General features: G+C 42.3%; 1 protein-coding gene and 2 long non-coding RNA genes across 4 annotated transcripts in view; 1 reads left to right on the top strand and 2 right to left on the bottom strand.

Moving 5' to 3' along the window:
- LOC122090565 overlaps positions 1–10276 on the top strand; it is a 12260-nt gene extending 1984 nt beyond the window's left edge. The window contains exon 2 of the long non-coding RNA XR_006143673.1: positions 9810–10276. This is a non-coding gene — a long non-coding RNA (uncharacterized LOC122090565). The remainder of the gene's footprint in view (positions 1–9809) is intronic.
- A 4742-nt stretch (positions 10277–15018) lies between these two features.
- On the bottom strand, positions 15019–15840 carry LOC122092167 (50S ribosomal protein L12, chloroplastic-like). The gene is made up of 2 exons (XM_042662509.1): positions 15811–15840; positions 15019–15722 (listed from the first exon to the last, which is right to left on the bottom strand). Exons 1-2 carry the CDS (start codon positions 15838–15840, stop codon positions 15201–15203), a joined length of 552 nt encoding a protein of 183 aa, XP_042518443.1. The 3' UTR covers positions 15019–15200.
- Positions 15841–68380: 52540 nt separating this feature from the next.
- Positions 68381–130437, bottom strand: LOC122091043. 2 transcript variants are annotated; one of them, XR_006143794.1, is made up of 3 exons: positions 130312–130437; positions 121702–121823; positions 68381–68791 (listed from the first exon to the last, which is right to left on the bottom strand). It is a non-coding gene; the product is annotated as an uncharacterized LOC122091043 (long non-coding RNA). The 2 variants fall into 2 exon arrangements; XR_006143793.1 differs by lacking the exon at positions 121702–121823.
- Between the last annotated feature and the right edge of the window lie 13742 nt (positions 130438–144179).

Genomic DNA, 144179 nt, shown 5'->3' with positions numbered 1-144179 from the left:
GATCTCCTCATTCATCTTTAAAATTAGGGTAACTTTAGTATGAAGTGCCCAAGGGAAGTGTCTAAGCTACATACAATATACCGAACAATGTTTTTCAAGTTGGGGTGAGGTTTAATTTGTTTGAATTTGAGACTACAGTCATTAATCATGGGTGGTTATGGTATGAGTTCATGGATTCCACAGAAATAAGTGAGTCAATATAAAGATTGGTCAGATTTTGATTGGATTAACCCTTTGAGTTGGGTATGTTTGCTTGTTTGACTCTATTGATTGTAGGTTAAATGACAGAACTTGCTTAGGTATCCTATTTTTCAATTTAATTACTTATGTCTATTGGTAGTTCATTAAGTTGGGATAAGACTGTGTTTTGGTTGTTATTGCTGTTGTTTATTGGTAGTTCATTTACAACTATATCTTATTTCATATATGTGTGGTTGTTTATTTATATTTTTAAGTCCTAGGGGCAGATCACCATTTCATAGCCCATAATAAAAAGCTTATGTAGTCTGCCCATGCCATTTTAACCAACTAGCAGGATGACAGGATTATTTTGATCATGGGATAGAAATCTCATGTCTAGATTGGTCTCAAATCAAAGTCCAAACTCAATTTAACAAACTCCCATGTATGTTCACATAACCTTGTACTTTCAACTATCCATGTGTTGGCATGCACACTTCCATTGTCCTCTCAGATACCTTGATTTTCAAACTTTGTTTTGCCCCTTTGGCTTACTTCATTTTGGTTGAAACTCGAAAGGGGACAAGGGACCTTGTAGTCTCCTTGTCTTCAAAACATGATTCTAGTCGTCAAATGTAATTAGTGAAGCCAAGTGATCCACTTTTCCGGGAAGATGTATTTCCTTAGCACATGGAATAGAAAACTCTAGGAAATGGTACTATATTCGTTTTTTAATGTCTATTTTGATTCCAATACCATTGTCTCTGGTTGTAGAGAACATCAAGTTTTCCAGTTTAGATGCCAAGCTAATGTTCAACTAAATCAACTTTCCTTTTTGAAATGCTACTTGTTCTTCAAAAATAATTCTCAACAAGAGGGAATCGAGCTTCATTGCCATAATTTCGAAAGCAACTTTCAATAGAAATTTCCCATGCACAACGGTCTGAACTTGTCTAGAGACATCTCTCCACAAATCTTGGGAATCAAAACCAAGAAGTTGTTATTCAAGCCTTTTGGAATATATCCCAAACTTGAAATGGATTGAACAACATCGCACACATCTTGAGCTATCCATCTCAACACTTCCTGTAGAAAGCACCTGGGAAACCGTCAAGACCTGGGGAGTTGTCCGGATCAAGGTCTCACACACATTCAATATCTAAGACCCCATGCAAAGATTCTAGCTTCAATCCATCCACAACTTCAAGCACATTCGGAATATACTCTAACAACTCTAGCTGCTCAACAACTGGCATTGCCTTGTGGAAGGACTCATATATTCCACTACATACTCACCCTTTTTTCTTTTTGCTATAAATTCATTTGTATTCAATAATCTGTAGAAAAATATACATAGAGCTTAACTAAACACAATTATAGAAAATAGATTGAGAGAAACGGAAAAAACTAACCCACCTTCGACATTGCCATCAGCAGGTAAGGGCCCTTATCCCCCAGCCTAACAAAAGGAAAAAAACTTTAATTATAGAAATCAATATCTTGGACGCCCTACAACCTCCATCTCCTTATCCATAGAAACCAATCTTGGCCACTCAATGACTGGCATTGAAGTTTCGAGTCTTGCTTGCTGATTTTGCCAGGAAATTTGCAATGGAGTTCGCTTCCAGATAGCTGTGAGTCATGAAAGGAAGCAATCCCCTCCATATTTAATGAATGTACCAAGGAACCAATTCTTTAGAAATAAGGATCACCACTGCTACAAAATCACATTCTATCCACAATTTCTAGAATCCCTGTGCATTAACATACTCAAGACCATAAATAATCACAAAAAATTATGCTCTAAAACTCGTGTTTACACAAATGAATTCTCTAAAATTCAAAAGCCCTCTGCTCTCTCATTTCTAAAATACCACCCACCCCTGCCTTCTCTAGGTCACCCAATGAGCAACCATCCATTTCAACTTTACCTAGCCTGGGAAAGGAGCACATCAAAATACTTCAATAATCTCCCTTCTCCTACACAATAATCTCCCTCCTCCTGCACACCATGCGAGGAATGCCCATTCTTCTAGCACATAAAAGTTTAGAAACTAGGAGAGGCTTTCCTAGATGAACTGAGGAAATCATACATATTTCACCTTTTACCATAGAAAAAATTTGCATATAATGTTTGGTTACACCTTCATGACATCTTGCATTCCTCTTCATCCAAACAAAATAAGGGATAAGGATTACTCTACATAGCCACACCACTGAGAAAGTAATAGTTTTAGCTTTTCGTTTCCACTAAGAGAAAAGTGTTGTTTTATGGTTGTCCTTGTTGGCAACTCGACCACGTGGCGGTGATGACATGGCCAGTTTGAGTGACGTGTATGAAAATGATGACATGGTAGTGTCCAGTGTCACCGATGTGATAACAGAGCAGCTTGGTATGCATGGAGTGGTTTAATACATCATTAATAGGTGGTGCGGGTTTCTGGGTCAAAACTGGCAAAATTGGCCTATTTATGATCGAGGGCATTTTTGGCAGTAAAAATGACATTTTTGGAAGATTGGTTCTTCATGAAAAAGATAGATTGTAATTTACCTAGTCCAGTGCATTTGATTTCGTCACATTCCGATACCATATGAAGAAGTTACGACATTTGTGGCAGTCGATGGCAGTTTCGACATTGAAGATGAATTTTTTAAAGGAAGTGTTCTACATGTAACAATACGACAAAAATACAATATTTCCAACGGTTCTAATTTCATCACGTTCCGATTCCGTATGAGAAAGATATGTCATTGGAAATGTGTAGGGGCATCTTGGTCTTTTTACATGGATGATTCAGATTATTGAGTCTTCTGAAAAGTCGTAGAGCATCTAGTTAGGATTCCAACGCACTTCGTTTCATCTCGATCAGATATCGTATGAAAAAGTTATAAGTGTTTCCGTAAAGTCGGTTCGAAAATCCAAACCGAAAATCCATCAGTTGCTCTCGGTGTTGGGTGGATTTTTTGGAATTTATTTTTGAAATTCGAGGGGCTTTTGTGTAATTTAAATATTTTGAAAGTCTGAGTTGCAAGGGGTCTTTAAGCACTGAAACATATGGAGGCACGGGCTTAATTGTAATAAAGAGGAGTAAAGGAAAGTGAAATGGATGGCCAAGATTCGACCACGTAGGCTTGATGCCCATCCAAAGGCTGCTGAGATTTTGCGTTGACATGGACGAGATAGACGCTTGCACGTAGAATTTGATTGGTTAGGTGCATAATTCTTGATGCACTGGCGCTACACCTTATCAAGGTATGTTGTGGTGTTTCGCGCGTGTATAGAAGGTATAAAAAAGATTCCGATCTTAATGATCTCATGAAATCTGATTAAAGCATCATGGAGGATTCGGATCCAACGGTCGATATGCTCTTTTGTGAGTGGGAGACAAGCTCCCTTAAAATCCGGAAAAGCAACCAATCATAGATCGACAACACTTCTGACGATGTCAGTACCTACGTCATGATGACGTCATCAAGATTCAAATTTAATGGTTTGGATCTATTGTCCGTTGGTTTAATCCGACGGATTATATTACAAGATCTTTTATATGAGATCTACGGTCAGATTTCGCCCCTGTTGCGCATACCGCCGGTGTAGCCTACGCCATCCCTACGAAGATTCTATTTCAGGCTATCTCATTGCTCCAACTTCAAAAGGTCATATCTCCCTCATTTTAAGTCGGATTTGGGTGAACCAAGTTGCAGCTTCTTCGTTTTTTCAAGCCCTACACCATGGAAGCAAGAAAAATGGGTTTTAAGTGAAAGAAGACTACGGTTTTGGTAGGAGAAGCTTTCCCTCTTTGTTGGTCCTTGAATGAACATACATTATTGATGATAAATGTTCTTAGGCCATTAAAGGAGGTAAAAGAGGTGGTTGAAGTGTGTTAATGGTACATTAACTCAAAGCCAAGGAAGAAGAGAAGAAAGCAAGGATGTATTTGCTTTTAAGAGCAAGAAGCCAAGGAGAGAGAAGGTGTGAGCACCAAACTTGTCAGTACAAGTTTCCAGTCATCCCAGGCAATCGGTTGGACAGGTATATCAGGTTTTTCTTGGCCAGACATTAGACAAGTTTTTGGGGATCGAAATTGGACTCACTGATTCACCCCCCCTCTCAGTGACTGCCGGGTTACAACAAAAAGATCATCCATCCTATCAAAAGAAGGCTAGCAAATACCAAATAAATCACAGAACAAATTCCATATAGCCTTGACATACTCACATTGTAGGAATAAGTGAGTGGTAAGTTCTTTCGCTCGACCACAAAGACAACATCTAGAAATCACCATCACCCCATGTCTACGCATCTCGTCATCTATCGGTAATCTGTTATGAGCTAATCTCCATCCAAAAGCATCTTGATGAGGATACATTTTGGATTTCTAGATTAGAGAAAACCAAGACACCTTTTGTTTCTTGCAGCTTATCTCCTCCCACGCTGAATGCATTAAGAAAGTCCCTGAAGTAGAAAGCCTCCAATGACAAATATCCTCCATCGAAGACACACCAATCTTTTTCGCCTTCTTAAAAATCTCTGTAAAAAATATAGAATTAACTGGAGAGAAACACCACCTATCTTCAAAGATAAATCAGAGGCCTACATTTTCATTCCTCTAAACATATTCAGCTCCATATTTGACGACTCTGCCAATGAGGAATTCTCAAGCCATCGATCCGTTTGGAATTTTATCTCGTCCCCATTTCCTACAGGCCATTGCTCCATTTTAGACATAAACTATCACACTCTCTTCAAACCCAACCATATTGATGTTTTGAAGATTTATACCCCACTTTGAGAGAGTTGTCCTCATGTTTTGAAGATTTATACCCCACTCTAAAAAATTTTCTTATGGTTGAATCTTCATGTTTAATCTTCCAGGCTAGCTTGCTCAGATAAGCTTTATTAATTCTGATACCCAGCCCACCCTCTTGCTTGGGCTTACAAATATCTTCCCATTTTACCATAATTTTCTTCTGCATCTCCATTTCACTTGACCAGATAAAGTTTCTCAACCACCTTTCCACAGTTTTAATGATAGTCTGTGGCCACCAATAAACTACAAAATTATGAATGGGATTACCCGAGATCATCGATTGAATAAGCTTTATATGCCCTGCCAGCGATAGAAACTTTCCTTTCCAGCCAGTCATCCTACTTTTTATTTTGTCTAACAATGGGAGAAGGTGATTTTTTGCCATTCTCTCTTTAAAAATCTCCACACCTAAATACCTTGTTGGAAGCCTAGAAGACTGAATTCCCAAAAAATCATTGATGAATTGTTTCTTATGTGGAGCCACTTTCCCAAAGAATATTTTGCTCTTGTCCAAATTAAATTGCTACCTTGAAAATTCCTAATGCTTCGATAAAAAGGAGTGAAGATTTCTTACCTTCTTTACTGAAGCATTCATAAAAATAAAAATATCTTCAGCAAATAAAAGGTGGGATGGAGTTACCGCCCCTCTTGGAACCAGAAGTGTCCTTAGATTTCCATCCTCTACCGATTTTTTCAACCCTCTACACAACACTTCCTAAGCTAATATAAATAGAATAGGGGAAATTGAGTCACCTTGGTGAAGTCCACGTCTTGCTCCAAACAAACCAACGGGGCCTCCATTGACCTGAACTAAAATCCTTGAAAACAAGAGAATTTCTTGGATCCAAGAGAGCCATTTAGTGGAGAGCCCGAACTTGCTAAGAGTTGCAAATAAAAATTCCCAAGACAAGGAATCATAAGATTTCTGTACATCAAGCTTGATTCCCATATTACCACCCCTTACTGCAGAATGCATCAAATTTGCCAACTCCAATGCAAGACTTACGTTTGCAGAAATTATCTTGCCCTTCTGAAAGGCACCTTGTTCCTCTAAAACTAGTCTGGGAAGAAACACTGACACTATGTTTGCTAAGATCTTGGACATCACCTTGCAGAAGAAATTTTCCATGCAAATAAGGCGAAACTTGTCTAAAGATGACGTTCCCACAACTTTAGGAATAAGCTTAATAAAATAATTATTCATGCCCTTCAGAATCTTTCCCACTCTAAAAAAAATAGATAACAACCCTATAAATCTCCTTCTACAATATTCCAAACCCGTCTAAAAATGTACTTGAAAAACTATCAGGACCAGGGGAGCTTTCTGGATCAAGATCCCAGACCATTTTTATAATTTCCTCTATAGATGGTTCAACCTCCAAATGGGTTGGTTCGGATTGATGGAGTGACGTCTCTTTTCTCACCCAATTGATTCAGATTAGAGAAAAGTGTGTACCATCATTTTTCTTTAGGCTATAGGTGGAAGAATTTAGGGTTTCTATCCCCTTCCCTCACCCATTTAATTTGAGATTTTTCTGCCCAAAGTTTCTCTTGCTTGTGAAGAGCTTTCAAGTAGGTTGTCTTTGCATCCGCTTCTCTTGCAAAGAGATGGTCATTGATGTCACACCCTGCTTCCCGTTATGGGTTACCACGGTGTGAGTAGGACACTTACCCCTCTTACATCTCTACCAGGATCTCTGATAGTAGTACCTTAACATTACAACCACATAACACTAATCACAAAAACAATTGCAGTGGAATCAGCGTATATAATATAGCGGAATATAATTGAATTGGGGTACATCTAATGTTAATATATATCCATAACCGAGTTATTCAATTTCATATCCATGACTTACATATCATTGTCCAATTAAGAATACCATTAAACAGTTCGGTGTCAAAATAACAAAAAGCCACTAAGCCTCTCAAGGTGCCGAATAGGCACAGGTGTCATAGGCATAGTCCTGGTTGTGCTCCTCAACCTCTAGCATCCACCAGTTGGTCACTCCGTACTCGGGTATGGAGGGAGTAGAGTTGCACTCCAATGGTGCTATGGTACCTGCATCATCATCTAAAAAGCAACATATAGGTGGGGTGAGCTTCCAACTAGGTCAAGGAGGGGTGGGGTTCATGCACACACATTCACATATATATCATGATGTCATAAATATGGAAATAAATACATAGTCCATGATGCGAATGATGCAATTAATTTGATTATTAAACCACCTAGAATGCAACTAAGTTAGGTTCATGCTATACGACACATTAGGTTGTATCACTGGTCCTGGAACTCACACATCGGTCACCTAGCGATACAAATCCTAGTCATGATTAGGAGCCTGCCGGTCCCAGAATGCTATATCGGTCACCCAGCAAACCCCTGATAACCCCCTCTTGGCAGTCTCAACACTTGAATCACCATCGGCCACGCCGGACTAATTCTTGCCTTCGGCAACAATCACATCATACTACGGGTATGGCATTCCAAAAAGGTTCATCGAATATACCACCACTGAGTTATCCAACACCTCGCCCCTTGTTGGCAAGGGGATGTAGCATATGGAATGTTACCTAACAACAATACCTACATGCCTTGCATAATGATACAATTAGTATGGAATACGATATCGGAATCACCCATCGGCCACATCGCATCCATTTTCAAGCCTATCTAGTATACAAGTAGTTTGAGTATGGGCTACGTGATACTGGAATTACCATCGGGCACAAAGTGCAATCCATGACTAAATCTAACTCTAATGTACATACACAATGCATGAATGCAACATCCACACGGCGATCATGGTATCGGAACCACCTCAGCCACACCTAATCCTATCACACATCTCACATCTCAACATACATCTCGTATCCAATTTCTACATTTCATAACATAATGAATTGATATAAATAACATGCCACAATTGTCAATATGATCATTTCAATAATTAAATAAGCATTTATAAATTCCTAGCAGATGTGAGAAATTCTAAAATATTAAACACTCAATAAACAAAAGTCAAACATCCCTCACCTTGGTTGTAACTTGGTTTGGATCGGGTTCCAAGTGTATCAACCAGTATTAACTCACGATCGGTCTCGCTGTACGTGCTTGTCTTTGTTCTAGGTACAAGAGTAATCGGGTGTTAATGTGTGTCGGGAACATCGGAGGGGACCCATAGGGGTTACCCCCAAAGGGTATAAGTACTGTCAAATTTTGATAGCATAGGAAAGTCACTAGAAATATGCACCGAAAACAGACAAAAATCCACCGAAAATATTAGTGGTGTTTCCGGTGGCCTTGGAAAAGGCATCCTAAGAGCCTGGACTTCACCGAAACTAGACCACGGGATGGTTCCCAGGCTATTTTTGGTGGATTCCTTGAAATGAGCCATAGGATTTGGGGCTTTCTGGCTCGAGTCTGATCGTCAGGATTTGCTCAATGGAGTTTTTAAGCTAAAGAAATCCCAATTCCACTGAGCCGTTAGGGAGATACGATGATCGAAAGATTAAAACCTAACTTCATTTTTTGTCATAGGTGTTGCCGGAGCTCACCATCTTGGTTTGAGCTCACAAATCACATAGGAGGGTGAAATGTACACTCACTTGACTTTTGGGAGGTGCCGGGGTCGAGGCTTACCGCTCCAAGTTGATGATTCACTCCCTTGCTCAATTCACTAGCTCCAAATGAAGAAAGAGAGTGGTAGAGGATGTAACACCTACCTTTGGTAAGGTTCCAACAACGGGATGTGAAGCTGGGAGCTAGGTCAAGCTCCTCCCTTCTCCTCCTTCTTCTTATCCTTCCTTCTCTTCTGTTCTCTCCTCTCTTCTCTCCTTTCCACGTTTTTGGACAAGTGAGAAGTGAGAAATGAACTCACTTCTTCTATTTATAGTAAATGAAATGCTTAGGGCCTATTTGGTTGGTCCTTATCTAGTCCAAGTAGGTTATTTTGTCATTTGGGACATGTGGTCCCACCTCTTTAGACTCATTTGGAGTAAAGTCATGAGGTAGGGTGTGGGAGAGTGTGTGGGGTCATTCGGGGCTGTTCACGATGTGGGTGGTTGGTCCACGGGCATCAGAACCCATTTAACAGTACAATGGGCCACCGAAAATATGCCAACGAATCTTACCCAGGCTATTTCCAGTGACCTTGTTTTAGGTGGTCAAGGCAGTGTTCTACCTTGAATGGTTGTTGTCCCCACTTGACCATCCCAGGGGGTGTTGCCCTAGGTCATGTGCATGGTATTTTGACAATTTTGGTACGTGCCAGGACTGGGGTACAGAGGTGTTGGGTCACTTACCGCTTGGGGTTGGAAGGCTTGAAACCTCTCCAGTTAGACTGGCATGAAATGCACAAGCAAGTGAGGTCGTCTCTTCCCTTCTTTCAATGAGCTACTGTGAGCCAAAACCATTGGAACTCCGTATCTCTAGTCCGAGATTTATCACAAAAGTTCAAATTAGATCGGGTTAGGGTACGGGTGTAACAATCGAGGCCTGTTGTGATTTTCTCATGGATCTCATCCAAATTTTGATTTGCTGCCTTCTACACACACATCCAAATTCGAAAAAATAGATTTAGCCTAGTCCCGAAGAATCAACTACTCCTCCATATTCCTATTAATGAACCATCACGATTCTCCCTTGATTGGTTTATTCTCCACACCACCAGGTTAGAGAACTCTCTCCGCAATGAAAAATAAAAAGGCAAAATAACACTACTCTACTGGCACTGTTAGGGATATGCTCACAATTGGTTTGATGATAACAAACATATAAAGGTATTTCACAATTTTCCTAGTGTTGTTTTGTAGAGACTTCATATCAAAGATCGAATTGGATGAACAAAAGGAAGAAACGAAGATTGAAGTCATCAAATGAAGAGTAGTAACAAGTTGGTATCAATACTTGAAGAAGGTATCAGACGGTATCAGATTTCATAGTATCAAGACCTCAAAGTATCAAGGTTTAAAATAAATTGAAGAACATTGAAGGTATCAAGCATGCAAGGTCCACGTGAAGACTGTTGAGGACCAACTGCTAGAAGAATAGAAGACCTTAAGTGTAGCTCAATGTAATAGTGCACACACCATACATAAGCACTACACTGCATCTCATAATCATGCATTACATATTGCATCCTTTAGTTTGCATCATGCTTAGAATGACCCTAAGTCATGTTACTCTAGCAAGGACCAAAATCTGTAGCTATAAAGAACACAATGGCTTTAAAAAGCCCATTCATCTACTATGAAAAATAGAATTTTTGTGTTAAAGGACATTTTAGGTATTTAGGTAGTTGGTATCAAGATATGGTCTCTTCAATTTGAATTATGGAATTAATGGACTTGGATTCAGCCTAATCAGAGTCTGTATGACCAAGTTATGGTCATTAGAAGTCTTCTCAGTTGAAATCAACCCAAAAATGGTTGCAAAAGTGATTATGGCCGAAACGTCAACAAGTTAATAGCCACAAGTGCAGGTCGACCCCAACAGGTGGAGGTCGATCGACTGGCAACTGATTTGCTTGGATTGCCTTCCAACGGCTAGTCCAATGGCTATATTTTTCAATGGTTAGTTTTGAGGGTCGAACGACACTCTTAGGGGTCGACTGAAAAAAAAAATACATAACCATTTGGATAAGATTTTCTACCTATTTTAGTTCCCTAATAACACCTGTAAATACCTCTAGTGCTACTCATTAATAAACAATTAATCCTAACATTTTGAAGGAGTATTATTTGAGCATTTGAAGTGAAATTGGTCTATACCATCACTTAAGTTCGTTATTTTTCATTTAAGAAGAACTTAAGGTTCTTTACAAGCTTTTATCTACATCTTGGCATTTACATTACAAGCCTTAAAAAGACTTCAAAGGTGTATTCTTTTATAACATTGCATTTCATTCACGCACCACACAAGAGGTAACTCTAAACCTTTCTATTCCACTTTGAATTTGTTTTTATCAAAGAGTTGGGTTAACTTTAGGATTGGATACCTTGTTCACACATTGTTCTAGACCGTACTTAGACAAGTGTGTAGGACATTCTTATCCTTAAGAGATTGTAACGACCCTTTCATCCTTAAGAGATTATAAGGACTCTCTAATCCTTGAAAAAGATTGTAAGGACTCTCTCATCCTTGAAAGAGATTGAAAGAAGCCTCTCATCCTTGAAAGAGATTGTATGGATCCTCTTATCCTTAAAAGGGTTTATAAAGGTTTTCCTCCTTACTTACTGTACTAAAAAGGGAAGAGCTAGTAGAATACTTTACAAGTGAAACCTGTAGGGAGTCGACTAGACTCGGATTGAGTCGAACCATTATAAATTTCTTATGTTGTGTGATCGTACTTATTTTCTTTATATTTCGCATTTTTTTTTATAATCACATATTGGGTGCTTTAAATCCAAAGAGTTATTAAATCCACTAGCATAATCTATTCACCCCCTACGTTATTTCAGGCGCAGGTACATGCTAGCGTGCTGGTCAATGGAGAGCAACTAGGAGCATCTTAACATAGGGCAACATGGTCTTTCCGCACCTAATATGTCTAGGCATAGACACATGCAAACGAGTATTCTTTTTCACCCCCAAAAAAAAATGTCATTAATATAGGAGTAAAAAATTCATTGATCTAAGAAAGGATGACAATGGATTGTGCTCGATTGACTGAATTATTCATTGAAATTCCTTAAGCAATATAAAAGATGGGTAGACATAGGACTTGGAACACACAAGGCTACCAAATTCATTTTATTTATTTTTTTTATCACAGGTCAAATTTCGATGACACTCAATTATGTGACCCCGTATGCCTCGTAATTACCGCGGCAAACCACTCACTATCAGAAAAGAAGGCTTCATTGTTGTCATGTGGCAATAATGGTTGACTATAGAATTGTGAAAAATTTGAACCGTTAACACGTCAAGGAGCCCACCCAGTGAAACAATGTTTGCATAAACACGATTTGGGCTCAGGCTACTGGGCCAGAGGCTGTGTTCATATAGAATTCTTTGATTTGTTGTTGGATTAATAATTTCATTGCGATGGAGGCTGAGAAAAAATCCAGCAACTAATTGGGGAGGGTGGGGGGGGGGGGGGGGAGACATAAGAAGAAGGTATGCTTAGACAACTTGATAACATATACTGGTTTTCTATCAGACGTACATCAATTTATTTATTTTCTTATTATTTCTTGCCCCCTTTGGTTGCTGAGTTTTTTTTCTGATCTAGTCTATGGTGTAGTCAAATGAATCTCACTAGTAATGCTTATATAATTTGTGGGAAAAGGATAGCTAGGTATCCATACTGTCTGTGTATAGGAAGCTAGCTGGTAGTAGAAATGGGGTGCGGGATGGAATATCATATAGGAGGGACATGAGGGTCATTTGAGAGAGAGAGGGAGAGTAGGTGCTAGCTATACACCAATGGTGTGCTCCACCTTTGCCCACAATTAGTCCAGCAACAATCCAAAGACGCGTATGAGTTTGGAAACTAGGATATTAAGGGTATTTATAGAAAAAGTATTGTCATATTACCTTAATTGCTTCACTCCATAAATTGGATTTCCTTAATTGCATTACTTCCATTGGAGGGATGAATCCTAATCCACTTTATGGAGTAATATAATTTAGGTAGTCTACGGTTACTTTTCTGTCTACAGTTACTTTTATAAAAATACCCTTATTTATTCTAGTTTCCAAACTCATATGCGTCTTTGGTTTGTTCTTGGAGTATTATGGGAAAAAGGCTGGGAACACCGCCAGTGTATTGTAAGCTAGTTCTCACTATATCTATCTCTCTCTTCCCCCTTTGAAATAACCCCCATGTCCTTGCTTAATGATACCCATCAATGCATCCCATTGGTCCTTCCCACTAGCTTACTGCACATGAGCATTTTACATATCCCTCTCCCACTAATTTTATAAGCAACGCTAGTGAGATTCATTTCACTCCACTGCGGGCTAGACAAGAAAAACATCAACCACCAATGGGGAGAAAGACATAATATAGAAGGTCTGGTTAGTAACGTATACTAGTCTTCTATCACACGTACAAAATGTCATCCTTGTCTCATAAGTATTGAAGTTAGTGCTTCTGCTCAACACCTTATAGAAATCTTGTCCATTTTCCATGTTGTTTTCTCTATGGACACTGCAGTTTCATAATAAACGCACTAGAACTATCATTGTCTATAAGAACGTTGCTTGAAGAGATTATGCATATTTCATACCACTAGCTCTCTTGTATCCTTGTTTAGCCTCGTAGACACTTTTCCTTTCTTGCCTAGTCTCTTTCATGGCCACCACACCGAACCCATCCAAAAATTCCTCTTTCGTACCTTACAACAAATCACCAACTGTAGAAAGTGAATCATCAAATAAGAGAGACTACTCGGGTTGTCCTAAGATTGAAGGTAGAGAGAATGGCAATAATACAAGGGAGAAAACCAGGTATGTTGAGTTCTCCCTCTTTAGCAGTTGCTTAACATGAGTGTTTAATGTATGATTAATAGACTACCTAAGGAAAAACTTGGATCGAAACAAAATAATTAGGCCCACAAATATTCTTATTCACATATAGATAGGTTTTTAGTAACTAATAATCATGTTGGAAATTAAGAAATTAAAATTTTTTTTTGGCGTGGATTTCTCATGGTAGGAGTGAATCTTCTACGCTGTCATATAAATGGAGGCAAAAAACTATATATCCAAATGCAGCCAAAAAGATCAAGAAATTATTTTGTTTACAGAGCGAATTTTCCACGTTATAGGGGGGAATCTTCTGCATTGCCATACCGATGGTGATAGAATATAGTATATCCAAACGCTGCGGATATGATAAAGGCAGAAGAGAAAAGGCAACAAAAAAAAAATCCATCTAAGGAAAATAGTGCACTGGCATTGTGGGAAACCCTATCGTTTTTGTTTATTATAAGAAAGTAACTGTTAATAAACTTAATTGTAAGCAGAGGCCAACTATAAGCTAGGTGGGATACGAGACATGAATACACCATATAGAATATTAGTATAGTTTTGTGCTAGATCCCCAAGTGGAAAGAAGTTCTTTTCCTTCTCAATAAATTGTTTGTTCTCCTAACCGCTGGGTTGGAGAACCCTCTCCCCATAAATTTTTTAATTTAATTTTTTTTTTTTTTGAAAAAATCATTAATATAGGAATTGAAAAGTCACAAGTTTATTGTGTTGGTCCTTCTCCCTCATTAATTAAAATGATGTATTCTTAATTCAAGTTCATCTTAATTAGTATTTAATATGAGAGTACCTAGGGATTTCTGATTGAATAGAAACACACACAGCTCCATTTTGAGCAAAGGGTCAACTCAACTAAGTGTGACGGAGGGGTGTCAATTCCTAAACTGAATCGGTAAAACCGGCCGGACCGAACCGATAACAATACGGACCGAACCGAACCGAAGCCTTATTGGTTCGGTTTGATTTCGAGTATTGCAACCCCAAAACCAAACCGAACCGCACCGGAAATCGGATGAACCCGAAACCAAACCCAAACCGGCTCAAAACCCGGACCGAAACCGAAACCAAACCGGTAAGAAACCGAAACACTCCAAAATTCATTAAAAAAATCAAAATTTGCATAGTTTTGTATACATTTGTATGGAAAGTCGAATCCAAACTAGACCAAAAACCAAAACCAACCCGGTTACAAATCAATTTAAGAAACCGAAGACAAATCAAAACCAAACCGCATCGAAACCGAAACCAAACCGAAACCGAAATTTCCTTATTGGTTCGGTTTCGATTTCAACTTTCCCACACCAAAACTGACTCAACCCAAACTGAAACCGAGCCAGACCGACCGATTGACACCCTAAGTGTGACTGTAACCCCCATCATGTATCTCGTAAATACCAAAAAGTAAAACACTGTCAGAAATTGAGGCTTCATTGTTGCCACATGGCAATAATTCATTGGACTAAGGGCCCGTTTGATAACGTAACCAGAAACATGTTTCTGTGTTTTCTTGTTCTCAGAAACACAGAAACGGCATAAATACCGTTTGGTAAAAGTGTTCTGTTCCACTTGTTTCTTGAAACATAAATTGAAATTTATAACAATTTATGCTTCAAGAAACATGAATGACGAAACAAGTTTTACTTGTTTCGCTTGTTTCTCGAAACAAAAAAGGGGCACAATTCCACGATCGACCGACACACCAACTTAAAAATCTATGAAAATTTATCATGTTCATTCGAAGATCGACACCCCCCTTCCTCTGAGGTTCCCTCCTTGAATTTCTTCGGTAATCCTTCAATCAACTCCTTCGCTTCCTTCAACGCCAGATTCGTAAGTGCTCTCACGACCTTAATCGTTGCAATCCTCACGTTACTCGGCACTTCCTCGATAAGAACATCGAACTCCGTTTGCTCCTCAACGACGGCTGGTCCCGCATTGGCAACGGCACCAGGCGCTACGGCAACAGTTGCCGGTGCGAAGGCAGCAGCGGAGACACCGAGCTCTTCCTGTAACCAGTCAACGAGGCTGCGAGCTTCTTCTAGGGTTAGGTTTTTGAGCTCATTTCCAATCTTCTCTACTTTCTCTGGTACGGCAAAGGCACAAATAGGGGGAAGGAAGTTGGCTTTGCGGGACAATTTGGGGCTTCGAATCGGGAAATCTAGGGTTTGCTTCGGGAAAGAGGTGGAAGAATGGGAAGGACACGCAGAGGATGGAGTCGAAGTCGGCGAACGAAGCTGGTTTCCTTTTCATGTAGTAAACCTCTTCCACAATTCTTGATCCCAAAGCTGGTTTCCTTTTCAATAACGACTCTGTTCTCATCACTGCCGATATCCTCGTATTGAATGAATCCATTTCCTTCACCCGTGATAACAATCGAACTCTGGTGTTTGTTTTGAATGTCGGTGTTGAACCAGAAACCTGGGTTTAACCACATGCATAGAGACTCGTATGGCCGCTAATAAGAGTTTCAAGAAACAAAGTTTATCAAACACCCAAAATTCTGTTTCTGTTCCCAGAAACGGAAATTTAAGTCTTGTGAAAAATGTGAACCGTTCAAGTCAGAATTAACCACCGAGTCAAGCTATTTTTTCCTAAACATAATTTGGTCCCAGGCCACTAACCCTGAACCAGACCAAATCGATAGGTTTTTCACAAGTTAAGCCTAGGATTTTCCGAGGCACTTGGAGAATGAGATGGACAAGAAGATGGTCGTCAAATAAACTAGCAACGGTGCCATCACATTAAGGAAGATGAGTCTGTTAATGTTCGAACTTCTAATCCTTAAAAATTATACTCTATTTGATGTTTTCATACAGGAATTTGGAGAATGAGAAGAATAAGAAGCAGGTGATTGAGAACACTAACAACAATGGCAATAACACAGTGTCCAAAAGTTCATTGAGCACCGGTTCTTTATCATCATTATCATCCTCATCGTCCTCATATCCATCTAGTGCTGAACCTCAGAACCAAATGAGTAGTCCCATCCCTTCGAGCACAATTTTAAGTAACATAGTTGCACCAAGGAGAGAAGAATTCTTGTTCGACAAGATGTTGTACAAAAGTGACGTGAACAATCTCAATAGGCTTCTCATCCCAAGAAAGTTTGCCGAGACATACTTTCCTTCCTTGAAGATTGCCAAGGACAAGAGTAGGAAGGAGAACCTTGTGTTCTTCGACCACCAGAACATTGCATGGGATATGAAATTCGAGTTCTGGGAATCTAGCCAAAGCTATGGGCTCACTAGAGGGTGGACGGCTTTTGTCAACCGGTACCAACTGCAACCAAACTTTTTGGTTCGTTTCTACCAAGTTGACAATTACATAGATAAGAAGCACTACGGCATCCGGTATGTAGTCCGTAAGGCAATCAGGTTGTTTGGCCAAGATTGCCATTACTTGTGCTTGGATGAGATCAAAGATCGTAATTCGATCAATGGCGATAGTGGATACAGAAACAACAATGAAAATGGAAGTAGTAGCAGTGGTGGCAGTGGCCAGAGTAAGATTGTTGGGCAAGGGGAACCAGAAGAGGCAGCCATGGATGAAGACACAGATCTTTGATCCTTCTTGCAGATCTCCTAATTCATCTTTTAATATTAGAGTAACTTTAGTATGAAGTACCCGAGGAAGTGTCTAAGCATTTATAGTGTACCAAACAATGTATTATTTAAGTTGGTGTAAAGTTTATTTTGTTTGAATTTGTGGCAACAATCATGGTTTTATGTAAGAGAGTGGGAGCGGGTAGACAAATCTTCTAGAGAAACAAGCTAGTCAAATAAAGGTTGGACAGATTTTGGTCAGTTCAACCTTTTGATTTGGGTGTATTCAATGACAGAACTTGTTTTTCAGTTTTAATATATACTTTGTCTATTGGTAGTTCATTTAGTTGGGATAAGGGTGAGTTCTATTGGTTGTTTATTAATATTTCATTTATAATTATTTCTCTTTACTGAATTTTTTTTATAATTATATCTTATTTCATGTATATTGGTTATTTATTTATATTTATACGTCCTGGGGGAGATCACCATTTCATTGCCAATAATGATAAATCTTATCTGGTCTGCCATTTCATTTACCCCCTTGGTAGGATGATGTGGTTATTTTGAGCATGGGATAGAAATCTAATATCTAGATTGGTCCCATATCAAAATTCTAAACTCAAATTAACACCCTCCAGTGTATTCTTACATAAACTAACATTTTCAAACCTTCCATTTGTTGGCATGCCCATTGTCACACCCCGCTCTCTGTAATAGGAATACCAGTGGTGTGAGTAAGACGCTTACTCGTCTTACACCTCTACCAGGATCTCTGATAACAGTACCTTAACTTTCACAATCTCACAACACCAAACCACAAGAATAATTGCAATGGAATCAGAGTATAACATAGCGGAATATAAGTTAAATGGGGTAACATCTAGTGATAGTATATATCATTAACCATGTTATGCCATTTACAATTATCCATGACTTACTTATAATAAGCCCAAAATAATACCAATAGACAATTTAGTATCAAAATATCAAAAGGTTAACCAAGCCTCTCAAGGTGTCGAGTAGGCACAAGTGTCGCAAGCACAATCCGGGTTGTGCTCCCCAGCCTCTGGCATCCACCAATCACTAACTCCATACTCGAGTTTGGAGGAAGTAGAGTCATAGCCCAACGGCATTACAGTACCTTCATCTTCATCTAAAAAGCAATATATACGTGGGGTGAGCTCCAACACGCTCAGTGAGGGGTGGGGTTCATGCACACACATTCACATATGTTTCATGATGTCATGAGTATAGAAATAAACACATAGTCCATGATGCGAATGATGCAATCTATTTGATAATTAAACCACCTATATACAACTAAGTCAGGTTCATGCTATTATTACACATTAGGTTGTATCCCTGGTTCCGGAACTCGCACACCAATCACCCAGTGATACAAATCCTAGTCGTAATTAGGAGCCTATCAGTCCTGGAATGTGACCATCAGTCACCCAGAAAACCCTTGATAACTCCCTCCTAGCAGTCATAACTCTGAAATCACCATCGGCCACGCCAGACTATTTTCTGTCTCCATAAAGAATAATATTGTACCGCGGGAGTGGCACTCTGGAAAGGTTCATCAAACATACATAGTTGGGTTACCCAACACCTTACCAAGGGGATGTAGCATAGGGAATTTCACCTAAGCACAATATACTGCATGCCTTGCATAATGATACAATTAGTCTAGAATACGATACCGTAATCAACCATCGGTCACATCACCATTTCTAAACCTATTCAGCATATAAGCAGTTTGAGTATGGACTATGCGATACGGGGATTACCATTGGCCACAAAGGGTACCCATTTTCAAGTATAGTCCTAGAGTGTATAATACTGGAATCACCATTGGCCACAAAGTGCAATCCATGACTATATCTAATTCTAATGCACATACTCAATGCATGAATGCAACATCCACATGACAATCACGGTACCAGAACCACCTCGGCCACACCAGATCCTATCACACATCTCAACATACATCACATATCATAATTTCCAATTTCATAAACATAATGATTCAACATATATAACATGTCATGAGATCAATATAGTCATTTTAACTATTAAATAATCATTTGAAATTTCTAACACATGTGCGTAATTTCTAAATATCAAACACTTCCGAAAATAAAATTCAACCATTCCTCACCTTGGTTGTACTTGGATAGAAGAAATTCCAAGTGTGTCAACCGGATATCAACTCACTTGCAGTTTCGTTCTATGTGCGTGCCTCTGTCCTATGTACAAAGGTAACCAGACATTAATAGGTGTCGAAAACACTAGAGGGGAACCCACAAGGGCTGCCCCGAAGAGTCTTAGTTCTGTCAGATTTTGACAGTGCTAAATAGGTCACCGAAAATATGCCACTGGAAATGTCAGTCATGTTTCCGGTGGCCTTGGTAGAGGCCTTCCAAGGGCTGGACATTCACAGAAAATATGCCACTAGATCCAATCCAGGTGTTTCTAGTAGAAACACAGCAAGGGTCCACCCCATTTGTGGTTCTCTAGCTCGGGCCCGATTGTCAGGATTTGATCCGTGGAGTTTGTAGGGGGTATTCCTCCGGGACGTCCTGGGGTCGACGCTTATCCCTCCAACTAGGTGATTTACTCCCTTGCTCAAAGACACTAGCTCAAAATGAAAAAAGAGAGTGGTGGGGGAAGTAGCACCCACCTTCGGCGTGTTACACCCGTGCCCTAACCCCATTTAATTTGGATTTTTTGATAGATCTCGGATCGGAGATACAGACTACCAATAGGTTTTGGCTCGCGACAGCTCATTGCAAGAAGGAAAGGGATGGCCCCACTTGTGTGTGCATATCATGCTATTCCAACTGGAGGGGATTAAGATCTTCTGACCCCAAGCGGTAAGTAACCCGACTCCTCCCTACTCGAGTCCCGACATTTACCAAAATTGTCAGAGGACCATACACACAACCTAGGGCAAACACTAGTGGAATGACCAAGTAAGGATAGTAGGCAATCAAGGCACAACACTGCCTTAACCATCGGAAACAAGCCCACCAGAAACAGCCTAGGCTGAGTTCGGTGGCATAATAGGCAGCTGGTTGGGTTCCGATGCTCGTGGATCCTAACCCCCGCATTGTGAACAACTTTTGATGACCCCATTCATTCTCCCACACCTTTTCTCATGACTTGTACTCCATATGAGTCTAAGGAGGTGGGCCCACGTGTCCCGAATTGTGGAATAACCTACTTGGACCGGACAAGAACCAACCATACATGCCCTAAGGATATAACTTACTATAAATAGGAGAGGTGAGTACATTTCTCACCTCTCACTTGTCCAAAACCTGGGAGAGGGAAAGAAGATGAGAGAAAGGAAGAGAAGGAAGGAGAAGAAGAAGGAGAAGCGAGGAGGAGCTCACCTTGACTCTCGGCTTCGCATCCCGCTACCAGAACCTTGCCAGAGGTAGGTACTACACCCTCTACTACATTCTTTTCCTTCATTTTGACCTAGTATAGTTGAGAAAGGACGTGAACCATGACCCTGGCACCTCTTGAAGCTCGGGTGAGTCATTTCACTCCCTCTGTGTGGTTGTCGAGTTCAAACCAAGTTGGGTGAGCTCTGGCAACACTTGTGACCAAATGCTTAGTTAGGTTTTTCATTGTTTGATTGCCATATCTCCTAAATGGCTTGGCAGAATTGGAACTTCTTTGGCTCAAAATGGAGGTGGGGAGGTCCCCTACAAACTCTATGGAACAAATCCCAATAATCGAGCCTGAGCCATAAAGCCCCAAACCCTTCGGTTCATTTTTTGGAACCCACCGAAAACACCCACTGGAAACAACCTGGTCAGGATCTGGTGGCATATTTCTTATGGAGTCTAGGCTCTTAGGAAGTCTTTGCTAAGGCCACCAGAAACACCACTAATATTTTCTGTGACCTACCCAGAACTGTCAAAGTTGATAGTGTTGTGCCCTTTGGGTGTAACCCTTGTGGGACCCTTCGATGTTTTCGACATCCGTTAACACCTGATTATCCTTGTACATAGGATAGAGACAAGCACGTACAATGAGATCGAAAGTTAGTAAACAGCCAGTTGATACACTTGGAACCCGATTCAATCAAACACAACCGAGGTGAGGGATGGTTGACTTTCATTTTGTGGAGTGTTTACATTTGTAGAAATTACTCACATGTGTTAGAATTCATGAATGCTCTTTAATTGTTAATTTCATATGTGAATATCATAACATGTTATATTCCTGAATTCTTATGATATGGAATTGGAAATTATGATATGTGATGTATGTTGGATTGTGAAATAGGATCCAGTATGGCTAAGGTGGTTCTGGTACCATGATCGTCGTGTGGATGTTGCATTGATGCATTGATTATGTGCATTAGCTTAGATATAGTCACAAATTGCACTTTGTGGCCGATGGTGATTCCATTATTGTGCACTCTGGGGCTATACTTGGAAATGTGTATGCTTTGTGGCCGATGGTAATTCAGGTATTGCGTAGCCCATACTCGACTAGTTGTACACTTTGTGGCCGATGGTGATTTCGGTACATTATACTCTAGGACTATACTTGGAAATGGACCCGCTTTGTGGTCGATGGTGATTCTAGTATCGTATGGTCAATACTAACTGTATCATTATGCAAGGCATGTAGAATATTTATGTTAGGTGGATTGATAATCAAATGAATTGCATCATTCGCATCATGGACTATGTGTTTATTTCTTTACTCATGGAATCATGATTTGTTATATGTATGTGGTTGATTGTGCTTGATTGTGCATGAACCCCAGCCCTCACTGATCTAGTTGGAGCTCACCCCTCATGGATATTGCTCTTTAGATGATGATGTAGGTACTGTGGTACCGATGGGATGTGACTTTACCTCCGCACCCGAGTACGGAGTGACCAACTGGTGGATGCTAGAAGCGGAAGAGCACAACCAGGATTGTTCCTCTGACACTTGTGCCTACTCGGCACCTTGAGAGGCTCCGAGTCTTTTTGATATTTTGATACGAAATTGATTTATGGTATTAATAATGGACTTAATATATGTAAGTCATGGATATATGTATTTGAATGACTGGGTTATGGATATATGTTATCATTAGATGTTTCCCCATTTGAACTCTATTCCGCTATATTTATACTCTGATTCCGATTCAAATTGTTATGTAGTTTGGTGTGTGTGGTTGTGAATGTTAAGGTACTGCTGTCAGAGATCCTAGTAGGGGTATAAGATGGGTAAGCATCTTACTCACACCGATGGTATCTCATAATGAGGATTGGGGTGTGACAGCTTGGTATTAGAGCGTGATGCTCTGCTTTAACTCACAACCTACCCGAACCCTGATTTCTTGGGGATTAGGATTAAAATAAAAATCGCAAGACAACTAATAATGGAAATGCACAAGTAGGAGACAAGTTTAGGTGGCAAAGCCGTTTCATTATATACGGAGCTTGATTACATAAACTTAAACCAAAATTTCTCAAATAAATAACTGAAAGCACAGAAATCCTAACTAGCCTAAATATCTAGGAATTCAAACTCGACAAAAGCAAATAACAAGAAATAAAAGTGCAAACTAAAATCCTAAGTCAACATAACAGAAAGTAAAGTTGGCTGTGTTGGGAAGCATAAAACATGTAAATCCTAAAACTACTAAGGCATGCAAATGCCACTACACCTAAGGGTTGTTCGGATCCTACTCCTGGTCTTGGGCCTAGTTCTGAGTCTGTGCCCTGGGTTCTGTCGGTGGAATCCCAAGATAGATGACCATGTTCCTCATTTGCCTTTCCATAGTGGCAACCCGAGTGTCCAAGAGGCTATAGCTCTATCCACGCTCTCTATACGGTTATCCATCCTTCTCAGAATGTTTTTGGTGGCATCCAGATGAGCCATTACATCATTCAGTCTATAAGGCCTCGAGCCCCTAGAGCTCTTGGAAGAGGAAGCCACCGTAGTCCCCATAGTCTTTGGGGGTGGTGGTGGAAATACCCCTAGAGGAGGTGCACCATGTTGGCCTACTAGATCAGCACCCTCTTGATCACCCTCTTAGTCCTCTGACCACCTCCGTTGCCTCCTCCCTGCTGGTCCTCCACATCCATGGGCTGCTGCCCCTCTTCCTCATCCTCTGTCACCTCATCCATAACAAGGGTCATATTCTTCAAGGACTCTTGATTGAAGTCAAGGACATCAACCCCAAGTCTCTCCTCATCCGCCAACTCCACCCCAAAATTCTTGAAGACCTCAGTTAGGATCTGGCCATAGAAAAGGTTTCTAGATCTACGATCCTTGGCCTTTACCACCACAGTCCATATCAATAGGTAAGGGAGATGGAGCGGAACTCCCATATAGACACAATATGTGACGTAGGCCTACAACACCGATGCCTCATCATAATGCCCACTCATTGGAAGGACATTCAACTGAATCATCTTACAAAAAACCTTCGAGGTGGCATGATAGTTAGTAATGCGTTGCCACCCAAAGCCTTCCTTAGTGAGCATGTTGTCCATCTCCTGCTGGACGTCGAGATTTTGGAACTCGTTGGATAGAGTCCAGGGAGGACAGTAGGCTAGCTCCCCCATATTGGAAATCCTCAAAATCATAGCCAACTTCACTATGTTGAAGGAGATATCATTCCCCTTCACCCTTGAAGTGATCCTTATACCATCAGTACCACGGTTCTCACACCGTAGGTTGCAATAGAAGTGTCACACCAGCTTAGGGTAGTAATATCTGTCTAGTTTCAGAATCCGATACCATCCCAGTTCCTCAAACTGCTGAAGAATGCAGAACTGATGGAAGTCCCTCTACTTTTGGGTCGACATTCTGGTACTCGAAAGTCTCCCAACAGTTTTGCTCAACCACAGAGGGAAACCAAAAGTGATCATATTTCTCCTCTACAGGGGGAGCCCATTGTTGCTAAGCGAAAGCACGACGGGGAAGAGAACGGCGTCCAGACATGGTCACAAAAGAACATTACCTAGGGTTTTGGAAGATCAAAACCTAGGTTAGAGAAGAAACATAAACCAAAAACCTCAAAATTTAGGAAGGAGAAGAGGAACTCACCGTGAGTCACGAAAACACGTACAAAAGGTGGGGAATGGCTAAGGTAATCTCCCTTGGCCATTTCCTCCTCTTCTCCATAATAGAAAATAGGGTTTTGTGAAGGAATAGGGACCCTTGACCCTATTTATTCTGTGTTTGGGCCCACCAAAGACAACCCCTGTCAGACCCCGTTCACCCTGAACCGGAGCGGTGACCAAGTTAACACCGGTTAACCCAAACCTGCCAGGATCATCAGATACTGTATTCCACCACAGCATACACACACTAACATAAATCCATCAAATCAGCGGAAGACTAAGTTTTACCTGTGAATAACTCCCATATACTTGATACCCAAATGGTGATACAATAATTATATACATTGGGGCCCGAAGGCATGATATATACACAAAAAGAATAAAGTTCAATTATCAAGTATATACAGGAAATCATCAAAATATCAGAGTACACAGCTCGGCTCGGTATCAAGGCTGGAGCTCAGCTCGGCATCAGGGGTTGTGCCCAGCTCGGCATCATATAGAAGAGCTCAGCTCGGCCTCAGAACTGCTGTCCCGCAGCACAGCTCTCACATGCGCAGTCTATGCCGTGCTCAAACTCCTCAGGGGTCCACCAGTCCTCTTCAGGAAACTCGACTGTGGGACCCACCCCATGCTCCTCAGATGCATGACCTGCAAAATCATCTAAAAAGGAGGTGCACACGTGGAATGAGCTCACTAGCCCAGTAAGTAGAGAGGTGGACCACACACAACAGTCCACACAACACAACACATCATGTGCACTACATGCCATGCAATTCATTTTAAATCACATACACCTACTCAACATTACTAAGTCTTTGGTTTTAGTGCTACTACAACCACAGTGCGCGTATACTCCGGGTACGAGCCGCGAACTCCCTCCCGCGATACGCCCATAGGGCTGTTGGAGAAGGCCCACCGTGAGTACTCGGAAAAATAAAGACAATGCCGTCCACCGGCTCTCAACAGAAATGTAAATAAATTAAATGACAGTGCTGACTCCAGCAATTTAAAAGCAGTACGATTGGCCCTCTTGAAATACCACCGGGGTTGCCGGCTGTCCTACATGACTCGCCGGGCGTAATGCCTAACCGCCATAGTGTCCGACAACCGCGACCCCTGCTTCCCCCCAAATGGCAACCCAACACCTCAACCCCTGTTGGGAAGGGTCGTAGCACGGGATGGTGAGAATCCTAATACCGCATGCTCCTATATGTAGTACGACTGCATAGTGCCTCCGTGTCCCATACCACGGGCCACCAATGCATTCGTTTCCAAGCCGACCACGGCATCTAGTCTACCAATGCATTATGCATCATGATGTCCACATTCAACATATAACATCTCATTCAATTTGCATTTGAAAAGTAAACATAGCATAAATGCACATCAATGGGTGAAATGACTAATCTATATAGCATATTCATGATGACATGACTAAATTAGATATAGTTATATGAATGCCAAACAAATGCCTCGAACAAGGCCAAACGTCCTCTCTCCACTTACTTGTAGCGTACAAGGAGTCCCGCTCGGTACGGGTGAGATCCAGAGCGAATCGGGTAGGCTTTGGTGAACCTAACAAAATTGAGCGGGGTTAGTACTTCACCATTTTAGAATCAAAATTAATGAAATCCGATGTCAAAATCATGTTTAGAACGTCGAAAGAAGGTCACACGCCCGATTTGGGCTCGATCGGACCTACGGATCACCTTCGGGGCCACTCAGGTGGGTCGGACAGGTGGGCTGTCTACCCACCGGTCCTACCCGCCGGTTTGGACCGGCGGGTATGGACCCGCCGGTAGGACCCGCCGGTCCTACCCGCCGGTTTGGCCAGGGACCCCCTGCCCTCTCAGGTGGGTGCTCTCAGGCGGGTAGGGACCCGCCGGTTGTACCCGCCGGTTTTGGCGGGAAAACCCCAGTTTCTTCTCAACTTCCTCCATTCCTTGGGGACCCAAATAGGGCTTTTCTCAACCCATTCTTCACACCTTTAAAGTCCTATAGGATGGTTCTAGCTTAGATCTAAGTTAGATTCGAGTGAGGGGAACCATCTTACCTTCTTTGCTCAAGAATGACTTCAAACCCTCCAAATCACTTCCAACTCACAATGCTCCTTCTACCTTGTCAATATCTCTTCAAATCCTTCAAGATCAACACATAAATCATCTATTAAACCTTAGATTCATCATTTCAAAGGGTGTTTACAAGATCTTAAGAAACCATACTCGAATCAAGGGTTTAAAGCTTGGGTATGGCAAATGTTTATAAAACCCAACTTTTCTTACCTCCAACTGTAGATCTCGAGTTGAAGATTACTCTCCCGGCACCGGAATGGCAAGATCTAGCTTCGGCGCCACTGAAATCCTTCCTTTCTTCCTCTTCCTTCCTTCTTCCCTTTCTTTTCTCTCTCCTCTTTACTTTTCTCACCAAACGTACGAGGGTAATAAATGGAAAGAAAAGAAATCATAAAGCCTTATATACTATTCCTAATTAAGTGAATAGTGTTGGATGGGTCACTCAGGTGGGTGGGTGTACCCACCTGTTATACCCACCTGAGAGTCAAGACATGGGATTTTGACCGGGTTCGGACCTCGGCTCGGACCCTACCCCAAGCATACGATGTAGCATACGTATATACCTTAAAATACGGATATAATACCTGTTTTATCCGTACATAGCCTTATGGTAGGTGCACGTACACGGTTTGGGCACTCCCGTCTCTTCTGGCACTGGCTCGGACTTGTCGGGCCAGCCGGTGTTTAAGGTCACCCGTGCCATCATAGCCCATAAGGAACCCGCTCTAACATCCTCTGGCTCGGTTCCTGCATAGTTAAACCGGTTCAACCACGAAATCAGACCGGGTTTAAGAAGCGGGATATTACATTACCCCCCCTTCTGAAAAATTTCGTCCTCGAAATTGCGTACCTGGTTGATCAAAAAGATGAGGGTACTTGGCTCGCATTTCTTCTTCTACCTCCCAAGATGCTTCTTCAAGTGAATGATCAGCCCATCGCACCTTTACATAGGAAATGGAGCGGTTGCGAAGGGTTTTCACCTTCCGGTCCAAAATTTCAGCTGGCTGTTCTGTGTAGGTCATATCAGCTTCTAGGTACTCTGGTTCCACGGGTAGTACATGAGATGGATCATGCACGTACTTCTTCAGCATGGATACATGGAATACATTGTGAACATTTCCAAGCGAAGGTGGCAGGGCAAGCATGTAGGCTACTGAGCCAACCCGGGACAAGATCTCAAATGGTCCCATGTATCTTGGGCTCAACTTCCCCTTTCTGTGAAACCTTTGCAAACCTTTAGTAGGAGAGATCTTGAGAAATACCTTTTCTCCTGGCTGAAATTCAATCTCCTTCCTGCGGGTGTCCGCATAGCTCTTTTGACGGGACTGAGCTGCTTTAATCCGTTCCCTAATAACGTCGACCTTGTCACAAGTCATTTGGATCATCTCAGGTCCTAACATTCGACGTTCACCTACCTCATCCCAATACAAAGGAGTTCTGCACTTTCTGCCATATAACGCCTCATATGGAGCCATCCCAATTGTAGCTTGGTAACTATTATTATATGCAAACTCCATAAGAGGTATATATTCTTCCCAGCTGCCACTCATCTCCATTGCACATGCCCTGAGCATGTCTTCTAATATCTGTATGGTTCGCTCCGACTGACCGTCCGTCTGTGGGTGAAAAGCTGTACTCAAATTCAGCTGTGATCCCAAGGCACGCTGTAAGCTTTTCCAAAATCTGGAAGTGAACCTTGGGTCCCTATCTGAAACAATGCTCACTGGCACTCCATGTAAACGCACTATGTTATCCATGTAAAGTTGTGCTAGTTTGGGCATGGAGAACTTGGTTTTGATAGGAATGAAATGAGCAGTCTTGGTAAGCCGGTCCACAATCACCCATATCGCATCCATTCCCTTAGGTGTACTTGGTAGTCCGGTGACGAAGTCCATTGTAATCCTTTCCCACTTCCATTCTGGTACTGGGAGTGGCTGAAGGGTACCATAAGGTCGATGCCTCTCAGCTTTCACTTTCTGGCAGGTAAGACAAGTCGCCACATACAAAGCTATGGTGACTTTCATGCTTGGCCACCAGTAACTCTGTTTGAGGTCTTTGTACATTTTGGTACTTCCTGGGTGAAGTGAGTACTCGGAGCTATGTGCTTCTCTCACGATTTTATCCTGTATATCCAAATCATCGGGTACACACAATCTGTCTCGAAACATCAATGCCCCATCACTGGCTAAAGTAAAATCTGGGTCGTTCATTGTTTGGTCTTGAACCTTAACTCTGATCCGCTGCAATTCAGGATCCAAAGGTTGCTTCATTATCACCTCTTGCCTAATTGCCGGATGCACCTGTAGAGCCGATAAGGATGCCGTCAACCACTTAAGGTTTTCTGGTTGAGGTTCAAGCTCTAAGGTTGCCCTTTCATACAAAAGGGTTTCATCCATTAGCATCGCCTCTTGCACAAGTGGTGAGCTGACTGCTAAGTATGAGAGCGACACAGTCTGTGTCTTCCGACTTAATGCATCTGCCACTACATTAGCCTTGCCGGGATGATACTGAATATCGCAGTCATAATCCTTCATGAGTTCAAGCCATCTTCTCTGTCTCATGTTCAGATCCTTCTGAGTGAAGAAGTATTTCAGGCTTTTGTGGTCACTGTATATTTCACACTTCTCCCCATACAAATAGTGTCGCCAGATCTTAAGGGCAAAAATGACTGCCGCTAGTTCCAAGTCATGAGTGGGGTAATTCTTCTCATATTCCTTTAGTTGTCGGGATGCATATGCTATTACCTTCCCGCGTTGCATGAGAACACAACCCAAACCAACTTTGGAAGCATCGGTATAAACTGTCATTCCACCTGTGCCTTCAGGAATAGCCAGCACAGGGGCAGTCACCAACTTCTCTTTCAGTTCCTGGAAGCTCTTCTCGCATTCCTCTGCCCAGTCGAATTTCACACCCTTTTTAGTCAACTTGGTCATTGGTGCTGAGATCCGAGCAAAATTCTCGATGAAACGCCGGTAGTATCCAGCCAAACCCAGGAAGCTTCTAATTTCAGTAACATTCTTGGGACTTTCCCATTCCACTACTGCTTTTACCTTAGCAGGATCTACTTCGATTCCAGCTTTAGACACTACGTGCCCCAGGAATCCAACTTGTTCAAGCCAAAATTCACACTTGCTGTACTTGGCAAACAACTGTTGATCTCTCAACCTCTGTAACACCATTCTCAAGTGTTGAGTGTGCTCCTCCTCGGTCTTGGAGTAGATCAAGATATCGTCAATAAAAACAATTACCCATTTGTCGAGCACATCCTGGAATACTCGATTCATTAGATCCATAAATGCTGCCGGTGCATTGGTTAACCCGAAGGACAACACTAGGAACTCATAATGGCCGTATCGAGTCCTAAATGCTGTTTTGGGTATATCACTACTCTTTATCTTGAGCTGATAATAGCCGGACCGAAGGTCTATCTTTGAAAATACTCTGGCTCCCTGCAACTGATCAAATAAATCATCAATGCGTGGCAATGGATACCGGTTCTTAATGGTCAGCTTATTCAACTCCCGGTAATCTATGCACATACGCAAACTACCATCCTTCTTCTTGACAAACAACACCGGGGCACCCCAAGGTGAAACACTTGGGCGAATAAACCCCCTTTCTAATAGTTCTTGCAATTGCATCTGCAACTCCTTCAATTCAGCTGGTGCCATCCTATATGGAGCCTTAGATACTGGAGCTGCTCCAGGAGTCAGGTCTATGGCAAACTCCAACTCTCTATCAGGTGGTAAATGCATCAGATCATCTGGGAAAACATCGGGAAACTCCTTAACCACTTTTACTTCTTCTAGAGGTGTAACTCTTGCATCAACATCGAGTACCGAGGCTATGAAACCCTGACATCCACTTTCTAGCAACTTTACCGCTTGGAGAGCGGAGACGAGGACCTTCCTCACCCTTTTCATTGTATCTGCTCGGTACACCCACTCTTTCCCTTCGACATCTGTCACCTTAATCAGCCTTTCCGCACAGATCACGTTAGCTCGATGAGCCGACAACCAATCCATACCCAATATAACATCAAAATTCTGCATATTGAATTTAATGAGTTGTGCATCAAAGTTCTTCCCACTAATCTCCACCGGGCACGGCCCATACACTTCCTTCAACTGTGCAATTTTACCAGTAGGCATACTAACAATCATTCCATGGTCTAGGATCTTGGGTGACATCCCAAGTTTCCCTACAAATCTCTTAGATGCGAATGAATGAGTAGCTCCTGAATCAAATAAAACATAGGCTGGTATGCCCGATATGGGTAGAATACCTAGTATAACAATGTATATAATTTCAGCAGGTCATCAATATTAATCATAATGAACTTCTCAATTTAAAATGTACCTGCTACAACTTCTGTACTAGCCTCAGCTTCCTCGGCTGATAGGGCATACATCCTTCCCTGCGGTTGACTGCCTCGAGGTAAGGGAGGTCGGTACGCAGAGGGCTGACTGGAGGGCAAGGCTGGCCGGGCCCGACAGTCTTTCGCATAATGCCCATATGAATGGCAGTTGAAACAACGAACCTGAGACGTCGGAACTGGAGCGGGGCCCCTCTGCACTTGACCCGCTGCAGATGGAGGTCGAGGTGGTCTTGAAGCTGTAGGTGCCACACTAGTGTTCGGGCGAAAGGAAGTAGAACCCGAACCACCAACTGGCCTAGAAGGGTAACCAGATGGCCTATAGGGCTGCCTATACATAGGCCCAGAACTGTATGATCCACGGTATGCTTTGGAGGAATTTCCCGCATCCGGGAATGGATTTGTTCTCTTCCACAGTCCAGGAGTGAGGGACTGTTCACCCTTTTGCTTATCTTCCATTGTTTTGGCCTTCTGTACAATCTGGCCATATTCGGTCAGATCCAAGACTTCAAGCACAGACCCAATAGATGCTTTCAGGCCTTTTAGGAACCTTGCTGCCTTTTCTTCAGCTGTTCGCATATGCCTTGGGGCAAAATGGAACAAACTCTCGAACTGCTGTTGGTATTCAAGGACAGTCTTACCTCCTTGAGTTAAGGCCATGAACTCAGTCTCCTTCCGATCTCTGAAACTGCGCGGATAATGGTTATCCAGGAACAACTCCTTAAACTGCTCCCAAGTAGGTTCTGGATGAGCAGCCATCAATATAGGTTTGGAGGCCTGCCACCAAGAGTTTGCCTCTTTCTTGAGTTGCAACCCGGCGCAAATAAGTTTCTGGGCATCCGTGCACTCAAGCACCTCAAATATCTTCTCCAACTCTTGGATCCATTGATCCGGTTCCAGAGGATCACTCCCCACCTTAGAGAATACCGGTGGTAAGTTCCTCTTGAATGACTCCACTACCCTTGACGTATTACTCGTCGCCGGGAAGTTAGGAGCATAGACAGGATAGTAGGAGTATGGATGAGGCATCCCCTGCTGAGGAATACCGAATGGTGGGATTGGAGGTGTACCCACTTGTGGTCCCGTTCCCGACCCTACAGGTGGGTCCTGCGGAGTGAGTACCCGGGGAGGTTGACCCGGTTGAGAAAAATCCAACTGTTGCTGGATGGCAGTCATAAATGCTTGCTGTTGCTGAAGCATTTGTTGTTGGAAAGCTTGTTGGGACTGCTGAATTATTGTAGCAACATCTCCCGGTGTGATAACCGGTGGAGGGTCCGGGAGTGCAGTCATAGATGGGTCCCCATGTGCCCCACCCTGACCAAGGGTCTCTGGAGGTAGTGGAGGTGAGGTATGCCCCACAGAACGGGACCCTCTGGGATTTTGTGGTCGACCGACCCGACGAGGACCCCGCGAGGTACCTCGGGCATTACTACCGGATCTGGTACGCACCATCGTACCCCTGTACCTGGAACATATCACACACCATATTGGTTAAACACCATAGAACTGATTTAGGCACACAATCATATGCCATTATATGAGGTGTTGTAGTGTATGATAGCCTGTAATTAATCATAGCTCAATTCCAAGACACAGGCAAAGTCCTCAACATACATGCTAATGGTCCCACTTGACCATAGCATATTGATCATAGGAATAATATCCACCATAAAAATCAATGAAATCATAATAGGAGAAGAGAAGGGAAAAGAAAAAGAAGGAAAATTTCAAAATTTTTAAAATTTTCCCCTTCTGTCCTAACCGGTGGGATGAACCGGCGGGTAGGGACCCGCCGGTCTGACCCGCCGGTCCCAGCACCCCAAACCGGCGGGTGGCACCGCGGGTAGGGACCCGCCGGTCTGACCCGCCGGTCCTGCCCGTGTTAAAACACGAACAGGGCCCTACAGGCCCTGTTCTGCCTGTCACTCTCACCCTCTTCCCTCTCTTTCTTCCTTTTCCTTTTGGGCGATCTTGGGAGTCTCCTCGGCGCTTCTACTCGCGGTTCCACTCATCCACTCGGCGCTTTAGAGAAGAGTCAACTCCTTCTTCATTCAAGTAAGTTCTTCTTCTTCCTTTTTCTCAGAATTTCTATTTGGGTGAAATGCATGTATAGGGTTTACTTTCTAAGCTTCCTTTCCATATTTTCCACCATAGAATAGTATTATCATGTGTTTGTGATGATTCCACTGTGCTCATTTGTAGTTTATAGGAATTATCTCTCTTTATTTGGAGAAAACCCCAATTGGTGCCCTAGGTTTCCAAATTTGGGGGTTTCTTCAATCCTTACTCTTTTTCTCCAATTGACGACTTCTTTGTAATGCATTTCACTTGTTTTACGCTAGATATACTTTAGATTTCATTGAATCATCCATTTTGCTTGAAATCCCCATGTATTTCCATGAAAATCCCTCTTTTTGTCTTGGTTTCTTTAATTTTCATCCCATACTTGTATTCTTCGAATTCCATACTCTATTTGGGGTATGTTCTTGCAAATTTCAACATCCCACTACTGTGGCATTTCGTTCTAGACCCTAGGGTTTCAAGCTTTTACTTCACTATGAATGGGTTGGTGAATCGAAACCGAACCCTTCTACGTTAATTGTGCTCATTCTCTCCTTTGCTGTCATTTTACTGTTTTGGCATGTTTCTATGCGTTGTCATTTACCATGTTTCATATCATAAGTTTCCCATCGTTCCTAGATTGTCGCCGTTCCCGTTTTGCATGAATTGGATATTTTTTTTTTCTTAATGCTGCTGTCCTTTCCTTTCTGTACTAACCCTACTTTCTTTCCTTATTGCCAGAATGTCGTCACGTACCGGTAAAGGACCATCTTCCTCTGGCGTTCGACGCAAGACCACCGCTTCTAAGCGGAAGAGTGCGGAGACCAGCTCTTCAGCTCCTCGCACAGGGAGATCTGCACCTGCCCCGTCTGACCCTTCAGACTATGATGAGGAGCACTTCACTAGTGCAGAGGCCGCAGCCAACTGGCCTAACTTCCTGAAGGGGTCAGTGTTGATGGAGAAGACCGTGGTAGTCGAGGACTTCCATAAGGCCAGGCTTCAGGAGAGGTTCTCAGCATTGGGCTGGGACTCTATTCTTCAGGTGGACCGACCATGCTACGAGCAGCTCGTCCGTCGGTTCTACTGTAACTTGGAGGTGTCGTATCCGTACGGGGAGTTCACCATCAGCAGCTTGGTGAAGGGAGTGGATATCCAGCTGACGGTAGGCACCTTGGCCAGTATCCTGGGCATATCAGCGGCGGGATACCGATACTACAGTCCCCTCAGGAGTAGGCCCCAGGGACCATTCATGAGCCTGGAGACGCCGGACTTCATCTACGAGACCATCTGTGGCAGCAGCAGTCGCCCGGAGTCCGAGACATCTTTCTTCCCTGAGGTCCGTCTCTTCGCCCGGTTGATCCAGTTCAACCTGCTCCCCAGAGGAGGTCATCGGAACCAGGTGGGTTTCATGGCGGCCTTCATTGCATTTTGTATCTTCACGGCCGCAGAGGGAGGCGGGGAGCACTTGTGCCTTCCCTATATCATCCTCCGAACGATGGAGCACCATGCTTCCCACCCAGAGGACGGGGGATTCCCATACGGCAGGATCCTTACTAGGATCTTCGAGTTCTTCGGGGTGGATCTGAGCGGAGAGGAGGGGAAGACTCCGGCTGATAGGTTCGATCGGAGCAACCTCTTGAAGATGGGTCTCCATACCCTCATGGATTCACCTCCTAGATCAGGAACTCGGAGAGGTAGGGGTAGGAGGGCTGCCCCTATAGAGGATGTCCTCATGGAGGAGGAGTCCAGTGAGGAGGATGAGGACTACGTTCCTCAGGACGAGGAGGAAGATCTGATGGGGGGTGGCATCCCTGAGGAGGTGCCTCAGGAGTCGAGAGGTCCTGGCCCTAGTTCTTCCAGAGCTACAGCCCCACCACCTGGGAGTGGTGCCTACGACTACGAGGGTACATCGCCCTCCATGCGGGCCTTGCAGGATGGCCAGGTTCAGATACTGAGGCGGCTGGACGAGATTGCCTCCAGGCAGACCACCTTGGAGGAGTCCTTCCTTAGGCTGGGTCAGGACTTGGACACCAGGGCCAATGCTATCTCAGCAGACTATGGCCGGCTTCGGAGGGAGGTACAGGTGGTGAACGCGAGGTTCGATTATTACGATCACTGCCTCAACGTTAACTCCCGGCCTCCGGCGAACGTGGTAATCATCGACGACGATGACGACGACCAGTGAGGGCTTAGCTCGCCCACACTAGCTGTTTTTCCATTTTCTCTCTTTTGTAGACCTTGTATATTTATTTCTTCTCATTCCTTGTAATTGCAATGTAACTTGATTTCATTTATGGAATAAAATATCTTTGGATAATGGATTGTTGTGGTGTTTTCATATGTGGAGTACCTGTGTGGTTTTGTGGTGATATGATTTTTCTATCTGTGCCCTTGGTTATATTATTATCTGTTGTTTATCAGGTTTTGTGTAAAATTTTTGGAAATCCCACTTTACGCCGTTATGCTGCCGAAATTTCGTCGAAATAGTACTTTATAGGTTATAGTTCCAATCTAATTACCTTTTTATCTACACTCACGCATGCCATGAATGCAACTTATAATATAACTCCATTTTATACTTTCTTTCTTTGACTTTTAATCTTTAAGCTTTTATCTTTACCCAACCCCATTTTCCTATTATAGAGTCTACGGGATTCTAATGGTATGCTGTGAGTGGAGCAGAGCATCACGCTCTGATACCACCGTTTGTCACACCCCGTTCACACTGAACCGGAGCGGTGACCGAGTTAACACCGGTTAACCCAAACCTGCCAGGATCATCAGATACTGTATTCCACCACAGCATACACACACTAACATCAATTCATCAGATCAGCGGAAGACTAAGTTTTACCTGTAAATAATTCCCATATACTTGATACCCAAATGGTGATACAATAATTATATACATTTGGGCCCGAAGGCATGATATATACACAAAAAGAATAAAGTTCAAATATCAAGTATATACAAGAAATCATCAAAATCATCAGAGTACACAGCTCGGCTCGGTATCAAGGCTGGAGCTCAGCTCGGCATCAAGGGTTGTGCCCAGCTCGGCATCACATAGAAGAGCTCAGCTCGGCCTCGGTAGTGGAGCTCGGCACGGCCTTCAAGGTTGAGCTCAGCTCGGCCTCAAAACTGCTGTCCCGCAGCACAGCTCTCACATGCGCAGTCTACGCCGTGCTCAAACTCCTCAGGGGTCCACCAGTCCTCTTCAGGAAACTCGACTGTGGGACCCACCCCATGCTCCTTAGATGCATGACCTGCAAAATCATCTAAAAAGGGGTGTACACGTGGAATGAGCTCACTAGCCCAGTAAGTAGAGAGGTGGACCACACACAACAGTCCACACATCACAACACATCATATGCACTACATGTCATGCTATTCATTTTGAATCACATACACCTAATCAACATTACTAAGTCTTTGGTTTTAGTGCTACTACAACCACAGTGCGCGTATACTCCGGGTACGAGCCGCGAACTCCCTCCCGCGATACGCCCATAGGGCTGTTGGAGAAGGCCCACCGTGAGTACTCGGAAAAATAAAGACAATGCCGTCCACCGGCTCTCAACAGAAATGTAAATAAATGAAATAACAGTGCTGACTCCAGCAATTTAAAAGCAGTACGATTGGCCCTCTTGAATATACCACCGGGGTTGCCGACTGTCCTACATGACTCGCCGGGCGTAATGCCTAACCGCCACAGTGTCCGACAACCGCGACCCCTGCTTCCCCCCAAATGGCAACCCAACACCTTAACCCCTGTTGGGAAGGGTCGTAGCACGGGATGGTGAGAATCCTAATACCGCATGCTCCTATATGTAGTACGACTGCATAGTGCCTCCGTGTCCCATACCACGGGCCACCAATGCATTCGTTTCCAAGCCGACCACGGCATCTATTCTATCAATGCATTATGCTCCATGATGTCCACATTCAACATATAACATCTCATTCAATTTGCATTTGAAAAGTAAACATAGCATATATGCACATCAATATGAGGAATGACTAATCTATATAGCATATTCATGATGACATGACTAGGTTAGATAAAGTTATATGAATGCCAAACAAGTGTCTTGAAACAAGGCCAAACGTCCTCTCTCCACTTACTTGTAGCGTACAAGGAGTCCCGCTCGGTACGGGTGAGATCCGGAGCGAATCGGGTAGGCTTTGGTGAACCTATCAAAATTGAGCGGGGTTAGTACTTCACCATTTTAGAATCAAAATTAATGAAATCTGATGTCAAAATTGTGTTTAGAACGTCAAAAGAAGGTCACACGTCCGATTTGGGCTCGATCGGACCTACGGATCACCTTCGGGGCCACTCAGGTGGGTCGGACAGGTGGGCTGTCTACCCACCGGTCCTACCCGCCGGTTTGGACCGGCGGGTATGGACCCGCCGGTAGGACCCACCGGTCCTACCCGCCGGTAGGACCCACCGGTCCTACCCGCCGGTTTGGCCAGGGACCCCCCTGCCCTCTCAGGTGGGTGCTCTCAGGCGGGTAGGGACCCGCCGGTTGTACCCGCCGGTTTTGGCGGAAAAACCCCAGTTTCTTCTCAACTTCCTCCATTCCTTGGGGACCCAAATAGGGCTTTTCTCAACCCATTCTTCACACCTTTAAAGTCCTATAGGATGGTTCTAGCTTAGATCTAAGTTAGATTCGAGTGAGGGGAACCATCTTACCTTCTTTGCTCAAGAATGACTTCAAACCCTCCAAATCAATTCCAACTCACAATGCTCCTTCTACCTTGTCACTATCTCTTCAAATCCTTCAAGATCAACACATAAATCATCTATTAAACCTTAGATTCATCATTTCAAAGGGTTTTTACTAGATCTTAAGAAACCATACTCGAATCAAGGGTTTAAAGCGTGGGTATGGTTAATGTTCATAAAACCCAACTTTTCTTACCTCCAACTGTAGATCTCGAGTTGAAGATTACTCTCCCGGCACCGGAATGGCAAGATCGAGCTTCGGCGCCACTGAAATCCTTCCTTTCTTCCTCTTCCCTTCTTCTTCCCTTTCTTTTCTCTCTCCTCTTTACTTTTCTCACCAAACGTACGAGGGTAATAAATGGAAAGAAAAGAAATCATAAAGTCTTATATACTATTCCTAATTAAGTGAATAGTGTTGGATGGGTCACTCAGGTGGGTGGGTGTACCCACCTGTTATACCCACCTGAGAGTCAAGACATGGGATTTTGACCGGGTTCGGACCCTACCCCAAGCATACGATGTAGCATACGTATATACCTTAAAATACGGATATAATACTTGTTCTATCCGTACATAGCCTTATGGTAGGTGCACGTACACGGTTTGGGTACTCCCGTCTCTTCTGGCACTGGCTCGGACTTGTCGGGCCAGCCGGTGTTTAAGGTCACCCGTGCCATCATAGACCATAAGGAACCCGCTCTAATATCCTCAGGCTCGGTTCCTGCATAGTTAAACCGGTTCAACCACGAAATCAGACCGGGTTTAAGAAGCGGGATATTACATTCTGTGTGCCAGTCTATGGAATTGACCAATGAGATTGGCCCGCCTGGGGTTGATTTAATGAGATTGGGCAGCCTGGGGCCGGTTCAATGAGATTGGGATGCCTGGGGCCGGTTCAATGAAATTGGGTCACCTAGGGCCGGTTTAATGAGATTGGGCCGCCTGGGGTCGGTTCAATGAGATTGGGCCTCCTAGGGCTAATTCAATGAGATTGGGCCACCTAGGGCCGGTTCAATGAAATTGGGTCACCTAGGGCAGGTTCAATGAGATTCTTTCTTTTTTGATTTTTGTCTTTTGATCTCTGATTTGGATCTTTGAATTGGAATCTTGATTTTCTTTTGACTTGAATTTGATTTGAATTTTGCCTTTCACATGAATTGATTTGCATTTTGCTTTTCATTTGGGTTTGATTTGAATGTGACATGAATTTGTTTTGCATTTTGCTTTTCACTTGAGTTTGATTTGAATGTGACATGAATTTGATTTGCATTTTGTGTTTTGTGGTAAAAATCCTTGAGTTACACCTTGAATTGGAATCTTTGAATTTTTTTTTTTTAAATCTGAATTTTGAACAATAAAATGGTCCCCCCTTACTCATTCTGATTTTTCGGGTTGAGAGTGAGTGTTAGGGTGGGTCAGCTCAGTTTTTTAAATTCCCTTAAAGATTTCAAGATCATTTGAGTTCTTCACATTTTTTTTGAGTTTCTTTGAAGATCTTCGAGTTTCCATTGAAGCTCTTCGAAGATCTTCATCTTTTCTTTGAAGATCTTCAAAGTTCTTGAGGAGGAAGCCATTTGGAGAATTTAAAATATTTTTGGGATTCTTTTATAAATTTTAGAATTTCTTAGGGTTCTTTATAATTTTGAAAAAATATGGCAGAGAGAAGGAGGAGAAGGTCTCCCGGAGGGCGTCAACTAGACAGTGTAGAGAGTCATGGTACCTCAAGTAGGGAAGGTGAGGGTCCTGTGAATTGGTATATTGGACGGATGCTCCAGAGGACCCGGGGCCACATATGTAACTCCGTATGGGGCGCATGGGTAAGTCTTTATTTTTGAAAAATCATGCATTTTTATTATTTTTTTTTGTTTTTTATTTTATTTTAGATGCCCCATGGGGAAGAACCTCCCACATTGGTTAGATATGGCCATCCAATTCAGTATGGGAATGATACCAGGTACTTCCCTACAGAGTTAAACGTATCGTGGATGCATCTTACCTGAGAAGATTGGCCTCATTAGAGACCAAGAAGTTCAGCCCTGGATTGGTGGGAGGCCTGATCGAGTGGTGGTGGCCAAGTACACATTCTTTGCATCTTCCCATAGGCGAGATCACCATCACACCTTTCTGCTTCTATGCCCTGATGGGCATACCATTTGGGGGGAGGCCTCTGATTCTGCCTGAGACCATGGAGGTAGAGGATTTTATGGACTTGACTGGCATTGCCATTTCAGCTGACCAAAAATCTATCCATCTGGGTGACATTAGTGCTCGTTGGTGGAGACTCGGCCTAAGGGTGAATCTTGACACCATCACATAGTTGGCTCGCTCTTTTCTTTTGGTTGTTGTGGGCCAGTGCCTTTTCAACGACCTTTGAGGCAGGATAGACATACTCATGGCTGCCCTTTTCTGGAATCTCTGGGAGATGGACACTTTGGATTGGGGTGGGGCAGCCTACGCATATCTGTTATAGACTCTTGACCTTCTGGCATATGGAGATTGTGGCCTCAAGGGAGTAGGCTATATTATCCAGGTAATCTCCCATCCATACACACCTTTCCCTTCATTTGGTTGCACCTTTTTACCTTGATTTTTCAAATCAGCCTTGGTGTTATAAGCATTAGGGGATCATGGCCCCCATATTGAAGGACCCACAGGCATCATTCTTCCCTAAGGCCATGAGATGGGGAGATGATCGGATACTCAAGGGTGGACGCTACCCTTCAGGGACCACCGCTCGTTTTCTCCTGAATGAGATTACAGAGGTAAGTTATATTTGGCACTGAGTTTCCCTTTATCTTGTGCTGTACTTACTTCTTCTGAACTTACAGGTTACCTGGAGACCATTTCGACATCTTGGGTTCCCTGTTGTCTAGGAGGTTGCTCAGGCCAGACACTTGACTGAGAATAGGGTTAAGGGGTCTTTGGGGTTATGCTTGGTATTTGGGGGAGTGGGCCACTTTCTAGTGGTCTGATGCTGATCTACTCTTTCCTTCTTATCTTCCTCCACCTATAATGCATCATCCAGAGCTTATCCCTGAGGACTAGGTTGAGGGGCTGGACGAAGGAGTATGGGATGCCTCCTTTATAGACATGAATGGAGATTATAAGGCCTTCCTTAAGGAGGAGACAGTTTGGGTCTCCCTTGGTCCCACAGGCCCAATGGTATGTTCCCTTCTTGAGTATCCTTTTCATATTTCAAATCCTTCTCTCTCTTTTTATTTATTTTATTTATTGATGTTCTTTCTATGGAGGACGCGCCGTGCGGCCCCTTCTTTTTTTCGGCCACAATCAAATGCTGCTAGTCCTACCTTTTCTAGACCCTCTACTGCTGCAAGTGGATCGCATAACATGGCCACCGTCCCTTTTCCTGGTTCCCGTGTTGGTTTTATCCTGACGTAGCCAACCTCGATGTCCCAAAGCTTCTTAAGCATAGACTGGACAGAGATGCCTCCCTTGGACTACCCATCCCCTATGACTGTGTGAGTGTCCAAACACTTCTCATCTAATTGTCTTTTAACCACTTTTGGCTAACATGGTCTTTATCAGGTGTCTCCGGAGCCTACATAGATATTAGGCAAATGCACCAGGGCCTATGTGATGTAGCGCTCCTCAAGGTATCATCCTTTGACTTTGTCCTATTTCTTCATTTTCTCTTTTTTTTACCATTCCTTATATTTCCCAGGATGGGGAGATCGGTTCTTTGAGAAGACAAGTTAGCTCTCAGCAAGAAGCAATTGCCCTGCGAGACACTTAGATTCTGGATTTTACTAGGAGGATGGAAAATTCTGGGTTAGCACCCGATGATTCCTCGATGTTCCTTGCGGATGACCTCGAGTGTGGCTTGGATGAGGATGCTAATTCTTAGGGACCTGTTCTTGGTGTTCCTGCAAAACACAAGCTTATATATTTTTTTTGATTTTTCCATCCCCATGTTCATTCATAATTTTTTTTAACCTTTTGTATTGCCAGGCTTGGCATTTTATGAATGGAAATCTATTTTTAGTATAAAGAGAATCTTCTTTGTTCATGAATTAGAATTTTATGGGATGATTAATTCCACAACTCAAGTCTTTATTACAATAGTTGGAATAACACGAAAAATCCAAATATCACCTCAATTTACTACCAAGTGAATTATATAGAATGGAAATGGCCTTCCTACTAAAGACAAGATAGGTGGGTAACAATGTGGGGAGACAATTCTTGGGGTGGGTAGAAGTTCACCAACTCCTCCGGGTCCTCTGCTTCCAGTCCATACTATCGGTTGATGTAAGTGGGCAAGTAAAAGGATGTATGAGTCAATCCTATCAACCTGATGTAGTTGCCTTCATTAAAAATACATCTTGTGGCCACCATGGGCATCTCCATGCAATGTACTGTGCAGTTCTTCCTTGTAGGTACTCCTTCCAATCAATAATGAGCTTGAATTTTGAGAGTTCCCTTTTGTCTTGGTAGTAAAGAACTCCAAGTTGGCATCCATTTGACGGCCTGGTCAATTTCATCTCAAGTAGCCAAAGTTGGAAAATAACAAGACTTCCTTGATAATGATCAATTCCAAATCTGCGGCTGTGGCTCATGTCATCAAATCCTTTGAGCATTTCTGCAAGGACCATGGGGATGATATCACCTCCTTCAATTGCCTTACCATTTCTATCAGAACAAGTGATACACTATGTCTAGGAGCTCGGAGAACATAGCAAGCTATCATGCAAAGTAGATAAGCATTATGTGACCTTTGCTGATGGATTCCTCCTAGTGATAGATACCGGGTGAAGATCCTGGCCACCTTCAAGATGTCAATCTTCCCATATCTAATGAATTGCTTTATCTCCTCCTTTTCCCATCCGAAAAAAGTCCTGAATTTCCTCCGAGTAGTCTTTCCTCAAAGATGGTTGAATCAATCTGCCCTTAGGTGGAGATAGCATACAAACTCGGAATTCTTCAAGATCTCAACTAACCCAAACTGAAATATGTGAATATCAATATCCCAGTGTTGAAGTACCTACCAGAGTAAATTTTGATGTAGTTCTACACACCTGATTCGACTGAGCATTGACATACTCATAAATTCTAATAGTCCTGGTGCCATAATATTTATGTCCAAGGTCCATTTTCTCAATGTCTCATCCAAAGAGTCCATGACCTTTCCTGTAAGAATCACAAACAAAAAGGTGATGTGATTTTTCAAAACATTACTTATTAGCTATTGACACAACTAAACCTTTACCACTGTTGCATCAAATTCTCTTTTTTTTTTTTTTTGACTAATCAAGGGTAGGGAATGAACTGGCCTTGATTTACTATTGCGGGGTGGTGACTTTGGGGGGATAGAATTTTGGATAAGAATTGGAAGGACTATAGATCGATGACAGATACCTAATGGCCTTGTATGCCAAATGATGATTCTTGGGGGATACAAGCTATGATAATCTTTTGGATACCTTGATTATTAATCTAGGAACCAATTTATTGCCTTGATGTTGTGGAAACCACACTTGCACATGTCATGTTACCTACGTATCCCTTGAGAGGAATCAGGTCTAGCATAATTCAAGCTATTCACCCTTTCAAACATAATATCTCTTGAGTTGATCCATATTGACCAGTCCGGGTATTTCTTCGCCATTGAGTTCTATGAGTTTCACTACCTTGCTGTTTGAGATTTAAAAAGTAACTGAAAGCATACGGATCGTGTAGCTAATGGGTCGAACACAAGGAGAGCAGCCGCTTTATTTTTGGCTTCTTAAAGTAATGCAAAAGTGAACTAATTAATTATAGTGATCTACTTCTAATTGTCCCCCTAAGCCAACGCATCTAAGAATTTAAATAATCAAACCATGCAAATAAAAAGTAACTAAAATTAAAAGCTAAAAATAAAGAGGATGGTTCTCTGGCTAGGAGGGACAGAGCCAACGCATACACTAGCTGTGAACCTTGGGGGAAAGGGAAAACAATAAAGTAAAGACTTAAAGTATAATCCTAAGTTAAAAAGGAAAGGGTAGTCAAAAGATGGAATGATAGGGGGGAGAGAAGACTTATAAGACGCCTACCTACCTAAACTGCAATACTTGAACTTGAAAACTTAAAAACTTGGTTGAGATTTGAAATACTATCAATACTAAAAACCAGATCTGGAATAAACCAAATCTAAAATTACTAGTACTAGAGAAGATAAATCTGAACTTGAAAGAGATGCTCCACAACTTGTTCTTATTACTTAGAACTAAACCTAGAACTAGAAAGTAAACTTACAACTGAATAAAATAAAACCATGACCATAAAAAAAACTTGCATTCATTAAGTAGAACTCCATTACATAATTGCATAAGCCAAAGCCAAAAGCAAAAGCAAAGAACTAGAGAAGAACTAAGCCTAGAGGACAAGAGAGACTAAAGAAAATCCTATGAGAGAGTGGTCCGCTCCTTGCTTGAGTGTGTTCCTTATATAGGGGATGGGGGGGTTAGGACAACAAGTTGGTTTCCTAGTTGGAATCTAAAATACTGAGGTAGCAACAAGAGAGAGTGAAGAGATAAGGGAGAGAAAAGAGAGGGAAGAAAAATCATATGGAGAGGGAGAGGTATCCAACGATTTGGGTGTGATTGAGGGGATCCACAATAGTATATTCTATATGTTAGTGATGATATTGAGGAGAGAAAAAAGAGAGAAGAGAGAAATCGTGTGGGAGAAGAGGAGATCCAACGATTTTGGGTTGCTTTTTCCCTATTTTTGTTTCTCTCTTTTTTTCTTCTTTTATTTATTTTCTCTCTCCTTTTCCAACTTGCGCACAAACTCCCTTGGCTGACCTCCTATTCCTTGCTTGAATCGATAAGGACATCTTCTAACTGAGTAGGAAGTTCCATCCATGCCCCTTGCTTTAAGTGATGAGTAGGAGAGAGAAAAATATTCCAAAAAAAATCTCCAAAAAATAGCAGCCAAGAGGTTCGAACTTAAGACCTCCTGGTGAGCAAGGGATTTTTGCATACCACAACTCACCAACTACACTAGGTAGTTGTTGTTACCAAAAAAGAATCTTCAATCACTCAAGGGGGTCTATCGATCCTTGTTGGCATTTGAAATATTCCTTATACACCTAGGACAATTGCAAACTGACTGGTTCTAATCTCAGTTAAGTTCTGATCCATTATTCTTTTTTTGGCCTGAAAAGAATAATCACTTGTACGGGTGACCAAATGGATGTGTACTTTTAATGCAACACATCCATCTTACTTAGAATTTCGTTCTCTTCGCAATCATGAAAAGAAATAGGACCTATTTTCGTGTAAAATTCGAGATATGACAATCAATAGTCCTTAAGGCCTTTAAAATACAAAACTTGCAAAAAGAGAGTAAAACCCAAGGTAGCTTCATTCTAAATATGTAAAAATGCAAGCTTTACTACCTAAGATTTCACACATAAATATGCTCATCACTTGCCTAGTAAAATTTCTTTGATAGTGAATGGGCCACTCTAGTTGGGCCTGAATTTTCCTCTTGGGTCATGAATTGGGGCTCTTTATGCCGTCAGAGGCCTAGATTACTTGAAGAAGAGAAGCAAGCAACTGAGGTCATTCCTGTTTGAGTTGAGAGTCTTCACTAGAGTCATCAAAGCATCAACCAGGGTCTGTCCCCTCTTGACTCGAAATGAGGGTCAAGTTTAGGTATAATTTTGTATCAGAGTACAAATAATGTAGACCTTTCATTCAATACAACATATGTAAATTATTGTACATTAGATACATAGCCATGCATGTGGGTTAGGATAAAAAGGGGAATATTCAAAATTCAAAATCTAATAGGAAGACCAGTTCAACCGGGTGAAGTGGGTGCCTAACACCTTCCCAACTTCATAACCTGCCTCTTACCCTAATCTTTGGACCAGATTGAGTCAGTCTCGGGCCCTTTCCTATAGAAGAGGCCCACATCCTAGGTCCTTGGCCCTAACCCTAGGTGGTGACTCTAAATGTTTATATTCCCTAATCCCTAATATTAGGCCATTATTAATGTTATTTTTTGAAGATACCCAAAAGGAAGATGCAGCCATTGTCCTCATAGTGGTGACTCCACTAGGGACTACCAAACTTCTAATGTTAGATGCTACCTTTGAATATAAGAATATTCCTTTTAATGTATTTGTATGAAAACATGTTTGGCTAACCCCTGTTTGTAACTGTATGTGCTAATCGCATCATACATCGTGCTCAAAGTAAAATCATGTGGTGAGCCTGTCGTGCCAGCACCCTCGGGGAGGTCAGTGCACAATATACTAAGAATTCTAAGATCACATGATAGGCGCTTCCTGTACAAGAATGCTTAAAGCACAATCATACGATGAGGATGAGCATTATCGTGCCAGCACACTCGAGGAGGTTCACGCATCTTATGGCATTCTGAGATCGTACGGTAGTACTTTTGCATTATACTTTTGCACCTACTCACAACACGGTTCCATCCACCCCCATAGTCAATTGCTTAACCTCATGTCTAGTCACGAGTATTGGCAAGGACACTACAAACTTGTTACCATAACTTTGGGTATATAAAAAGGATCACATACCTTAAGTATATAGATCCCGTCAAGGAAGTTGGTTCAGTCCTATTGCATCCAAGCATCCTTGCATCATGTAGGAAATAGATGAGAAACCCCTAGAGCCCCTAGGAATGCCACAAGCTAACTGATTAGATTTGTTTGAGATCTAGGTTGGAGTATTCTTATGATGTATTCAAGTCGTCAAGAATATGCTCTCTCTCGCGTGGGTTATCGGTTAAAGATTCTTTCCGAAAGTAGGGAATGACACCTTGATGTTTTAGTATGTATGATTCTGGGGTGATTCCCATCAAATTGTATGGGATACTGGGTCATCAAGGAGCTACATTTCACAAGCATCCAGGGGGAAAGAATCGTCAAGTGGGGTAAATAATAGAGAGTAGAACCCAACGATGTAGAATATCTTATAAGACCACTTTTTACAAGGATCACTATGTTTGCACTAACCTTTGTATGAAATGCTTGTTTGCAAAATAATAATAATAATAATAATAATAATAATAAAACAACAAAACAACAAAAAAAATTTATGAAGCCAAACTTTCTTTGTGGATCAGGCATGATTCCATGCCTAATAGATCCCCTGTCATCCATATGGACTCGTCAAGGTAGCCCATTGACTCGCCTAAGTCCAATATCACCCTTAACACACAGTCCTACGCTAGATAATCAAAGTTCAGTCGAAATAGAAGATTTTGTTAGGGAACCAGTCAGTGGTGATGCACCAAAGCCAGCATGGGCTCATCCTTTGGAAGCTATGCAAGCTGAAATGGCCGAATTTAAGATGAACTTGGCACAAATCCTACAAGAGATTAGGAACTCATCTAAGGTTGACTCTGTCCCCAATCAGAATGAGAATGTTGCTCGGAACCCAGCGAGGGTAGATCCTATTCCCCTTTCAGGAGAACCAAAACTGTCTTGGGTAGCCACACCGAGAGGAACTTTTGCAGTGCCTAAGGCTCCACCTAGGTTTGTGATTGATGAGGAATAGGAAGATTTTGCTGCGCATATGCAAAATGAACTTCTAGAGATGGAAAGGGAAAAGAAGATGAGGAAACACTTGGAAAAATTAGAGGGCATGACTCAGAGCGGTAAGAACCAAGAGGGGCAGACCATGGATCCTAATGAGATGAGTTTCTTCTCTGAGGCACGAGTTCCCAAGAAGTTTAACTAGTAGACTGATCAGTTTGATGGGTCAGAAGACCCCAAGGCTCATTTAAAGATCTTCATGAGCATTGCCAAGTTGTGGAAACTCACCAACGAGCAGGGAACACTTGGAAATATTAGAGGGCATGATTCGGAGCTGTAAGAACCAAGAGGAGCAAACCATGGATCCCAATGAGATGAGTTTCTTCTATGGGGCACGAGTTTCTAAGAAGTTTAACTGGTAGACTGATCAGTTTGATGGGTCAGGAGACCCCAAGGCTCATTTAAAGATCTTCGTGAGCATTGCCAAGTTGTGGAAACTCACCGATGAGTAGATGGGATAGGCATTTATGCTCACTTTGTCAGGGGCAGCTTTGAGGTGGCTGACACAATTGGAACCCGCACAAACTTAGAATTGGGGGATGGTTGTGCGAGCCTTTACCAAACATTACTCTTATAACACCAAAGTTGATGTCAAGCCACATGAGTTGGAGACCGTGAGGCAACAACCACAGGAAGGGTTTACAACATTTCTGATGAGGTTCCATGACAAGGCTTCCAAAATGGTGGATCACCCTTCTGAGGCGGGGCAAGTGGAGATGTTGATTGAAAATCTGTCCAATCCATCAACTACCAACATCTGTAGACTTTTGATGCTTTGATTGCCACAAGCACCCATGTTGAAAACAAGTTGCTAAGGGATGCCCAGTATTAGGTAGAGTCTCAGGACGTAGGAAAGAATGCACGGTTTGGGAGAGGCAAAGGTTCAGACATGAGTACAGTGAATGTAGTCCAACAACCAGTAGCATCGGTAGCCACGTCCTAACCATAACCATTTGTTATGTAGGCAGATTCTATAGCCCAAACTGTCCCCCAGCCAAGAAGTCAGTTCACAGATTTGAGACTGCCATTGGCCACAGTATATGAGAAGTTGAAAAAGCAAGGTCTCCTGGGTACAGTCACTCCCAAGCCTGTTAGCAATCCCCTACTAGTTTGGTGTAGAGAACATGATATTGTACTTACCATAATTAGAAGGGCCATACCACAGAACGATGCCTCAATTTACAACATGCTATCCAAGATTTGGTAGATAATGGGACAATAGAAGTGAAAGTCAAGTGAGCTCCCAATGTCACAACCAACCCCTCCCAGATCATGGAGCAGTTAATGCATTGGAAGGAGAAGAAGCTCAATGGGATCCAACTTGACTCATCCAACCAAAGAAAAGGAAAGTTCTCATGGATTCCTGAGTTTACAAGAAGATCATGGGGAATAGAGCATGGATAATAAAGAGTAAAGTTGAAAAAAGAGAATTGGGAGTCATGGGTCAGCCGCTACCTTGCCCTCCGGTACCTGAAGTCCTTATGGTTCATGCCCCTCCATCAATGCATCATCCCCCTTCACCACCACAACTCGAACCCATCATACCACTCAGGATCGTATCCTCCATCACCCGTGTATTATCCATTATCTCCTTCAGAATACCCAACCTCTCACATTACATCCCCTTTATACCATCCCAACTCATACCCATCAACCCCATCAGGTCATCTTAACTCTTGATCTACGTATGGCCCAGGAACTATGTATGATCCCCGCTTTCCAAAGACTGAGGATGGATGGTTGGATGGCTACATTTGGAATGATATGTTACCATGGTCACCAGATTCTACCTCATCAGCTGGATACCAAAAATGGATCCTACCTCATTGCTACACCCTATTGAACCTGGAAAGGACCCTTTACCCAGCAAACCCCTGATAACCCCTTCCTGGAAGTCACGGCACTGGGATCACCATCGGTCATGCTAGACTAGTTTTCACCTCCGGCAATAATCACATTGTACCGAGGGTGTGGCATTCTGAAAAGGTTCATCGAACATACCACCACTGGGTTATCCAACACCTTACCCCTGTTGGGAAGGAGACGTAGCATGGGGATTGTCACCTAACCATAATATCCTACATGCCTTTCATAATGCTATAGTTAGATGGACCACGTGACACTGGAATCCCCATCGAGCACGAAGAGGGTCCATTTCCAAGTATAGTCCCGAGGTACACGATACCGGGATACCGTCGGCTATAAGGTGTAATCCATGACTATATACCTATTTTAGCAAACAAATCAATTGAGTATGGACTACGCAACATCGGGATTACCGTCGGCCATGAAGCGTATCCATTTTCAAATGCAATCCTAGAGTACACGATACCCGGATACCATTGGTCACAAAGTGTAATCTGTGACTATATCTAATCTCATGCATATAATCAATGCATGAATGCAACAACCATATGGCAATCACGGTACCGAAACCACCTCGGCCACACTGGATTCCATCTCATAACATATATTTCATATCATTTCCATCACAATATATTATGCAATAATATAATATGTTATGGAACATCATCATCATTTAAGCAATTTAAATAATCATGTGAAAATCCTACACATGCGAGCAATTCTATAATAATTACAATACCAAAATAAAAATCAACCATCCCTCACCTTGATTAAGTTTGAACAGATCAGGTTCCAAGTATGAACATCAGGTGTTCAATTCACTACCGGCCTTAGCGTACTTACATGTCTCTATCCTAGGCACAAAGGTATCCGAACATCAATACATGTCGGGAACATCAGAAGGGGCACACAGGGGTTATCTCCAAAGAAGTTAGATACTAAAGGTCACCGGATTCAGTTACAGGAAACAACGTTGGAATCCATCGGATTCATCAGATGTGAATCCGATGGCACTAGTAGAGAGCTTCTAAGGCACAGAGACCTCATTGAAAACAGCCACCGGATCCTGGCCCAGTGTTTATGGTGGGGTGTTTCCCATGGACACACAGAAAGTGCCTATGCCATTTGGGGCTTTTCGGCTCGTGTCCGATTGCCAGGATTTGTTCCATAGAGTCTGTAGGGGGTGTTCCTAGTATAATTTTAAGCTAAAGAAATCCCAATTCCATCAAGCCATTTGGGAGATACATTGATCGAATGATCGAAACCCTAGATGGTCATTTAGTCCATCTTGTTACTGGAGCTCACCGGACTTGGTTTGAGCTCAGCAATCACACCGGGGAGGTGAAATACGTACTCCCCAACTTGGAGAGGTGTGGAGGCCAAGATTCACATCCATACTCACTTTACCCTAGCTCAAAATGAAGAGAGAGAGAGTGGTAGGAGAGGTGGCACTTAGCTCCAGTAAGGATTTCGGCAACTAAGTGGGCAACCGGCACCAAGTTCCAAACTCCTTCCGTTTCCTCTTCTACTTCCTTCCCTTCCTTTCTCTCCTCCTCTTTCCCTCTCCCATGATTGTACAAGTGAGAAATGAGGAAAATGAATCTTCATTTGCACTTATATAGTATCCGATCAGTAGGGCTTGTTTGGTTGTGTCCTCTTTTGTCCAATTGGATTATGTCATGATTCAAAACACGTGGGTCTATCTCCTTGGACTCATATGAAACACAAGTCATGGGGAAGGTGTGGGAGAGTGTGTGTGGTCATCCAGGGCTATACCCGATGTGGTTGGTGGGGTCAACAGGCATCAGAACCAGTTCAGCAGCACAAGTGGCCACTCGATTCAGCCCCAGGTGCTTTTGGTGGTCTATTTTTGATGGTCAAGACAGCTATGTGTCCTGACTACTTACCGTCACAAGTTAGTATTGCACGGGTAGTTGCCCTAGACTATGCATATGGCCTTCCGGCAGTTTTGGTGCATGCCGAAATTCATGTGTAGGGTGTTGGGTAATGCCCTCCAGTTGGATAAGCAGGAGATGCACTGGCAAGTGGGGTCATCCTTCCCCCTTTGGCAGTGAGCTGCCGTGAGTCAAAACTCGATGGTGCTTTCCACTGCTGGCCTGAGACCTATCACAATAGTCTAAATTAGACCAGGTTAGGGCACGAGTGTAACATTCCCCCCACCTTACAAGAATTTCATCCTTGAAATTGGACATACCTGGTAAATCGATTAGTCCAGGATACTGCATCTTCATTTCATCTTCTCGCTCCCAAAGGGCTTCTTGTTCCGGTGTGGTTCAACCACTTCACCTTGATGAAGGAAATGGTACGATTGCGGAGGATGTGGTCTTTTCAGTCAACAATCTTCTCTGGATATTCCACCTAGGCAAAATCCTCGTCCAACTCACGTGGTATGTATGTCAAGACATGAGTGGGGTCGGGAATGTACTTCCTCAGCATGGATACATGAAAGATATCATGTGTATCCTCTAACTCTGGTGGTAAAGCTATCCTATAGCCCACCAATCTAATCCTTTCTAGTACATCATACAGTCCCATAAATCTAGGACTCAGCTGTCCCTTCTCGCCAGACCGCATTACTCCTTTGACTGAGGAGATCCGCAAGAACACCTTCTCTTTAACCCCAAATTCTAGATGTTTCCTCCTAACATCTGCATAACTCTTTTGTCTGGACTGAGCTGCCTTGATTCTTTCTCTGATCACAATCACCTTCTCACTAGTGGCCTGTATCAAGTCTGGACCTAGAATGTGACGTTCACCAACTTCGTCCCAATATAAAGGAGTTTGGGATTTCCTACCATACTGTGTCTTGAATGGAGACATATCAATGGTGGTTTGGTAACTGTTGTTGTAGGAAAACTCAATAAGAGAGAGGTGCTCATCCAAATTGTAACTCATATCCAAGGCACATACTCAAAGTAGGTCCTCCAAGGTCTGGATGGTCCTCTCCGACTGTCCATCTATCTGTGGGTGAAATTTTGTGCTAAAATTCATTTGTGTGCCCATAGCCTTCTGCACACATGTCCAAAACTTAGAAGTGAATCTAGGATCTCGATCAGAGATGATGCTAACTGGTACACCATGCAACCGGATGATGTTATCAATGTACAACTTTGCCAACTTATCTATGGAGAAAGTAACCTTAATTAGGATGAAGTGAGCTACCTTAGTCAAGTGGTCCACAACTACCCAAATGGCTTCCATACCCTTGTTGGTGCAAGGTAACCCGGTGATGAACTCTATGGTAATATTCTCCCATTTCCACTCTAGAATAGGTAGTTACTATATTAAACCATGGGGCCTTTGTATTTCAGCCTTAACTTGCTGGCATGTAAGGCACCTTGCCACGTGCGTGGTGACATCATTCTTCATTCCATTCCAGCAGTAGGAACCCTTTAGGTCCTTATACATCTTAGTGCTGCCGAGGTGAATAGAGTATGGGGAGCTGTGTGCCTCCTTCAAAATAGTATCTCTCAAGTCACCATCACTAAGCACACACAATCTTCCTTTGAATTTAAGGATCCCCCCTTCAGTTACAAAGAAATCTGGATCCTTCTGGTTTCCCTCCTTGTAGTCAGCTATCAATTTCTGCAACTTTGCAGTAGTACCCTGAGCTGTAGTAATTCAATCCACTAGATTAGGCTGTACCACCAATATCGATAGTGATAAGGTGACACCTTCCACCAATAGCTCCAAATCTAGTTTCCAGGCCTCTTCTAGGAGATGCTCATTAGTAGCTACGGATGCAAGAGTCAATGACTGAGATTTCCGACTAAGTGCATCAGCTATCATATTGGCCTTCCTTGGGTGGTAGAGGATAGTACAATCATAATCTTTCATCAATTCCAACCAATGCCTCTGTCTCATGTTGAGCTCCTTTTGGGTGAAGAAATACTTGAGGCTCTTGTGGTCACTGTATATCTCACTCTTCTCACCATATAAGTAATGCCTCAAGATTTTCAAGGTAAAAATTACCACTGCCAATTCCAAGTCATGGGTGCGGTATTTCTTCTCATAGTCCTTAAACTGGTGGGATGCATAGGCAATAACCTTCCCATGCTGCATCAACACACAACCCAATCCCAACTTGGAGGCTTCACTAGACACAACCATACCACTTGTACCAGTTAGAATAGTCAAGACCATAGTTGATACCAACCTTTGCCTTAGCTACTTGAAGTTGTTTTCACAAGCATTGGACAACTCAAATTTCACACCCTTATGTGCGAGTCGGGTCATTGGTGCAGAAATGCAAGAGAAGTTCTCAATAAACCTCATGTAGTATCTTGCCAATCCCAGAAAACTACGAATGTCTACCACGTTCTTAGGGGTGTCCTACTCTAGAACTGCCTTCACCTTGCCAGGGTCAATCTCTATACCCTTATATGAGACAATGTGGCCTAAGAATGCCACTTTTGAAAGCCAGAACTCACACTTGCTGAATTTGGCATAGAGTTGCTTTTCCCTCAAACATTGTAGTACTAGCCTCAGGTGAACAACATGTTCCTCTGCACTCTTGGAGTACACCAAGAGGTCATCAATGAACACAATCACAAACTTGTCTAAGACATCCTGAAATACCTGGTTCATCAAGTCCATGAATGTAGTCGGTACATTAGTCAGTCCAAATGACATCACCAAGAACTCGTAATGTCTGTACCGAGATCTGAAAGTTGTTTTGTTGACATCACTATCCTTGATTATGAGCTGGTGGTAGCCCGATCTAAGGTCAATCTTGGAGAATACCTTAGCACCTTGTAGTTGATCGAACAGATCATCAATCCTTGGTAAAGGATATCGGTTCTTGATGGTTAGCTTATTAAGCTCCCGATAATCAATATACAACCTCATACTTCTGCCCTTCTTCTTGACGAAAAGTATTGGTGCTCCCCAAGGAGACACACTAAGTCTAATGAATCCCTTCTTCAGAAAGTCTTGAAGCTGCATCGGTAATTCCTTTAGTTCTATGGGGGCGATGCGGTAAGGAGCTTTTGACACTGGTGCTGAGCCGAGGAGTAGGTCTATAAGAAACTCTGTCTCTCAGTTCGGGGGCAATCTTGTCAAGTCATCCAGAAATACATCGAAAAATTTCCTTACCACATCCAATTCGATCAATGGTCTGACCTCTATCTCGGTATCTGTCATAGATGCCAGGTAGACACCCTTGGTCTAGTAGCTTCTTCATCCGAAGGGCTGACTAAAAAATCTTCTTGTGATTCTTTGGCTTATCCCCTACAAAGGTAAATTCTCCCTCATCATGAGGTCTTTATACTATCACCTTCTCTACACTAGTCCATCCCTAGAATCACATCAAAATCAATCATATCCAACTTAATCAAGTGTGCATTCAATTCATGTCCATTTATGGTCATCGGACAGGGTTCATAAACATAATTCAAACCCACCACACTCCCTATGGGTGGTCTCACTGCCAAGCATTGGGTCAAGCTCTTAGATGGAATTTCCATCTTCTTCGCAAATGTTGGTGACACAAATGAATGGGATACTCCTGAGTCAAATAACACAGGTGCAAGTAAAAATGATATCAATAATATACTTGTCACCACACCTGGTGTAGCCTTTGCATCCTCTATGGTCATAACAAACACCCTTCCTTGTGGTCTCTGGCCCTGTGATGGTTGTACCAGCCGGGTGGTTGTATAAGCCTGCTAGGGCCAAGGTGGCAGGGTATAAGGTGCATCACCTGACCTCCGATGGGGGCATATCTAGGCTATGTGACCTGGCTGGTCACAATGGAAACACCTAGGGCTTGAATCCATAGATTGAGACATACCACTAGAGCAAAAGGATTGGGAGGCCTGACTTGCTTCTGGACTTCTTGATTGGATTGGAGTTAGGTTCATAGAAGGGCCTCTTGAGTGCTTGCTGGCTCCCTTGGAATTAGAGGACACCATAGGCCTCTTCCCATTCCTTATTGAGCCGAGAAATTGTCCCTGTGTCAGTTCTCAATGGACTTGGCCACTTGGACCACCTCAGCATATGTCTGCAACTTCAACCTAACCATAGTAGAACTGATGCTTGGCCTTAACCCCTTTTCAAACTTCCTGGCCTTGGACCTATCATTTTGAATGTGCTCCAGAGCAAAGTAGTACAACACCTCGTACCTCTGTTGGTACTCTAGCACTAATCGGGACACTTGTACCAAATTGGAGAACTCACTCTCTCTCATGTCCCAAAAGCTCTCATGGAAATAATTCCCAAAGAAGGTCTCCTTGAAGTCTTCCCAAGTGGGGGTGGGGTTTTTTGCTCTCATAATGGGCTCAGTAGCCCTCCACCAAGCATCGACTTCATTTTGCAATTGGTAGCCGGCACATAGTATTTTTTGCTCATCATTATAGCCCATTAACTTAAAGACTTTCTCCATGCCCTCAATCCATCTTAAGGAAAGGAACTGATTATGGATCACATTGGAGAAGTATGGGGGCCTCAGCCTTTAGAACTTCTCCAACATTTTGGTTAGGTCAGCCCAACCCTCTACGTGTACTTGGGCCTGCCTTTGCACTACCTATCCTTGAAACTGCCCATGTACCTACCCTTGCACATGTCCGTGCACTTGCCCTTGCATTCCATTGGATCTCTGAAGGGTGGCTGAGCTAGCTGGCATCGGGGCTAGTGCCGGTGGAGTAGGGGCTACAGGAGGTGCATTCCGGGCATCATAGCAGCTTGGATCGGGGTATTAATCTCGACCATGAACTGAGTTTTCCTCTCTTCCACCTCACACATCATGTTGTCTATTATGTTGGCAACTTCTTGTGCCATGAGAACGGGTGGGGCCGGTGGCACATTGCGTGATCTACCTCGATTCTGCATATGGGAAGCAGGAGGTGATGCATTAGATCGAGATCGGGTATTCCTATGCGACATGATTCCTGTTGAGGAATCTTAATTAGTCACACATAAATAAGTAGCAAGCATGTTAAGGTTAACATGCATAGTGGGTCCCGCATGCATACACAAGGAGTATTTTAGGAGTAGAGCAAGGGGTCCACAAGGTATTAAAATCCGATCACATACGTATTTGGAAAGCAATTCTCCAAGCAAGGAAGTAATATCATAAAATAAAATAAATAAATAAAAAAATTTCCTTCCCCAAATAGTTCACCGAAAATAGGGGCAGAAAGTCACCAGAAGCAGATAATTTTCACCAGATTCATCAAATGTGAATCTAGTGAGCGTAACAAAGAGCAAATTTCAAAAATTCTTTCACCAGAAACAACTCATTGGATTCAGGTCTAGTGTTTTTGGTGGGTTCTCCAGGCTTTATAAAAGGCTTAGGATTGGGGTTTTTCTCATAAAACCCTATTCCAACTATTGGAGAAAAAGGAGAAATGACCAAAGAAGGTCTCCCTAGCCGTTCCCTACCTTTTTCTCATGATTTTACACCTGATTGTAGCCGTTCATGCATCCAAGGTGAGTTATTCCTCTTCTCTGACCTAGATTTTGATATCTTCTCTGTGGTTTTTGGTATTCTCTCCTAACTTATGTTTATTCTTCCCAAACCTAGGAATCTTTGTTGCAACCATGTTTGGTCACCGTGTTCATCCTCATCGTGCTGCCGCCCAACAACACCCGGCCATTCCTGTTGAGGAATAGTATAATCACTAGTTATTTCGCTCTATGGAGGAGCAAGATCACTAGGAGAAGTTTGAGTATAGGAATGTCGATCCTGGGAAGTATGTGAGGATAAGGGACTTTCAATGGTTTTGCCTCAGCCAACACTTTGAAGCCCTAGGTTGGTACCATATCTTAAAGCCGAACACCAAGTACTACCCATAGCTCATGAGGATCTTCTACTACAGTCTGCGATGTGAGTATCACAACACTAAGGAGATGAGGATCACCTCGAGGGTGGAGGGTATCGATATCTCATTTGGCATGGCCGAGTTGGGCAACATATTGATGATTTCTAACTAGGGAGATTTGGCCTACTGCCCGCCTAGGACTCCATCTTATGAGCTCCAAAACTTTGATGTCTAGGCAGAGATGGACAACATGCTCACAAGGGATGCTTCTGGATGGCACCTATCTTCTAATTATCGAGCTACGTTGAAGGTTGTGTGTTGGGTTATCCAGCTAAATGTCCTTCCCACCAGCGGCCATTTTGATGAAGTGTCCATTCTTCATGCCTACATCACCTACAATGTCTACATAGGGCTGTAGGTTCGCCTCCCTTATCTATTGATGTGGACCATGGTGACAAGGGCAGAGGGAGGGGCAGGTAGGGCTGGTAACCTCTGGTATGGACGGATTCTGACTGAGGTCTTCCTACGCTTTGGTGTGAACTTAGAGGGTAAGGAGAGCTTAGGGACTGATGTCTTGGACTCCAACCAAGACTCTCTGAAGAAGATGAAGCTAAACATGGATGAGGTCACTGAGGATGAGGCTGAGGGGGAACAACCAATGGAGGTAGAGGACCAACCGAGAGGTGGTGATGGGGGTGGTCATGATGGTGATCAGGAGGGTCATGGAGGTGCTAATCCTGTTGCCCCTCCACATGTGCCTCCTGCTGGGGTGATCCCACCACCTAACCCTCAGACTATGGGGACTTTTGTTGCCTCCTCATCTGGTGACACTAGGGATTCTAGGCCCTATGGACTCAATGATGTGATGGCTCACCTGGATACCACCACCAACTTACTAAGGAGGATGGATACTCGACTGGAGAGTGTAGATAGGAGCTACTGCCTACTAGATAATCGGGTGACCTCCCTTGAGGCACAGATGCAGGAAATGGTCTTCCACCTTACCATTCTAGTGCTAGGGTTGGGAGCACAGGGTCAGAACCAAGCTCAAGGCCGAGGGTAGAATCAACAGCAGGACTAGAAGTAGTAGTGGCTTATGTTGCCACTGTAGTCTTAGGATTTCCCATTTTAGGATTTTCAGCACAACCGACTTTCTTTACAGTTCTTTTGTTCTAGTTGTTAGTTGCATTTTATTTCCTGTCATTTGCTTCTGTTATTTGAATTCCTAAGAATTAGGCTAGTTAGGATTTCCTGCTTTTTGTCATTTATTTTGAAAAATTTGGTGTAAGCTTATGTACTCAGTTCTCTTTATATGTAAAAAAATGACTTTGACACTTATACTTGTCTCCTATTTGTGTATTTCTATTAATGGTTGTCTTTGAGATTTTTATTTAAATTCTAATCCCCAATCAAGGTTCGAGTAAGATTGTGAGTTAAGGCAGAGCATCGCACTCTGATACCAAGCTGTCACACCCCAATTCTAGTAAACCCAACTTACCATTAGGAATACTGGTGGTGTGAGTAAGATGCATGCCCATCTTACAAACCTACCAGAATCTCTTGATAGCAGTACCTTAACATAAACAATCTCACAACACGAACAAAACCAATTGTAGCAGAATCAGAGTAAAATAGCGGAATCATAATTAAAATGGGGGAAGTCATCTAATGATATTATATATTCATAACTGGTTTATCTAATTTACAAGTATACAAGACTTATATATAATAAGCCCAAAAGAATACCAATATTATAATTTGGTATCAAAAGTAAAAAATATGCTCTGCACCTCAGGGTGCCGAGTAAGCATAGTGGTCGCAAGCAAAGTCTTGTTCAAGCTCCTTTGCTTCTAGCATCCACCAGTCGCTTACTCCATAATCGGGTTCAGAGGATAGAGAGTCACGAGCCATAGGTAGGACAGTAATTGCATCATCATCTAAAAGGGGCATATACATGGGGTGAGCTTCCAACTTGCTCAGTGAGGGGTGGGGTTCATGCACAATCAAGCACAAACATTTACATATATATTATTCCATGATGACATGAATACAAAAATTAAACACATAGTCAATTATGCGAATGATGAAATTCATTTGATTATTAAACCACCTAATAATACAACTAAGTCTGGTAAATGCTACTATGACACATTAGGTTGTATCCCTGGTCTCAGAACTCGCGAATCGACTAGCCATGATTAGGAGCTTGCCAGTCTCGGGATGCGTCCATCGGTCGCCCAGCAAACCCTTGATAACCCCCTCTTGGCAGTCACAACACTAGGATCACCATTGGCCACGCTAGACTAGTTCCTGCCTCCGGTAATAATCACATTGTACCACGGGTATAGCATTTCGAAAAAGTTCATCAAACATACCACCATTGGGTTATTCAACACCTTACCTCCTGTTGGCAAGGGAGCATAGCATGGGGAATGTCACCTAACCATAATGTCCTACTTGCCTTTCATAATGATACAATTAGTATGGACCATGCGACACCGGGATCACCATTGGCCACGAAGCGGGTCTATTTTCAAGTATAGTCCCACGATACATGATACTGGGATACCATCGGCCACAAAGTGTAATCTGTGAATATATCTAATCTAATGCACATAATCAATGCATGAATACAACAACCATACGACAATTATGGTACCGGAACCACCTCGGCCACACTGGATTCTGTCTCACAACATACATATCATATCATTTCCATCACAATATATTATGCAATAATATAACATGTTATTGAACATCTTCATCATTTAAGAAATTTAAATAATTATGTGAAAATCCTACACATGCGAGTAGTTCTATAATAATTAAACAATCCTAAAAAAAAAGTCAATCATCCCTCACCTTGATTAAGTTTGAACGGATAGAGTTCCAAGTACACCCATTGGGTGTTCAATTCACTACTATCCTCGGGGTATGTGCACGTCTCTATCCTAAGCACAAAGGTAACTGAACATCAATACATGTCAGAAACATCAGAAGGGGCCCATAGGGGTTATCCCTAAAGAAGTCAAACATTGTCCAACCTAGATAGTAAAGGTCATCGAATTCAGTCATCGGAAACAAGGTTGGAATCCATCGGATGCATTAGATGTGAATTCAGTGGCACTGGCAGAGAGCTTCTAAGGCTAAGAGACCTCACAGAAAACAACCATCGGATCCTGGCCCAGTGTTTTCGATGGACACACAAAAAGTGCCCATGCCATTTGGGGCTTTTTGGCTCAAGTTCGATTGTCGAGATTTGTACCATTTTAAGCTAAAGAAATCCTAATTCTATCAGGCCATTTGGGAGATACATCAATCGAACGATCGAAACCCTAGATGGTCATTTTGTCCATCCTGTTATCGAAGCTCACTGGACTTGGTTTGAGCTCGAAAATCACATTGAGGAGGTGAAATACATACTCCTTGAGATTGGGGAGGTGTGGAGGTCAAGATTCACATCCATACTCACTTTACCCTAGCTCAAATTGAAGAGAGAGAGTGGTAGGAGAGGTGGCACTTACCTTAGGCAAGGATTTCGGTAACTAAGCGAGCAACTGGCACCAAGGTGAGTTCCAAACTCCTTCCCTTTCCTCTTCTCCTTCCTTTCTCTCCTTTTCTTTCCCTCTCCCACGATTGCACAAGTGAGAAATGAGGAAAATGAATCCTCATTTCCACTTATATAGCAGCCCATCACTAAGGTTTGTTTGGTTGGGTCCTCTTTTGTCCAAATGGGTTAATTCATGATTTGAAACACACGGGTCCATCTCCTTGGACTCATATGAAATACAAGTCATGGGAAAGGTGTGGGAGAGTGTGTGGTCATCTGGGGCTATTCCTGATGTGGTTGGTGGGGCCCACAGGCATTAGAACCAGCTCAGCAGCACAAGTGGCCATCGAATTTAGCCCACTGGATTTAGGCCCAGGTGCTTCTGGTGGTCTATTTCCGATGGTCAAGACAGCTATGTGTCTTGACTACTTCTTGTCCACAAGTTAGTCTTACATGGGTAGTTGCCCTAGGCTGTGCACATGGCCTTCCAATAGTTTTGGTGCATGTTAAGATTCGAGTGTAGGGTGTCAATAACTTACCATCTGTGATCGGAAGGCTTGAATCCCCTCCAATTGGATAAGCAGGAGATGCACTGGTAAGAGGGGTCGTCCTTCCCCCTTTGGCAGTGAGCTACCATGAGTCAAAACTCGGTGGTGCTTTCCACTTCTAGCTCGAGGCCTATCACAACAATTCAAATTAGATTGGGTTAGGGCATGGGTGTAACAGTTATGGCATTGATAGTCGATGAGCAAATTAAGGAAGAGGCTTGTTTGATTCATATAATGAGCGACACTGAGGGAGAGTCCAATCATGATAAGCTTAACAATTTTGATGACAAGGGAGTTATTGAGACGGCTAGTCACCTAATGTGTGCCATGAGTGGGGATGACCCAATGATAGATTTCATGATTTCATCCATTGTTATCTATCCAAATAGAGATAGAATTACTAAATAAAGAGGAAGAGGAAGGAGATGTTAATTCTGAGGTAGCTATCTAGGAGTGAATGCTAGATATAATAGTACTTTTTAGCATAATGGTAGATCACCTGAACGGGACTGACAAAATGTTGGGCGACGTGGCCATCAGTGAAGATTATTATCTATAAGGGAAGCTCCTCCAAGAAGTAGGGGAGGAGGATAACTTGGATACAGGGCTCCAACATCTCTTTAATGTAGTGAAGAAGGTGGGAGTCTGAACCCGAGAAATTTGTGAAGGACCACAATTTCCTACCCCTAGTCGGGAGGAAGAATTTGAAGAGCGTATGGAAGAAGGTACCCATATGGTTGGGATTATTACCATCAGGGACAGTGATGATGAAAATGATGGATATCCCACGAAAATTGTCATCAAAAGGCCCGTGAGTGTAATAGGGACACAGAGCGAAAAGGAGTTCAAGAACAAATCATTGGTGGTGGAGCAACCCAAAGCAAATGGGGTAGGAGAGAAGCGTTTCAGTACAAAACCAAAAACCTTATCTTCACACAGCTCAAGAAGGTACAGGCCAACATTTCTGTTTGGAGCTTATTGATGGCCTCCCCTTCACATAGAGAAGCCATGTTTAAGTCCCTTGAAAACTTGCAGGTGCCTATTGAAACTGACCCGTTGCAGCTCTCATAGATAGTAGGGGTAAAATATGTAGTGCAATCGTTGATGTTCTCTGACTCTGAGCTACCTAGCTAAGGGGTTAAACACAACCGGGTTTGCATGTAACAGTAGAGTGCCATGACAAGGTTGTAGCATAGGTCCTAATTGATAATGGGTCTGCTTTAAATGTGTTGCCATTGAGATCAGCCTTAAGCATCTAACTGAATATGGAAAATATGAGACCATCAAACCAAAAAGTACGGGCTTACGACAACACAAAGAGGGAAATTCTGGGAGTTCTCACAACAACTATGGTAATTGGCCCAACGAAGTTTGATGTTGATTTCTAGGTGATAGATATCCCGGCTTCCTTTAATATGCTCTTTAGGAAGGCCATGGTTGCATCAGGCCAAGGCAGTATCCTCCATCTTGCACTAGAAAGTGAAGTTCTTGCATGAAGGAAAGGTGATAACCGTTTCAGGAGATCCCAAATTGGTCAATGCCCTAGCCAACATTGAGAAAGGGGGTAGGGAACAAGAAAAGGAAATTGCCTTAGTGGGTTTGAGATAGAAAGCACATGTTCTCTCCTCACTGAAGGCACAACTAAAGAAGATGTCCCAGTAGGCTACAAGACCATTTGGAGTCCATTAGTGGGTCGTATGATGAAAAACATGCAATACTTCCCAGGGATGGGGCTTGGCAAATATCACAAGGGTGTGACAAAATTTCCCATAGTAGTTGAAGCTAAGGAAGAAAAAGGACTGGGATATGAGGGATTCAAGCAAGAGGAATACAATAAGAAACCAACTGCAACGTATTATCCTACCCCTAATGGGTACTTTGTGAAGGAAGGAGAAGATTTCCCATTATGGGGAAATGAGGAGCCTTAGTTCAATAAAGCAATAGCTCACGTACAACCAATGTTTGAGATCTTCTACCAAGATGAGTTTGATTGGGTATATTATGAGTTAGAGGAGCTTTAGTTTGCAAAGAAGGATTGTGAGGTCATTGATATATTAGGGATCTTGATGATCAAAGATGAGAACTCCCCTGGATCCAACCACTCTGATTCGGTCCGAGAAGGCAGCCAATCCTTGGGTCCTTTTGAAAAGAGAATGGGAAAAGAAAGTGAAATTGCTTTGGTGCTTCCATTTTCCAGAGATGCGTGCAAATTATATCTGCTCATTCTTTCAAGAGATGCGTGCGAAAGAGTTGTATGAAGTGAAGCCCAGACCATTCCCTGGGAAGAGCACTTAGGCCCAGGAAAGAAGAGCTAGAAGACTGAGGGTTTGCGTGCATTGTGTCAAAATAAATTGTAATGAAAAAGTTGAGACAACGGGCTGAAATGTGACCAAGGGATAGAGATGATTTCAAACAGCTACCTAAAGAAGCTGGAATTCATTAATAATGGCCTAGGTAGCCTCAACCAAAACTCATCTCACACAAAGTTTGGCTTTGGGTACCAAGAGATCCACTAACCCATTTTTGCGATGAAGAAATTTCAAGAGGTTTACATAGCAAAAGTTACCACAGGAGAAAAGGAAGGTCCGCTACCACATTTGTTGATCCACGGAGCCAGTGGACCACCACTGAATTGGACCAGTGCTGGAGACAGCTATGAGTTCACTCATACCCAAGAGTCAATAGGTTAGAATATTACTAAAGAAAGCACCGAGTCCGTCATTGAGTCCCCTAATGTTATTTGTGTTCCATTATTTCCTATTAATATTAAGTTCAAGTTCATATATGTTAAGTCTATTACTCCTCTTTTGAACATTAATGAAATTCCTAATTCCAATGCCTCCACTTTTTGATGATGATCTTAATTAATATCATAATCTAATAAAACAATTTAAGCCTAAAAAAGCCCAACCCATTCATGAAGATACTTGGGTCATTAATTTGGGAACAGACTAATGCCCTCGAGAGGTTAAGATTGGTGCTACCCTAAACGATGAAGAAATGGTACAAATGATAAGTCTTCTCAAGGACTTCATGAAAGTATTAGCTTGGTCCTATGAGGACATGTTTGGGATTGATCCAATTATTGTGCAACACCGCTTGCCAATATACCCCGATATAAGGCCCATCAAATAGAAGGCTAGAAGAATGCGTCCTGAATGGAGTGAGAAGATCAGGAAGAAGTGACGAAGCAAAGGAATGCTGGCTTTTGCAAGTGGTGGAATACCTCCAATGGTTGGCAAATGTGGTTCCAGTCCCCAAGAAAGACGATAAGGTGCGGATGTGCGTAAACTATAGAGTTCTCAACAAAGTTAGCCCGAAAGATGATTTCCCGTTGCCACACATAGACGTGCTTGCTGATAACATGATGTAGCATGCCTTATTATCTTCCATGGATGATTTCTCAGGGTACAACTAGATAAGCATGCACCCTGAGGACAAGGAAAAAACGGCTTTCACCACCCCATGGGGAACATACTGTTATAAGGTGATGCCATTTGGGTTAAAGAATGCGGGGCAACTTATCAAAGAGCAGCCACATTTATTCTCCATGATATGATGTACAATAAAGTGGAGGTCTATATGGATGATATGATAGTGAAGTCAGTAGATCGACAAGGACATGTCTCCGCTCTAAGAAAATTCTTTGAGAAGATAAAGAAGTATCAACTGAGGCTGAATCCCCAAAAAATGTGTATTTAGTGCAACGACAGGAAAGCTATTGGGATTCTTGGTAAGTGAAAGAGGCATTGAGGTCGACCCTTTAAAATCAAGGCGATTCAAGAAATGCACACACCTCGAACAAAAAAGGAAATACGAGGATTCCTCGATTGCATCCAGTACATCAACTGATTCATATCTCAACTAACTCCTATTTGTGAGCCGATCTTCAAATTTCTGAAGAAGGATCAGCCCAAAGAGTGGAATGATCAATGTCAACATGCATTCAACAAAATAAAGGAGTACTTGACAAACCCATCAGGGTTAGTACCTTCCATTACTGGAGAACCTCTCTTGTTATACTTATCAGTTGGAGAGAATTCCATGGGATCATTATTGGCTCAAAAGGAGAAGGAAAACGAAGTAGAGCAATCTATCTATTATTTGAGTAAGAAGTTCCTGGAATACGAGACGTGGTACACACCTATAGAGAAGACCTGCATAGCATTAGTCTGGGCAACAAGTAGGTTGAGGCATTATATGGTGGCATATTCAATTCAGTTAATCTCAAGGAAGGATCCAATCAAGTACCTCTTTGCGAAGCCTGCTTTGAGAGGAAGGATGGCTCAATGGCTATTGTTGTTGTCTGAGTTTGACATCACTTATATCACTCAAAAGTCCATCAAGGGATAGGTGGTAGCAGATCACCTGGCTGCTTACCCTAAAGGAGATGAAAGAGTATTGGATGATGCTTTTCCGGACGGGGAAATAGCTGCAGTTGAAGGAGAAGTCACCAATGAATGGCAGTTGTACTTTGATGGGGCATCAAAAGGGATGTGGTGCAGGAATACTTTTGGTAACTCCTGAAGGATATATTTGCCCACATCCTTTCATCTCGACTTCCCCTACACTAATAACTTTGCCGAATATGAAGCATGTGCATTGGAACTAGAGATAGCATTGACTATTGGGGTAAAGATGATCAAGGTATATGGTGGCTCAACCCGTCATTTGCCAAACTCAAGGGAAGTGGAAGACTAGAGATAAAAAGCTAAAGCCATAACAAGAGCACTTAGAGGAGGTGATCAAACACTTTGAGGAGTTCTCTTTTGAATACTCTTAAAGAGATAACAACATGCTTGCATATGCCCTCGCTACCTTGGCAACTATAGTGGAGTGCAATCCCATGGCACGGGTCCAACCATTTATGGTAAAACGAAGAGATAATCATGTATACCAAGATCCTATGAATGCCCTCACGGTGGATGGAAGATCATGGTTTGTCCGTATAATTGATTATATCAGGGAAAGAAGGTACCTGGCCGAAGCCACAAAAGGGGAAAAGAAGTTCTTGAGAAAGTATGCCACCCAATTTATCCTACAAGGAGGTTTTCTATATAAGAGGTCATATGATGGGATACAACTACTATGTGTAGAGGAAAAACAAGTGAAAACCATTAAGGAGGAAATTCAGTAGGGTCTTTGTGGACCACAAATGAATGCAAAGATGTTAGCAAAGAAGATTCTATGGTTGGGATATTATTGGAATATGATGGATGCAGACTGTGTGGATGTTTTCAAGAAATGTCACAAATGCCAGATCTTCGCTAACATTATACACATTTTGCCAATAGATTTGCACTCGCTTAGTTTGCCTTAGCCATTTTCTACTTGGGGCATCAACGTCATAGGGAAGATTCAGCCCAAGGCATCCAATGGGCACGAGTTCATCCTGGTAGAAATAGACCACTTCCGCAAATAGATAGAAGTGCAATCATATTCAGTGCTCATAACCATGCGAGAGGTAAAATTCATCCAAGAAAATATCATTTGCCAATATGGAGTACCATAGGAGTTGATATCAGATCAAGGATCCCATTTTTGGGGCAAGGCTGACAAAAATTTGCATAAAATTTGGTATCAGGAGGCATAGGTCCACCACTTACCGACTACAGACTAATGGGGCAGTGGAGGCAGTCAACAAGAACATAAAGGGGATTATTCAGGAGATGGTAGAGACCCATAAGGGTTGGGCGGATAAGTTGACATACGCCCTATGGGCATACTGAACTTCCATAAGATCTTCCACTAGGGCAACTCCTTTCTCCTTGGTTTACAAAATATAGGCAGTGTTACCTATAGAAATCTAGATGTTGTCACTCAGCGTACTTCTTAATAGTCAATTACAAGAAGGAGAGTGGGTGAAAGCCAGGTATGATGAGCTTGATTTTCTAGAGATGAGAAGCGGATGAAAGCCATGGATAAACTGAAGAAGTATCAGCAGAGGATGGCTAGGGCCTTCAACAAACATGAAAAGCCATGCCACATAGGAAAATGTGAATTGGTTCTCTGAGAATAGAGGGCTCCCATTCATGACCAAAGAGGGAAGTTTAGGCCAAGCTGGAGTGGCCCATTCATAGTCAAGGAGATATTACCTGGAAAGGCCCTAGGACTCATGGATCTTGACGGAGAAGAAGTACTGGGATTGATCAATATCGATCAACTCAAGAAGTATTATGTTTAGGGTAAAGCACCTAAACTATGCTAGACCTGATTCCTCATGAGGGATATGTAGGCAACTTGATGGATGCGAGTGCGGTCTCAATAACCTCAAAAAAAAAAAAAAAAAAAAAAAAAAAAAAAAAAAAAAAACACAAGAAAAAAGGTGAGAAAAAGGGGAAATTAAAAAAAAGAAAGAAAAGAAAAGAGGAGGGCAGAGGATTTCCAAATTAATGGCTAGAGTACCTAAAAGATGATCTCTATTTCGTTCCCCCAAGGATCGCCATTTGGCATTTGGTCATTTAAGTCACTTTCATCCACCTATGATCCTTCAAATATATTCCTAAATTCCACCTTGTCAAGAATCGCCTTCCGACATCAGTGATCAAAGCCAGTTCATTCCCTACCCTTGATAAGATAGTCTCGGTGCAATGAATAAAAGTGATAGAAGTCCTATGGAATCTTGAGTGTTTAAGTATTGTTAAAAGTTGTTTCTAATCAAATTGGGACAATTGCAGGAATAAAACAAAATGGGATCTTTATATGAAACGTTACGGAAGTGGACATTGAAGATAAACAGTGAATAACCAGATCTGCTACAGGCCATGAATATGCAGGTACTGAGCAGGATTAGATGCATGAAGTTATACTATGATTTTCTATGACATGTAACTCAATACTGGGATACAAAGCTCAATGTGTTCAGATTTGGAACAGTATAGATATTCCCCACTATAGAAGAATTCAGAGCTTGCTTACTCTCCCCTCCTATGGGAAGATTGTTTTACTCCTCATTGAAGTTAGATTAATCAGAGGAGATCCAAGACTTCTTTGGATTGAGCAAGGAAGAAATCGCACAGTTTCTGAGCTATGGAAAGATTGACATCCTGAAGGGTTTCAAGAACATTCACCATATCCCCACCATGGGATGGAGTTTTTCGCTAGCACTGGATCAACGCATATCTTTTCTGTATGATAGCGCGGTATATCCTACGTGCACCTGGGCGAGGGGCACATCCCACTATTATGGAATTTGTGAAGCACCTTAAGGAAGGGTGTGATTTAGTCCCCACCATTTTGGAAAAACTATTTCAAGGATTTGATGAGATGAACTACAAAGGCAAGTTCGGGATGGATTACTACTCGAGATGCCCAACTATATTTTTGCTATGGTTGATGGAGTAGTTGCAGCTATCGAAGCCTTTGGGAAGTGTTCAACTAAAGGTGACACATTACCAAGAGAAGCAGGAGATCCCAGAATTTGATGCCATTACTGATTGGACAAAATACCTACAAGGAAAGACTTGGGAAACTATGAACTGAGATTGTCAATGGTGGCCACAGACCAAATTCTTGATGAAGACCTCCTATTGCAATTACATTATGCTAGTGGGCCTAACTCACACTTCATTTTATCTCCCCTCGTACATCATGCAGCGATATCAGCTACTCCAGGAAGAACCTGAGAAGATCAAGAATTTCTATCCAACAAGGAGTTGACGACACACATTATTGGTTTTCTTGCTAGGGTTTGGTAAGTGTAAGGAGGCATGACCTCATGTTTTGTATTGAAATTTTTATTATATTGAACAAAGGTTGTGTTAATATGGTTCACTCTGACCTCAGTTCACACATGGCCACATGGAATCAAAGGGTAGGATCATGCATTATCCGTAAAGATAACATGGCAAAAAAAATGGAATCTAATTAATTAACATCATTTGTTAAAAAAAAAAAAGAAGAAAGAAAGCTCAAATAAACAATTTGGTATCAAAATATCAAAAAGGGCAACCAAGCCTCTCAAGAGGCTAAATAGGCACAGGTGTCACAGGCACAGTCCTGGTCCTGCTCATCAGCCTCTGCCATCCATCAGTTTGTCACTCCATACTCAGGTCCGGAGGAAATAGAGTCACAACCCAGTAGCACCATGGTACCTGCATCATCATCTAAAAAGCAGTATATACGAGGGGTGAGCTCCAACTAGCTCAACGAGGGGTGGGGTTCATGCACACCTAAAACACACATACATATTATCCATGATGACATAAGTGCATAAAGTAAACATATAGTCCATAATGCGGATGACGCAATTCATTTGATTGCTAATCCACCTAGCATACGACTAAGTCTGGTACATATTACTACGACACATTAGGTTTTATCTCTAGTCCCAGAACTCGCACATCGGTCACCCATCTATAGACACCCTAGTCGTGATTAAAAGCCTATCGGTCCCAGAATGTGACCATTGGTGTCACACCCCGTTCACACAGAACCGGACCGGTGACCTGAAAAATCATCTAAAAGACTGGTGACCTGCAAAATCATCTAAAAGAGGTGCACACGTGGGATGAGCTCACTAGCTCAGTAAGTGAAAAGAAGGACCACACAACAATCACAACCATATGCACTATATGCTATGCAATTCATTTTAAATCACATCCACCTAAACAACATTACTAAGTCTTGGGTTTAGTGCTACTACAACCACCGTGCGCGTATTCTCCGGGTACAAGCCGCAAACTCCATCTCGCGATACGCCCATAGGGCTGTAGGAGAAGGCCCACCATGAGGACTCGAAAAAGTAAAGCATGCCGACTATCGGCTCTCAACATAAAAGTAAATGACAAAAAATAAAGGTGTTGACTCCAGTAATTTAAAAGCAGTACGATTGGCCCTCTTGAATATACCACTGAGGTTGCCGACTGTCCTAAATGACCAGCCAGTCATACGTCTAACCGCCACAGTGACCCGACAACCGCGACCACTGCTTCCCCCCAAATGGTAACCCAACACCTCAACCCCTATTGGGAAGGGTCGTAGCATGGGAAGATGAAAATCCTAAGCCGCATGCTCCTATATGACATAGTATGATTGCATAGTGCCACCGCATCCCATTCCACGGGCCACCAATGCACTCATTTCCAAGCCGACTATGGCATCTAGTCTAATAATGCATCATGCACAATGATTCCATCATTTATCACATAAGCACATCATCATTTAACATTGAGAAAGTAAAACATAACACACATGTCATAATCATATGAGGAAGGCTAAGCTACACATAATTTGCATGATGACATGGCTAGTCTAGATACAATTTAAATGAATGCCAAACAAGCCTTAAAATAATGCCAAACGTCCTCTCCCCACTTACTTGTAGTTTACAAAGACTCACACCCGGTACGGATGAGATCCGGCGCGAGAAACGTAAATTTTGGTGAACCTATCACAAGTGAATGGGATTAGAATTTCACCACTTTGGAGTCAAAACTAACAAGATTTGATGATAAAATCGTGTTTAGAATCCTAAAAGAAGGTCGCACGTCCGTTTTGGGGCCATTCGGACGAAAAAATCATGCCGGGAGCCTCTCGGGTGGGTCGGACAGCCCACCTGTCATAGCCCACCGGTCTTCACAGGTGGGCGGGTCGACCCACCGGTCCTGACCCACCGATCATGACCGGCGGCCAGGTCGGACCACCGATCGGCCCATCGGTAGGGGCCCACCGGTGGAGGCCGAGGGCCTGCTAGGACCGACGGGTAGGTTGGCCCACCGGTCAGTCCGTCGATAGGGGCCCGTCGGTTGGCCCCGAGGGCCTGTCCTCTCAGGTGGGTGCCCTTAGGCGGGCCGTTTGGCCCACCGGTCTTGGTAGAAAAATGCCATTTTTCCCGAAACCTTCCCCAACCTTTGGGGAATCAAATGAGGCTTTTCCAAACACATTTTCCACACATTCAAGGTCTCATAAGATGATTCTAACCTAGATCTATGTTAGATTTAAGGAATGGAAGCCATCTTACCTTCTTTGCTCAAGAACTCTTTCAAAAACCCCAAAACCACATCTTGGCTCAAGAAATCACCAATGCTTCACAATCTTGTAAACACTTCCTCAAATCCTTCAAAATCAACACATAGACCATCTATTAAACCTTAGATTCATCATCTCAAGGGGGATTTACAAGATCTCAAGAAACTCTACCCAAATCAAGGGTTTTACTTGGGTAGGGTGAAAGTTTAAGGAATATAGCCTTCGCTCACCTCTAAACATAGATCTCGTGTTGGAGATCACTCTTCCGGCGTCGGAATGGGAAGATCAAACCTTGGTGCCGCTTAAATCCATTTCTTCTTCCTCTTCCTTCCCCTTTCTTCTTCTTTGTTCTCTTTTCTCCCTTCTCTTCTCTCTCCTCTTAAATCTTCCCACCAACTTTCCGTGTAATAAATGAGATATGGAAAAACACCATTAATGCTATTTATACTTTCTTAAAATCATTAGTAGCACATGGGTGGGTCACTCAGGTGGGCGGATGCGCCCACCTGTGACCGCCCACCTGAGGGCCGAAAATTTTCCAACAAGTGGGATTTTGGTGGAATTCGACTCTCGGCATGAATCTCACCCTTGGCACAGGATATATTTTATACGTATGCGCTTTAGGATACGACTACATACTAGCTTTATCCGTACATGGCCTTATGATATGTGCATGTACACAGCTTGGGTACACCTGTCTCCTCTGGCACTGACTCAGACTTGTCTGGCCAATCGGTGTTCAAAGTCACCCTTGCCATCATGGTCCATAAGGAACCCGCCTTAACCCTCTTCGGTTCGGGTCCTGCATGGTTAAACCGGGTCAACCGTGTAATTAGACCGGGTTTAAAAAGTAGGGTATCACAATTGGTCACCCAACAAACCCCTGATAACCCACTCCTGGAAGTCATGACATCGAAATCACCATCGGCCATGTTGGACTATTTTCCGCCTCCAGCAATAATCACATTGTACTGTGAGTGTGGCATTCCGAAAAGGTTCATCGAACATACCACCATCGGGTTATCCAACACCTTACCCCTATTGGCAAGGGGACATAGCATAGGGAATGTCACCTAACCATAAATATTCTACATGCCTTGCATAATGACATAGTATAGAATACGAAACCAGAATCATCCATCGGCCACATCGCATCCACATCCACCGGAGTACACAATATCGGAATCACCATTGGCCATAAAATATAATCCATGACTATATACCTATCTAGCATACAAGCAATTGAGTATGGGCTACGCAATACTGGAATCACCATCGGCCACAAAGCATACCCATTTCCAACTATAGTCCTAGAGTGCGCAATAATGGAATCATCCGTCGGCCACAAAGTGCAATCCATGACTATATCTAATCTAATGCACATATACAATGCATGAATGCAACATCCACACGGTGATCATGGTACCGGAACCACCTCGGCCACACCGGATCCTATCACACATCTCAACATCACATATCTAATATCTACATTTCATAACATAATGAATCAACATAAATAGCATGTTCACAATTATCAACATAATTTTGTTAACAATTTAATAATCAATTAGAATTTCTAACATATGTGAGAAATTTCTAAATATTAAACATTCCACAAAATAAAGTCAACCATCCCTCACCTTGGTTGTACTTGTTTAGATTGGATTCCAAGTGTATCAACTAGTGTTCACTCACTTCTGACTTTGTTATACGTACTTGTCTCTGTCCTATGTGCAAAGATGACTGGACGTCAATGTGTGTCCAAAACATCGGAGGGGACCCATAGGGCTTACCCCCCAAAGGTATGGGTACTGTAAACTTTGATAGTATTGGACAGGTCACTGGAAACATCCACTAGAAATATCAGTGGTGTTTTCGGTGGCCTTAGTAAAGAGCTCATATGAGCTAGTTCTTCATTGGAAATATGCCACTAGAAACAACCCAAGTGGTTTCCGATGGGTGTTACTAGTGGATTCCCAAAAATGAATCCATGGATTTGGAGCTTTCTGTGTAATACCCTACTTTTTAAACCCAGTCTAATTACATGGTTGACCCGGTTTAACCATGTAGGACCAGAACCAGAGAGGGTTAAGGCGGGTTCCTTATGAACCATGATGGCAAGGGTGACTTTGAACACCGGTTGGCCGGACAAGTCCGAGTAAGTGCCAGAGGAGATGGGTGTACCCAAGCAGTATACATGCACGTATCATAAGGCCATGTACGGATAATACTGGTATGTAGTCATATCCAAAAGCGCATACGTATAATATACCTTGTGTCGAGAGTGAGATACATGCCGAGAGTCGAATTCCATCAAAATCCCACTCGTTGGCCAATTTTCGGCCCTCAGGTGGGCGGTCACAGGTGGGCGCATCCGCCCACCTGAGTGACCCACCCATGTGGTTACTAGTGGTTTTAAGAAAGTATAAATAGCATTATTTTGTGTTTTTCAATATCTCATTTATTACATTTAGAAGTTGGTGAGAAGATTAAAGAGAGAGAAAAGAAGGGAGAAAAGAGAACGTAGAAGAAGAAAGGGGAAGGAAGAGGAGGAAGGAAAGGATTTAAGCGGCGCCAAGGTTTGATCTTCCCATTCCGACGCTGGAAGAGTGATCCTGAACACGAGATCTACGATTGGAGGTAGGTGAGCAAAGGCTATGTTTCTTAAACTTTCACCAAACCCAAGTAAAACCCTTGATTTGGGTAGAGTTCCTTGAGATCTTGTAAATCTCACTTGAGATGATGAGTCTAAGGTTTGATAGATGGTTTATGTGTTGATTTTGAAGGATTTGAAGAAGTGTTTACAAGGTTGGAGAAGCATTGGTGATTTCTTGAGCTAAGAAGTGATTTTGGGGTTTTGAAAGAGTTCTTGAGAAAAGAAGGTAAGATGGCTTCTCGATCCTTAAATCTAACTTAGATCTAGGTTAGAATCATCTTATGAGACCTTGAATGTGTGGAAAATGGGTTTGAAAAAGCCCCATTTGATTTTCTCAAAGGTTGGGGGAGGTTTCAGGAAAAATGGAATTTTTCCGCCAAGATCGGTGGGCCAAATGGCCCACCTGAGGGCACCCGCCAGAGAGGGCAAGCCCTCGGGGCCAATCGACGGGCCCAACCAGTGGGTCGATCGGCGGGCCAACCTGCCCACTGGTCTTAGTAGGGCCCTCGGGGCCAACCGGCGGGCCCTATCAACGGGCTGACCGGCGGGCCAACCTATCCGTCGGTCATGACCGGTGGGTCAGGACCGGTGGGTCGACCTACCCGCTGGTCATGACTGGTGGGCTGTGACAGGTGGGCTATCCAACGCACCCGAGAGGCTCCCAACGTGATTTTTAAATCCGAATGGACCCAAAACGGACGTGCGACCTTCTTTTATGATTCTAAACATGATTTTGTCATCAAATCTTGTTAGTTTTGACCCCAAAGTGGTGAAATGCTAACCCCATTCACTTATGATAGGTTCACCAAAATTTACATTTCTTGCGCCGAATCTCACCCGTACCAGGCGTGAGTCTTTGTACACTATAGGTAAGTGAGGAGAGGACGTTTGGCCTTATTTTAAGGCTTATTTGGCATTCATTTAATTGTATCTAGATTAGCCATGTCATCATGCAAATTATATGTAGTTTAGCCATCCTCATATTATTATGACATGTGTGTTGTGTTTACTTTCTCAATGTCAAATGATGATGTGCTTATGTGATGAATGATGGAATCATTGTGCATGATGCATTAGTAGACTAGATGTCGTAGTTGGCTTGGAAACGAGTGCATTGGTGGCCCGTAGAATTGGACGCGGTGGCACTATGCAATCGTACTATGTCATATAGGAGCATGCGGTTTAGGATTATCATCTTCCCATGCTACGACCCTTCCCAACAGGGGTTGAGGTGTTGGGTTACCATTTGGGGGGAAGCAGTGGTCGCGGTTGTCAGATCATTGTGGCGGTTAGACATACGCCCGGCTGGTCATTAGGACAGTCGGCAACCTCAGTGGTATATTCAAGAGGGCCAATCGTACTGCTTTTAAATTGCTGGAGTCAGCACCTTTAATTTCTATCATTTACTTTATGTTGAGAGCCGGTGGTCGGCATGTTTTAATTTTTTGAGTACTCTTAGTGGGCCTTCTTCGACAGCCCTATGGGCGTATCGTGGGATGGAGTTTGCGGCTCGTACCCGGAGTATACGCGCACTGTGGTTGCAGTAGCACTAAACCAAAGACTTAGTAATGTTGTTTAGGTGGAAGGGATTAAAAATGAATTGCATAGCATATAGTGCATATGGTTGTGTTTTGTTGTGTGTACTCTTGTGTGATCCTTCTTTTCACTTACTGAGCTAGTGAGCTCATCCCACGTGTGCACCTCTTTTAGATGATTTTGCAGGTCATCAACCTGAAGAGCACGGGTCGGGCCCCACAGTTGAATTCCCTGAAGAGGATTGGTGGGTCCCCGAGGACTATGAGTATAGCACGGATTGCACGTGCGAGGGCTGTGCTGTGGGACCACAGCAGTGACTCCATACAGGGTTACTTTTTTATTCTTTTGATGATCCCTTTGGTGTACTTGATACGTGAATTGATATTCTTTATGTGTAAATATCATGCCTGCGGGCCCACATGTATTTATCTATGTACTACAATTTGGGTATCAAGTATATTAGGGATATTTACAGGTAAACTAAGTCTTCCGCTGAACTGTTGAGCATTATCGTAGTTGTGTGTATGCTGTGGTTGGATACTGTATCAGATGATCCTGGTAGGTTTGGGTTAACCAGAGTTAACCCTGTCACCGGTCCGGTTCTGTGTGAACGGGGTGTGACAACGGTGGTATCAGAGCGCAATGCTCTATTCACTCACAGCATACCATGTAGACCCCATAGAATCTATAATAGGAAATGGGATTGGATTAATGTAAAAACTTTAAGGAGTTAAAAGCCAAAGAAAGAAAGGAATAATAATGGTTGTAGTTAGTTATTGCATTCATGGCATGCATGAGAGAAAATGAAAATTTAATTAATTGATGTTATAACCCATCAAGTACGAGTTTAACGAAATTTTGGCAGCATAACGACGCAAAACGAGATTTCTAAAAATTTTCCACATAAACACCTGATAAACAACATATATATAAATATCGATGATCATAATTAACAAAAGACACTACAACTAAACTACACAAGTTATCAAACATACAAATTCACCACAAACCACCATCAAAACACATTACCCCACAAATAAGTCCAGTTACAGAGAAAGTACAAAGAATGAGAAAAGAAAGAAAAAAAAATACAATAAGATCAACAACATGAAACAGGTGAGAAGCTGGTGTGGACGAGCTAAGTCCTCACTGATCATCGTCATCGTCCAATACTACTACTCCGTTCACCTGAGGTCTAGAGTTAACATTGAGTCGACAGTCGTAGTAGTCAAACCTCGAGTTCACCAGCTGTACATTCCTCCGAAGTCGGGCAAAATCTGCTGAAATGGCATTGGCCGTTGTATCCAAGTCCTGGCCCAATCTGAGGAAGGAACTCTCTAGGGTAGCCTGCCTCTCCAGGATGTTTTCCTCCCTAGAAGCACTCTCATCCAGTCTTCTTAATAGCTAATCTTGCCCGTCCTTCAAAGCCCTCATAGTAGACATCATGCCCTCAAAATCATATGCACCACTCTCAGGTGGTGGGGCTCTATGCTGTGGGCCTGCAGCTCTAGTGAAGCCAGGATCAGCACCTCTCAACTCATAAGGCACCTCCTCAAGGATGTCCTCGTCTATAAAATCATCCTCCTCACCCTGAGGAACATAGTCCTCATCCTCCTCACTAGACTCCTCCTCCATGGGAACATCCTCCCTAGGGGCAGCCCTCCTATCCCTACCTCTCAGAGCTCCTGCTCTCTGAGGTACATCCATGAGAGTGTGGAGACCCATCCTCAATAGATTTCCCTTGTCAAACTTATCTGCTAGCATCTTCCCCTCCTCACCACTCAGGTCCACCCCAAAGAACTCAAAGATCCTGGTGAGGATCCTGCCATATGGAAATCCTCCATCCTCGGGGTGAGAAGTATGGTGCTCCATGGTCTTGAGGATGACGTAAGGCAAGCACAAGTGCTCGTCACCCCCTCTAAAGCCTTATAAATGCAGAAGGCTAAGAAGGCCACCATGAAGCCCACCTGGTTCTGGTGACCTCCTCTGGGGAGCAAGTTGAACCAGACCGAACGGGCAAACACACGAACCTCTGGGAAAAATGATGTCTCGGAATCCGGACGCTCCCTGCTACCACAGATGGTCTCATAGATGTGGTCTGGTGTCTCCGAACTCAAGAACGGGCCCATGGGCTTACTCCTGGGAGGACTGTAGAAACGGTGCCTAACTGAAGAAATACCCAAAATACTAGCCAGGGTATCCACGGTCAGCTGAATGTCCACCCCCTTCACCATACTAGTTATCGCATACTCTCCGTACTGGTAGGAAACCTCTAGGTTACAGTAGAATCTATGAACCAGCTGCTCATAGCACGGACAATCTATGTGGAGGATAAACTGCCAACCCAGTGCGGTGAACCTCTCCTGAAGTTGAACCTTGTGGAAGTCGTCAACTACCACAGTCTTCTCCATCATCACAGACCTCTTCAGGAAGGCCTGCCAGTTGGTTGTTGCCTCTGAACAGCGGAAGAGATCCTCATCGTAGTCAGAAGGATCAATGGGGGCAGGTCCGGGTCGCCTTGTGCGAGGGGCTAGAGATTTAGTCCCCGCACTCTTCCTTTTGGAAGCGGTGGTCTTACGCCGAGTGCCAGAGGATGCGGGTTCTTTGCCCTTGCGAGAAGACATCCTGACAAGAAAAGAGGAGAAAGAATGGTGAGTAAGGGAAAAGGAATAACAAAGAGAATAAATAGATGGGTGAGCAATAGGAGGAAGCCCCAAAACCCAATTCTCGCAAAACACAAAATGTGACAAGTGAGGAATGATAAAAAGTCAATGGATGAAATGCATGGCCAGTGACAAGACAGAGATTATGGCAAAACAACAATGCGACAGAAAGGGCATATAAAGCATGGAAAGTAAAGAATGATAGAAAAACCCCAATTCTCATTGTGCAAGTTTAATCTAAGGAAAAAAAAATGAAAAGACTCACAATAGAGTGAAGCATGAAGCTTACATGTTCATGGATGAAATGCCATCATTCTACAATTTAGAATATACAAAAACATCTACTATTATGATTTTGAGGTGAAAGAGAATCAAAGAAACCCAACACAAAGGGATGGATTTTCATAGGAAGGGAAGGGATTTCAAGCATACTTGACCTTCCATGATCTCTACAACATGTCAAGTACAAATCAAACATAAGGCATTGCATTTGAGTTGTTAGTTGGGAAGAAGAGAGCAGAGATTGAAGAAATCCCCAAATTTGAGAAAACTAGGGCACGATTGGGGTTTCTCTCAAAAAAAAATTTGAGAAGTAAATCCTAAAACTAGAAATAAATCACGAAGAAAACATCACATTTACATGAAATCACTGTTCTATGGGAAGAAACAAGGAAAAGAATCGAGACTAAAGACTACACATGAGTTCTACCCCCAAAGTACACGTTCTGAGAAGAAAATGAGGAAGAAACTTACTTGTAGGTAGAGGAGTTGAATCTTCCCAAAACCGTCGGATCATTGAGTGAGATCGTGAGTGGAAGCGTCAAGGAGCTCTCAAAAATTGCCTGAGAGAGAAAGGGGGAAGGAATAAAAGAAAATGAGGAATAGGGGCTTAAAAGCCCTGTTCGTATTTCCGCTTGGGTCAGACCGGTGGGCCAACCAGCCCGCCGGTGGCAGCCTACCGGTTGAGAGAAAACTTGAAAAGAAATGGGGGTATTATTATAATTATTATTATTATTATTATTCTTATAATAATATACCTGAAAAAAAAAAAAGAAAGGGGGTGTGTGGATAGCACCATATGGTCGAGTGGGACCATCATCCGACTTGTTGAAGCACTAGCACCGTAATTTCGGAATTAATCTATGGCTAGTTGTAAAACCTTCATACTCTATAATACCCTGTGCGTTGGCATATGATTATGTGCCGATATCAATTCTAAGGTGCTTAACCAATGTTGTGTATGGTATGTTCCAGGTGCAAGGATACGATGGTACGTACTAGATCCGGTAGCAATGCACGAGGTACCTCGCGTGGTCCTCGTCCGATCGATCGACCACCGAATCCCAGGAGGTCCCGCTCTGTGGGGCAAACCCCACTTCCACAGCCTCCAGAGACCTTTGGTCAGGGTGTGGCACAAGGGGATCCACCTGTGACTACACTTCTGGACCCTCCACCGATCATTACTCCGAGGGATGTTGCTACCATAATCCAGCAGTCACAGCAGGCTTTCCAGTAACAAATGCTTCAGTAGTAGCAAGCATTTATGGCTGCTATACAGCAACAGCTAGACCTTTCACAAACAGGTCAACCTCCCCGGATACTTACTCCACAGGACCCGCCTGTAGGGTCAGGTACGGGGCCACAAATGGGAGGTACACCTCCAATTCTGCCATTCAGCATTCCTCCGTATGTGGTGCCCCCTCCATACCCTTATTATCCAGCTTATGCTCCTAATTACCCACCGATGAATAATACGTCAAAGGTAGTGGAGTCATTCAAGAGGAACTTGCCACCTGTATTCTCTAAGGTGGGGAGTGATCCTCTGGAGCCGGACCAGTGGATCCAAGAGTTGGAGAAGATATTTAAGGTGATTGAGTGCACTGAAGCACAGAAACTTATTTGTGCGGGGTTGCAACTCAAGAAGGAGGCCAACTCTTGGTGGCAAGCCTCCAAGCCCATATTGTTGGCTGCACATCCGGAACCCACCTGGGAACAGTTCAAGGAATTGTTCTTGGCCAATCATTACCCACGTAGCTTTAGGGACCATAAGGAGACGGAATTTAAGGCCTTAACTCAAGGAAGTAAGACTGTCCTTGAGTATCAGCAGCAGTTTGAGAGCTTGTTCCATTTTTCCCCTAGGCATATGTGGACAGCTGAAGAAAAGGCTGCAAGATTTCTGAAGGGCCTAAAGGCATCCATTGGGTCTGTACTTGAGGTCTTAGATTTGACAGACTATGGCCAGATTGTGCAGAAGGCTAAGACCATGGAAGATAAGCAGAAGGGAGAACAGACCCTCACACCAGGATTGTGGAAGAGGTCAAATCCATTTCCGGATATGGGCAACTCCTCCAAGGCATACCGTGGGTTGTATAGTTCTGGGCCTACATATAGGCAGCCCTATAGGAATTCTGGCTACCCTCCTCGACCAGCTGGTGGTTCGGGCACTACATCTTTTTGCCCGAACACTAGTACGGTGCCTACAGGCCCAAGGCCGCCCCGACCTCCATCTACAGCGGGTCAAGTGCAGAGGGGCCCCGCCCCAGTTTCGACATCACAAATCCGTTGTTTTAACTACCATTCCTATGGGCACTATGCTAAAGACTATCGAGTCAGACCATCCTTGCCCTCCAGTCAACCCTCTGCATTCCGACCTCCCTTAACTCGGGGGAATCAACCGCAGGGAAGGATGTATGCCCTATCAGCTGAGGAAGCTGAGGCCAGCACGGAAGTGGTAGCAGGTACATTTTAAGTTTAAGAATTTTCTTATGTTGAATATTGATAACCTGCTGTACCTATATGCATTGTTACACTAGGTATTCTATCTATATCGGGCATACCAGCCTATGTCTTATTCGATTCAAGAGCTACACATTCATTCATATCTAAGAGATTTGCTGGGAAACTTGGTATGTCACCCAGGACCCTAGATCATGGGATGATTGTTAGTATGCCTACTGGTAAAGTTACACAGTTGAAGGAGGTGTATGGGCCGTGCCCAGTGGAAATCAGTGGGAAGAAATTGGATGCACAACTCATTAAGTTCAATATGCAGAATTTTGACGTTATACTGGGCATGGATTGGTTATCGGCCCATCGAGCTAATGTGATGTGTGCTGAAAAATTAATTAGGGTGACAGATGATGAAGGAAAAGAGTTGGTATACCGAGCAGGTGAAATGAAACGGGCGAGAAAGGTCCTCGTCTCCGCCCTTCAAGCAGTAAAGTTGTTAGAAAGTGGATGTCAGGGTTACTTAACATCAGTACTTGATGTCGATCCAAAGGTTACCCCTCTAGAAGAGGTAAAGGTGGTTAAAGAATTCCCCGACGTCATTCCTGATGATCTGATGCATTTACCGCCTAATAGAGAGTTGAAGTTTGCCATAGACTTGATTCCTGGAGCAGCTCCAGTGTCTAAAGCTCCACACAGGATGGCACCAGCCGAATTGAAGGAGTTACAGAAGCAGTTGCAAGAATTATTGGAGAAGGGGTTTATTCGCCCAAGTGTTTCACCTTGGGGTGCCCCAGTATTGTTTGTCAAGCAGAAGGATGGCAGCTTGCGTATGTGTATCGATTACTGGGAATTAAATAAGCTAACCATTAAGAACCGGTATCCATTGCCACGTATTGATGATTTATTTGACCAACTACAGGGTGCCAAGGTATTTTCAAAGATAGACCTTCGATCAGGCTATTATCAGCTCAAGATAAAGAGCGGCGACATACCCAAGACAACATTCAGGACTCAGTATAGTCACTATGAGTTCCTAGTGTTATCTTTTGGGTTAACCAATGCACCCACAGCATTCATGGATTTAATGAATCGAGTATTTCACAATGTCCTCGATAAATGGGTAATTATTTTTATTGATGACATCTTGATCTACTCCAAGACAAAAGAGGAGCACACTCAACACTTGAGAATGGTGTTACAGAGGTTGAGAGAACAACAATTGTTTGCCAAATACAGTAAATGTGAATTTTGGCTTGAACAAGTTGGAATCCTGGGACACGTAGTGTCTAAGGCCAGAATCGAGGTGGATCCTGATAAGGTGAAAATAGTAGTAGAATGGGAAAGCCCTAAGAATGTCACTGAAATTAGAAGCTTCTTGGGTTTAGCTGGGTACTACCGGCACTTCATTGAGAATTTTTCTCAAATCTCAGCACCAATGACCAAGTTAACCAAAAAGGGTGTAAATTTTGAATGGGTAGAGGAATGTGAGAAGAGCTTTCAGGAATTGAAGAAAAGATTGGTGTCGGCCTCAGTGTTGACCACTCCTGAAGGCACAAGTGGAATGATAGTCTACACTGATGCATCCAAAGTTGGTTTGGGTTACGTTCTCATGCAACGCGGTAAGGTAATAGCGTATGCATCCCGACAACTAAAGGAATATGAGAAGAACTACCCCACTCATGACTTGGAACTAGCCGCAATCATATTTGCCCTTAGGATTTGGCGACATTATCTGTATAGGGAGAAGTGCGAGATACAGTGATCACAAAAGCCTTAAGTACTTTTTCACCCAAAAAGATTTGAACATGAGGCAGAGAAGATGGCTTGAGCTCATGAAGGATTATGACTACGACATTCAATATCATCCTGGCAAGGCTAATGTAGTGGCAGATGCGTTGAGCCGGAAGGCACAGACTGTATCACTCTCACACTTAGCAGTCAGCCCACCACTTGTACAAGAGGTGACGCTAATGGATGAAACCCTCTTATATGAAGGAGCAACCTTAGAGCTTGAACATCAACTAGAAAACCTTAAATGGTTGACTGTATCCCTGGTGGCTCTACAAGTGCATCCGTCTATTAGGTAAGAGGTGCTAATGAAACAACCTTTGGATCCTGAATTACAGCGGATCAGAGTTAAGATTCAAGATCAAACAATGAACGACCCTGATTTTGTTTTAGCCAGTGATGGGGCATTACTATTTCGAGGTAGGTTATGTGTGCCCAATGATTTGGATATACAAGACAAGATAGTGCGGGAAGCACACAGCTCTGAGTACTCACTCCACCTAAGAAGTACAAAGATGTATACAGACCTAAAACAAAATTACTAGTGGCTAAGCATGAGAATCACCATAGCCCTGTATGTGGCGACTTGTCTTACATGCCAGAAAGTAAAAGCTGAGAGGCATCGACCTTATGGTACTCTTCAACCACTCCCAGTACCAGACTGGAAATGGGATAGGATTACAATGGACTTTGTCACCGGACTACCATGCACACCTAAAGGGACGGATGCGATATGGGTGATAGTTGACCGGCTTACTAAGACTGCTCACTTCATTCCCATCAAGACCAAGTTCTCTATGGCTAAGTTAGCACAGCTTTATATGGATAACATAGTGCGTTTGTATGGAGTGCCAGTGAGCATTGTGTCAGATAGGGACCCAAGGTTCACTTCCAGATTTTGGAAAAGCTTCCAGCATGCCTTGCGATCGCAATTGAATTTGAGTACTGCTTTCCACCCACAGACTGATGGTCAGTCGGAGCGAACCATACAGATATTAGAAGACATGCTCAGGGCATATGCAATGGAAATGTGTGGTAGTTGGGAAGAATATATACCCCTTATGGAGTTTGCCTATAACAACAGTTACCAAGCTATAATTGGGATGGCTCCATATGAGGCGTTATATGGTAGGAAGTGCAGAACCCCTCTGTATTGGAATGAGGTAGGCAAACGCCGAATGTTAGGACCTGAAATGATATAGATGACTTGTGACAAGGTCGATGTTATTCGGGAAAGAATTAAAGCAGCTCAGTCTCGTCAAAAGAGCTATGCAGACAACCGCAGGAAAGACATTGAATTTCAGCCAGGAGAAAAGGTGTTTCTCAAGATCTCTCCTACTAAAGGGTTGCAAAGATTTCATAGAAAGGGGAAGTTGAGCCAGAGATACATTGGCCCATTTGAAATCTTAGCTCGGGTTGGCTCAGTAGCCTACATGCTTGCTCTGCCACCTTCACTCGGGAATGTTCATAACGTATTTCATGTATCCATGCTGAAGCGATACATTCATGATCCATCTCATGTATTACCCGTGGAACCAGAGTATCTAGAAGCTGATATGACCTATACAGAGTAGCCAGCTGAAATCTTGGACTGAAAGGTGAAAACCCTTCGCAACCGCTCCATTTCCTTCGTAAAGGTGCGATGGGCAAATCATTCACTTGAAGAAGCGTCTTGGGAGAAAGAGGATGAAATCCAAGCCAAGTACCCTCACCTTTTCGAACAACCAGGTACGCCAATTTCGAGGACAAAATTTTTAGAAAGTGGGGGTAAATGTGATACCCTACTTTTTAAACCCGGTCTAATTACACGGTTGACCCGGTTTAACCATGCAGGACCAGAACCAGAGAGGGTTAAGGCGGGTTCCTTATGGACCATGATGGCAAGGGTGACTTTGAACACCGGTTGGCAGGACAAGTCCGAGTCACTGCCAGAGGAGACGGGTGTAACCAAGCCGTGTGTAGGCACGTATCATAAGGCCATGTATGGGTAATACTGGTATGTAGCCGTATCCGAAAGCGCATATGTATAATATACCTTGTGCCGAGAGTGAGATACATGCTGAGAGTCGAATTCCATCAAAATCCCACTTGTTGGCCAATTTTCGGCCCTCAGGTGGACGGTCACAGGTGGGCGCATCCGCCCACCTGAGTGACCCACCCGTGTGGTTACTAGTGGTTTTAAGAAAGTATAAATAGCATTATTTTGTGTTTTTCAATATCTCAGTTATTACATTTAGAAGTTGGTGAGAAGATTAAAGAGGAGAGAGAAAAGAAGGGAGAAAAGAGAACGTAGAAGAAGAAAGGGGAAGGAAGAGGAGGAAGAAAAGGATTTAAGCGGCACCAAGGTTTGATCTTCCTATTCCGATGCCGGAAGAGTGATCCCCAACACGAGATCTAAACTTTCACCAAACCCAAGTAAAACCCTTGATTTGGGTAGAGTTCCTTGAGATCTTGTAAATCCCACTTGAGATGATGAATCTAAGGTTTGATAGATGGTTTATGTGTTGATTTTGAAGGATTTGAAGAAGTTTTTACAAGGTTGGAGAAGCATTGGTGATTTCTTGAGCTAAGAAGTGATTTTGGGGTTTTGAAAGAGTTCTTGAGAAAAGAAGGTAAGATGGCTTCTCGATCCTTAAATATAACTTAGATCTAGGTTAGAATCATCTTATGAGACCTTGAATGTGTGAAAAATGGGTTTGAAAAAGCCCCATTTGATTTCCCCAAAGGTTGGGGAAGGTTTCAGGAAAAATGGCATTTTTCCGCCAAGACCGGTGGGCCAAGATCGGTGGGCCAAATGGCCCGCCTGAGGGCACCCGCTTGAGGGCACCCGCCTGAGAGGGCAGGCCCTCGGGGCCAACCGACGGGCCCAACCGGTGGGCCAATCGGTTGGCCAACCTACCCGCTGATCTTAGCAGGGCCCTCAGGGCCAACCGATGGGCCCTACCGGTGGGCCGACCAGTGGGCCAACCTGCCCGTTGGTCATGACCGGTGGGTCAGGACCGGTTGGTCGACCTACCCGCCGGTCATGACTGGTGGGCTGTGACAGGTGGGCTGTCCGACCCACCCGAGAGGCTCCCAACGTGATTTTTACGTCCGAATGGACCCAAAACGGATGTACAACCTTCTTTTATGATTCTAAACATGATTTTGTCATCAAATCTTGTTAGTTTTGACCCCAAAGTGGTGAAATGCTAACCCCATTCACTTATGATAGGTTCATCAAAATTTACGTTTCTCGCGCCGGATCTCACCCGTACCAGGCGTGAGTCTTTGTACACTACAGGTAAGTGGGGAGAGGACATTTGGCCTTATTTTAAAGCTTGTTTGGCATTCATTTAATTGTATCTAGATTAGTCATGTCATCATGCAAATTATATGTAGTTTAGCCATCCTCATATTATTATGACATGTCTATTGTGTTTACTTTCTTAATGTCAAATGATGATGTGATTATGTGATGAATGATGGAATCATTGTGCATGATGCATTAGTAGACTAGATGCCATAATCGGCTTGAAAACGAGTGCATTGGTGGCCCGTGGAATGGGACGCGGTGGCACTATGCAATCGTACTATGTCATATAGGAGCATACGGTTTAGGATTATCATCTTCCCGTGCTACGACCCTTCCCAACAGGGGTTGAGGTGTTGGGTTACCATTTGGGGGGAAGCAGTGGTCACGGTTATCGGGTCACTGTGGCGGTTAGACATACGCCCGGCTGGTCATTAGGATAGTCGACAACCTCAGTGGTATATTTAAGAGGGCCAATCGTACTGCTTTTAAATTGCTGGAGTCAACACCTTTAATTTATGTCATTTACTTTATGTTGAGAGCCGGTGGTTGGCATGTTTTACTTTTTCGAGTACTCACAGTGGGCCTTCTTCGACAGCCCTATGGGCGTATCGCGGGATGGAGTTCGCGGCTCGTACCCGGAGTATACGCACATTGTGGTTGTAGTAGCACTAAACCAAGGACTTAGTAATGTTGTTTAGGTGGAAGGGATTAAAAATGAATTGCATAGCATATAGTGCATATGGTTGTGTTTTGTTGTGTGGACTGCTGTGTGGTCCTTCTTTTCACTTACTGAGCTAGTGAGCTCATCCCACGTGTGCACCTCTTTTAGATGATTTTGCAGGTCATCAACCTAAAGAGCACGGGTTGGGCCCCACAGTTGAATTCCCTGAAGAGGATTGGTGGGTCCCCGAGGACTATGAGCACGGCACAGATTGCACGTGCGAGGGTTGTGCTGTGGGACCACAGCAGTGACTCCATACAGGGTTACTTTTTTATTCTTTTGATGATCCCTTTGGTGTACTTGATACGTGAATTGATATTCTTTATGTGTAAATATCATGCCTGTGGGCCCACATGTATTTATCAATGTACTACAATTTGGGTATCAAGTATATTAGGGATATTTACAGGTAAACTAAGTCTTCCGCTGAACTGTTGAACATTATCGTAGTTGTGTGTATGCTGTGGTTGGATACTGTATCAGATGATCCTGACAGGTTTGGGTTAACCGGAGTTAACCCTGTCACCGCTCCGGTTCTGGGTGAACGGGGTGTGACATTCTAACTTGGAATCGGTTGTTGGGGTTTGTTCCATGGGGTTGGAATCGAAACCCTAGGTTCTTTTTTGGTCATAGGTGTTGTCAGAGCTCACCGGCATGGTTTGAGCTTGGCAACCACATAGGGGAGTGAAATGCACACTCACCCGACCTCTGGGAGGTACCGGGGTCAAGGCTTACCCTCTAACCCATTGATTCACTCCATTACTTCAATGTACGAGCTCAAAATGAAGAAAAGAGGGTGGTAGGGACAGATGGCACCTACCTCCGGTAAGATTTCGGCAACAAGGTGCTTAACCGAGAGCTTCCAAGCCTCCTTCCTTCTTCCTCTCCTCCTTCTTCTTCCTTTTCCCTCTCTTCTATCCCTTTCCCATATTTTGGACAAATGAGGAGTGAGAAACGAACTCATTCCTCATATTTATAGTATGTGGATGACTTAGGGCTTGTTTGGTTGGTCCTTGTCTAGTCCTAGTAGGTTATTCTGTAATTTATACTTATAGGGTGTTTAAGTCATGGGGAGGGGTGTGGGAGAGTATGTGAGGTCATACGGCACTGGCCACGATGCGGGTGGTGGGACCCACGGGCATCAGAACCCATTTGATAGCTGTAAGAGAAAATACCTTTTTGCTCTTTTTCTCTCTTTTTCCGCTCTATCCTTCCTTCTCATCACCTTTGGCCCGCCTTGGATTGAATGGCCTCCAAAACATGGTCTAACAACTATTGGGGGGATGGAGAAAGCATGATTTTTGGAGTCACCATCTAGGATTCAGGGCCTAGAACCCTATAGTAGAGCCTAATTTCGATCAAGGGATCGAGCTCGAATAGGGGGTTGGTTCCCTGCGAAAGGAAGGAATCCCCTAATCTGACTTCATACCTTGGTCTATTCCCGAGATAAGGATCCATGTCAGGTTACGAGTGTGGGAAGGTGCTAGGCACCCACCTTGCTCGGAATTCCCGGTCTTTCTACCAGAAGCTTGGATTTCGAATGTTCTCCCCCGAGAATTTTAACAGTCTAAGGTAGCACAATTCTCTTACATGAAATAATGCAAACATATATATATGAACTAGCTTGAAAGAATTCTACATGAAATAATGAAATTTACATAAAATAATGAGAAATGCAATTATTCTACCTACATACACGTGCTATGCTCTATAACAGAAAAATCATTATCGTTATTTTATATAAGGAACACATGCAATAACATGTAAAATGATGAAACAAACTACATTTAATGGATAGATTCTAAAATTAATACATAAAACTACAATAGTAAATTCTTATTTTATGATATAAGCATGTAAAACATAAATATATATAGAAATGAGGCAAATAAAATTACAATATAATATTCACATGATAATAATCGATGAAAATGGTGAATTTCTTGATAATTTCCCTCAACTCAGAGGTAACGATTTAATTTTATTTTCTCTTTCTTGGAGAAATTAAAAACTTCCAGCATCTGGGTTAGAAAGTTGACAAGGCTTTTTTGCTAGGGTGTGATTATGGATTCTGGTTTTTGGGAATCTGAATAGGACTTCCATACTATATTTCTAGAATCGGAATCAACTCTGGAAATTTAGGCAGAGCTTCCACACCGTGTTCCTAGGGTTGGAATTAACTTGGGAATTTTATACAGAGCTTCCATGCCATATTTCTAGGGTTGGAATCAGGTCAGGAATTTTGGGTAAAGCTTTCGCATCGTATTTCTAGGGTTGGAATTAGTTCGGGAATTTTGGGCAGAGCTTCCGTGCCATTTTTCTAGGGTTGGAATCAGCTCAGGGATTTTGGGCAGAGCTTTCGCAACATTTTTCTAGGGTTGGAATCAACTCAAGGATTTTAGGCAGAGCTTCAGCATCGTTTTTGTAGGGTTGGAATTAGCTCGGGAATTTTGGGCAAAGCTTCCGCACCGTTTTTCTAGGGTTGGAATCAGCGCCATTTTTCTAAGGTTGGAATCAGCTCAGGGATTTTGGGCAGAGCTTCCACGCTGTATTTCTAGGGTTGGAATTAGCTCAGGGATTTTGGGCAGAGCTTTCGTGCCATTTTTCTAGGGTTGGAATCAGCTCAGGGATTTTGGGCAGAGCTTCCACGCCGTTTTCCTAGGGTTGGAATCATCTTAGGGATTTTGGGCAGAGCTTTCGCACCATTTTTCTAGGGTTGCAATCAGCTCAAGAATTTTGGGCAGAGCTTCCGCACCATTTTTCTAGGGTTGGAATCAACTTAGTGATTTTGGGCAGAGCTTTCGCACCATTTTCTAGGGTTGGAATCAGCTCAGGGATTTTGGGCAGAGCTTCCGCGCCATAATAAAAATATTGAATTTAAATAAAAAGAATTTGAATATAAGTCTGATACTAACCTAATATGGACAACTTGGACAACCTGGACAACCTGGACAACCTGGGCTTTGGGCTTTTGACAACTTCAACTAGCTTAGGATTCTTCCCTCTTTTTCTTTCTTCTCTTTTTTTTTCTCTCTATTGGAACTTACTCTCTGTTGCTTTCTGTATTTTTTTTCTACCTGTTGCTTTCTGTCCCGGGGTTTTATAGTGACCCATGGGTCACTATTTATAGGAGAGGAGGAAGGGTAGGGGTGTAAAAACACCCAAAGCCATGAGAGGGGGGGCCAAATCTGTGTAAGCCCCTCACAAATCCGTGTAAGGGCTTACACGGATTTGTAATCCCTTACACAATCCATGTAAGCCCTTACATGTATTGTGTAAGGGTTTACATGGACCCCCCTTTGTGTCACCCCGTTATGTAGTGAAAATAGGTACGTGTCACTTTTTAAAGCTTGGAAATACCCTGTGGCATCTTTTTACACCTCCAGATACTCCCCTAGACCGGCGGCTACTCCCTAGCCTGGGCGGCAGTAGCCTTTGGTGGAGTTCTTATCTCGTCAATAGCAGTCAGTAAGTTCTGATTTTGGATAGGGTCCGGTTTGAGTTCAACGTTTGATTTTGGTTTTGATTAAAAATTTGATTTTGGTTTGAATTATGGTTTGATTGGATTAAGGTTTTTCATCATTGCCGAGGGGGGGACAAAATTTGGTGTCTACAGAATGCCCCTCTTTGGCCGAGTCTGTGCAACAACCGAAGGGCAAAGATAAGAACAACAAAATTTTGTCACCCTAGAGCATGTACTACTAATATTCTGCTAAGAGATAGCAGAGGTGCAATGTAAAAGGCGAGCGATTAGACTCGGATGGTAAAATTTTGATGAAAACAAGAAATTAATATGATAGTATATCCGATTGACCAGTATTGGTATATCATACCACTAAAACTGGATCATACATGAAATGTCCTGGACATGGCCAAGAATGCAAGTATGAGGGAATTATCTTAAAGTGCAATCATTTCTAACGAGGAAGAGAATACGTACCTGAGAGACAAACTCACTAGAGAAATTGTAAGGATATCGTTCTTATAACATACCTTAGCCCTTCTGATCCAATTGACTTCTTTATAACATTTCTTCATACAACTGATCTAAAAATTGACACTAAGATTAATTTTTTCCAATATTGTCATGCAAAATGAGGCTGAAATTGGCACTTTCTGGTGCTGCTGCGAAAAAAGAATTTCCATATGCATCTTGGCACAGAAACCTTATTCTTATAATGGCATCTTAGTCAAGGAATTGGTACTTTCTGGCACTGTTGTGGAGGTGGTGTTCTTATTATATCATCTTTACAATGTAATTGGCACTTTCTAGCACTGTTTGTAAAAATGACGCTCTTTTCACATCACTTAAACACTGAAGTTTACACTTATGGTATTGTCAAAGAAATGTCATTCTTGTAATGGCATTTTGGTCAAGGAATTGGTACTTTCTGGCACTGCCATAAAGATGACACATTCTTATTATATCATCTTTACAATGTAATTGGCACTTTTTGGCACTGTTTGTAGAAATGACGCTCTTTTTGCGTTACTTAAACACTGAAGTTACACTTATGACACTTTACCTAAACAAGCATAGGTTAGTACATATCATGCAAGGATGCAATGGATGATGGTGTTTTGTTATGTTACAACAATGTTATTCTTTTGCTTAGGTTATGCACAATTCCTTTCTTTTTTTATTCCTACCATTTATGTGAAGGTGGATAGAAAAGGCTAAATTTATTTCAACTCCAAGCTCAGGTTTACAACAAACGAAAAACTATTACATGGAAATAAACCAAAAAGCCAGATCTTCAACTGTCTTCACTTAAGTGTTTGGAGCTTTTTTCTTCTGAAAGACCTTACACCAGATCCCTTTGCCATAAATTTGTCAACAGATCTATGACACCAGTGGATAGCTTCTCCGGGGGATAAAAGTTCACTACTTCTTCTGGATCTGTTTGAGGTAACTGATATTGCCACTGCAGATGAGTAGGTAGATAAAAGGACGTATGAGTCAAACCCATTAGCCTTACATAATTACACCCTAGGGTATTCATAATAGGATTCTCAATTGGCGACCACTGATAGGTCCATTTGATATTATCTTTAGTTTTCTCTTGTAGGTACTCCTGCCAATTAGCAATTAAGTGGAATTCTGGAATTTTCCTCCTTGTCTGGTACTAGATGACTATCAACTCATTATGTTGGAAAGGCCTTAACAGTTGTAGCTTCTCAGTCAACCAAAGTTGGAAAGCAGCAAGACACCCCATGTAGTGATTTGTACTAAATTTCCCAGAAATGACCATCTGGTCCAACCCTTTAAGTGTTTCAGCCAGGATTGTAGGAACAATGTTGCAACCTTCTCGAAGCTGTGACACTATTTTGATGATGGCAGGAATAGCTCCACGTCTAGGATAACGCAACAAGTATCGAGCTATCATACAAAATAGATAGACATTACCTCTACGCCACTGATCCATTCCCTCCAAATGTCTGTATCGAGAAAAAGCTTTGGCTACTTCAAAGATGTCTATTTTCTGGAAAACCATGAACTTCTTCATTTCCTTTTTGTTCCATTTGAAGAATTCTTGGATATCCTTGGTGTAGTCTACTTGAAGAGTAGGACGAAAAAGCTTCCCTTTGGGTGCAGAGAGCAAGCAGGCTCTGAATTCTTCCAGCATTAGACAAATTTCTGTTGACCCAAATTTGAACACGTGCAGGTTACAATCCCAATGCTTGGGAACTTCCTTCATCAAGTTATGGCATAATTCCATGTAGTGAATCTGGCTAAGAACCTGAAGATTTTTTTCTTCCAATAGCCTAGAATCATCCACATTCATATTCATAGTCCACCTACGTAGAGTCTCATCCAAAGTATTTGCATGGGGAAAAGCCATAATTGATTTGTTCCTAGATGATACAAGTGAACAACCTGATAAAAAAAAGTGAACTAAACATATACAGGACAAGGCAAGAACTCACAAATATTTTTGTTCTATGAGAAGATACTTCTTATAGAAAGAAAAATATTTCATAGCCCGATAAGTTCTTCATCATAATTCCAACTTGTATACTGAAGATAAGATATTACATTTGAAAAGGGAACAAAAAGAACCACAAGGGGAAAATGATTTGACTTGGATTGATAATGCCAAGTGGCAATTTTTGTAGACCCTTGATGATGGAGAAATGAATTACTAGGGAAAATAAGCTGTCTAGTAATTAAGGTGCCAAGTGCGAGCTGATCTTAAAGCATTGCTTTCTTTCTTGGACACTCGAGACATAACTCTGGATCTTTTCTCTCTCTCTCTTTTTTTTTTTTTTTTTTTTTTAAGATTACGGTACGATGAGACCGCACTCGAACATGCCGAATTGCCTACATATCCCTTGTGAGGAATCAGGTCAAACGTAGTTCAAGTGGTTCCCCCGAATTTAAACATCATATTTTTTCAATTGATCCATATTAACCAAACCTAACAATTCATCTCCATCCAAATCCATGAGTAGTACAGCTTTTCTTGACAAGACTTTCTTTACTGTGAATGGACCACTCCAATTTGGTGGAATTTTCTCTGAAGATCTTGTGTAGGTGCTCTTTGTTCTCTGAGAACCAAATCTCCAACTTCAATATTGCGAGGACGAACATTTTTATTAAATGCTCTTGCCATTCTCAACTGATACTTTTTCTAATTGTCCATGGCTTTCATTCTTTTTTCATCCAATAGATTGAGTTCATCATATTTAGCCTGTACCCATTCTCCTTTTGGTAGCTTGCTCTCTATGAGAACTCGAAGAGAGGGCAAGGCACTTGTATCTCAATTGGCAACACAGCTTCCATTCCATATACAAGGGAATACAGAGTTGCCCCTATAGAAGTTCGAATTGAAGTTCTATATGCCCATAGTGCATATGGCAGGTGATCCGCCCAATCTCTATGTGTATCTGTCATCTTCTGGAGAATTGCCTTCATATTCTTATTAGCTGCTTCCGCTGTCCCATTTGTTTGTGGATGATAAGTGGTGGATTTATGTCATCCGATCCCAAATTTGGTGCAAAGTTTATCGACTTGCCCTCGAAAATGAGTGCCCTGGTCAAATATTAGTTGTTGTGGGATCCCATGTTGACAAATGATGTTCTCTTTCATAAACTTGACCACCTTTGCAACAGTGAGGAACGAATATGACTGTCCTTCCACCCATTTGGTGAAATAGTCAATTGCTACCAGTATGAACTCATGACCATTTGAAGCTTTGGGAGTAATTTTTCCTATAACATCAACACCCATGTAGAGAATGGCCAAGGGAAACTAACCAAATGCAATTCTATTGGCGGAATATGTATGATATTGGCAAATATCTGACATTTGTGGCATTTTTGAATGAAATCTACGCAGTTTGCCTCCATTGTGCGCCAGTAGTATCCTAATTTTAGGATTTTCTTGGCTAGCATTATTGCATTCATATGAGGCCCACAGATACCTTGATGTATTTCTCTATTACTGTTTGTGTCTGTTCTTCATCCACATACAATAGATGAATTCCATCAAACGATCTTTTGTATAGCAAATCGCCTTGTAATGTGAATTGGGTGGCAAATTTTCTGAGAAACTTCTTTTCCCTTGATGTTGCTTCCATAGGATATTTCCCTTCCCTGATGAAGTCCATAATAGGAGAAAACCATGATCTTCCATCTGTTGTCAAGGCATTCACTGAGCCGTGATAGATAGGCTTTACCTTTCTTTCAACCAGAAAAGGTCTTACTTGGGCTATAGGACTACACTCAACCATTAATGCTAAGGTTGCAAGAGCATTGGTGAACCGGTTGCTATCTCTCTGGTAGTATTTGAAAGAGATTTCTTCAAAATGTTTAGAGATCTTCTCCAGATATTCTTAATAAGGCTTCAATTTCTCATCTCTGATCTTCCATTTCCCTTAAGTTTGGCAGATTACAATGGATGAGTCACCAAACACTTGGATTCCTTTTACCCCCATTGTCAGAGCTATCTCTAGACCGATTGCACATGCTTCATATTCAGCAATATTATTGGTGCATGGAAAATCAAGTAAAAAAGATGAAGGTAAATAGAGCTTGTCGGGTGTTATTAATAACACTCTTGCCCCATATCCTCTTTGATTGGCTGCTCTATCAAAATATAATTGCCATGTGTTCATAGAGTTTCCTTCTTCAACTACCATGATTTCCTCATTCAAAAAAGCATCGTCTAATGATCAAGTGATCTGCAATTGCTCTGCCTTTGATAGACTTTTGATTGACGTATGTAATGTCAAATTCTAAGAGTAATAGCAACCACCTTGCCATTCTACCAGTGAGTCTAGGCTTTTCGAACAAATACTTAATAGGATCCATTCTAGAAATCAAGCGAATTGGATATGCCACTATATAGTATCGCAATCTTCTTGTTGCCCAAATAAGATTCGTGCAAGTCTTTTCTAATGATGTATATCGAACTTCATATTTCAAGAATTTCTTACTCAAATAGTAGATCACCTATTCTACTCCTTTCACCTTATCTTTCTGAGCTAACATGGACCCCATCGAGAATTGTCCTACTGACAGATATAACAGAAGTGGTTTCCCCTTTATTGGTGGCATAAGAATCGGTGGATTTAACAAGTATTCCTTGACTTAGTCGAAGGCTTCTTGACATTGGGAATTCCACCGTGTGGGCTGATCCTTCTTCAACAACTTGAACACTGGTTCACAGATAGTGGTCAATTGGGATATGAAATGGCAGATGTATTGGATGTGACCAAGGAATCCGTGTATTTGCTTCTTAGTCTGAGGTGCAGGAATGTCCCTGATTGCTTTAATCTTGATAGGGTCCACTTCTATACCTCTTTCACTTACAAGAAGCCTGACAACTTTCCTGCCTTTGCTCCAAACACACACTTCTAAGGGTTCAACCGTAGTTGAAATTTCTTGATTCTTTCAAAAAATTTACTTAGTGCTGGGATATGCCCCTGTCTGTCAATAGATTTGACAATCATATCATTGTCGTAGACTTCTACTTCCTTGTGAATCATATCATGCAAAATAGTGGTAGCGGCCCTTTGATAGGTGGCTCCAGCATTCTTTAGACCAAATGGCATCACCTTATAGCAATAGGTCCCCCAAGGGGTGGTGAAACCAGTCTTTTCCATATCTTTAGGATGCATGCTGATCTGGTTGTATCCTGAAAACCCATCCACATCCATGAATGGCAATAAGGCATGTCCTGCCATACTATCAATCAATATATCAATATGAGGCAAAGGAAAGTCATCTTTAGGACTGACTTTATTCAAATCTTTGAAATCCACACACATTTTTACTTTTCCATCTTTCTTTGGAACTGGAACAATATTGGCCAACCAATGAGGGTACTTTATGACTTGCAAAAATCCTGCATTCCATTGCTTAATTACTTCTTCTCTAATCTTTTCACTCCATTTAGGTCGCATTCTTCTAGCCTTTTGTTTGATTAGCCACGCATCAGGATATGTAGGGAGTCGATGTTGTACTATTTTTGGGTCAATGCCAGGCATGTCTTCATAGGACCAACCGAAAACCTCTACAAATTCTTTTAACAAACTGGCCATTTGTGAGGTTTCTTCTTCATTCAGGGTTGCACTAATTTTAATTTCTTTAGGGCATTGATCGGATCCTAAATTAATGAGTCGAGTGTCCTCACTCATAGGTTTAGCTCTTTTTCTTTAGATTGTTTTAACTATTCATGATATTCATCAGTTATTTTGTTAAGATCATCATCAGAAAGAGACAAATCGTACTCGTAATCAGAATTTTTGTTGACAGCTGGAAAGACTACAGACTCAACATACTGAAAGCATGGAATTTCATTAACAGAAGAAAATTCAAAAAAAATCCCTTTGACAAATGGTTCATCCTCGAAATTAATATTAAGATTTTCACAGACTTCTTTGACAGTTTCTTGCCGGACTGCCACTTTCCTTAACACTTTCTCAGTTACTAACATATCTTCATACATTTGATTCAGTAAGCAGAGTACATTGTCGCAGGAGGGATTCTCTTCTTCACTATCCTCTTCAAACTCAAATTCAAAATATACACTTTCTGACTCTTGATTATCTTCGTTTTCTTCACCAAATTCTTCCTCTAGATCTTTATTTTCTTCGTCTTTTTCAACAAGATCTCCTTCTAGATCTTCATTTTTTTATTCTTGATCAACCTCTATATCTTCATCCTTGTATTCTTCCTCCTCTGAATCATCGTCAGAGGAAAATATTGGGCGAATGATATATGTTGGATCCCCATCGGGTACATTTCCTCCAATAGTATTTACTATCTCACAAATTTCTTCAGTATCACTGTCATTCTCTCCACCTATATGGATTAAGTGATACTCATTCCCATCTTCTTCTTCCTCTGAATCATCATTAGAAGGGAAAATTGGGAGAATGATATCTGTTGGATCCACATTAGGCACATTTCTTCCAATAGCATTCACTATTTCAGTATCACTGTCATCACTGTCACTCTCTCCACCTGTATGGATTAGTGTATTTCATCTGAGATCATTTCTCCAATAGTCAATGCCACCATTGCCCTAATCATTTCTAGTGTGACATCTTCTATTGTTGGTACAATGAGAGTTGTAGGATCAATCTGGGACTCTTCTTCCCCATCTATGAGATTCACCGATCAGGTAGAGGAGTGAATGGGAGTATCTGAATCCATTAACATATCAGTCCAAGAAGTTCCATTCGGCCAATCTACCTCTGAACACTGATGTGGATAAGGATAAGGGTTACATGGAATTGGCAGGTGGGTGAAATGGCGGTAAAGACGGAGAAAATGGGGCAATAACTGGTGATGGTAATCCTTCTCTAGTTGGGACACAATAGTCTGGTGTTGGATGGTAAGATGGAGATAGAGGATGTGATGCCAGGTAATAGGAAGGTGATAGAAGGTATGATATAGGGTGATATGAAGGTGCTAGAGAAAGTGATGGTAGGTGATACGAAGGTGATGAAGGATAGGATGTTGGGTGATATGAAGGTGATAGGGGTTGTGGGTGATATGAAGGTGATGGAGGATGTGGGTGATAGGAAGATGATGGGAGGTATGATGCTGGGTGATATGAGGGTGATGGAGGATAAGATATTGGGTGATATGAAGGTGATGGAGGTTGTGGGTGATAAGAAGATGATGGACTGTATGATGCTGGGTGATATGATGGTGAGGGAGGATGCGGGTGATGAGAAGATGATGGACTGTACGATATTGGGTGATATGGTGACCCTATTTGAGGAAGTGTAAGATTGCAAGGTGGGAGACTTTCATCTTCCTAGGAATGACTTTCTTCAATTCTCTTCTGATTCTCTTCTTCTTTTACTTTGAATGCTTGGCTTTGAGCAAGGCTCGGTAAACTCGGGCAGTAAGACGCCCTTTCTTTGGTGAGGGTTGAATCCTTTGAGTAGGATCCTTTTCATGTAAATCATTTTGTATCATTCCAACTGTTCCATGATTTGGAAGGGGATTGGTAGTCACATTTGGCTGGCTCTTTAACTCTAGTTCAATCTGCCCTGATTCAATCAAATCTTGTATGGCATGCTTCAGGGTGATACACTGGTTGGTGAGATGACCCTTTTGATTATGGAAAGAATAGTATTCATTGTCCTTATACCAAAGAGGTGGAGGATCCCTGATTGGACAGGCAGGCGTCGTACTCAAGAGGCCTATTTTCTTTAATTTCTCATAACACACAAATAAGGGCATCCCCAAATCTGAGAATTGCCTCCTCTGTACTGAACTTTTCTGAGCTGGAAGACTTGGCTTAATGACAATTGGAGCAGGCTTAAGAGTTACTGCATGCACTGTAGGCTTCTGGTCGATGCTTGCGATAGTTACATTATTCACCTCTGTATTACGTCCTTTACCATACTTTGTATTTGTACTCTACTCTGAGGAACCCTGGGGACTATTCCGGTGTTGTGCTTCTCTAAAGATTCAGTTTTCAACTCTTCTCCCTATTGCTAGCAATGCTGAGAATGTCTCGATGTGCTGACTGTATAACACATCATAAAAGGGATTTGCCAAGTTATCTAGAATCATTTCAACTTGCTCTTTTTCAGTAGGTCGAGATGTCATCATACCTGCCTTATCTCGAGACCTTAAGAGAAACTCCGTGAAACCCTCACCTGGAGCTTGTCGAATAGTTTCTAACTCTCATCGAGTTATATGTAATTCAGTATTGTAAGAGTACTACTTAGTAAATGCTTTCATAATCATTGACCAATTCTGAGTCTAGGAAGGGTCCAACTGAGTTAACCAACAAAGAGCTGGGCCTAAAAGAGTAAGCAAAAATGCTTGCCCCATCTGTTCTTCATTAAATCCCTATGATCTAGAAATATTAATGAAGACCTTCAAGTGTGCCCTCGAGTCACCCTTGCCATCAAACTTATCAGTGTTCCACTTAAATTTCTCTGAAATGCGAGCTCTGGGAAAAAGGACCATATCATCAATTTCTGTGGCTTGAGCATCTACGGCTTTCCCCTTCTACAGAAACTTTTCAAGTCTTCCTAATTGTTCCCTCATCTTTCTTTCCCTTTCAGTTTCAAAGGGTTCAGTTGGAAGATCTGGTCGGATTTCCTCTTCATCATCCTCGACCACAAGCCTCAGTATGGTATGAGGTGCATTGGACCCCATCTTGGTCCAATCGTGTTCTCCTAAGGTTGAAGTGGGTTCAGTTTGTTGCTGAGGTTGCTTGGCATTGGTAAATTGGGTGAATAAATGACATAACTCCTCCAACTCTAATTGCATCATATCCACTCTCCTTTTCTCTTGGGCATCTGGTTGACTTCCACTAGCCGGATCCATATTCGTCGACTGTTCAGACGATACTGAGCTAGGTGAACTTGGTGGCGTGAGTTGAACTATAAGTTCCACCATTGATAAGGACTTCTCACGTTCACCAACTTTGCCCTAATACAAACGAGTCCAGCATTTCCTACCATACTGTGCCTCAAAAGGAGACATACTGATGGTGTCTTGGTAACTATTGTTGTAGGAGAAGTCAATAAGAGAGATGTGCTCATCCCAACTATAACTTATATCTAAGGCACAAGCTTAAAGTAGGTCCTCCAAGGTCTGGATAGTCCTCTCCGACTGTCCATCGGTCTGTGGGTGAAATACCATGCTGAAATTCAATTGTGTGCCCGTAGCTTTTTGCACACATGTCCAGAACTTGGAAGTGAATATGGGATCTCGATCAGAGATAATGCTAACGGGTACACCAAGCAACTGGATAATGTTGTCAATATATAGCTTGGCTAACTTGTCCATAGAGAAAGTGACCTTAATTGGGATGAACTGAGTTGCCTTGGTCTTATTGGTGTGGGGTAACCCTATGACAAATTCCATAGTAATATTCTCCAATTTTCACTCCGGAATAGGTAGTGATTGTAGTAAACCATGGGGCCTTTGTCTTTTAGCCTTGACCTACTGGCATGTGAGGCACCTTGCCAATGTTCACACATAAATGTGCTCATCAACTATAGTAAACCATGTGGCCTTTATCTTTTACCCTTGACCTACTGGCATGTAAGGCACCATGCGACATGTGTGGACACATCATTCTTCATTCCCTTCCACTAATAGGAACCTTTCAGATCCTTGTACATCTTGGTGTTGCCCGGGTGAATGGAGTATGGAGAGTTGTGTACCTCTCTCAAAATAGTATCTCTTAAGTCACCATCACTAGGTACATACAACCTTATTTTGAATTTAAAGGATCCCCCCTTCAGTTACGGAGAAATCCAGGTCCTTATGGTTTCCTTCCTTGCAGTCAGCTATCAATTTCTACAACTCTGCATCAGTACTCTGAGCTGCAATGATTTTGTCCACTAGATTAGGTTGTACCACCAATGCTAATAGTGACAAGGTGACACCTTCCACCAATAGCTCCAAATCCAATTTCCTGGCCTCTTCTAGGAGATGCTCATTTGTAATCAAGAATGTAAGAATCAGTGACTGAGATTTTCAACTAAGTGCATCTGCTACCAGATTGGCCTTCCCCGGGTGGTAGTGGATAGTATAGTCATAATCCTTCATCAATTCCAACCAACACCTCTATCTCATGTTGAGCTCCTTTTGGGTGAAGAAATACTTAAGGCTCTTGTGGTCACTGTATATCTCACTCTTCTCACCATACAAGTATACCTCCAGGTTTTCAAGGCAAAAATCACCGCTGCCAATTCCAAGTCATGGGCGGGGTAGTTCTTCTCATAGTCCTTCAACTGTCGAGATGCATAGGAAATGAATTTCCCATGTTCCATCAACACATCCCAATCCCAGCTTTGAGGCATCACTATACACATCCATACCACCTGTACTAGTCGGAATAGTCAAAATCGGAGTTGATACCAACCTTTGCTTAGCTCCTTGAAGCTCCTCTCATAAGCATCAAACCACTCAAATTTCACACACTTACGTGTGAGTTGGGTCATCGGTGCATAAATGAAGGAGAAGTTCTCAATAAACCTCCGGTAGTATCTGGCCAATCCCAGAAAACTACAAATGTTTACCACATTCTTGGGGGTGTCCCACTCTAGAACTGCCTTCACCTTGCCTGGGTCAACCTCTATACCCTTATTTGAGACAATATGGCCTAGGAATGCCACTTGTAAAAGCCAGAACTCACACTTTTTGAATTTGGCGTAAAGTTACTTTTCTCTCAGACATTGCAGTACTAGTCTCAGGTGAACAACATGTTCCTCCGCACTCTTGGAGTATACCAAGATGTCATCAATGAACACAATCACAAACTTGTCTAAGACATCCTGAAATACCCTGTTCATTAAGTCCATGAATGCAACTGATGAATTGGTCAGTCCAAATGACATCACCAAGAACTCATAATGTCCATACCGAGATCTGAAAGCTATTTTGCTGACATCACTATCCTTGATTCTGAGCTGGTGGTAGCCTGATCTAAGGTCAATCTTGGAGAATACCTTAGCGCCTTGTAGTTGATCAAATAAGTCATCAATCCTTGGAAAATGAGATCGGTTTCTGATGGTTAGCTTGTTAAGCTCCCGATAATCAATGCATAACCTCATGTTTGCGTCCCTCTTCTTGACGAACGATACCAATGCTCCCCATGGGGACACACTAGGTCTAATGAATCCCTTCTTCAAAAGGTCCTAAAGTTGCACCTGTAACTCCTTTAGCTCTATAGGGGCCATGTGTTAAGGAGCTTTTGACAGTGGTGCCAAGCTGGGAAATAGGTCTATAACAAACTCTGTCTCTCAGTCTGGGGGCAATCCTGTCAAATCATCCATAATTAGATAAGGAAATTCCCTTACCACATCTAGTTCGGTCAATGGTTTGACCTCTATCTCGGTATCTATCATAGATGCCAGGTAGCCTTGACACCTTTGGTCTAGTAGCTTCTTCATTCGAAGTGTTGACACAATAATATTTTTGTGTTTCTTTGGCTTATCCCCTACAAAGGTAAATTCTCCCTCATCATGGGATCTGAATACTATCACCCTCTCTGCACATAGGACACTAGCTCTGTAAGTGGACAACCTGTCCATCCCTAAAATCACATCAAAATTGGTCATATCCAACTCGATCCAGTGTGCATTCACTTCATGTCCATTTATGGTCACCGAAAATGGTTCATAAACATAAATCAAACCCACCACTCTCTGTGGGTGTACTCACTGCCAAGAGTTGGGTCAAGCTCTTGGGTAGCATTCCCATCTTCTTCAAAAATTTTGGTGACACAAATAAATGGGAAACTCCTGAGTCAATTAACACATATGCAGGTAAAAATGTTATCAATAATGTACCTATCACCACTCTTAGTGTAGCTTCTACATCCTCTGTGGTCATAGCAAACACCCTCCCTTGTGGTCTCTAGCCCTATGATGGTTGTTTCGGTTGGTGGGCTACATCAATTTGTTGGGGCCTAGGTGGCAGGGTATAAGGTGCATCACCTAGCCTCCGGTGGGGGCATGTTCAGGCTAGGTGACCTGGCTGGTCACAATTGAAACACCTAGGGTTTGAACCCACAGATTGAGACATACCATTGGAGCGAGAGGACTAGGATTTTTGACTTGCTTCTAGCCTTCTTAATTGGATTGGAGTTGGGTTGATATAAGGGCCTCTTGAGAGCTTGCTGGCTCCCCTAGAATCAGAGGACACCATGGGCCGCTTCCCTATTCCCTGTTGGGCCAAGAAATTGTCCCTGTGTCGGTCCTCAATGGACTTGGCCACTTGGACCACTTTAGCATATGTCTGTAATTTCAATGCAACCATAGTAGAACTGATGCTTGGCCTCAACCATTTTTCAAACTTCCTAGCCTTGGACCTATCATTTTGAATGTGCTCCAGAGAAAAGTAGTACAGCTCCTCGTACCTCTATTGGTACTCTAGCACTGATTGGGACCCTTAAACTAGATTAGAGAACTCACTCTCTCTCCTATCCCGAAAGGTCTCGAGGAAGTAGTTCTCAAAGAAGATCTCCTTGATGTCTCCCAAGTGGGGATGGGGTTGGTTGCCCTCATAATGGGCTCAGTAACCCTACATCAAGCATTGACTTCATTTTGCAATTGGTAGCCAACACATAGTATTTTCTGCTCATCATTACAGCCCATTAACTTAAAGACTTTCTCCGTACCCCCAATCCATCTTAAGGGAAGCAACTGATCATGGCTCAAATTGGAGAAGTATGGGGGCCTCAGCCTTTGGAACTTATCCATCATTTCAGTTAGGTCAGTCCAACCCTCTACATGCACTTGGGCCTGCCCTTGTCGTTGCCTAGGTACTTGTCATTGAAACTTCCCCTGTACCTATCCTTGCACTTGCCCTTGCATCCCATCGGATGTCTGAAGGGTGGCTAAACCAGCTGCCACCGGGGCTGGTGCCGGTGGAGTAGGGGTTACAGGAGGTGCATTCTGGGCCTCAATAGCAGCCTAAATCCTCTATTCCACCTCATGCATCATGTTGCCCATTATGTTGGCAACATCTTGTGCTGTGAGAATAGGTGGGGCCAGTGGCACATTGCGCGGTCTACCCTGGTTCCACGTAGGGGAAGCAGGAGGTGACGTATTAGATTGGGATCGGGTATAACTGCACAACATGATTCTTGTTGAGGAATCTTAATTAGTCACACATACATAGGTTGCAAGCATGTTAAGGTTAACATGCACAATGGGTCTCGTATGCGTACACAAGGAGTATTTTAGGATTAGAGCATGCATAGGTGGAGTCCATAGGGTATTGAAATTCGATCACACGCATATTAGGGAGGTAATCTCCCAAATAAGGAAGCAATATTATAAAATAAAATAAGATAAAAAAAATTCATTCCCAAAAAATTTCATCAGAGACAGGGTATAAAGTCACTAGAAATAGGGCCATATCCACCGGATTCATTAGGTCTGCTTCCGGTGGCCTTGGTAGAGAGAAGATTTCCAAAAATTTCTCACCGAAAACACTCATCGGATCTAGGTCCAGTATTTCTGGTGGACCCAAAAACGTTATATTTATATATATATATATATCTCGGGCTTCATTCTCTTCTCACAAAACCCTATTCTACTTGTTGGAGAAAGAGAGGGAACGGCCAAGGAAGGTCTCCCTAGCCATTCCCTACCTTTTGCTCGTGATTTTGTGCCCGATTGCCACTGTTCATGCATTCAAGGTGAGTTATTCCCCTTCTTTGACCTAGATTTTGATATTTTTCCTTAGTTTTGTGTATACTCTCCTATCCTAGATTTTGTTCTTCCAAACTTAGGAATCCTTTTGTCTGGTCGTCGTGTTCATCCTCATCATGCAGCCGCCCAACAACACTCGGCCATTCCCATTGAGGAATAGTATAATCACTAGTTGTTTCGCTCTGTAGAGGAGCAAGATCATTGGGAGAAGTTTGAGTATAGGAATGTCGATCTTGGGAAGTATGTGAGGACAAGGGACTTCCAATAGTTTCACCTCTGTCAACTCTTTGAGGCCCTAGGGTAGTACCTTATCCTAAAGCCGAACACTAGGTACTACCCACTGCTCATGAGGCTCTTCTACTACAATCTGCGATGTGAGAACCGTGGCACTAAGGAGATGAAGATCACCTCATGTTACACCCGTGCCCTAATCAGGTCAAATTTGAACTGTTGTGATAGGCCTCGGATTGGAGATCGAAAGTACGATCGGGTTTTGGCTCATGGTTGCACATTGCTGAAGGGGTAGAGATGACCCCACATATTTGTGCATTTCATACCTATCTAACTGGAGGGGATTCATACCTTTTGATCCCAGACGATAAGTGAGCCGACTCCCTAGACTTGAATTCTGGCATGCATCATAATTATCGAGAAGCCTTAGGCATGATCGAGGGCAACCACCCATGAGAGACCAACCATAGGACAGCAAGCTGTCAAGATAATAGGCTATCTTGACCACCGAAAACAAGCCACTGAAAGTAGCCTGAGCATGAATCCGGTGCCTATTTCTGGTGGGGGCATTGGCTACTGTCGAGGTTTCGATACCCATGGGCCCCACCACTCGCATCGTAAAGGGTTTTGGTTGATCCCAAATCGTCCTCCACACCTTCCTCTTGATGTGAACACCTCATGGACCTAAATGTGTGGGTCCTCGTGCCCCAAAACTCATTTTAGTCCGATCGGTTCAAAAAAGGCCCAAACCAAACAGGCCCTTAGGCTAACTTAAGGTATAAGCTGGGAAATGAGGATTCATTCCTCATTTCCTGTGTGCCCAACGTAGGAGAGGAGAGAAATAAGAGAGGAAGGAAGAAGAAGAGGAAGGAGAAGATTGCTGGAATCACCATCGAAGGTAAGTACAACCTCCCATACCACTCTCTCTCTTCATTTTGACCTAGGCAAAGCTAGGTATGTGTAGAATTTTGATGTACAAACTATGTCAAGGTAATGGGTTGGGTGTTTTACCCTCCTGGTGCTATCGTCGAGCTCGAACCAAGCCCGGTGAGCTCCGACAACATGTAATGTCAAAAGACCAACTAGGATTTCGATCGTTCGATCGATGTATCTCCCAAATGGCTAGGTGGAAATGGGATTTTCTTGGCTTAGAATGATGCTAGGAACATCCCCTACAAACTCTATGGAACAAATCCTAGCAATTGTGCCCGAGTCGGAAAGCCCCAAATTCTTAAACTGACCTGTACCTCCATTGAAAATAGTCCACCGGATCCACTAGGTCTGTTTTCGATGAACATGTGAGATTTAAATGCTTTTTGTCACCTCCATCGAAAACAGGTTTGATATTTCCGGTGGAAATCCCCTATTTTCGGTGGTTGTTTCCAGTGACAGTACTGTCACCTAGTGACAGTGTTTGTACATTTTGGGGGTGACCTGTGTGGGTCCCTCCCTATGTTTTCGACATGTATTGATGTACAATTTCCTGTGTCTATGACAATGACACACACGTGCCCCAAAGCTGGAATTAAATTAATCGATCGGTGGCCGTACTTGAACCCAAACACGACTAATCGTAAAATAGGTGAGGGATGGACTGTATTTATATTTGAATTGTTTACTATTTATTAAATTGCTCACATGCTTAAAAGTATATGTTTAATTTTAATTGTCATTTTTTTGATCATGATATGAATTGTATGGAAATGTATGATGGGATCTGGTGTGGCCGAGGTGGTACCGGTACCGTGATCTCCGTGTGTTTGGATGGGTGTGTGTGTGTGAGACGGAATCTGACGTGGCTGAGGTGGTACCGGTGCCATGATTGCCGAATGTATGTTGCATTCTTGCATTGATTATGTCCATTAAAGTTAGTTGTAGTCACAGGTTACACTTTGTGGCCAAGGTCTCTCTGGCATCGTGTACCCCGGGACTACATTTGGAAATGGATACGCTTTATGGCCGAGGTCTTGTCGGTGTTGCGTAGTCCATACTCAACTGTGATATGTATGTTAGATTAGGTAATCGGTCTCGGGTTTCACTTTGTGGCCAAGGTCTCTCTGGTATCATGTACCCGGGACTGTATTTGGAGATGGGTTACACTTTGTGGCCAAGGTCCCTTCAGTATCATGTAATCCATACTAAATGTATCATTATGAAGGCATATAGTATATATGCGATTAGGTATCACTCCCTATGCTACGCACCCTTGCCAACAGAGGTTGAGGTGTTGGATAACCCATTGTGGTATGTTTGATGAGACTTACCAAAGTGCCACTCCCACGGTACAATGTGATTGTTGCCGAAGGCAGGAACCTGTCCAGTGTGGCAGATGTGTTACCGATACCGTGACTGCCACGAGGGAATTATCAGGGGTTTGCTGGGTAACCTATTGATGCATATGGGGACCGACAGACTTCTAATCATGGCTAGGGTTTGTATCACTACATAGTCGATGTCGTTTTCGAGACGAGGGAACAGCCTAATGCACCGTAGTAGCATTTACCAGACTTAGTTTGTATTGTTAGGTGAATAATAAATAAATGAACGGCATTACGTGCATCATGGACTATGTGTTTAATTTCCACAATCATGCATCATAAATTACTATAGCTATTCACTTGCTTGGATGTGTTTGACCCCACCCCTCACTGAGCGAGTTGGAAAGCTCATCCCCCATATACACCCCTTTTTAGATGATGATGTAGGTACCGTGGTGCCGATGGTGGGTGATCCAGTATCTTCTGGGTCAGAGTACGGTGTGAGTGACTGGTGGATGCCAGAAGTAGAGGAGCATGACCAGGACTGTGCTTGAGATTACTGTGCTTATGCCACACCGTGAGACTATGCATCATCTTTAATACTTGTGGATATAAATGTGGGATTGTATATTTTTGAGATTATAGTATACGTCATGACCGAATGTAAAAAAATAACTTGGTTATCATTATTATATTACCCTTAGATGTCTCCCCATTTTACTTACAATTCTGCTATTATGCTCTGATTTCGCTACTTATGTTGGTTTGTGATGTGAGATTGTGAAAATATTAAAGTACTGCTATTAGAGATCCTGGTAGGTTTGTAAGACAGGTATGTGTCTTACTCACACCGCCGGCATTCCTAATGGTAAGTTGGGTCTACTTTAAGGTGGGGTGTGACAGTTATGGTATCAGAGCGCGATGCTCTGCCTTAACTCATAGTCTCAGCCAAACCATGATTTTGGGGAAACTAGGATTAAATAAAAATCTCAACACAACAATAATAGCAATTGCACATTAGGAGACAAGTATAGGTGTTAAAGCCGTTTTATTATAATCAAGAACTTGAATACATAGCTTACACATTTTATAAAATTAAAGTACGGAAAGCAGGAAATCCTAACTAGCCTAAGACTAGGAAATCAAACAACTGAAGCATATGACATAATGAAAAAGTTCAACTAAACCTAAAACATCAAACTCAAATAAAAACATGAAAATGGAAATCCTAAAAGCTACAGTGGCTGGCATGCCACTACTCTTACTGCTGCTGCTACTACTAGTTCTGTTCTTGGCCCTGAGCCTGGTTTGAACCATGTGCTCCTAGAGGAGGCACCAGAATGCCGAGCTGGAAGACCATCGCCTGCATCTGTGCCTCTAGGGAGGCCACTCTATTGTCCATAAGGCAGTAGGTCCTGTCTATGCTCTCAAGGCGGCTGTCCATACTTCTCATCAATGGCATAGTGGTATCCAGACGGGCATAATGTCATTGACACTGTAAGGCCTCGCACCCCTAGTACTCTGGGATGTAGAAGCTGCCATCGAACCCATAGCCTGGGGATCAGGTGGTGGAGCCCCACCAACCCCAGCAGCTTCTCCTCCTGCACCAACATCACCAGCACCGCCACCGTCTACCTCCATAGGCTGTTGAGCCTCTCCTGGGATAGGTGTAACCTCCCTCAGATCTATGGTCATCTTCCTCAGCGAGTCTTGATTTAAGTTTGTGACCTCTTCACCCAAGTGTGCCTCACCCTCCAAATCCACCCCAAAGTGGAGGAAGATGTCGGTGACTATTCTCCCGTAGCATAGGTTCCCTACCCGGTGGTCCTACCCTTCAGATTGAGTTACCATGGTCCACATTAGGAGGTAAGACAGACGTATCTGCACCCCTATGTACACACAGTATGTCATGTAGGCTTGCAGGGCAGACACCTCATTATAATGTCCATAGGTGGGGAGGACATTCAGCTGAATTGCACGGTAGACAACCTTTGGAGTGGCAAAGTAATCAACTAAGTGGTTCCATCCCTGGGCTTCCTTAGTCAGCATGTCATCGATCTTCTGAAAAGTATCGGGACTTTGAAATTCATACGCTAGAGTTCTAGGTGGGCAGTACACTAGGTCGTTGGCATTGCTAATCATCAAGATGTTGGCCAACTACCCCATGTCAAAGGAGATCTCCACCCCCTTCACATAGGAGGTGATCCATATCTCTTCGGTACCCCGGTTCATGCATTCCATGTTGGAGTAGAATAGCCTAACCAGGGTGGGGTAGTAGTATCGATTTGGTTTTAGGATGCAGTACCACCCAATCTCCTTTGGTCCTCAAATAGACTCCTGGGTCGACATTACGGCACTCAAAGAACTCCCAATGGTCTCGCTCAACCACAGAGCAAAATAAGATTGGGTTTAACTGCTCAGTGGCATCTTGCTCCTCTTGTATAAGAGCATGTCGGGTACGTACACGTCATCTAGACATTGTTGCAAGATGATTCCTAAGGATTTGAAATGGAAAACCTAGTAAGTGGCTGCATGCAAAACTCATAGAGAAGAAAATCATAAAAACTAGGTTACAGAGAGAGAGAACATACCTTGGATGCAAATGCGGCTCCAATCGATCGTGAAATAGCGCAAGGAAGGTAGGGAATAGGTAGAAACGGACTCCTTGGCCGTTTCCCCACCCTTCTCACAAGAGTAAATAGGGTTTTTTGTGAATAACCCAGAGCCTGAGCCTATTTCAAGGCAATTTAGTGTCACCGGACGCAGCCCACCGGAAACACTGGGCATGCTTCCGGTGTCTGTTTCCGGTGAAGCAAAAATTAGGTTTTTGGCCTCTGTTTTGCCCATCGAAAATATCGGTGGTATTTTTTAGTGGGTTAAAACATATTTTCGGTGGTTTGAATCCCTATTTCCAGTGGATTCAATGAGAAAATAAGTCATGTTAAATTTTCAAACCTAAGTTTTATTTGGGTCCTTGATGATGTGCCTCTTTAGGATGTGTGCGCGATCGAATCTTAATATGTGTGGACCCCACTTATGCATGCCTTAACCCTAATGTTGACTATGGTATACGTGTGGGACCCACTTTGTATGCGTGTGTTCCAATTACATGCAACCTTATTTATGCATGTGTACTAATCGAATTCCTTCACAGGAATCATGTCACGTCAGAACACCCAATCCCGATCCCAATCATGCCCGTCTCCTCCCGCTTCCCCTACATGCAATCAAGGTAGACCCCACAATACACCTCCGACCCCACTCGTACTTATGGCCCAAGATGTGGCATCAATCATGAATAACATGATACAGAAAGTGGAAGAAAGACAGAATCAGTTTATGGCCGGGATCGATCATAGGATCCAAGCAGCAATGGAAGCCCGCAATGCACCTCCCGTACCTCCTACTCCACCAGCACCCATTCCAATACCTGTTGGCTCGGCTACCCTTCAAACATTTTGTGGGGCACAGGTGCATGGGCATGTGCAAGATCCAATGCCAGAACAAGCTCAAGTCCATGTAGAGGGTTGGACAAACTTGACAAAAATGATAGAGAAATTTCAACGGCTTAGGCCCCCATATTTCTCCAAGGTGGGGCAAGACCCGTTGTATCCATCAAGATGGATTGGTGGGATGGAGAAGGTTTTTAGACTAATGGGCTACATCGATGAGTAAAAAATTGTGTGCGGGCTATCAGTTATAGAATGAAGCAGATGATTGGTGGAGTGCCACCGAGCCTATTTTGAGGGCTAGTAACCCAAACCCTACTTGGGCAGACTTCAAAGGGGCCTTCTTTGAGAATTATTTTCCAGAAAGCTTCCAGGATAGGAGAGAGAGTGAGTTCTCTTAGTTGGTTCAAGGTTCCCGGTCTGTGCTCTAGTATCAGCAGTGCTTTGAGGAGCTATTCCATTTTGCTCTTGAGCATCTGAGAGGTGATAGAGCCAAGGCAAAGAAGTTTGAGAAAGGGTTGAGGCCAGGTATTGAGTCATCCATTGTGGGGTTGAAACTGCAAACCTATACTGAGGTGGTCCAAGTGGTCAAGTCTATTTAAGACCAGCATAGGGATAACTACATGGCTCAGCAAGGAATGGGAAAGAGGCCAATGGGATCTATTGATTCTAGAGGAGGTAGCAAACCTTTCCGAGTGCCCTACGCCAACCCAACTTCAGTGCAGTTTAGGAGGCCTGATGCTAGTTAGACTTCCCAATCCTCCTGATCTAGTGTAGTATCACAGTCTACGGGATCAGGCTTGAGCTGTTTTCATTGTGATCAGCTGGGCCACATGGCGAGGACCTGCCCCCACCGAAGGCCAGGTGATGCACCCTACACTATGCCACCTAGGCCCCAGCAGACATATTCAGCCCCTAGGCTAGCACAACCCCTACAGGGCCAAAGACCATAGGGTAGAGTGTTTGATATGATGGCGGAGGATGCTGAGGCTGCACCCGGTGTAGTGATAGGTACATTATTGATATCATTATTTCCTGCACATGTGTTATTTGACTCAGGAGCCTCGCATTCGTTCATGTCACTAGCATTTGTGAAGAAGATGAGAATTCCACCTAAGGGATTGACTCAATATTTGGCTGTGAGGACCCCTATAGGAAGTGTGGTGGGTTTGAACTATGTTTATGAGCCTTGTCCAGTGACCATGAGTTGAATGCTCACTTTATCGAGTTGAATATGACCGACTTCGACGTGATTTTAGGAATGGACTGGTTCTCTGCATATAGAGCCAGTGGGCTATGTGCAGAGAAGGCTATCATTTTCAGACCTCATGATGATGATGAGTTTGTGTTCCAAGGGGATAAGCCCAAGAAACCCAAGAAAGTTATCATATCCGCGCTTCAGATGAAGAAGTTACTGGTTATGGGATGTCAAGGCTACATAGCATCTGTGATGGATACTGAGATTGAGATTATGCCACTGACCGAGCTAGATATGGTGAGGGAATTTCCCGATGTATTCCCTGATGACTTGATAGGTTTGCCCCCGGACCGAGAGACAAGAGTTTTTTATAGACTTACTCCCCGGTTCGGCACCAATGTTAAAGGCCCCTTACCGCATGGCCCCCACAGAGTTGACGGAATTACAAGTGCAACTTCAAGACCTTCTGAAGAAGGGATTTATTAGACCTAGTGTGTCTACATAGGGAACATCGGTATTATTTGTCAAGAAGAAAGACAGAAGTATGAGATTGTGCATTGATTACCGGGAGCTTAATAAGCTAACCATCAAGAACCGATATCCTTTGCCAAGGATAGATGATTTATTTGATCAGTTGCAGGGTGCCAAGGTGTTCTCCAAGATCAACCTTAGATTGGGCTACCACCATCTCAGGATCAAGGATAGTGATGTTAATAAGACAGCCTTTAGATCAAGGTATGGACATTATGAATTCTTATTGATGTCATTCAGGTTGACTAATGCACCAGCTGCATTTATGGATTTGATGAACTGGGTATTTCAGGATGTCTTAGACAAGTTTGTGATAGTATTCAATGATGACATTTTGGTCTACTACAAGAGTGCAGAGGAATATGCTATTCACCTAAGGTTAGTACTACAATGGCTGAGAGAGAAGCAACTCTATGCCAAATTTAGCAAGTGCGAGTTTTGGCTATCACAAGTGACATTCCTAGGCCACATTGTTTCGCTAAGGGTATAGAGGTTGACCCAGGCAAGGTGAAGGCAGTATTAGAATGGGAGCCTCCTAAGAGTGTAGCAGACATACGTAGTTTTCTAGGATTGGCCGGATACTATAAGAGGTTTATTGAAAACTTCTCTCGCATTGTTACTCCGATGACCCGACTCTCACAGAAGGGCATAAATTTGAGTAGTCTGATGCTTGTGAGAAAAGCTTCAAGGAGCTAAGGTAAAAGTTGGTATCAACTCCAATTTTGACTATCCCAACCGGTACAGGTGGTATGGTTGTTTATAGTGATGCCTCCAAGCTGGGATTGGGTTGTGTATTGATGTAACACGGGAAAATAATTGCTTACGCATCCCGTCAGTTGAAGGATTATGAGAAGAACTACCCCACCCATGATTTGGAGTTGGTAGCTATAATTTTTGCACTGAAAATCTAGAGACGCTACCTATATGGTGAGAAGAGTGAGATCATCAGTGACCATACAAGCCTCAAGTACTTCTTCACCCAAAAGGAGCTCAACATGAGACAGAGGCGTTGGTTGGAGCTGATGAAGGATTATGATTGTACTATTTACTATCACCCAGGAAAGGCCGATGTGGTAGCTGATGCACTTAGTCAGAAGTCCCAATCACTGACTCTGGCATCCCTGACCACCAATGAGCATCTCCTAGAGGAGGCCAGGAAACTAGATTTGGAATTATTAGTGGAGGCTGTTACCTTGTCACTATCGGCATTGGTGGTACAACCTAGTCTAATGGACAAGATTACTGCAGCTCAGGTCCCTGATGCTGAGTTACATAAGCTGATAGTAGAATGCCAAGAAGGAACCCAAAAGGACCCAGCTTTCTCGATGACTGAAAGCGAGATCCTCAAGTTTAAAGGGAGGTTATGTGTGCCCAGTGATGGTGAATTGAGAGACACAGTTTTGAGAGAGGCACATAGCTCTCCATACTCCATTCACCTCGGCAGCACTAAAATGTATAAGGACCTCCTACTGGTGGAAAGGAATGAAGAATGATGTGGCCATGCATGTGTCTAGATGCCTCACATGCCAGCAAGTCAAGGCTGAGAGACAGAGGACCTATGGGTTATTGCAGTCCCTACCTATTCCAGAGTGGAAATGGGAGAATATTACCATAGACTTTGTCACAGGCCTACCCCATACACAAAAGGGTATGGATGCCATTTGGGTAGTTGTGGATCGCTTGACTAAGGCAGCTCACTTTATCCCAATCAAGATCACATTTTCTATGGACAAGTTGGCCAAATTGTATATCGATAACATCATCAGGTTGCATGGTGTACCAGTTAGTATCATCTTTGATCGAGATCCCAAGTTCACTTCCAAGTTCTGGACATGTGTGTAGAAGGCTATAGGCACACAGTTGGCTTTCAGTACTACCTTTCACCCTCAGACCGATGGTCAGTCGGAGAGGACTATTCAGACATTGGAGGACCTACTCTAAGCATGTGCCTGGGATATAAGTTATAGTTGGGATGAGCACATTTCCCTTATTGAGTTCTCCTACAACAACAGTTATCAGGCCACCATCGATATGTCCCCATTCGAGGCATAGTATGGCAGGAAGTGTCGGACTCCACTCTATTGGGATGAGGTTGGTGAGCGGCATATTTTGGGTCCAGACTTGATACAGGCTACCAGTGAGACGGTGAATATGATCAGAGAAAGGATCAAGGCAGCTCAGTCCAGGAAGAAAAGCTACGCAAATGTTAGGAGGAAACATCTAGAGTTTGGTGTTGGAGATAAGGTCTTCTTGTAGATATCCCCAGTTAAAGGGGTGATGCGGTTTGGCAAGAAGGGAAAGCTTAGTCCAAGATTTATGGGACCGTATGATGTACTTGAGTGGATCGGACTGGCAGCTTAACAAATAGCTTTGCCTCCAGAGTTGGAAGGTATACATGATGTCTTCCATGTATCTATGTTGAGGAAGTACATTTCTGACTTGACTCACATCTTAACTTACATACCCGATGAGATTTATGAGGACTTTTCCTATGTAGAGTATCCGGAGAAGATTGTTGATCGAAAGGACCATGTTCTTCGCAATCGCATCATTTCCTTCATCAAGGTGAAATGGATGAACTACCCCGAACAGGACGCATCCTGGGAGCGAGAAGATGATATGATGAAGCAACATCCTGGATTATTTGATTTTCCAGATATGTTCAATTTCGAGGACAAAATTCTTGTAAGGTGGGGGAGTGTTACACCCGTGCCCTAATCCAGTCAAATTTGAACTGTTGTGACAGGCCTCGGATTAGAGATCAGAAATATGATCGGGTTTTGGCTGGCGGTTGTGCATTGCCGAAGGAGTAGAGATGACCCCACATGTTTGTACATTTTATGCCTATCTAACTAGAGGGGATTCATACCTTTTGATCCTAGACAGTAAGTGTCCCGACTCCCCACACTTGAATTTCGGCATGCATCATAATTGCCGAGAAGCCTTGGGCAGGACCTAGGGTAACCACCCGTGTGAGACCAACCATAGGACAGCAAGCTATCAAGATAGTAGATTGTCTTGACCACTGGAAACAAGTCACCGGAAGCAGCCTGGGCATGAATCTGGTGCCTATTTTTGGTGGGTACATTGGCTGCTGTCGAGGTTCTGATGCCTATGGGTCCCACCACTCACATCGTAAAGGGTTTCGGATGATCCCAAATCATCCTCCACACCTTCTTCTTGATGTGAACACCTTATGGACCTAAATGTGTGGGTCCTCATGCCCCGAAACTCATTTTAACCCGATCAGTTCAAAAGATGCCCAAACCAAATAGGCCATTAGGGCCAACTTAAGTTATAAATTGAGAAATGAAGAATAAATCCTCATTTCCCTTGTGCCCAATGTAGGAGAGGAGAGAAAGAATAGAGGAAGGAATAAGAAGAGGAAGGAGAAGGGGGGATTGAAGGCCTACCTTGGTGCCAGCTGCCGCCTTGTTGCTAGAATCGCCATCAGAGGTAAATACAACCTCCCATACCACTCTCTCTCTTCATTTCGACCTAGGAAAAGCTAGATATGGGTAGAATCTTGATGTACAAACTATTTCAAGGTCGTGGGTTGGGTGTTTTACCCTCCTGGTGCTATTGTCGAGCTCGAACCAAGCCCGGTGAGCTGTAATAACATGTAATGTCAAAAGACCAACTAGGGTTTCGATCGTTTGATCGATGTATCTCCCAAATGGCTTAGTGGAAATGGGATTTTCTTGGCTTAGAATGATGCTAGGAACATCCCCTACAAACTCTATGGAACAAATTCTTGGACTGACCTGTACCTCCATCAGATCCACTGGGTCTGTTTCCGGTGGCATATTTCCGATGAACATGTGAGCTTTACATGCTTTCTTTCTCCACCACCAGAAACAGGTTTGATATTTCCAATGGAAATGCCCTATTTTCGGTGACAATACTATCAAATAGTGATAGTGTCTGTACATTTTGGGGGTGACCTGTGTGGGTCCGTCCCTGTGTTTCTAACACGTACTGATGTACGATTCCCTCTGTGTCTAGGACAGTGACATGCACATGCCCCGAAGTCGGAATTGAATTAATCAATCGGTGGCCATACTTGAACCAAAACACGACCGATAGTAAAACAGGTGAGGGATGGACTGTGTTTATATTTGAATTTTTTATTATTTATTAAATTGCTCACATACTTAAAATTATATGTTTAATTGTAATTGTCATTTTTTCGATCATGATATGAATTGTATGGAAATGTATGACGGGATCCGATGTGGCCGAGGTGGTATCGACACCGTGATCTCAATGTGTTTGGATGGGTGTGTGTGTGTGAGACAGAATCCGACGTGGCCAAGGTGGTACCGGTTCCGTGATTGCCGTATGTATGTTGCATTCATGCATTGATTATGTGCATTAGAGTTAGTTATAGTCGCGGGTTACACTTTGTGGCCAAGGTCTCCCTGATATCGTGTACCCTAGGACTACATTTGGAAATGGATACGCTTCGTGGCCGAGGTCTTGCATAGTCCATACTCAACTGTGATATGTATGCTAGATTAGGTAAACGGTCTCAGGTTTCACTTTGTGGCCAAGGTCTCTCTGGTATCGTGTACCCGGGACTGTATTTGGAGATGGGTTACACTTTGTAGCCGAGGTCCCTCCGGTATCATGTAATCCATACTAACTATATCATTATGAAGGCATGTAGTATATATGTGGTTAGGTATCACTCCCTATGCTATGCACCCTTACCAATATGAGTTGAGGTGTTGACTAACCCATTGTGCTATGTTTGATGAGACTTTTCGAAGTGCCACTCCCACAGTACGATGTGATTGTTGCCGGAGGCGAGAACCTATCCGGTGTGGCCAATGTGTTACCGGTGTCATGACTGGCAGGAGGGGGTTATCATGGGTTTTTTGGGTAACCCATGGATACATACGGGGACCGGTAGGCTTCTAATCACTGCTAGGATTTGTATCGCTGCGTAGACGATGTCGTTTCCAAGACGAGGGAATAGCCTAATGCACCGTAGTAGCATTTACAAGACTTAGTTTGTATTGCTAGGTAGATAATAAATAAATGAACTGCATCACGAGCATCATGGACTATGTGTTTAATTTCTGCAATCATGCATCACAAATTACTATAGCTATTGATTTGCTTGGATGTGTTTGACCCCACCCGTCATTGAGCGAGCTGGAAAGCTCACCCCACGTATACACCCCTTTTCAGATGATGATGTAGGTACCGTGGTGCCGATGATGGGTGATCCAGTATCTTCTGGGTTAGAGTACTGTGTGAGCGACTGGTGGATGCTAGAAGTGGAGGACCACGACCAGGACTGTTCTTGCAATTACTGTGCTTACGCCGCACCGTGAGATTATGCATCATCTTTGATACTTGTGGATATAACTGTGGGATTGTATATTTTTGAGATTATAGTATACATCATGAATGAATGTAACAGAATAACTTGGTTATCATTATTATATTGCCCTTAGATGTCTCCCCATTTTACTTACAATTTCGCTATTATACTCTGATTCCGCTGCTTATGTTGGTTTGTGATGTGAGATTGTGAAAATGTTAAGGCACTGCTATCAAAGATCCTAGTAGGTTTATAAGACAGGTACGTGTCTTACTCACACCATCGGTATTCCTAATGGTAAGTTGGGTCTACTTTAAGGTGGGGTGTGACACCTCAAGGGTGAAGGGGGTCAACATCTCCTTTGGTATGGCCAAGTTGGCCAACATACTAATGATCTCAAATGAGGGAGAGTTGGCCTATTGTCCTCCTAGGACTTTGTCTTATGAGTTTTAGAACTTTAATGTCTAGGCAGAGATGGACAACATGCTCACCAGGGAGGCTTCTAGATGGCACTTGACTACTAATTATCAGGCTACGCCAGAGGTCGTGCGTCAGGTTATCCAGCTGAATGTCCTTCCCATCAGTGGCCATTTTGATGAGGTGTCCATTCTTCATGCCTACATCACTTATTGTGTCTATATGGGGCTGCAGGTTTGTCTACCTTATCTATTGATGTGGACCATGGTGACAAGGGCTGAGGGAGGGGTACGTAGGGCTGGAAACCTCTGGTACGGATGGATCTTGATTGAGGTCTTCTTATGCTTTGGTGTGGACTTGGAGGGTGAGGAAAGCCTGGGTGATGTCTTGGACTTCAACCAAGACTCTTTGCAAAAGATGAAACTGAACATGGATGAGGTCACTAAGGATGGGGTTGAGGGGGAATAGCTAATGGAGGTAGAGAACCAACCGGGAGCTGGTGATGGAGGTGATCACTATGGTGGTTAGGAGGGCCATGGAGGTGCTAATCCTATTGCCCCACCATATGTGTTTCCTACTGGAGCTACTCCACCACCTAACCCTTAGACTATTGGGACTTCTGTTGCCTCCTCCTCTAGGGGCTCTAGAGGTTCGAGGCCCTATGGACTCAATGATGTGATGGCCTACTTGGATACCACCACCGATCTACTTAGGAGGATGGATAATCAGATGGAGAGTATGGACAGGAGCTACTGCCTTCTAGACAATCAGGTGGCCTCCCTTGAGGCACAGATGCAGGCAATGGTCTTTCACCTTGCCATTCTAGTGCTAGGGCCAGGAGCACAGGATCAAAACCAAGCTCAAGGCCGAGGGTAGAATCAGCAGCATGATTAGTAGCAGTAATGGCTTGTGTTGCCACTATAGTCCTAGGATTTTCCATTTTATGCTTTCCGGCACAGTCAACTTTTCTTTTCAGTTCTGATGTTCTAGCTTTTAGTTGCATTTTATTTCCTGTCATTTGCTTATTTTATTTGAATTCCTAGATTTTTAGGCTAGTTAGGATTTCCTACTTTCTGTCTTTTATTTCAAGAAAATTTTAGTGTAAGCTTATGTACTCAGTTCTCTTTATATATATATAATGAAATGGCTTTAGCACCTAAACTTTTCTCCTAATTGTACAATTTTTATTAATCATTGTCTTTGATATTTTTATTTAAATCCTAATCCCTAAATTATGGTTCAGTTGAGATTGTGAGTTAAGGCAGAGCATCGCGCTCTAATACCAAGCTGTCACACCCCAATTCTAGTAAAGCATAACTTACCACTAGAAATACCGATAGTGTAAGTAAGATGCGTACCCGTCTTATAAACCTACCAGGATCTTTGATAGTAGTACCTTAACTTATACAATCTCACAACATGAATCAAACAACTAGCAGCGGAATCAGAGTATAATAGCAGAATCATAATCTAAAATGGAGAACATCTATTGATATCATATGTAAATAACCAAGTTATTCCATTACATTAGTTCATGACTTATACATAATAAGTCTAAAAGTATACAATCACCAGGTCGGTATCAGAAGATCAAAAATACGTTGTGCATCTCATGGTGCCGCGTGTGCATAGTAGTCATAGGCACAATCCTGACCATGCTCTATGGCTCCTGGCATTTACTAGTCACCTACTCCATAGTCAGGCCCCGCCGAGGTCGAGTCACCACCCAACGGCACTGTTGTGCTTGTATCATCATATAAAAAGGAGGCATGCACAACCAAGTACAAGCATTCACATATATAATATTCCATGATGACATGAATACAAGAATTAAACACATAGTCCATAATGTGTATGATGCAATCCATTTGATTATTAAACCACATAACAATCTACTATGTCGGGTAATACTACTATGGCACATTAAGTTGTATCCCTGGTCTCGAAACTCGCACATCAACTACATAGTGATATAAGCCATAGTTTTGATTAGGAGCCTGCCAGTCCTGGGATGTGTCTATCGGTCACCCAGCAACCCCCTGATAACCCCCTACTGGCAGTCACAACATCGGGATCACCATTGGCCACACCAGACTAGTTCTTGCCTCCAGTAACAATCACATCGTACCGCGGGTGTGGCATTCTGAAAAGGTTCATCGAAAATACCACTATTGGGTTATCCAACACCTTATCCCCTATTGGCAAGGGGACGTAGCATGGGAAATGTCACCTAACCACAATATCCTACATGCCTTTCATAATGATACAGTTAGTATGGACCACGCGACACCAAGATTATCATTGGCCATGAAGCGGGTCCATTTCCATCTATAGTCCCGGGGTACACGATATTGGGATACCATCGGCCACAAGGTATAACCCAAGACTATATACTTATTCTAGCATACAAAGTAGTTGAGTATGGACTACGTAACACCGGGATTACCATCGGCCACAAAGCGTATCCATTTCTAAGTGCAGTCTCGAAGCATACGATACCGGGATACCATCGGCCACAAAGTGTAATCCATGACTACATCTAATCTGATGCACATAATCAATGCATGAATGTAACAAACATACGACAATCTATAGACACCCAATTTTATCACCCTCCTCCGGCTATGATGAAATGTGGATCTTGGATGCTACCGATGGCATATTTCCAGTGGAACTGATAGAGAGCTCCTAAGGCTCAGTGGTCCACTGAAAATATGCCACCAGTGGACCACTGGTGGCATATTTTTGGTGGTGGTTCATGACAGTCCACCCATTTTGGGGCTTTCCAGCTCTGGCCCGATCATTATTCCGTGGAGTTTGTAGGGGATGTTCTCAGCATCATTCTAAGCCAATAAAATCCCAATTTCACTAAGCCATTTGGGAGATACGTTGATCGAATGATCAAAACCCTAGTTGGTCTTTTGGCAATACATGTTACTGGAGCTCACTGGGCTTGGTTCGAGCTCGGAAACAACATCGAGAGGGTGAGAACATGCATTCTACGACCTTAACATGGTTCTTACACTAAGATTCCATCCATAACTAGCTTTTTCTAGGTCAAAATGAAGAGAGAGAGAGTGGTGGAAGTGAGTGTACTTACCTCCGGCAGTGATTCTAGTAACTTGGCGGTAGCCGGCACCAAGGTAATCCTTCTCCTTCTTCTCTTTTTTCTCTCCTTTCTTACGTTGGACACAATAGAAATGAGGAAATTAATTCCTCATTTCTAACTTATAAGTTAAAATGGACCTTAAGGTCTGTTTGGTTGGACCCTATTTGGACCAATCGGGTTATTATGAATTTCAGAGCCCGAGAACTCGTCCAGTTAGGTTCAAATGCGTTCACGCCACGAGTAAAGTGTGGAGGATGATTTAGGATCATCCGAGACTGTTTACAACGCGAGTGGTGGGACCCATGAGCATCGACACCATGACAACAGCCTGATATGTTCATCGGAAATAGCCCACCGGATTTAGACCTAGTGGATCCGATGGCATATTTCCGATGGTCAAGACAACTTGTTGTCCCATAGCTGGTCTTGTACGGGTGGTTGCTCTCAGACATGCTCAAGGCCTTTTGGCAACTTTGATACATGCCTGGACTTATGTGTGAAGAGTTGGTCACTTACCATCTGGGATCAGAAGGTACGAATCCCCTCCAATTAGACTGGCACGTGATGCATGAACACTTGGGGTCATTTCTCCCCCTTTGGCAATGGGCGACCGCGAGCCAAAATCGACCGTGCTTCTAATCTTCAGTCCGAGACCTATCACAACAGTTCAAATTAGACCGAGTCAGGGCACGAGTGTAACATCATCTGCCACCAATCTCCTAATCTTCTTTGCTTCAACTTCAAAACCTATGGAGGAGTGAGGATTGGGGGGTAAGCACGGGTATGCTCAGTGAGGGGTGGGGGCATACAAGCATACAAGCTTACAAAAATTATAAATGATTAATAATTTAAGCATTTCATTTCATAAGCATACAAGAATCACATAAGTAAACAAGAATCATAATCATAAGTAATCTCAACATGCTGTATCTCAAATTACATATCATCAACTCATTTATCACACCATATTTCCAATTCATAACAATCAACTCATAATGCAGTATCCACATGGTTCATTTATTAATCTAATTCCATTCTAATTACTAGGTCTCATCCTATGAGTTTAGTGTTATAAGCAACATAGGTGGCATTCCCTACTCTGTATGGTGGGCCCCCAGGAATACAAGCTCGTTGTGGGCAAGAGCTAGCCAGTCCCCGTTGGAGCCTCAGTCCCCCAGCTAACCCCGACATCATGGTCCGGGTTAGAGCCTCGGTCCCCCATGTGTCCGACAGCCATGCATATGCTACACTATACCATGCTTTTCTCTCTCAGGATACAATACGTCGTATCCGGGCATAGTAGTCCTACACGACATGCCACCGAGTGGGATTAGCCAATAATTGACCCTTTATTGGCAAGGGGTTATAGCACTGGGGTTGTGTGCCTAACCATATGCATACTACATGCAAGAGCCATCCAATATGTATTTGTGATTATAGCTATAAGATTGACCTTTGAGCCCACGGTACAGGAAACGCACCTCAGCCACATAGTGCCACAAACCTTCAATATTACAACCATCACCACGCACAATACACATATGTGATCCCATATGTAAGACTGACCTCTGAGCCCATGGTACCGGAAAGAACCTCGGCCACACTGTGCCACAAACCATCAATATTACACCCAACATCACATTCACATTCATAGTATGCATCCACAACTCATTATATCTCTCATATGGAAGCATATGTTTCCAAAAATCAAATTTCACACACACCATCCAACACACATGTATTACCATAGTAAATTCAGCAAGAAGAAGAGTAAATTGCAAGCAAGTACCTTAAAGCATGTTAGAATATAATAATACACAATAAAATACAGCAAGGAATATAAAACACAACAAAACACATAAGACCCCTCACTTGAAATCTCATATCAGAAATTCATCACCAGAGTCCTAGCTTCTCGTATCCTCAACAATGTAGTTATAAGATTCCTAATCAACAAAGTACATATACATATGGGTTAATCATCAATGTAATTATCCCTAAAAATTAGTTTCCCTAAATTCATTAAAGTCAATGTTTAGGTTCAGCCATAACTGAATTCTCCCTATTCAGTTAAATGGGCATGCATCCAACCCACATAGTCATTTGGCTTCATATTGTGTTACTGGGCTGGTCCTATAGTTTCCTAGCCCTTATCCAACACATTGGATATGTTAGGGTAGCTTTACCTCCAAAATCACTTGTATTACCATAATAGGGTAAAAATGTCATTGTCATCCTATATTTTCTCTCTCTTCTTTGCTACCCTTTTCTTCACTTTGACCAAGACAATATTCATGGTTATACCTTGTTCTTAGTATTTAAATTAATTTGAAACACTTCTGGTCTGGTTTGACCCAATTACAAACCAAAGAACTGAAAAATTCCATTCTGTCAGGCTCTTACAGGTAGGCCTGTTGGGCCTAGAACTCTCCAGCCGGTTGGATTGATAGAATTGGCTTTTCTGCAATTCTGTAGGCCTATTTTGATGACAGAATTATTTTAACAATTTCCACTTCTTAAAACATGTTTAAACTACTTAATTACATCAATAAAAACTATTTTCCTACTCAATTTGAATTCCCACTCCCTATTAATTTCAAAATCCCTTACTTAACCCAGATTTTGCTTCTCAGAGAAGAAAATTGGGCATTTTCTATTTCAGGTGGAATTAGAACCATGTATACCAATTTCCCACCTTGCATGAGTGTTTCCCATCTTCAATTTCATGTTAGGTTTGCTGAAATTAGAAAAGCCCCATGAGTTTGGGTCACTTGGAACAATCCTTAGCCAAATCAACTCTAATTGGGTCCAAAATTTGGGGATTTCAATTGTGAAGAATTATTTTACCTTCACAGACAAATTTTCCCTCTTAAATTCAACATTTACCCTCTCCTATACCAACCAATTGTTACCCTAGCTGAAATTTACAAGTATGAGTTCAGATTCTAAGCTTGGTACTCTCTTTTTGGTGCATACATATAGCTAGATCAGCAGTCCTTTACTCAAGTCTTCAGCTGGATCAAGCCCAAGGCAGCTTCTCCTTGTTGTGAGTGGAACATGGCACTTGCATGCATCCATATCCACAGTAGTCATGGTTGGACAGCAGCAGCTGAAGCAGTGTACAGCAGCAAGGAGGCTGCTGTACCACTTCTTCCTCTCTTCTTCTTCTTCTTCTTTCTCCTTCCTTTCCCTTCGTCTTTCTCTTTTTCCTCTCCTTCTTCTCCTTTCCCATTTCATTTCTGGTTTACGGCAATGAGAGGAAAGAAATAACTCTCCCCTCCAATTTATACACTAAATAGACTAGGGTCTGTTTGGCGAGGTAGATTTTTCATAACAAGTCATTTTCTTCCTAACTACTTAAATTTTAATAACATAGAATAGGAAATGTGTATTGATATAAAACCACCTGCATAATGACCCCCAAACATTCCTCTATCTATGGTAAAAAGTGGGTAAAAAACCCTTTCAATTGGTGGGTCCCATAGAAGAAACATTCAATTTCTGGGCATTCTGTCCTCAGGACAGGCAGGCCGATTGGACAGAATCTCTCCAGCCGGTTGTGCCTTCTCCAGCTTGTTTCTGTCATTCTTCTACCCAAAGTTTACCCACCTTATGTGAGACCCTTTTATCATTATGGGCACTCCTAGCCCCTTCAAAATTTTCATTCAAATACCCAATTCATTTTCTCTCACCTACTCCATTAATTTATTATTTCTTTCCATCAAACACCATTCTTCATAAAATTCCATCTCTAGGACTGGGGGGTTATGAAATCAGGGTGTTACATTTTCCCCCCTCCTTACAAAAAATTCCATCCTCGAAATTTGTGAGATAACTAGTTTCTATATACAATTGATCTTTTCTACCTCATTTTCATTTATCATTCATTCATTCTTGATCCGACCTCACAATCATTTGTGGATAGTATATTAATGGGTTAATTCCATTCATATGCCAGTATGATCATATTATAATCAAACTACTTTCATTAAATTTATGAACAATTATCATCCTTCTCATAGCTTCCTTTATCTTCCTTGGTCATCATTATAATTTTCCTCTTTCTTTAGGTCATTTCATCAAAATGATAATCTCGTATTTTTCACAATTTTCTCAATTCCAAAGTCCCAATGACCTCAATGAATGAATGATTTACTTCTTCTATCATTTCTGATATATATATATATATATATATTTATAAGTTGACTCATTAAATTCTTGTCAATCAATACTTGCTACTTTGAGTTCTTATTCTAAGGAACTGTACCACTATTTATTTGTATCATCCTTCCCCAATTCCTTCATAAGAAATATTTTAGATTTATTTCCAATTATTTCTCCAATTTCCCATTAGGTGCTATGTTTCCAACTTATGAAAAATTTTCCTCTCAAATTTGAAATGTTTTTCTCTAAAGTAGTCTAATCTTCCAATATAGCTCATTGCATCAGTTATTCATGAATTCTATATTCATGTCAGCTCTTGTATATTCATACACCCATTCTTGTATGAATCTAACTCTACTCATCTATATGGTCACCCCAGTCATATTCTTCTTTTTATTCCCTCTTAAGAATTCTAAATTTTCATATATCTTAAATGCCTCTCTTAACTAACTTTAATGCATCAAGTTCGATTAAATCTGATTTGAGTAGTCTAAGTCTTCACATTTAGTCTTGGAACATTCCTCTAATTAGATTCTTCAATTTGTTCTGTCAATTTACTTTTTCCTTAATAATGCTCAGTACGCTGGTCCTTTATCATACTCATATACATCCTCTTTCTAGAGTTACAAAACCTTGACTTGTACTAGCCTACTCTGAGCATTAAACACCCTTTGAAAACTCATATCACATGTCCTGAAAAATTGGAGTTCATCAGACCATTTTAGCCAAACCGATGGGAGACAATTGGTGGGAGAAATTTTCCCGACTGGTCGGCTGGTTCGACAGGATTCTACTGAACCCTAGAGTGTTTTAAACACTCTTAAAACTCCCATTTCTTCTTCTACACTCACTGGTCTGCCTTTAAACTTCAGTCTAAGTTGTATCCCATCGATTCCTTCCAGTTATTGGCATCAAATCACTTTAGGTATGTTGATTTCTCCTCTGTTGTACTGATTTCATTTGTAGAGAAGAATTTCTAACCTAGAATTTTCTGTTCTCAATTGCTTTTCTTTTCTTTTCTCTGCTGATATTTCTTTTCTTCTTCTCTGATATCTTCTTTTACTTGTCTATATGTTCCTTTACTTGTCATCCATTGTTCATTTACCATTTGATAGTCTCTAATTTGACAATGAGACAATCAATTTTGCCTTTCTAAATCTCTTTTTGGGAAAATTTTGTAAAACCAGAACTACTCTGTGAAATTTCATGCTATCCCTGAGTTCTTTGTTTTACCTAAAGTATATTTACTTTTTGCATGTGATTCCTATTCTCAAGTGTGGCAAATGATCTCCTCCTTTCCTACATTTTCCTTTAGAAAAGTTCTATTAACCTGTTATAATTCTTTGTAAATTTTTCTTATTGTGCTAAAGTGTTCTGTTTGGCCTAAAGTTTCAAGTATCTATTACTTTCTTTTCTTACTTGAAAATATATCTTTCATGTTGTAGGGCTCTTCTTGTGGCTTCTCTACCGCATTTGGAAGTAGAAACACTCTCTGTTCATCTCAACTTCACATGGCAAGAGATGCGAACTTCGACCCCTATGGGTTTAGAACTGCTGTGGATCAAAATAATTTGGGACTATTCTGCTCTAAGGCCATCATTGTAGAGCGTCCAATACGAGTATATGACCTTTGAGCCTTTCGGGTGCAAGAGAGGCTTGTGGATTTAGGGTGGGAAGCCATGTTAGATGTGGAAAAGGAAGTTTACCCATGGATAGTATGCGCTTTCTTTTGCAACCTTACCGGCAAGCCCATACTAGAGAGTTTAGGGTAAAAAGCCAGGTATGTGGTCGCAACATCACTCTCACCTCAATCGAGTTCAGACAAATAATTGGTGTTTCATTTGAAGGCACCAAGATCTTTTGCCCACCTCGGACTTCTTCCAAGGGCTTTTTCAAGAGTATAGAGTTGGCCTTTTTGAGGGCTAATATCACTGAAGGTGGTACAACGAATTGGGATGAATTTGCAAATTGGAGGCCCACACCTAAAGTATTTTACAGGATTGTACAATTCAATCTTCTCCCAATTTATGGCCATTTCAGCCAAGTCTCTCTGATGCAAGTGTATATTGCTTTCCTCTTGTACATTGGGGAGAGGATCAGTTTGCCCTACATAATGATGATGCAGATGGTAACTCATGCCCTCGTCCAACAGATGGTTATCTTTTCTATGGTAAGGTACTTACCAAGGTCTTTAGGCATATGGGTATTAATTTAGAGGGTGAGGAAAAGATGAATACCCATGTCGTTCCTTTTAACCGTGCCATCCTAGAGAAAATGAGTCTTCATGAGTATGCGGGTAGTGATCTGGAAGAACCCACGGCTAAGGAAAACTTGGATGGACGTGATGAGGATGCATCTCGAGATGGGGACGAGTATGAAAAGAATATACACATGAATGAGGAGGAACAACATAAGGGAGATGATACCCAGTAGAGGGAATGGGCAGCATCATGAGTAAGATGTACAGTTTAGAGAGGAGGCGGTACAACATGAGAACCCCTTTTCGTGACTTCGATATTAGTGATGTTAATGTAGTTCTCACTGAAGAGGATCTTGTAAATTTTGGTATCCCACCTGTACCCAATCCTGAGGGTAGTACTCATGGCACCATTCCTACCATAGAGGAGGCTCATCAGGCTGGTCACACCTCCTTTAATACTTAGACTTCTCTCGAGACTGCTCTACTGCATATCAGCCCTCTACTTCATCTGGAGGTAACTCTTATACATTATCTATTACCTTTCTGTAGTATTACTTATATTCCCTCTTATACTTTTTATTTTCTTCAGACTAATTTCCTATTTGTTTTCATTCCAGATTCCTTGACCCTTCAAGCAGTGTTAAAGCATGTGGATAAGGGCTTTGCTCAGATTGCTACTTGCTTGGATGATCTGGAGTCTCATGTTGGATCAATGTCTACCAGAATTGGATTCATGGAATCAACTTTTGAGGGTTTGACAGAATGCTTTGACCTACCACCAAACTTCCAACCTCCCCGCTATCAAGCTTGACCTCAGTGGGCTTCATCTTCTTTTGATCCCCAATGGTGATCTCGATGATAGAGCTCACTTGTCTTCATTGGCTCTCCTTTGCTATCTTAGTTGTCCTTGTTTTCTTATTTTTTGTACAGGACTGGCCTAGTTCAGTTTCTTTAGATTTCTAGGTTGTACTTATGTTTCTATGGGATTCAGATGTTTCACCCCATTTTTTACTTCAGGGTTATTCTCTCTTTTATTTCTTCTATCTCTACTACAAAGGTTGTATCTTCTTTAGTTCTCAGGCATGTGTAACTTCTTAAATACTATCTTTAATTAATGAAGTTTTATTAAAATTTTAAGTACTTCTATCTCTTTTATCTCTCCCACCTATGTATTTTATTTACTGGTTTTACTCTCCCACCTATGCATTCTATGTACTAGTTTTTATTAATTTACCTATTGATCACCACATACCTAAATCTCCTAGTAGGGTTAGGTTACCACGAAGTATCTCGCTCTGATACCACCTATAACAAACCCCACCCTGCCCTCCATATGGCATAGGTATGAGGCACTAGAATTTCTAATCCAATCAGCCAACCAACACCTAGGATCTGGATGCAGGTAATAACCAAACCCACAACTAGCTCAATTGTAAAATGAGAGTATATGTAAAATTCCATAAAGGTCATGATATACATGTGGTGATCAACTACAATGATAACTTTATAATATTACAGGCCCATTAATAATTCTCTATAGGATACAACAAATTACATAATACCACTTACATTTAATTTACGCTATAATACATAAAATATCAAAGTCCTTGTCTATAATCACTCCCTGTCCATGACTTCATCTGCAACCAACATCCTGATCTTCTTTGGTTCAACTTCAAAACCTATGAAGGAGTGAGGATTGGGAGTTGAGCACGGGTATGCTCAATGAGGGGTGGGGACATACAAGCACAGAACCATGCATAAATTATAAATAATTAATAATTCAAGCATTTCATCTCATAAGCATACAAGAATCATAATTATAAATAATCTCAACATATTGCATCACATGTCTACATCATCAACCCATCCAACATACAGCATCTCAGATTACATATCATCAACTCATTTATCACACCACATTTCCAATTCATCACAATTAAACCTTAATGTTGCATCCACATAGTTCATTTATTAATCTAATTCCATTCTAATTACTAAGTCTCATCCTATGGGTTAAGTGCTACAAGCAACATAGGTGGCATTCCCTACCCTGTACATTGGGCCCTCAGGAATACAAGCTCGTTGCAGGTAGGACCTAGCCAGTCCTGGTCACAGCCTTGGTCCCCTGGCTAACCCCTAAATGACACCATGGTCCCGGTCAGAGCCTTGGTCCCCAATGTGTCCGACAGCCATGCATATGTTGCACCATACCATGTTGTGCCCTCTCAGGATACAGTACGTCATATTCAGGCATAGTAGTCCTACATGACATACCGCCAAGTGGGATTAGCCAATACCTTACCCCCTATTGGCAAGAGGTCATAGCACTGGGGTTGTGTGCCTAACCATATGCAAAATACATGCAAAGTCATCTAATATGTATTTGTGGCTATAGCTGTAAGACTGACCACTAAGCCCACCGTATCGAAAACACACCTCAGCCACACCGTGCCATAGACCATCAATATTACAACCATCACCACTCACAATACACATCTGTGATCCCAGATGTAAGACTGACCTCTGAGCCCACAGTACCTGACAGAACCTCGGCCACACCGTGCCACAGACCGTCAATATTACACCCAACATCACATCCACATTCATAGTATACATTCACAACTCATCATATCTCTCATATGGTAGTATATGTTTTCAAAAATCAGTTTTCACACACACCATCCAACACACATGCATTGCCACAGTAAATTCAGCAAGAAGAAGAGTAAATTGCAAACAAGTACCTTAAAGCATAATAGAATATAATAATACACAATAAAGTACAAAAAAACACAGAGACCCCTCATCTGGACAATCCAAATCAGTTTCCACTTTTCTAGATGCTGAACTTGTTCCCTCATAGTTAATTGGAACTCCTAAAATCAAAGTTATATATATATTTATTAAAATAAACTGAGTTAATTTACATCCTAATTGAGTCACTTTATTTTCCCTTATAAGCCCTATAGATCCCTTCTTAGACCCACACTTTGCTGTCAAAGTCTGAGGGCAAAATGGTCTCTGGAAGCTTAACCGGCTGGAGAACCTGGCCAGACCTGCCGGCCGGATGTCTCCCACCGGTCGCGCCTTTTCTGCAGAATTTCATTTTTTGCTTGCGTTTCCTACAGATTTCTCAACAATTCTGTCATTGTGGCCTTGTTTCTGAACTGAACTTTCACAACAGTAATACATTTCTCAATTTCCATCACTTTAATTATCAATTCACTAATCCATTAATTAATTTTGATTAATTATACAATTTCAGCAAGAATCTCCAAAATAATTCCCCATTTTTCCATAATCTCATTCACAAGTAAGGATTTGAGTAAGAACTTCATAATTAGACCTTAATCTAAGGTTGCACGCATGAAATTCTTCTCTAATGTCACTTTGCATGTAAGAAATTGAACCTAAATTATCATGCATGAACTCTTACAACCTCATAATAGAATTTAACGTTAAATTCCTCTAAATCCATATGCATTAGTTCTGTTTTAAAAATCTGAGTGAGAATTCTCACTCTCATGTCCTAATCGGCCATGATAAGTGTGCATCCCTACACATCTTCCAAATAAGTTCTTCAAATTAAGAAATCAAACTTCATAAAATGAGAATTCTGCAGAAATTTTTCCAGAATTCCTTCCTTACAACAGAATTCAGTCCTACCCCTCTCTATTTCCAGATTCTTTCTTACTACAAGTTCCTATGAGGAAGGAGTACCTACCACTTTGCTGGATTCTGCAGCAGCCGTCCAAATAAGTCAATCTCTTCTCCAATCTTCTTCTCTTCTTTTCTTCTTATTCTTCTTTCGTCTTTTTCCTCTCCTTCTTCTCTTTTCCCATTTCGTTTCTTGTTTACAGCAATTGAGAGGAGAGAAATAACTCTCCCTCCAATTTATAGGCTATCAAACTAGGTTCTGTTTGGCTAGGCAGATTTTTCATAAAAACTCATTTTCTCCCTAAGTATTTAAAATTTAATAACTTAGAATAGGAAATGTGTATTGATATAAAACCACCTGCATAATTACCCCCAAACATTCCTCTATCTATGGTAAAAGTGGGTGAAAAAACCCTTTCAATCAGTGGGCCCGCAGTAGAAAAACTCAGTTTTTGAGCATTCTGTCCCCAGGACAGGTAGGTTGGTGGGATATGATCTCTCCGGCTGATTATGCCTTCTCTAGCTTGTTATTGTCCATCTTCTACTCAAATTTTATCCACCTTTTGTGAGACTTTTTTTTTATCCTTATGGACATTCCTAAGCCCTCTTCAACACCTTCATTTGGATCCTCAATTCAATCTCTCTCTCTCTCTCCTACTCCATTAATTTATTATTTCTTTCCACCAAATATCCTTCTTCATAAAATTCCATCTCTAGGACTGGAGGTTATGAAATCAGGTGTTACACATGTTCAGGTTAAGATTTACCCTCCGGGTTCGACCATCTCTCTGCAGTTGTGGGTTATCTTGGAAATAGGTACGCTTCGACATTTGGAAAAATTCCTGTGAAATGGGAAGACTGATTAATTTCCCAAATGATTAATGCATACCATATAACCACTCAACATGCATTAAAATTTGTACACAGTAGTAATTAAGAAATTTATAGTAGAAGATATTCATCTGCCTAGTTCACTGGCAAATGACACCCATTGACCTCAACCTAATTCTCAAACCCTAATTTGTAATGTAGTTATACTTATTTAATTCTAATTGTTCTTATCTTGTTATATTTTATTTATCCAACTATATATAAGAGTTATGCTCTTTAATTTATTGTCAGTGAATGACTTTTGCACTTAGGCTTGTGTCCTATGGTGTGTACTAAAAGTTATGCATTTATCTTAAAGTCTTAAATTTAATCATAATCATCACCAGTATACCCTAAGATCTCATGCATTTGTGAATTAAGTTAGAGCATCACGCTTTGATACCATTCTGTCACGCCCTGCCTCAATTTAGGCTAAGGAATGCGGCACTGGACACCCACATCCAAGCAGCCTAACCCTCCTGGATCACATACGTAGTCATTAATTTCACAAATGTCACCAAGATCACAATCTAAAATCAGAGTACGCTAATAAATCATACAAATATCACTAGTGATTTACTAAACTAATAATTTACAAATATACTAGATTCATTTATTAACATCCCAAAGGTGTAATATTTACATCTTACATATATCATCAATATACACATCAAAAGAAATTACTAAAAATAATAGAAGCGCAGTCCATCAGCATCCCAGTGTCTCATAGACACAACCTCACAACCATCATGGAAGTCCAATCTTGCCTCAACACCGGTTCCACCATCTAAAAAAAGTAATCAACAAGGGGTGAGCTTTAAAAGCCCAATGAGGGGTGTGCATGCAAGCACGTACAATAAATAATGCAATTTATACTCCACACAGATATAATGCATATGAATTCATTTATTATATTACTTTCCTATTTCCATTACTAGGTCTATCATTTGATATAGGTGCTATGCAACGTAGGTGGTATCCCCTCCTAATGCGTCGGGCTAAAGGGATACAAGCTCGTTGCTAGCAGAAGTCTGCAGGTCCCAAAATCCTACACATTGATCACCCTACAAACCTCTAAAGGTAACCCCAATAGCCATGGTCCCGGAATCCTACACAACGGCGATCCATGCCGTGGGCAGCCTCAGTCCCAGAAAACCCATCGGTCACCCATGTTGTATCTGCCTCTGAGTATAGTATATCGTACTGCGGATATGGTACTCTTAATAACATACCACCCTCTGGGATAACTTGTACCTAACCCCCTACTGAAAAGGGGCGTAGCACCAGGGTTTGTGAATCCTAACCATATGCATTCTACGGATATCAATCACATCCATAGCATCGAATCACACATCGGTGCCCATCACTGTAATACCAACCTCTGAGCTCATGGTATCGGATCCCCCCATTTACCACACCATAGCTCAGACCATCGATGTTACAATCATTACTATTCATCTATTTTACTACGCATCCACAAAACCACGATCACAACAATCTTTGTAAAATATGCCACAAGTGCAATTTATATATATCTTTTTAGAAAATGCATCCAAAACAGAGTTAGCACAACATTACACATGAACATATATAAATAAAATATAAAAGAAACACTCCGCAAAATAAGTCAAACACCCACTCACCTCAAAACCCGAAATCCAATCGTTATCTCTGAATTTTCGTCACCACGTATTTTCGCTGGGTAATTTAGGCTCCTATGTAAATTGGGTACCATCATGTTAATTATTTATAAGTCTTAATATAACTTATTAGAGGTTCTATACTGAACCTAATAACCCTCAACAATCCATGCCCTAACCTAATTCTAAAACTTCAGATAAGCCCTTGAACTACCCCTACCCATAGGGTTAAATTTAGGTCAATATGTAGGGAACATAACCCACAAGGGGCAGGGCATAGTTCAGCAAAAAAAGGGACTGATCAGCCTCAAAAACACCCAACCGGCAGGTGTCAACTGGCTGGCCGCTTGCTCCAACCGGCGGGTCATTACTGTAGAAAATTTTTGAATTCTTACAAGTTGTTCTACGGATTTCATTGGCTTGGGCTGCTTATGGCCAATGCCCATGGCAGAATAGGGAAGGCTCCCTAATGCCTCTACAGTCACTTTACTGCCCCTCAAACCCCCAATTACAGCAATTCTAATTGTATAACAACACACTACCCGATTCCTAAAAAAATTCAGCATTAACTTGAATCAGACAAATTGAAGGGCTGCATCCAAGTTCCCTATAATTCATCATTTAATTGAATTAAATACAGTAACCCCGGTCAAGTTCTACTCCCAATTAAGTCCAATAATGGGTTGTAGGGATGAATTAAAACTAGTAAATCTTAATTCCTCAAATCTGAAATTAATTAAAATTCTGCCTACACTTTTCTGCAGAATTTTTACCTTATACTTCCTTGTTTCAGTCCAATTTGCATGGTTAAAGGGATGGAATTCATGCAAATTGGGTCCCAGAACCCTTCCTGAAATTGTGAATTCACTCAATGGGTTCTAAATTCCACTCATAGGGACTCACTACAGTCCCTACTTACTGAATTTTTCTAACACTAACTATCTACTAGTACTAACCAAACTGAAATCGTCAAATTGACAGGTAGAAACCTTCCCTTAATGCAGGCAGCCTCCCAAAATTTCACCTATTGTTCTCTTCTTCTTTTCCTTTATACTGATCACCGAATGGTAGAACAACAAATGAGATGAACAATGGCTGTAAAGGTGGTTTCAAGGTTCAGCCCTAAGGGTCCTTAGGGCCTATTTGGCTGAACCAGCCCAAAATACAAAAGTATATCTAAAATTTAATTTTAAAACATAAACTATTTCAAATTTAATTCCCCTTGATGGACCCCACCAAATACTAACCTATTAAGTTGGATTTGGTCAGTATTGGGACCTCTACATGTTGGGTAAGTGTGAGGCTCAAGGGTGTAGGCATGTGGGCCCCACACAGGAAAACCAATTTTTCCTGCATTCTACCAGCTAAACCGGCTGGCCGGTTGGCAGTTGGGTAACCCGCCGGTCTACCCATTTCTTACTCATCTGCTATCCTAACTTCTGGGTTCTTGAGTACACCCATTGTGGGACTGGTCTCACCCATTTACTGACCATTTGTACACCTTCCTTGGATTTATGGGTTGGCCTAATTCTCTCTCTTACTACTGTACATATGGATCCATGGCAGAGCAGCCTACTTCCTTATGCCAACTGGGCCATGACACTGGGCTCAGTTGCTTCAAATTTCAGGGTGTTACAAGCAAGCTTTTGGAATCTTTGTTGTGGAGCCCACACTCATAGACCCTAGAGTACCATCTTTACCTCAAATGTAGGGGTCCACACACTGACTGCATACCACCTTACTGCTTAGTTAGAGGTGGGGCCCACATGAAGTTATGAAGCTTTAATTTTATGGGTTTATTATAGGGGTACAACCAAAGAGTCCCTAAGATTCATTTGGCTGGACCATATATAAAAGGGAGAACCCAACCCTTTTTCTCTTCTGCAGTCATACAGAACCATGGGCAGAATGAAAAGAAGGAAGGAAAGGAAGAAAGGAAGAAGAAGAAGAAGGAAGAAGGGAAGGGGGTGTGTGCTATTACTGTGCTGCTAAGGCTGTCCCTAACACTAGAAAATTATAGAGGATTAGGAGGTAACTCGAGTGAGCACATTAAAAGGAAAAAAGAACTCGCCACCCAAAGGAAATCCACCTAAGGGATAAGGAACTCAAGGAGAACTACTTCTTCTCAAAGGGACAAAGGTTGAAATAAAAATATGAATAAACTCCAAGTATTCTACATTACAATCACTAGTATAAGCTTATATAGATGAGCATAGAACAACCTTCCAAGCATAGGCAATAAATTAAGACTAATTGGAAAAACTAACACGGGGAACACAAACAACTATCCAATAGGAAAGGACCTTGGGAACCTTGAAAAGAATTTTCCACATCTTGAAGAGTCTAGAAATATAATAGTTGAAGTGCCCAACAAGTTCTAAAATTGGATTTGAATGGAAGTTGGACTAAAAATATGAATTCTAGAATTATAAGTGTCTATAGTCAATCGAGACACACTTTACCAAAGCGGCCATAACTTCTTCTAGAAGATAGCAAATGATGCACCGTTTATTCATTGTAATATATATTTCTAGATCTTTCCATCCATATATGGCATGACTGTAGTTCCTTATGAGTTGGTATAGGTGTTGCCGTGAAGTTACCCTAAAATCCTAGACTGCAACTTTTATTTGCAGCTTCTATCCTTTGGCTTGGGCTTGTGGGCTTGGTTGTTGGCCCATTTGAAAATGCTCTTGCATTATACGCTTCTGCTGTGCATAAACTTGTCTCTAAGTTTTCTAGATTTTCTTCTTCACGATAGGGAGAAAGATCCGTAATATTGAATGTTGTTGAGATAGCATAATCACTAAGGAGTTCAATTTTAATCTTTTGTAACACCTTGAATGGGACCATCAGCCCTAGGCTTAATCTGACCATGACGTCCTTGAGGAAATCTTTCTTTTCAAAGATGGATCCATACCAGATCTCCTTCTTTAAAGGTAGTAGGCTTCTGATGCTTGTTTGCTCTTTCTTGATACTTTTCTTTGTGTTTTATGATTTTTTAACGAATTTTCTCATGCAAACTTTTGATTCAGTTAGCTTGATCCTCACTGTCTCCACTGAGATTTTGAGTGATGGGAAGTGAAGCTAAGTTTAATGGACTTATAGGATTCCTACCATAAACAACCTCAAAGGGACTTTTCCTAGTTATTTGGCTTGAAGAACGATTATAAGAAGATTCAGCTAGAGCCAAAATAAGATCCCATTGGCACAAGTTGCTTCCAATTAAACTCCTCAAAAGATTTCTCAAGCTTCTATTAACAACTTCAGTTTGTCCATCGGTTTGAGGATGATGAGAGGAACTAAATTGAAGCATTGTGCCCAGCTTCCTCCAAGGCGTGCGTAAAAAATGACTTATAAACTTGGAATCCCTATCCGACGTGATTGTCTGAGGAATACCATAAAGTCTCACAATCTCTTGAAAGTAAAGATTTGCTACATGAGTAACATTTATGGTACGAAATGTGCCATTTTAGAGAATCGATCAACGACCACCATGATAGAATTTTTGTTCCTTTGGGTTCTAGGTAAACCCAACTACAAAATCTAGGCTCACATGTTCCCAAGGAGCTGTTGGCATCAATAATGGAGTGTATAAGCCGGTATTTGGGGAATGACTCTTGGTAATGTGACAAGTTCTACATCGCTCCACATGTCTTATAGTATCTTTCTCCATTCGAGGCCAGTAGAAATTTACTTTTACAAGAAAGAGAGTTTTATCTCTTCCAAAGTGTCTAGCTAGACCTCCACCGTGCGCTTTATTGACAATGACTTCCCTTAGAGAACATTTTGGAATGCATAAGCATTTGTTTTTTTAAAAGAAATCCATCCTGCAACAAAAGTTGTTGAGTGGGTCCCCTAGAACAAGCTCTCCAAACATTCCCGAAGTCGGGATCATCTTTATGTAGTTCTTTGATCATGTTAAAGCCTAAGACCTTCACTTGCATTGTGGTAAGTAAGGAATGTCTTCTACTTAATGCATCTGCCACTTGATTAAGAACTTTAAATTTATGCATGATAAGAAAAGTAAAGGCTTGAAGAAATTCTACCCACTTGGCATGCCGGTTGTTGAGCTTGTGTTGAGTAATATAGTTCAAGGCTTCATGATCTAAAAAGAGAGCAAAGTCCTTAAATAAAAAATAATGCTTCCAATGATCCAAAGCTATAACAATAGCAAAAAACTCCTTATCATATGTGGAGTAGTTCTTAGGAGTTATTTAATTTTTCACTAAAGAATGCAATAGGCTTTCCTTCTTGGCTAAAAACCGCAACAATTCCCACGTTTGAAGCATCACAATCAATTACAAAAAATTTATTAAAATTTGGAAGTGCAAGAATGGGAGCTTTAGTTACCTTCTTTTTAAGGAGTTCAAAGCTTTGTTGTGCTTCTTTGGTCCACTTGAAATTGCTTCATTTTAAGCATTCAGTGATAGGAGAGATGGTAGTGCTGAAATTCTTGATGAAGCACTGATAAAATGAGGCTAAACTATGAAAGCTCCAAATGTCTTGTATAGATTTTGTGATTGCCTCCACCTTGCTAGGGTCCATCTTGATACCTTGACCAAATACCACATAGCCTAGAAATATAAAGCTATTGGTAAAGAAGTAACACTTCTTTAAGTTGGCGTATAACTTTTGCTCCCTTAGAACCTTGAAAACTTTATGGAGATGCTCCAAGTACTTTACTTGGGTAGAGCTATAAATAAGAATATCATCAAAATAAACAACAACAAAGTGGCTAATAAATGGTTTAAAGACGTGATTTATAAGGGGCATAAATATACTAGGAGCATTAGAAAGGCTGAAAGGCATAACCATCCATTCATAAAGCCATCTCTTGTCTTGAAGGCGATTTTTCACTCGTCTCCATATCTCATTCGAATTTGATGATATCCACTTCGAAGATATTGGCACCATGGAGCTAGACAAGAAGGTTATCAAGCTGGGGAATAGGGAAATGGTACTTGATGGTGATTTTTTTCATTGCTCTACTATCAATGCACATATGCCAAGATCCATCCTTCTTTGGCATAAGAAGGGCAGGGACAGCACATGGACTCTAGCTTTCCCTAACCATTCCTCTAGCCATAAAGCCATCTAGTTGTCGTTGTAGCTCTTCATGCTCCTTTGGACTCATTCTATAGGCTGCCTTATTTAGAATGATGACTCCTGAAACAAATTCTATGCAATGTTGAATATCTCTTATAGGTGGAAGACCTGGTGGAAGTTCTTCCGAAGCAATATCCTTAAACTCTTGAAGAAGACGTTGCACTTGAGAAGGGATGACATAGTTTGCCTCATTTTCTTCTAACAACACAAGAGCATAAGCGACCTTTGATTCTTCTATGGCCTTATCAACTTCAAATTTTGAGAGTAAATTATTTCCCTCCCCTTTTGAAGGTTTAGGATTTCTCTCTATTTTGGATGGACCCAAAGTGACTTTGATTCCATCTTTCTTAAAAGTGTAAGTATCCTTGAACTCATCATACTTAGTTTTTCTATCAAATTGCTAAGGCCTCCCAAGAAGCAAATGGCAAGCATCCATGGGAACAACATCACGCCATACTTCATCAATGTATTTTTTTTCCAATGAAAAATCAAACAAAGCATCTTTTATCTATTTTTACCTCATTTCCTTTGTGAAGTCATGAAAGCTTATAAGGTTGAGGATGCTTCTCCGTCTTGAGTTGTAATTTCTCCACCATTGTTGTAGCTACTATATTTTCACAACTTTCTCCATCAATGATGACACCACACACTTTTCCATGAGATGTGCATTCAATGTGAAATATATTGTTACGTAGCCATGTCTCTTCTTCAATAGGAGATGCATTCAAAATTCGACGAAGGATTGAGACTCTCTTTGATCCCCATTGACAACTTCCTCTTCCTTTTCCGATCCTTCATTGGAACTAGATGAGTTCACTTGTTATTCTTTAAAATCTTTTTCAACTAAAGAAACAATCTTGCAGTTTGGACAATCAGAAGCAATGTGTCCGAACCCTTGACACTTGAAACATTTTCATGAATTGAAAGAGGTAGGATGGCTGGAACTTGATGCTTCAACATTTTTAGGGGGTGGCTTTGAAGGGCTTACCTTGGGTTTGGAAGTAGAAACACTTCCATGGTTGGGATAACCTTCTTTGTTCCAAGATCGAGAGCCACTACCATGTGCTTCTTTGAGTTTTCATTCCACTTTGATTAGAAGCTGAAAAACATCATTATAAGTCCAATAAGGTTGCAATTGGACAATATTACTAAATTTTTTATCGAAGTCCACCAAGATAATGAGCAATGGTTTGCTCCTCTGATTCAAAGATGTCACAACATATCATGAGATGATTAAACTCTTTTGTATACTATAGACACCCAATTTTGTCACCCCCTCCAGCTATGATGAAATGCAGATCTTGGACGTGACTTCTTGCTTTCGATCGACAGAGATGATTGAGTCAGGAAACCCAAAAACATCCCCTACCTAAAAAACCTGGAAACCCCACGTAGGAGAAAAGAAGGTCCAATTTTGAATTTTCATATATGAAGGAATCTAGTCAAGATGACCATATGAATGGATAGTACTCAAAAATACGATTCCAAAGACATGGTACGTTAAAATCGGACCATCGAATCTCCTATAATCTTCCTTAGAAAATTGTATTTTCTGCGTGCATGTCATGCACACCAGCCTGTGCACAGCAGCAGGCCAGGCCACATGCATCCGCAGGCCAGCCGACGTGCAGCAGCAAACCAACCCGCATGCATGCCTCGTACACCCCTACCCAGCTTTGTGTGCCTCAGCCAATGGTCGAAATTTATGTTCCACTGCCCCGGTAAATCTCTTCACCCGCTTATGTGTTTTACACTGTCCCGCTAGCATACCCTACTCCGCAACCTCCCATTGGTCCAAAAAAGAATCTTTTTACCTTATTAGCCCAAAAAATTTACCTTTCCCCCCATTGGCCAAAGAATTTTACCCTCCACCCCATTGGTCCAATTTTTTTTACTTTCATCCTATTGGTCCAAAGAAATCACTTTATGCCCCCATTGGCTAAGGGAATTCCCCTTCCCTCCCCATTGGCTCAAGAATCCTATAAATACCCCCTCCCTTTGGTTTTACACACTAGCACACCACAATATTCCAAGCCTCTTAGTGAGAGAAGCTCTGCACTCTCTCCTTCCCTTTCCCCCTTGAGATTCTTTAAGTCTTTGGAGAGATCTTCATAAAATCCGAAGTGTTCTTCGGATCTTCGAAGTGTTTTTTGGGCCTTCAAAACTCTTTAATCCTTTGCCTTTTTTAGTGAGATTTTTGTGTAGAAAAAGTTTCACCTTAGTCTCCCACCTCCCTTTTTGAGGTTCTTCCAGTCTATGGAGAGATCTACATAAGATTCCTTCAAATCTTTGAAGTGTTCTTCGGGCATTTGAAGTTCCTCAACCATTTAGGTTTCAACCCATCCCCAATGGAAGCTCTGTCGGAGTGCCATCTTAGCCTAGCCCTCCCATAGCCTATCCCCATCAGAAGCTTTGTCTGAGTGCCACCTCAGCCAAAATCTAAAAAATAACCGTTCCTAGTCGGAACTCTATCCGAATATCATCACAGTCAGCATCTCTTGAGAAAGGAAGTTGGAGGTCAAGACCATCTCCCCTAAGCTGAGAGAATCCACAAGAAAGTTCGTACTAACATCAACCAAGGGGTCCATCCATATTGACCTAAAACAGGTGTCAAGTTCAGGTATAATTTCTCAACAGAATTAGCGTAATGTAGACCTTATATAGACCTTGTTTTAGTGTACATAGTTATTTAAATTCAGCCAATGTATATATGTGTGATAACTTAGCCACACATACGAAATAGGAATAATTGTGAAAAATGTTTGTTCTTAAGCATCTATTAGGAAGACCGGTTAAACCGGGTAGATTGGGTGCCTAACACCTTCCCAACTCTACAACCTGACACTTATCCTAAATCTCTAGACCATACCAAATTTTGGGCCCTCTTCTTAGGAATTGGGCCCACCCCTAAGTCCTAGGCCCATAATCCTAGGTGGTGACTCCAAGCCCTTTTGTATGATCTCGATCCCCGTATTGGACCATCATCAAATCCCCGTCTCGAATGAAAAATTTTACACTCTTGTGAAGTAGGCCTCTACATATCTCTGAGCGGTGATACAGTGGTGCGAGGCCCACAGGGTAAGCACACATGACACACCCCTCCCTCAAGAAAGAGAAAGAGAGGAGAAAGGATGGAATGAACGCAAGCCATTTTTCCTCAACCACAAAGGGAGGAACGCACATGCATCTCTTCCGGCCGCTACCCTCACAGTGGCGACTCCACTGGGGATAAATGTCAAGTTTCAGACACTAGATGCTACCATTAAATACAAGAACATTTTCCACCACATCTGTTTAAAAATATATTTGGCTAACCCCATGTTTGTAATTGTTTTTGCTAACCACATCATGCATCGTGCTCGAAGTGAAACCATTTGGTGAGGGACTCCCTGTCATGCCTGCACCCTTAGGGAGGCTAGTGCATGTCATGGTGAGTATTCTGAGAGCGAATGTTAGCTGCTTCCTGTACAAGGGTGTGGGGTAAATGGCGAGGATGTTCATAATTGTGCCAGCACCCTCAGGGAGGTCTGTGCATTTTATGACATTCTGAGATCAAATAATGATATTCTCACATTACACTTTTGCACACAATCACTCACAGTTCCATCACCCTGTGGCCAGTTGTTTAACCTCGTGTGTAGTCACAAGTAATGGGCAAGGAAGTCACCCCCTTGATCTCGTACCTATGGGTATATCAAAATGATCATGTACCTTGCGTATATAAATCCTATCAAGGAAGCCTTGTCAGTCCTATTGCATCCACTGCATACTCGTATCATGTAGGAAATAGATGAAGAACGCTAGGAACGCCACAAGCTGATCTATAGAATTTGTTTGTAATCTTGAAAAGGAATTTTCCTATGATATATTCTAGTCATAAGGAAATGCTTTCCTAAGTGGGTTTTGGATAAAAGGTGTCCCTCCTCCTAGGGATAAAATGTGGATGATTGGGCATATGCGGTTAAACTATAAGCTTTGTTAAATCTACAGAGAAGGTTAATCAAGTCAAGGTTACTCAGAAGGAAACTCAAACTCAGATTCAACAGAGACAATTCAAGAATGTTGGGTGGAAGAGAAATAATAGGTTCTATGGCTATTGCTTCTCTTGTAATACCTTTGGCCATAAAGCTGAAAATTGCAGAGTGGTGACTAAACCAAAGAAGATATCTACTGGCAACAGGTTTGTAGCTATGGAAGAGTATGGAATTCAGTGCTACAGATGACACTCCTATGGCCATGTTTCTATAAATTGCTTGACTATACTGCCTCCAGAGAGGATACAGAGGTCTTCACAAGGTTTAGCTCCTCAAAGAAAGTTCACCAATAGTAGAAGACCACAAGTTGAACAAAAAAGTAAGAGGAAAAAGGAGGTTCAACCCATTACCTTTGCTCAAAAGGCAAGGTGGAAGGTGAAGGGTAAGAAAGACAGCAACACCAAATCACTATTAGTTCAAACTGCTTTAAAGTGAAATCCAAGGAGGCACCATGGGTTCTTGACAGTGGGCATTCTTCCCATATGACTGGTGATAAGTCAAGACTTTAGAATCTCAATTCTATCAATAGAGGCATAGTGAAGTTTGGCAACAATGATGGGGCCAAGATTTGTGGTAAAGGTTCTATTAGTCTGAATGAGGGTAAGGTCAGCCTTGAAAATGTGTTGTATGTGGATGGAGTGAGGCACAACTTATTAAGTATCAGTCAACTGTGTAAAGATGAAAATCATGTGATCTTCTCAAAGAAGGGATGTTCAATCAAGAACACTGACATAGGGAAACAGATAGCATAGGGAAAGAAAACCTCAAGGAACTTGTATGTTCTAGTTGAGAAGACTCAAGAGGAGTGCTTGATGAGCCAAGAAGATGAGACTAGGTTATGGCATAGAAGGTTAGGACATCTGAATTCCAAGAATCTGAGACAACTTAGTATGAAGAAAAGTGTAATAGACCTTCCTATTTTGAAGAGGATTAGAACCAGTGTTTGTGGTTTTTGTTAGAAGGGAAAGCTCACTAGAAGCTCCTACAAGCCTAAAGAGCATCACTTTAGCAAACCATTGGACCTTATACACACTGATTTGTGTGGTCCAATGAGGACTCAGGCAATAGGGGGAGAATGGTATTTTATACTATTCATTGATTACTACACCAGAATGACTTAGGTCATGTTTCTCAAGGAGAAGAATGAGACAGAGAAGTGTTTGAGGGTATTCAGAAAGCAAGTTGAGAACTTTACAGGGAGAACCATCAAATGCATTAGGTCTGACCAAGGAAAGGAGTTCACATGGAATGTATTCAAAGACTATTGTGATGAGTATGGTATTATACGATTCATTGATGATTGCACCAGGATGACTTGGGTCATGTTTCTCAAGGAACAGAATGAGACAGAGAAGTGTGGGATAACAATTTTCATCATCACTATTTGTTATGGTGATTATCCCTACCGTGGGATCATCCTCTTCTTTTGATTCTCCCTCCTTACTTGGGGTGGGAAGTCGAGGTCCTCCACAAATATCCACAGCCCTGGCTCGTAACTTTTTTACTGCATTAGAAAGTTGTTAGAATGCAGCATCTACTACCTTTGCGAATGTGTCATCTGGCCCTATTTCCTCCAGATCATCCAACTGATCACGGTAGTAATGATCACTGATAGTTACTTCACCCAGCATGTTGTCAATTTCTTCCACTCTTTCCTGCATCCTCAATGTGTTGGAATATATTTCACAAGCTTTTCTTCCATCTCTAATGTGGATTCTGATACATCCAGATAAACTTGCATCGGCTCTCTAAATCCTTCATCACTTTCTGAATCTGACGTAAAATCATCTCCCATACAGAGGGAAGGGTAAATGCCACCTATCGGATCAGCTATTAGGTCATCACCACCAATAGCATAGACTGAGAAACATGTCAGATGATCTGGTGAGTAATATTCTGACCATCATCATTGTCATTGTACCAAGGCCCTTGGTAGTCATCCCAGTCTGGATACTCATCATCCTCTTGAGAATCAGAGTCATCTCCATCATTTTCATCTTCTCTTTCATCTTTGCCATCATCCTCTGTGTCACTCCCTATATGGATTAGGGAGGCATGCTCTTTGATTTGTTCTCCTACTGACAATGCTATCATTGCTCTGAGGAGGTCATATGTGACTTCTTCAATCACCTCTGGATTATCCCCTGAAGATATAGTAGATTGAATTAGAGAAGTGGGATCACTCTCCTGGTCTTCCCCTAATGCATTCACTAACCCTATTGATGAAGTCATCTTTGGGGAGTTTGGTAGTGTAATCATATCCTTCCAATCATACCCGTCCG

This window comes from Macadamia integrifolia, chromosome 10 (assembly GCF_013358625.1).
Source record: "Macadamia integrifolia cultivar HAES 741 chromosome 10, SCU_Mint_v3, whole genome shotgun sequence".
NCBI classification, from domain to species: Eukaryota; Viridiplantae; Streptophyta; class Magnoliopsida; order Proteales; family Proteaceae; genus Macadamia; species Macadamia integrifolia.
Note: the sequence above shows the minus strand (reverse complement) of the source record. Positions and strands in the feature narration are given on the sequence as shown.

Coding starts and splice junctions, on each gene's coding strand:
- LOC122092167 (XM_042662509.1), bottom strand. CDS start 15,840: ATGGATTCATTCAATACGAGGATATCGGCA. Junction 15,723..15,810: donor TCAATACGAGGATATCGGCA/GTGATGAGAACA, acceptor AAAGGAAACCAG/CTTCGTTCGCCGACTTCGAC.